The sequence below is a fragment of the Pteronotus mesoamericanus genome, unplaced genomic scaffold (assembly GCF_021234165.1).
Source record: "Pteronotus mesoamericanus isolate MK-2021 breed Mesoamerican mustached bat unplaced genomic scaffold, CSHL_Meso_final contig_78, whole genome shotgun sequence".
Taxonomy (NCBI): domain Eukaryota; kingdom Metazoa; phylum Chordata; class Mammalia; order Chiroptera; family Mormoopidae; genus Pteronotus; species Pteronotus mesoamericanus.
The window spans coordinates 30145271-30267166 of NW_026555258.1; the positions used below are offsets into that span (position 1 = coordinate 30145271).

At 40.0% G+C, this 121896-nt stretch overlaps 1 protein-coding gene across 7 annotated transcripts; it reads right to left on the reverse strand.

Moving 5' to 3' along the window:
- Window positions 1-38432: 38432 nt before the first annotated feature.
- On the reverse strand, window positions 38433-106873 carry MELK (maternal embryonic leucine zipper kinase). Of its 7 annotated transcripts, XM_054584975.1 has the most exons (17): window positions 106816-106873; window positions 104521-104606; window positions 102573-102689; window positions 97370-97513; window positions 95980-96048; window positions 94058-94150; window positions 89591-89689; window positions 71399-71467; window positions 69878-69976; window positions 62795-62881; window positions 55184-55315; window positions 51745-51867; window positions 47507-47738; window positions 44746-44827; window positions 43575-43743; window positions 40737-40840; window positions 38433-38610 (listed from the first exon to the last, which is right to left on the reverse strand). In XM_054584975.1, exons 1-17 carry the CDS (start codon window positions 106871-106873, stop codon window positions 38433-38435), a joined length of 1941 nt encoding a protein of 646 aa, XP_054440950.1. The 7 variants fall into 7 exon arrangements, with proteins under 7 accessions (XP_054440950.1, XP_054440952.1, XP_054440953.1 ...); XM_054584977.1 differs by lacking the exon at window positions 97370-97513; XM_054584978.1 differs by lacking the exon at window positions 51745-51867.
- Between the last annotated feature and the right edge of the window lie 15023 nt (window positions 106874-121896).

A 121896-nucleotide genomic window follows, 5' to 3' on the forward strand; every position in this document is an offset into this window, starting at 1 on the left:
CAGGGCTTGTCCTAGAATCATTACCCAGTGAATGCCTACTGAATTAAACAAAATGGCCATCAGCAAGAGCTAAATGGCCTTGATGTACCACTCTGTCTGCAGGGCACCTTCTGGAGGGGTGAGTTGCCCTTGTCTGTGCCAGGCCCTGCAAAGCCCCATGTGCAACCCCTGTTGTGACCACCATTCTTCCTGGAAGGCTTGCCAGGCCAGCGAAGCCTTACCTACAGCCCCTCCTCTGTGGGCAAGGAGGGTACAAGGCTTGCCCAGGGAGGAGGTCAAGTGCTCTCAGCCCCATTTTACAGATAAGAAAACAGAGACTCTTGAAAATTAAAATGAGTTGCCCGCAGAATTACTTAAAAAGGGGAGCCTGTATCCCAGACTCAAGTCCAGTGTTCTGACCCCATACTCAGGGCATGCTTCTTAGGTCAGGGCAGCAGAAACCCAGAACCAGGTGGATTTTCTAAAGCTGACAGACTGATAAATGTGGGTCCCCACACTACCTTTCATTAACTGTGGAACCTTGGACCTCTCAGTGGCCCCCTTTCAGAGCCTTAGTTTTCTCATCTGTAAAGTAGTCCTAATAATTTCTGTCACAGGGGGCTGTTTGGGGGATTATATCAGAGGAGGAAGCTCTAGGCACAGGACCTAGCTCAGGTTTCCTCCCTGCTCAAGTGAACCTTTGACAGAGGGCTGCCTCCAGACATAGCTGCCCAGCTGGGTCTGCCTCTGTGCTTCCTGTCTGGAAGGTGCCCTGTCTTCCATGTGTCCTGAGCTCAAACATTGCCTCTGCCTCCCCACCTTATCCATAAAAGGGCTCCAGGTTGCTTCTTTACAAATAGTTTCTTTACTGGGCAGAGAGAGAAAATGGGCATAAAGAGAGTAAGAGAGGAGGAGTCTGACAGAATATGTTTCTGTCACTCACTAGAGACACAACACTTCCACAGTGGGTGAATAACAGCTCTCCCAAATGCCAGCTTCTAACCCCTGGGTTAGACCATAAATATCAATTTACACAGCAAAATAGACTTTGCAGATACGACTAAATTAGGGATCCAAGTTGGAGAGATTACTCAGTATGTGGTCTCAAGTGTAGTCACAAGTGTCCATGTAAGAGTAAGAAAGAGGGAGAGTTGACACAGGCACAAGAAAAAGTAATGTGACCACAGAGGCAGAGATTACAGTGATGCAGCCACAAGCCAAGGAATGCTGGCAGCCACCAAACACCAGAAGAAGTAAAGAACAGATCCTCTCTTAAAGCCTCCCAAGAGAGCATGGCCCTACCAACAGCTTGATTTTAGCCCAGCAAAGTTGATTTTGGATTTCTGGCCTCAAGAACTGTAAGAGAATAAAATTTTGTTTGAAATCATCAAGTTCGAGCTAAGTTGTTACAGCAGCCACAAGAAACTAATATCCTTACCCTCTCTGAGCCTATGGGAAAGTTCTGCGACCCCATGATTATAAACGCAGAGGATTAAACAAGTCTTCCTGTTAAACAATAAAGAAAGTGACTCACCTCTGGATGATTGCCCTCATTATTTGACATCCAATGTACCCTTCTCAATGCCAGAGGGCCAGTGCAGGATTGAACACAACCTCATGACCTTGGAAATAAGTCAGAAATTCTCTATGGCACATTACATGTCATATATATTACAAGGTTCTATGTTTACTTTGAGAAAAAGAGATCTGATTCTCTAAATAAATAAATAAATAAATAAATAAATAAATAAATAAAAGGAAAGAAAGAAAGGAGTTTGGCATAGTCCCAAAGAATTTAATTTTAGGAAATAAAACAACAGCAGAATGAATTATAAAAACCATTTGCCTTGTCCATTCCATCCTATACAGACCAACAAACAAACGCCCAGAAATGGCATAGGACTCACCCAGGGTCACACCGCTAGTCAGCAGCTGGACCAAGGCCACAACTCAGCAACTTGGGCCTTTGAGCCTCTCCCACACACACCAAACACACATTCACAAACTGCCACACACACACACACACACACACACACACAATTAGATTCCTTACACTTCTCAATTTACCAACTTTCATCCTCTGATAGTCACCATTGTATAGGTGTTCTAAGGCCATTGCAACAATAGCTAAAAACTGGGTGACTTAAAACAACAGTAATTTGTTCTCTAACAGATCTGGAACTAGAAGTCCAAAATCAAGGTGTTGGCAGGGCCCTGCTCTCTCTGAGGGCTCTAAAGGAAAGATCCTTCCTTGCCTCTACTAGCTACTGGTGGCTCCTGACAATCCTTGGCGTTCCTTGGTTTGCAGATGCGTCGCTCCAGTCTCTGCCCTGGTCATCACAGGGCCTTCTCCCACATCCCTCTGTCTCTGATTTCTTTTTTACAAGGACACCAGTCCGTGGATTAGGGCCCACTAGTATGATGCCATCTGTAAAGACCTTATATCACATTCACAGGTTCCAGGTAGACATGGGTTTTGGAAGGACACTGTTCAACCCAGTGCAACCATCTGTATTAGCTCTTTATGCAAAATAAAAAATAAAAAATAAATCATGGGCTTGAGAACCCATCAATAGCTGAATAATTAAATGTCTGAGGCATTTGCTCTGTATCTTTTTCTGTTCTGCGTGGTAGTAACATGTGACCAGTTCTTCCCTTTTTAGACTGTGGATTCTTCAAAAGCAAAAAACAAGTCCCCAGCCCCCTCACACGGCCCTGGCACAAAGGAGGAACATTTGCCAAACAAATTAGTAAAATGGGATATTTGAAAGCATAGCCCATAGAACTCAGTTTTTGGGAATGAAACAGTAGCCACCTGTCCACCTTCTCCCAGTTTGCTGGTTTCACAGTGGCAGCTGGGTTGCTGTGAACCCAGCGAATGTCCAGGGTCCCTCCCAGCAGGAGCCAGCAGCAGGGCTGGCATCTAGCAACCGGCCAGCAGAGGGCAGGGCGGTCTAATGGATGGAGGCCCAGAGGGTTGAGTTTGGCTCCATTCACCCTGCAAACAGACTTCCAGAATCCGAGTGCTGCTGATTGGAAATACTCTGAGAAAACATCTAGTGCAACTCCTCTCTGTGCAGATGGAGAAAACTGAGGTCCAGGCAGGAGAGGTCTGCCCAAGCTCATGCAGAGAATTGTGATCCAGAACTCCAGGCTCCACTCCCTGGACCAATTCTAGAGCCGCCTGCATGATCAGTCTCCCTGGGGCCAAATCAGAACAAATGATGAAAGAGCTTATTAATTCAACATAAAGGTTTTAAAGGGGTCCCTTCCTGATTTAATTCTATGTACACAATGTATATCCCCTTTGACCTAGTGATGCCACTTCCCTTCCAGAAACGAACCTCAGATGTACACAAGGATGTTCACTGTGGCGTTTTTTATAAGAGAAAAACTGGAAACAACATAAATTTCAACCGTATGGGGCTGATTTAATAAATGATGACATACCTCTTTCATGTTATGAAATAGTGTACAATCATTAAAAATAAGTTTTTAGTAGAATATTTATAAAGAAAATGTTTGTGATAGAAAACTGGAGAAATAATACATATAGTATATTCCTAAATTATAAAATTTATATATATTAAAATATATATAATACATTATAAAATATACACACACACACTAAAGTATATATATATAACATGTGTATATATATGAGGTCTGTCCAGAAGAAGTCCAGCCATTGTTAATTTAATGAGAACAATTTGCATGACATTGATACAACCTTGCAGCCAAGGAGAGTGGACTGGAATGCATGTGTGTGAACAATGAAAACTTCACTGTACTAGTCAGTGGAGGAGTAGATGCCACTGAATGAGCATGTGCACTGTGTGGCCATCGCATTCAAAATGACTGAGCAAGTAGAGCAACAAATCTGCATGAAATTTTGCATTAAGCTTGGACATTCCTCCACAGAAACTATTCGGATGATTCAGAAGGCTGCAGCTACGGGCAACTGATGATTGGCAGCTTCATCACGACAACACCCCCATTCAGGCATCACACCTTATACAGTCTTTTGGTGAAACATCAAATCACCCAGGTGACCCGGCTCCTCTATAGTCCAGATTTGGTGCCCCGTGACTTCTGGCTTTTCCCAAAACTAAAATCACCCCTGAAAGGGAAGAGATTTTGAATCTCTTGACCCTTATCATTGAGATTCAGGAAAATACAGCAGGGCAGCTGATGGCGATCAGAAGAACTGTGTGAGGTCAAAAGGTGCCACTTTGAAGGGAACCGAGGCGTCATTGTCCTGTGTACAATGTGTCTTGTATCTTGTATCTTCTTTAACAAATATCTCTAGTTTTCATATACATGGCTGTATGCCTTCTGGACAGAATATATATATATATAATCTCCTTAGATTTTATTCTTGGACAAGGTGGTCCCTGCCTTGGTCCCCTGATTTAGGGTGGTCTGTATTTCATACACACACACACACACACACACACACACACGCCATAATTACAGAAGACATGGGCACTTCTGTTACTTGAGATCTGGTGATCAGTGCTGCATAGCATAACCCTAAACATCGCTTTGCAACTAACATCAAGCAAGCCCCAGGAAATGTGTCTCCATCTCTTGCCCTCTGTCTGTGAAACAAAAGAGGACTGAATCCCAATGGCACAATGCTGTGGGCTGTCCTGCTGCCGCCGCCATCAGAGATGGACACTGCTTCAGAGGACAGGGAAGATTTGAGCCACGGACGTGCCTAAGTAAGAAAAAAGACAAATTAATTTGTCAAACACTTCCTCTCAGATAGCATGAAATGCAATCTTTTCTTGCATAACAAAATATCATCTCCCAGTAGTGCCAAGTGTCCGTTTCCTTGCTTTCCCCTGTCCTAACTCGTGGTTCCAGAGGAGCTCACTAATTAGCGCAATGTCTGCAACAGCTGCACGTAACAGCTGAGGGATATCTTGCAATAGCAAATAATTTATTTTGTTCTTAAATCTGTGTATGATGTGTAGATCTAGACAAAATATTCATGAAGCATGATACCAGTTGATAACTGGATAGACATTAGTCATTAAAATAGCATAGAGTTTTACTATTTTCAATATTTAATTTAATTTTATCGTGTTTAAAAATTAAATGAACTTCAGCCTTATTGGAATAACTTTGATCTAAATTTTAATATTTACTAATTGTAATTTGAATTTTGCCTATCTTAATAATTTTGAATATTTTAGCAGAAAATAATAGTTTTAGAAAAATTATTTAAATGTTCAATATTTAAACGTGTTCTGTGAGACTCCAATAGAACTCTTGCCCTGGGCCTCTCAAATGTAGGCCTGTGTTTAAAAAAGATTCTGAGAGAAAATACACCAAAATTTTAAGGAATGTTGACTCTAGATTGTGGAATTGCCATGATTATTTTTTAATTGTATTCTTTTCCTTTGTATTTTTCCAGATTTTCTATAATTAAAAAAAAATCTTACCTTGTCAGAAAAAACACCACAGTTCAATGTATATTTTCAAGTGTCGCATCTTTATACTGGGTAGGCTCTCCAATCCCATCCCAACCACGGCGCTGGGACAGATTTCTAATTCTGACCCTCTGCTCCCACAAGCGCCCCAGATTTCCAGCAGGAGGGACCCTAAGCACGGCTCTAAGTCCAGCTAACACTGAGTGCTTTCCCCCTTAGCCTGCATCGGCATGGGTGTCAGTTAACCATATACACAAAGCTGCCCCTGAATCCCCCCGGGCCACGCTCTGGGCGGGCAGGGTTCTCAGACGGCCGTTCTCCCTGCTCCGTGCTGTCCCTGCGCACAAGGTAGAAATGGCAACTTCCCGCAGGTTTAGGCTGGCCAGACCACCCCAGCAGGGCCAAAGCACCCCGCACCTGACCTTCCAGAGGAGACTTCTGGAAGATGATCAAGCGCACTGGGGGTGGGGGCAAGTGCTGTTTGGTTTATTGATCAATTCTTGAGCCCAGGAGAGGCACCTCCCCATGTAGGGAACAGACAATGAAGGAAAACCCCCGTGTTTCTTCATAGAAAACAGCGGTGGGAACAGAGAGGTGAAGAAAGCAGGATGTTCTCACTAGCTCCCATCCAATCCCAGCGGAGCCATCTGGCCTCTGCAGCTTCCCCCCACTCCCGCACAGACAGTGCGTGAGGGCTGCATTTCCTTGTCAGGCCATCTGACTGGTAAAGATGTTTTCTAGAATTGGGAGAGGGGGCCTTTACTGCCCTGTAACCCAGGGGGTCCCTGAAAGGCCTTGGACCTGAGGCAACCCCTTTTTTTACACCTCAGAGACTCAGAGTTCCACTGATGATAGGCGTTAGGCAGCAAAGCAGTCATGTCCAGGTGGGAACCCAAGAATTTTCTCTTCCACAGGGCATGAAACCTTCCCTCTCACCGCGACATTTTATATTGAACACAGAGTACCTGCCACACTTTCCAAGGAGATGCACTCATACTTCAGGGTTTTTAGGAAATTATCGCACCCAGAAGCTGTTCCTGAGCTGCAAATTGAGTGAAGGCAGAGATGGCAATGCCTGATTCGCTGCTGTAGCCTCAGCAGCTCCCAGCACGCTACCTGGTTCTCTGATTCTAAGATGGACATTTTCTCACATTTTCAAGTCTCTGACAGTAGACTACAATTTGCAACCAACCACAGGTCCAACTTTAATTGATAGCATTTTTTTCCGTAGTAGATCAATCATTATGCATCAAACAATTGATAGATCTCAGATTCAATGAAATATGGTAAAATGTGGCAATAGTGGCAAAAACATATTTGTCAAGTGGATAAATATGCCAAGCACTTTGCGAAAGTTCTACGTGCATGCATTGTTTCATACACTCTCCCTAAAAATCCTCCTAGGAAGGAAGCAATATCATTCCCATTTGACAGATCAGAGAACGAAAACCTAGAGCAATGAAGACTTCCCCAAGATCACATAGTAATGGTGGAGCCAGAAATGACATCCAGTTCTGGAAGGCGGGGGGGGGGGGGGGGGTCTCTGTAGTAACCACTGGGCAATCCAGCCTTCCCAGGAGAATGCAATGCCCTTGTTAAAAAGTAGGGTGACCAGCCACATTGGTTTGCTCTTGTCTGAGGGGTCTCCTGGAACATGGGACTTGCAATGATAAAATCTGGAAAGTCTGACAAAACAGGATGAACAGTCACCCTGCCACCAAGCTCAAGAGTCCATTTCCCCTGCTCCTGTCTGTCTGCTCCCTCCACGCGGCCTCCACCTCATCCAGAGCCCGGCCCTGAAGAGCCCCCTAAGCCTGTCGGGGCTCCTAGGGCTGGGTTCCTCTCTGAATCAGTGAACCCTCCACTCTTCAGTCCCAGGAAGCTGTCCGTGTCCCGCCTTCCCTGAACGTTGGCCACCAACGAACACCAGATCCAGATGTTTGCTGGACCTGCTGGGTTGTTCCAACAGCTAAACACCCTTTGGCCAGGTTCTCGGAGCTTCATTGAAATTATGCACCAGGCTATGGCTTCTTAAATCCCTTTTCATGCTGCTGCATGGATTTGACAAGAAGTGTGATGTTTTCAGGTCCCAGGAAGCTGCTAATATTAGCGCATTCAGACTCAAACTGGAAGGCTCCTTTTCTGTGAGAAGGCTTCCAGCTGCCCGGACTGAGGTTGCAGGAATTCAGCCAACACCCAAGTTTGTTCAGAAGGCCCAGTTACCATCGGCAGTGCTTCTCGGGGTCAGGGGGACCCCTCCTGTGGCTCTTATTACCATGCACATTCCTGGTCTCTCACCCAAACTTGTCTCACCAACCCCCAGGTATGGAGCCCAGATGTCTGAATCTGAAATAAACTGCCCCAGTTGGTTCTCATGCTTGCTAAAGGTTATGAAACACAGCAGGAGACAGTTTGAGAAAACCTTGTGGCCCCTGTCACTTCATTCCAGACCCTGTCACTTCATTCCAGACCCTCCTGCAGCCAGGTCCTCGTTCAGGTGAGTCCCTGCTCCTCATGCCCCAGCCACTGGGACCTTTGACCCCAGCTGCTTCCACTTGGGCCTATCACTGCTGTTTCACAGTTGAACAGGAGACATTAAATAGCTCAGTTCCCGCTCAGGGGCAATGGAGCAGCAGCCTCTGGGAAGCCTGCAGTCACAGTTCAAGAACTCAGGGGAGCAGCTACACAGAGCAGAGCCAGTGCTGCTTTACTTACCAGGCACCGGCCTCTTTGAGGGCCTGGCCCCTCCCTCCAGCTTCACCAGGAACTGCGCTCCCACCCTCTCTGCTCCGGCCACACCCACCTCTAGTTGCCACCCTCTCCCTTCCCCTCACCTGGTAGACTCCAGGGCTCCCTCAATGCATCGCGGACTGTCTGGTAGGCCTGGTAAATTTTACATGAGAATGAATGCAGCGATACATGTCACCCCACCCTGACCACACTCCATAAACACAGGGATGGGATCTGGGGGTTTTGTTCTCTGCTATATCCTCAGTACTCGGTACAGAGCTTGGCACATTGAAGGAACCTAATAAATAATTGAATAAATGGCTGTGTAATTAAATCCCCACATGACCCTATGAAACAAGAGCTATTATTGCCCCCACTTTCACAGCTAAGGAACTGAGGCAAAGGCGAAGGAAGCTACACTGCCCAGCTACTAATTGGCAGAGCAGAACTGGATCCCACTCTGCAGGGCCCAGACCCCCCACGCTCTCACCCACTGCGACGCCCCCACCTGTGGGAGCAGGCAGCAGCAGGCAGGCCTGGGTCAGGTTTGGCAACTGGTTTGCCATCTGTCCTGAGACCAGCAACGTCTTCATTTGTAAATTCTCTCTCCTGTTCTTATTCCTTGACTTTCCTTTCTGCTTCTTTTTTTCTTCTCTCCCCTCTCTCCATCCTCAGATATCCCCTGCCCACCGTGTCTGCAGACTGATGGTCACAATGACCAGGGAGCCCTTAAAGAGAATTTCTCACAATAAAGGCTGAGTTATGCTGGAGACAGAAAAGGCCAGTATCATACCCAGGAGACTCACTAGCCCAGGTGAGGTGGGGAGACAGGTAAATAAATATTGAAATGAATTAGTGCTTTTTTTTCTTTTAAATTCTATCTTTAATATGAAGGAAAAATAAATTTAAAAAAAACCGGCTCCTACAGATGAAGAAAAAGTAGTATATCTGGAAAACTTGGAGAAACAGATATAATAGTGATAATTGGAAACTGGCTTCTACCCTTTATAGCAAATCCTGATGAGATGCATCCTAAAGTGTAAACAGATTTGAACAATAAACTTATTGAACCATATACAATTATTTCTGGAGAGAAATGGATGAGCGGTTGGTTAGACAAATGGAAGAGGTGTGAATGATTCTTAACACTCTGATCTGGCAAAATGGTCCTTGGAAATTAATGGAACAAAAAATTATACCGGGGAAGAGAAGCGTCATCAGGAGAAAGCACTAAACATAGGAACCATGAAATGAAAATGCACTCTTATGAATAAGAGGATTAATGAAATGAATTTAAGAAAAGGTCAAATTGGGGAGAATATCTGATGGGCTGCAGCTCCACAAAGCCCCTAAATTTACTGTGGCATTTGAAGCACAGGACTTTGGAAGTACAAAGTCCCTGAGAAATTATCCATTCCATGCTCTTTTTCTATTGATGAGGAACCTCAGGTCCAGAGAGGGTGAGCAACTTGCCCCAAGCCACACAGCAACGTGCGTACCCATCATTATGCTGCATTAATGCCACGTGTGGATCAAGGGAAGCTGTGCTTCCATTTACCCCAAGCTATGCTTAGTGGCAGATGCTACACTTTAGAGGGTACTGACAGGTTGGGGACAGTCCCAAGGAGCTAGCTCGAGAGTGTCCATGCAGAAAACACACTCCCTAGGGTCAGAGAGACCTGGGCTGAAATCCAGATTGTACCACTTGCCAGCCGTGACCTTGCTAGTGAGCCTCAGTCTCCTCATCAGTAATATGGGGCCAACATTGCCTACTCTGCAGGATGAGATGCGACATCCCAAGAAAAGCACCTAGTACATGATAGGAACGAGATAAAGGATGCTAATGTTGTAGGCATGATCAGAATCCATTGCCTTGAAATTCTAAAATTATCCCAAAAGAAAAAAATTCATGGCAATGAAAGGAAAACAAAACATCACAACAGAATTAGAGGTTTGACAGAAAGAAATTAGGAATGGAGTGTGATCCCCAAGATTGTTATCTTTTCTCACAGAAGTCAACTGGCCCGGAAAAAAATATAGGTGCTGCCTGGGGAAGCGCTAGCATCTCCTTACCAGCTTGGTTCTCGAATTACTCTTGCGATTAGGACTACCCTTCCCCAGGTCATGCCCTTGAGGGTCCCTCTACAGAACATTGCCCCCAAAACTAGTCCACTCTGCAAGGGAGTGAAGTTCTTTGTCAGCCTCCCTCTTCCCCACCCATCACGTGTCTGGGTGTGTGGTGCAGGGAAAAAGGGCAAGAAGGGTCCTGAGAGGAGGCTCCACTTCCTACCACAGGGTGGCACCAGAGAGGCACTAGCCTCCTGGGGCTGCCTCTGGAGCAGTCCTGTGGCTAAGGATTTTATGAAGATCAAGTTGGAAAACATCCATGGATTCTTAAGATCTGCAGGGCCGTGAGGTGACTCCACTCAGCAGGACCCCTGATCAATCCCACTTGCAAGAGAAAAGAGGAGAGTGGCCCAGCTAAGGACTAATTCTTGTTCTATTCCTATGAGAAGCCAAAGTGTATTTAGCTTGAATTATTTTCACAAAACTATATTATGCGGAGCTCTGCACAGACTTGACCTAGGAAGTCCCCATCCACAGACGAGACAGGCTCAGGCGCTCCAAACCAACACCACATAGCCGCAGCTCTCTAAATCCTTCAGATTAAGCTCCATGTATTGAGAAAACGGTAGCGACATTCCAGTTCAAATTCTGCCATGTTCATAAAGGCTTCCCAATCCCCCTATGGAATCAAGGAGCTCTTCTAGCTCCTGAGCCTCCATGTTGACCACTGTATTTCTGGAATTTAGACAAGACCGCACGTGGCAGCAACTGAGGTCAGCCACCACCTTTTCCTTTATTCCCAAAGCCCTTTGCTGCACCTAGTTGGGCACCTGGCACATGGCCATGGCTCAGAGCATTCTTGGAATTATATTAAATGAAATAATTGTGGAAAAGGAGGGGTGGGCCAAATGGACTCAGAGGTCAAATTTTCCAGCAGTGGTTTTATTGTTTTTATAGCCTGTATTCTTTGAAAGGAAAGCCAACATAGTTTTATACCAAAGAACTTAAAGGGTAATGAACTCTGTGTTCATGGGCTTGGCAGTGGTTGGAGAGCTGGCACCCCAACCCAGGGAACTGCTAAGGGAGATGAAAGAGGCTGTTCTTTGGTGATGGGTGGACCCAAGGTCAAACTCAAGCTCTACCCTTACTACCTTGGGCTTCATTTTCTTCATTTGTAACAAGAAAATAATAGTATTTACTTTGAAGGATAGTAGTGAGATTTAAATGTAATCATGTGCAAAACACCTGGCAATGGTAGGCCCATAAGTACAATAGTTCTATTCTCCTGTCATGATTTAGAGAGACATGAGAGAGACAGAGTTCAGCTGACTTGGACGAAGTTTAAAAGCTCCCTTCTCCACATGCACTTGTGTGACTTTGAGCAAGTTATGTAATATATGCAAGGTCTGTTTTCTCATCTATAGAATGAGCATAATAAATAGCACCTACTTTATCGGGTTTGAGAGAAGATTAAACAAGATTAGTGAAATGCCAAGAATTGCCTAGAGCTTATTCAATTGTACACAAGTAGTCACTATTTTGCTCTTCTTTAAGATGGTATGAGGCACCTACCAAGCCCAAAGTCAGGGTCGGCCTTTGTGTGGGCTCTGTGGATTTGGGGGTCCTGGCTGAGAGGACCTGCCAAGACCGCAGGGCAGAGGACATGGCAGAAAGCGTCTGTCCTGGTCAGGTCCACAGGCACCATTAGTTGGCCTCTGGAGATGCCCCCAAGATTCACAGCCCCAAGGGGTAGAGAGGTTTGCCAGGGGGTACCCAGTACATATAACTTCAAGGCAATACATTTCGTGGTTCTCAACTTCCATATGAATTCTTTCCTAAAACTGGTCTGCCTGTGCTGAAAGCATCATTTCAGTTTTCTAGTCTCAACTTTTCTTCCACAATCCCCCTTCTTCTGCTGTACAAGCAGACTTCTGAGTTTTTTCACCGTGACTCTTAGTATGGTGCATGTTCTGTGGAGTCAAAACTTCTGGGGCATCAAATAAAGGGGCAATTCAATAGATGGCGTTCTAAATGTCACCTTTAATCAAAGCACTATAACCACCACTCCCCAAATCCAGGGCTACCCCATATGGTTATGCAGGGTGTTCACTGCATAATTCTAAGGGTTGCCATTTACATCAAAGTCTGTGTGATTGGCTCTCCCTGGAGTGTTGTAGTGCGTGGCTGGATGAGGTGGTCCTTGCCCTATTCATCTCATTAAGGGAAACATTTCCAATCAAATGTAACTATTTCATAATTGTTTATCAACATTTTCAGTGCATTCATGTTATTTTTATCAAGTTTGTATTACTAACAGTTGAAATGATAACTCAATCCAGAAGAATTTTTTTTAATTCTTAGAGGCTTATGGTCATAGGAAATAAAAAATATTCAATTTATACACATTTTTTTTGTTGCAGAGAAGTATGATAGGAAAATCAATAAAAGACTTTCAAGCATAAAAATACATTACATTAGAATTAAATTCTGTGGGGGAAGTGGATTGGAAATACAATCTCCTACTGTTAAATAAGAGCTCATTCATGTATTTTTTTTAAAAGGATGGTGGTGGGTATCAAATTGCTATATTTGTATTTTATTGGACACATTTAAAACAGTGATGTGAGAGTCTTATCTTACAGTTTCTATATTTATAATATACCAGACATTCCATCTTTTCCAATTATTTAAAATTGTTTCAGATATTCTACATGTCAACTTTAAAATGTTCAAGAAGGGACATAGATTTTCAAAACTATTTTAGGAAACATTGAGCAAAAATGCTTAACCCCACGGAGGCCAGCCCTGCTGGAGCAGGCGGCCTGCCCCGGCCAGTGGCGCGCCTTCTCCTCAGCAGAACACATACCTCCCAGTGGGGTGTTTGTTCTCTGCTTTTCTTCAGGCTGAGCTCAGACTCCAAGGTAGGGACGGTGCTTCGTGGGAAGGCAGGTTTTGGCTACTGTGTGAGTTTTGCCTGCCTGTCTCTTGTCATTCTTCTCCTTGCCACAGAACTTGGGTTTTCTTCTGGGCGACCTTGGGCAAGTGTTCCCCTCCCTCCGGGCCCAGCAACCTGGCTGTCGGACAGGTGCAGGTCCGTCCCTCTTCCCACTCAGAGGCTTGGCGCCCAGGCGGTCATTTGGGACTCTGGTTACTCCTCCACCAAAGTTGCCTCGCTGTGCGCAACGCCTTTAGCCAACATGCCTGAATAAACTTTTAGAAATATAGGTGAGATAGTCAAAGTCTCTCTAGTCAATACATTGAAAAGTTTATTTTCACATATATTTAAAGTAACTTACATAAAACATATTAATATACCAATGTGGTTATTACAAATTAGTGTTAATTGAATTAATGTATTAATTTTCAATTAACATATTAATATAGTCTTATATGAATTACAAGCATATTTGGAAATGCCCCATAATTCATGAACATAATTGTTTCAGAAATTAAATGTGAACCTTTCTTTCCAGGTTCACGTTTAATTCATGAAGCAAACATGTTCATTCTCTTCACATACACCATTGACATTGGTATCTTTGTCGCCACTAAAGCCGCTGCTCGAGTCATCTAACACAGCTTTCCAAAGCACATCATCTTCACTTCCATCTAAGTTATTTAGGATATAGGATGCTTTGCATCCGTGGATGATGCTGTCACTGGAAATTATATTCCTAGCCCCAAGTACCCATTCTCTATTCATGAGCTCTGCGAAGTAACCTCTTAGTGTATTGTTTTTTAAAGGGATCTTTAAAAGGCTTGTTTACAGCATCCAACAATTGCAATAATAAGGAAAAATGACTAAATCTGTGCTTGGTGGTTTTGTCTCCATTTTTGCTCCAGTAAGTGACCTTTATAAGCATTTGAAGCATAGTATTGATTGAAGTTATTGGGAGCTAATATGTCAACCCCAAATAGTGCTTTGTGGGCTAAAATTAAGTGATTGGGAGTGAGCTTTATAACACGAGAGACTTCGTAAGGATTTTAATAGAAGGTAAATCTCTCTTTTCTGAGAGATAATGGGTGAGTGTCTGGTAGAGGAATAGTTGCATGTTGGAGTCTGGCTAGATTCTAGACCCTTCCTCCCAGATTGGGGCTTTGTAGGGGCTGCCCTTCAGGTCCCTCTTTGAAATCTCCATCAAGACTGCACCACCAGCATGATCGGCTTGAGTCTGGGCAGGGGCTGATGAAAGAGCTAGAATCTGGACCCAGATCCAAGCCAGAGAAAGGAATTCATGTTTACCACATGCTGCTTCTGTACAAACAGCACCTTCTGCTCAGCTTCCCTGCTGTCTCTAAGTCGGGCTGTGAGGTGGGTTTCTCTGTGAGAAAACTGAAGCTCTAGGCATTTTTCATCTTCACTTACAAAGACATGAAAACCTGGCCAATAATTCATCTTCAGGTAGTTACAAACTTAACACCCAGAGGCTCGGAGCTAGCCTTGGAGTTAGACATGGTGGGTTTAAATCCTTGTTCTTTCACTTAGAAGACATATGTCCAGCAGTGAGTCACTTGATCTTTCTGGGCTTTACTTTACTTACCTATAAAAAGCGGTTAACAATGTCTACCTCATACGGCTGTCACAAGGATTAAAACTATTGTACCTGGTCCAGAACCCAGTACATCATACACTCTGCCTCTAAGAACCTGGGCCCACCAGATTCAGTCTCTGAGAACATAATGTTTAAAAACAAAACAAAACAACAACAAAAAAACCTCCTCATTAGAACCATGTAGTTTCCTCTGGACAATGAGTGGCAGTCTTTTTGCACATGTGAAATGCAAAAAAGAAGACGGTAAACTGGCCACTCACCCAGACATAGTACCAGTGATTCAGGCAGGGATCTTGGTGTGTGACAAGCATCTTAAAAATCATGTCTGTGGCTTGTTTCTCTTATTACAACAATGATGCAGTGGCGCAAAAGAGAATTACAATCAACTCTAATTCCCAGGGAAAATACCAGTTATTTTGGTATACATCCTTCTAATTCTTTGTTTGCTTGTTACCCCTCTTTTAATTGCAAACATAGGATCATATTTTACTCTCCATTTTATTTTTTCACTTGTTTTTCTCAATGCCTGCGAACGTCTTTCCATAGCATTACTATGACTTCCCATCATTTGAATGATTGCATGATGTTCTATTCAGTGGCTGTGCCATTGTCTTTCTAAACCAACCCCTTTTTGGAAGTTTTGGTTTGTTTCTAATTTCTCCCATTGTACACAAGTCCTGTTAGAATTTGACAGGGTGTAAAACATTTGCTCCCATCAATTTGGATCTTCTCATTAATTTGGAAAGAGAGAAATGTGATCATCGTTCTTTCCATTTGACAGATGTGAAAACTGAGTCTCACAGAGAAAAAAGTGACTTGCCCAAGGTCAGCACCTAGTAGAGCAGCTCCCAGCCTGAGCCTTTTGGGCCTCCAGGCTGGCCAACTGCCTGACAATCCAGTTTTCTTTTCTCTTTTTCTTCACAGAGTGATGCGATGAAAAGATATCTGAGCCTCTTCTGCTTCTTTCTCCCCAGGAGCATCTGTGCTTGGAGGGACCACTTAACCCAAACCAGAAATCCTGGCCTCCCAATCCACTGCTCACACACTCCAGTTTTATTTTGATCATTGTAGTTATTGTTACTTGTCATTGTTGTTGTTTTATTTTCGTCTTTCAGAGATTCTCAGGGGAGCAGAACCAACCCCCCAGTGATTAGAGGCAAGGCTTGAATTTTAACCAGACATGCAGGTGGGTCAAAAACCATTTATATTTATCTCAATCCAGACCAGAACTTCATCTTACAGGTGAGCATCAAAGAGAGTATGCTTGGTGTAATTCACACTGACTTTTCCAGGAAATGCAACCACCATGGAAATTGAGAGTCTATTTTACTTCCTTCATTTTGGAGTTTTCACATTTCAGAAAATGGCATCATCTGCGACAACACCGTTTCTGGTATTTGATTTATTTATTTATTTATTTATTTTTTAGACTTTTGTTCAATGTTTATTTTTATATCCTAATGATATTGTACGAGAGCATTTATAAAATGTAACCCAGAAAGATTTATGTTATCTTTTCTTTTTAGATTTTATTTTTTTATTGTTGTTTAATTACAGTTGTCCCCATTTCCTCCCCGTTACTCGCCCCTTCCCTACCCACCCCCACCTCCACCTTCAGTCCTCCCCCCGGCCCCCCAGCCCCGATGCGTTCCTGGTATTTTAGTCATCGTTACTACTCTTGAATCGGTCTGCCTCTGTAGCTGTCACAGTCAAAGCAATTCTAAGTATACCTACCAATATCTTTTTTTAGCCCTATTTCAAATTCTCAAAGATAAAGAGAAAATGTCATCAACAGTCAGTTGGCTATTATCTCTTTTTTCTTAAATTCAAATACTCATTATAAGTAAACTTAAGCATCTGAATATTCTATAATGTTTTCTGGTGTACTTGTGAGCAAACATTTGAATATTAAAATCCATTATTTTAGTAAAAGTACTTTCCTTTTATTTCTCCATTACATTACAGTGAAAATGCTGTATTGACTGTTTAAATTATGTGAACAAGGAGAATGTATTACCTGTGAATTTAATTTCAGAATGATCAAGGAGTCGTTGGAAAGAATGGAGTTACCAGGGGCCTTTGGGTGCCATTGTGTTGAGAACCACAGTGTGGCCTGCCTCCCCCACCCCGAGGACCTGCTCCATGGAAGCAGGGCCTGGTCTGCCCGAGTCCCCACTCCAGCCCTAGTGCCCGGAAGAGCTCTCAGTAAAGACCAGTTGAATGAAGGAGTGAGGGAAGCATTCCAGGCACCGTAAAAACTTTGAGCAGGGGAGATGTTCATGGGCAGAGTCAGCCTTGGACAAGTTGATGAGGCAACATTTCTGAATTCCTTTATCTCCAAGTACCAACCGGGGCAGGAAGCCTGATCTGCCTGGATAGTAAGAAGATTCAAGGAGATCACAGATCTGAAGACCCCAGCACCATTCCTGGCAGGGGGCGGGGTTGGGGATGCCAAATAATTGATTCCTGCTGTTGTTTTTGTTGTTAGATTTCTCAAGCAGTAAACCGTAACTATTTTCAGCTACCTGGCCCTCTTCTCTACTCAAAGTCTGATAGTCGTTATTAATACATTTTCCTAAGAACCTCCAATTCCCATTTATTTATTTCCTCCCACCTCCCGTGCCCCAGGCCTGAGCTACCTTCAATAATCTCCCTCTAATTGGAAATCGGGGCTGTCAGCCTGACCTCCCTCTCCTCTGCCCGGTTCTCAACTTGATCTGGTGTCTGCCGACGCAAACGTCCCCACCATTCGAAGCAGAAGCCACAGGCCAGGAGGGTGCCGCAAAGGCCCGACTCCCTGTGGGCTCCATGGCAGGGCAGGCACGGTGCCCCCCAGACTTCAGCTGCCACGTGGGGTGTGGACCGGGCACCTCTGCCAATTCTCCGTGATGAAATGCCACCGCCCCCGGGGAGCCGTCCCCAGCCTTCCAGAGTGGCTTGGCGGCAGGTTTATCACACTCGCTGAGAGAAGACATAATCAATTCCCCAGCTGGCACTTTGCGCTGAATACCCACTTTTTCAGCTTGATAGCAGGACTAAATTAGTTATTTAGCAACTAGGCCCTAATTTAGAGCGAGCGAGAGCCTTGACAAGGATCATTGTTCAAGGCCATCCCCCCTTTGCCGTCAGATAGGAGGCCCACAAATCCCCAGAAGGTGATAAATAGACAATTAGAAAATAGATATATTTGGTTAGATCTACAAGGCTCCCCGGCGCTGTCAGGCTCACAATGAAGGGGGCCGAGGTAAATTGGTGGCCAATGAACGCCAGCTGCACGGCCATCCGTCCTGCAGACACTCAGCCATATGTGGCCATTTACAGGCCGTCCTGAAGAATAGCTCGGACCAATAAGACCAGAGGGAACTAAAAATACTTGACAAAGTTGGCTGCTCTTCATTTAACAAGAATAAAATATCTAATGGGGTGTAATGGAGGCCATCAATCACCTACTGCCATTCCCGGCCGTAATACCATACTTTTAACTATTAATGAAACTTTTTTTTTCTCTAATAAGTGAGACAGGCACATCCGCTTTGTACACAGGGTGGATGTTTGGGGAGTGAAGATGAATGGGAGATGCGGGAGAGCTGTGGCAGAGGATGAATTCCAGCTTAAAAATAGAAAGGGATGGTGGGAATGTAACACGGTGCCGCTGCTGGGCAAACAGGACAGAGGGTCCTCCAAAAGTTATACATAGAATTGGCTCGTGATCCAGCAATTCCACTCCTAGGTAGGTACCCAAAAGAATTGAAAGTAGAGACTCAAATAGATACTTACACACCATTATTTATAAAAGCATTATTCACAATAGCCAAAATGTGGAAGCAACCTGAGTGCCCATCAATGAATGAATGGATATACAAAAATGTGAGGTATGTATGCAATAAAATAGGAGTGACCTTAAAAAAGGATTTCTGACACAAGGATGAACCTTGAGGACATTACGCTAAGACAAATAAGCAAGACACAAAAGGACAAATATTGAATGATTTCATTTGCATGAAGTCCTTAGAATAGGTGAATCCACACAGACAGAAAGTAGAATGGAGGCTACCAGGGGCTGGAGGGAGGGGAGTTATTGTTTAATGTACACGGTTTCTATGTGGGATGATGAAAAAGTTCTGAAATTAGGTAAAGGTGATGGTTGGACAACATTGTGAATGTACGTAAGCCATTGAATTATACACTTAAAAATGGTTAAAATGGTAAATTTTGTGTTATGTATATTTTACCACTTTTTTAAAAATTTTAAATAGGAAAGAGAGAGCAGGCAAGACCTTCAGAATCTGCTTGAAAAGCCAACGCTGCATTCAGTGGATAGGAGCTCTTAGTTTCCTGCAAGGTAAGGTTTTCCAGTCCATCTGCTTCTTTCAATGGCAAGAAGCGGGCATGAGCCCTCCTCTGTGTAGAACAACGCGCTAGGCTCTGTAGCATGTACACAAATCGGTCTGGGCTTGCCCTCAGAGATTTCATTCCACTGGAGAAAACAGACAGAACATACAGAACTGCGAAGACCCAGCATTTGGGAAGTGGCAGAGGAGAGGGGGAAGGTGTCCTTGGCATCCTGAGGAAGGAGAGATGTGACCCCAGGGAGAGGCTATGGCATTGGTCATGAAAAGCCCTTGAGCTGGGGCACAGAGGACAGACTAGAGTTGTCCAAAAGGATATAGTAAAGGTTCTCCAGGCAGAAGAACAAATATAGACAAAGGGAAAGGCATGGGATACACTTCCCTTTTTAGCTGGAGTGGAGGGTATGTGAAGGGGAATAATGGAAAATGAAGAGAAGTAATAGAAGATGAAGTGGAAAATGAGGTTGGAGGTAGTCAAGGAAAGCCTTCATTCATTTGTTGTTCATTCATTCTACAAATATTTATTAATTATTATGATATGCTAGATACTGGGATCTGTGGATGAGAGATATAGATATAGTAATGGAACAGGAAGACTAGCTCAAGTTAGCCTACACAATAAGGTTATGGATTGGCTCACACAACCAAGTCAGAGGTAGAACAGGCTCCTGCATTGGTTGATTCAGAAGATTGTCCATGCCATCACATACGTGAGACCTTTTTTTTTTATCCTCTCCCAGAACATTTTATCATTGTTTTTAGAGAGAGAGGAAGAGGGAGGGAGAGAGAGGGAAACATTGATGCAAGAGAGAAGCATCGACTGGTTGCCTCACCTATGCATGTATGCACCTGGACCAGGGATCGAACCCACAACCTAGGCAAGTGCCCTGATTGGGAATTGAACCCACAATCTTTTGGTTACAATACAATGCTTCAACCAACTGAACCACACAGGCGAGGGCTCTAAATTGTAGAGACTGGGTGCTCGTTGACCCACTTTATCTTTTTCCAAAGCACACAGTGTGCTAGAGAACATTTCCCAACCTCCCTTGCAGTTAGGTGTGGCCATATAAATGACTTTTGGCCAATGGAGTGTGGATCAAGTGTGGACCACATCCAAACCTGGGGCATAGAAACTTCCCAAGCACAATCCTCCATTGTGTCTTTCCTCATCTGCCAACCAGAACTGCAGGACCCCAAGGTCCAGGGCATGGCAGAACCACCTGGAGGAAGGAGCATGATTCCCTGAATTACTAAATGCATTAATTTGCAAGGGATAACATAAGAAGGTACCACAAACTGTGGGGCTTAAACACCCAAAATTTATTTTCTCAGTCTGGAGGCTGGAAGTCCAAGATCAAGCAGTCAGCAAGTCTGGTTTCTCCTGAGGCTTCTGTCCTTGTCTTGCAGATGATCACCTTCTCCCTGTGTTTTCACATGGGCTTTCCCTGTGGGCTCACATCCCTGGTGGCTGTGTATCCAAATTTCCTCTTCGAATAAGGCCACCAGTCAGATTGGATAGGGCTCACCCTAGCAGGCTTGTTTTAGCTGAATTATCTCTTTAAAAGCTTTCTCTCCAAATAATAGTCACATTCCGATGTACTGGCGGTTAAGACTTAAATGAATGAATTGGGGGGTGGAACACAAGCCCACACCACTACATGAAAGGCCTTTACCAGAAGCCTGGTAGAAATTTACATGATCAAGAAATAAACTTCTGTTGTGTTAAGGCACTGAGATGTGGGGAGTTATTTGTTAACAGCTAATGATAATTACCCTGATTAATCAACTGTTAGTCTGCTCTGTAGTTAGTAGTGAGCTTCTTCCTGAGGCTGGTGAAAGATGACTGCCAGGAGAATCAGGGCTGTCTGCTTGTGTTTTTACATCCATTGGGAAAGAGAGGGGCATTTCCAGAAGTTCTCCAAGAACAGGGAATACCCTTCTTTCCCAGAAGCCCTTGCCAAACCTCCCCTCGTGTTTCATTAGTCAGGAATGGGTCACGTGCCCATGATCAATCACCATGGCTGGGGAATGGAGTTATTCTGATTGACTTATATAATCAATATGAGTCGATTTTCCCCCAAGCATGTGACTATGTGAGGGAAAAAGGGCTATCTGAATAAAAGTGGAAGTTTGTTAGACAAGAGGAAGAGCAGATGATAAGAATGCAACCAACATCTGATCCAACACTTTTAACAAGTTTCTCTTCATTCTACAGCTGCCAGGGCCCAGAACTCTGACAAGCCCAACACTTTGTGGGAAATTTTTAAAAAAGCATGTAGAATGTAAGGACTGGAAGAGACTTTTGTGTTTGTCTATTCTAAGCCAATCCCTTTATTGTATGGAAGGTGAAGTCCAAGACCACCAAGGAGTCAGTGATGAAACCAGGCCTAGAACGTAGGGGCCTCACCCACACACCCTACATTCCCCACCTACCAGTGGTTCCCATTCCTTGCTGCTCATCAGAAATACCTGGGAAGGTTTCTAGCAATACAGCTTTCAGAGCCTGCCCTAACCTGACTAAGTCAGAATCTCTCAACCTGGCCAGGTAGTTCAGTTGGTTAGAGCATCCTCTTGATACGCCAAGGTTGTGAGTTTGATCCCCAGTCAGGGCACATACAAGAATCAACCAATGAATGCATAAATAAGCGGAACAACAAATCTGTGTTTCTCTCTCTATTTCTCATTTCCTCTCTCTCTGAAATCAATAAATTTTAAAAAATTAAAAATCAGAATCTCTGGAAGTGGAGCTGGAATTCTGTTTTTAAAAAATCTCCTTAGTTTATTCTAGTTCAAACACAGCTTTGGGGACCAGAATACCATAGTTTTTATAGAGAAATCATTCTGGTATTACAATTTGCCTTAAGAACAGAAAATCTTATGAATTCATTTAATCTAGGAGTATTTTTTTAAGACACCCCAAAAGACTGATCTTCTCTGGACAAGTCGTGCTTTCCTGGGGTCTCAGTTTCCTTGTCATTACATGACATACCTCCCCTCTGTCTCCCAGAGCTTTCGTGAGGTCCAAATGAGATGAATGGGACACGAGCATTCTTTGCAAACTGTTAAGCTCTGTTGTCTAATTTGTCATCTCATCGCTGCTCCCAGATCAACTAAGAAACATTTCAGGAATCCTACTAAAGGCACCTCATCCATATGACCTGAGCCATCAATCTGAAAGACCCCATGGATGGGAAAGTCAGGTCCCCACAGATGGAGACCAGCGCCTGTCCTCAACCCACCACCCACTTAAGGAGCCTCCCCTTGGCCACTGCTAATTTCATGCATTATTCAATCACTAGAGTCGCCCTACAGTGGCCCTGATGGTGTCCTTCACACCATCTGAGAATGTCTCCAGGTAGGGCAGACAAGGAACAAGAGGCAGAATGACTTTGAAAACACCCACAGAGTGCAGATGAGCCAGGTGCTGCGGCAGTGCAGGCTGAGTGCTCGTTGTGGGGGAGGCAGGAGAGATCCGCGCGCCCGAGGAGACGATGGCGGCTGCAGACAGTTGGCCATCAAGTTTCATTGTAATGCTTGTGGCCTGGGCTTTTTGTGTTCTTTTCCCCACCAGAATGTATGTTTGGGGTTTATCCAAAAGGTTCTTTCTATTTCAGTTTTTAAAGCACATTTATGCCTCTTAACTCATTTGGTCCTCAAAACTGCCTTGTACATAAATGTCCCCCTTCTGCTTGAAGCTGGCACGCTCAGCTTGTGTCCTGGTTCGTCAAGTCTGAATACAGCTCCATCTCTCTTGTTCACTGTTTCACATACAATTATGAACCCAAATGCCCTATGTTCCCTTTCTTTTTCCATTTGACTCAGGCTCAATGATTAATTCATTTAGTAAATTATTTAATTAGGATGCACAAGAAGCAGAAAACCAACTCAAATGACCTTAAGAAAGAAAGAGGAAGTTAATGCAAGGATTAAAGAGAATCTCATGAAACCCAAGAAGAGGAACATGGTTGAGTCCCAGGTGCAAAACGTAGGAGCTCAGCCTTGATGACCACCCTCTTCACCTCCTTCTCTGGCTGGGCTCCATGATTTATTCTCTGTCTCTGTCTGTCTGTCTGTCTCTCTCTCTCTTTCTCTCCCCCCACCCTCTCTTTCCAGATCAGTCTTCTCCAGTTCTCTGGTTCAAAGAGAAGGAAATATAGCACCAAATAGTTCCTGACCTTTGCCTCTTAGGTTTCTAACTACTGAGAAAAAAGAAATCTGGCCTTCCTTCTATCCTGAATTTTAAAAGCCTCAGGAGAGGCTTACTGGCCCAGGTACCCACTCCTGGGCCAGTAAGTATAGAATGGAGTGGAGAAGACAATCCTAGAAGATTGGGGGATTAGTGCTGGGAAACTAAACACAAGGTGCCATTACACAAATTCCTCTGTACTTCACCATGTGTGAGGCATTCATTCAAAAATAGGTATCGAGCACCTACCATGTGCTAGCCACTGTGATACGCATGGGAAATAAAACAGTAATCAAGACAAACCCCTGTTCTCAGGGAGTTTATGGACTATCTGGAAAGATAGACAATACGTGACCACACCCTATAATTTGTTGCGATGGGGTGTTATAGGGGAGGAGGGCAGGGTACGTGTGTATCCTCTGACCTAGTTTGGATGGATGAGATGCCTCCCCCGAGGAAGTGAGATTGAAGCTACGATGGAAGGATTAGTAGCAGTCACCTGGAAACTCTACTGAGGACTCTGGGAAATTTAAAGATGAAGACCCTGTTTTCAAGAAATGTCAGCCTAGTACCTCAGTGTTTCCTGAAGAGTTCTGCAGAATGGGATGCCCCGCATGTTAATTAGTTTCTGGTTTATAAAAATGGTTCTGTGGTCAAATACATTTTGGAAATGCTGGGTCGAACAAAGTTCAGCTCTTCTCTGCGTTTCATTTCTCTTTACTGCAGAGCTGTTAGAGACTTTACCATCCAGAATGCCCCAAAAATCTCCAAAGAGATTCTCCTTTCCAATAAGAGAAACCTTTTAGGTAACATCTTCACACGCAAGCGCAAGTGCTCTGTCGAAAAACCCTCATGTGTGAAGTGTAAGAGAGTGGCCCAAGGACACACAACTCATTAATGATAGAATCTGGACTCTACTGACCTTGCTACTGGCCTTTTTCTCCCCTTTTTCTTTGCACAATTGGGTTGTAGATGCAAGATAACCCCTTCTACAGCCTCCTGTATAGCTATGGACGGCCATGTAGTCCATTACTGCTAGTAAGACGTTAAGAGAATTCTGTTGGAAGGCTTGTGAGAAAGACTGTTCCTGATATAAAGACTTAATAGGATGAGTTCGCTCACAGCACTCCCTTCCTGCTTTTGAACTCTGTTGACAGAAGACCTGATGCTGTGAGCTCTTGCAGCTACCTTATGACCATGAGGGAAGACGTTATCAACACCCTGAGTGCAGTAAAGCATAAAGCAGGATTTACATTGATTACATTGTTAAATTGCTGGACCAATTCTGTGACCATCCACCTCTGGACTTCTTGCTATGAATGTTACTTAAATGAGAGAGAGAGAGAAAGAGTGTGTGTTATATTACTCAGAGCCAAAAAAGAAAATAAAAGAAAAGAAACCTTTACTAATTCAATTCTCAACTCCAGTTGTCCATCTTGGATTTTTAAATACAAAATGCCTTTGTGTTTTTTTCTTGGTAGAATGCTTCTTAGAATAGGAATACCAAAGTTTCACAGAACATACATATCTTTCAATATAAGATTTCAGTCAATATTCATAAAGAAAAACATTTTTCAATTCATTTAAAAATTATCACACAAACTCATTGTGACATTATTTACAAAACGATGTATGGGGAAAGTTTCAAGATATATGTCAACTATTCATGGTGGGCCATCAGAATAGAATCAAACTTTTGAATTCTATTCTAGTCAGAATGCAAACTTTTGAAAAGCACTCCAAGAAACAACCGAAGGGAGGCACGTTTCAGAAGGAGCTGACACTCAGAGAAGCTTTGTCACTGCGCATAAACAACTGTTCAAAATCCTACTTATTATTTAATGACAGGAAAGAAAGTTGTAAGCCTTTTTATGCCTAATTATGACCATTTGTAACTTAAATAAAGGCATTTAGTTTTAGTAATGCTTTAGTAAAATATGGTGGAGGGTACTGGGTTGACATGTAACACATTGACTTTTTTTCTATTTAAAATACTCAAAAATTGGCCCCCAATTAGTATTTGCCTGCAAAATGTCAGGCATGGATTACTGAAAGTACAGATGCCTGTAATTTTATGTGGCAGGAAAACTGAATTTGAATTGTTTTAGAAATGCCTTCACTGAACTACAAGTCTATACTTCTCTTGTATTAAGAACCAATATAATTGGCTGTATTAAGAGTTTTCGCACCTTCTGGAGAACAATGATTACTCATTTGTTTCCCATAAAGTTCTCTACCACGGAGCCACAGGCCAGGTTGTGCATCAAACCAGCTGAGGTTTTTAAAAATATTGATGTATATGTCTTACCCCAGGCAAATTAAACAGAATCTCTAGAGGCAGCATTCATGCATCAGTATTTTTTAAACTCCTCAGATAGTTCTTAAGTGTACTCACACTTGAAACCATGTCTCTGAACAACAAATTCTTCCAAGAACGTAGGAATAGGAAAAACATTGATATGTCCCAGAATTAGGAAACCCACTAATAGTTTCCTTTTCTTCTTGGCTACCAGGAAGCTCAACCAAAGATAGTTATACTAACTCTCCTGTGCCCGGCACTTACTGCAATGAATTCTTTTAATTCTTCAGATGTCCCGATGTTATATATTTTTTAAGCCTTAATTTACTTGTATTACAATAAAATTCCAAATCTTTGTGTGCTATCATTGGGCCTTTTACCCACTCTGACCAGCATACATGACCACATACACACACACACACTCACGCACACACGCCCGCACGCCAGGCGTTAGCATACTCCAAGGAAATCACACCTCCTGCTTTTGACTTAATCTTTGTTGCCCTTCCAGAAGTTTGATTGGCTTAAATATGTTCTACAGTGGTTAAAACCTTAACTAATCCAATTTCCTATGAATCAGGGCTATCAAATTTTAATATCAACCAACTTTCTGAGGCTAAAAGAATTTTAACTTTGGGAACAAAATATATGGCCTCATTTATGCCCAATTCCATCAACCAGTTAAAATTTCTTGTGTTGTTCTTTTCATCAGCTCTGACAAAGTGATATGGAATTAGACACCCTGTGAACTGTTTCTTTGCTCTAATGTGTGAGCTGCGCTTCACTAGAGGGAATAAAATAATCCACTGTCATTTCTGTTTCTATCATATTCGGTTTTGGCAGAGAATTTATTCACTCTTCGCTATATAGTTATTTATGTGCTACAATCTTGCATTTTTGCATTCCCCAGAGAATGCACCATTAAAACTCTTAATGTGACACCTCATATTTTTAGTAGACTAGAAAATAGTTACAATTTTAATTTAAATTGAAATGACTATGTAATAGCTGGACAAATCAGTTTGAGATCCCCAGAGCTCTTAATTGTAATTCTCCATTGTTTTCTATGCATAAATTTATTTTCCGAAGTGCTCATTCCGAAATAGTCACTCATTGTTTTTCAACTGTTTGATGCTCATTCCAAACTCACTTATTTAATAATTTTCTATGGTTAACAACTTCATGATTAAACTTTAATGTTAAATATAAATGGTTGAAATAATAAGCTTATTAAAGTGTTTAGAAAAGAAAGGGAATTCAACATTTAAGGAAAGACGAATTTAAGTATCAAGTGTAAGAATGGAGGAGATATTCAATCTGGCCGAGAATGAAGCAGAGACGTAGATTTTGATAAATACGGTAGATGTGAATGTCTGTCGCCTCCAGGCAATGGGCAGAGGAGCCTCTAACGTGATGGAATTCAGGGCTGGATGGCGCTCTGAGAGGATCTGGTATAACCTACTCATTTTACAAATGAGGAACACAAAGTTCAGGAATGGGAATGATTTTTTCAAAATCAAGGATGTATTAACCAAGCCCAAGCCCAGAGAAGTATTCAAAGTGAACTGAAAGAAGAGGGGGAAGGATCCTACTCCCGGCGGTCAGACAGCCTCTTTTCCGGAATCCCGTGTCCACCAGCACAGGTGTCCGACGGAGCAATAAATGACGCCATGGCCTCCTGCCGTGCTGAGGCTGTTTCACAGCATCTGAATCTTAGGTTAAAAGCAAAAACAACACCTGAGCTACTGTCAGGTCGGGTTCTATTTTAACCTGATGTGGCAACGTGAAGGAGACAAGAACGCCTGCAGCAGAAAACTGGTGTGCTGCCACTCAAACAGGCCTTGAAAGGTCTGCTCAGCATCTTTGAAAATTGTTGGAAGCAAGAATATCTATTCTTCCAATTCATGCCACACCCCCAAAACCCAGGACACACACACACACACACACACACACACACAGTAAGGGCCTAATGAAGGCTGCCTGCTGAGCTATCCTTCTACTTAATCAAGATTTAAACTGCCTAGAAAAGAGTGTCCGACAGATGCTGGCAATTCCAGGATTCAGTACTGACCCTGACACTAAATACCTGTCCATGTGACTTTGATCCACTCTCTTCATCATGCTGGGGCTCAATTTTCTTACCCAGAAACTGAGGAAATAGGCCTAAAGTCCCATCCTTCCAGCCCTCATAGTCCATGACTTCTAATACCGTCCCTTAACCCCATCTTCATGTCCTTCACTTGACACTTACTGAGTATGGTGTATAGGTCAGACTTTGTGGTTGGCACTGGGAATATCTAGTGAATAAGACACTGTCCCTGCCCTTCAGCGGCTCAGAGTCTACTGGAGAGAGATGAACAATACAGACTGGGAGCGAAGCAAGGGAGAGTTTAGAACAAGTATAAAGTTTCTTCCATGAGTGGTCGTGCCATTGTCCAAAACGGATAAAATGACTGTGAAATGTATCATTTAAGCAAGGACTTTTTTTTTTTTTTACAGTAAAAGGAGAGATCGTTAACAATTATACTGGGGCAATAGGCTTAAATTGAGACTATTACAGGCACTGTGGGATGTAGGCACTATAAAGACAGGGCCTATAGGAGAAAATAAAGTTTGGGGAATATTGAGCTTAGACCTAGAAGCCTTGCCTCTTGGGTGCGCATGGAACACGTAAATGAAGCTGTTGAGTGAAAAGGGAGACACCAGGGGTTGGAGCTGAGAGAGATCTGAGCCAGAGATACATACTGATTTGGGAGCCATCATGAGTCATAGGACAGATGAGGACATGTAGAGAAATGTGAGGAGTCAGAAGAAAACATGGAAAAGGCAGACAGAGGAAGGGACTGAAAAGGAGACTGAGCAGAAGTGGTAGGAAAACCAGAAGAGAATAAAACCAAATGCAGAGAGAGTTACAAATGGATGAAACGGTCAGCAGTGTCAGGGGCCAGGATGAGATAACATAGTCGCTGAATGCAGCACAGGCACGTCAACGGCGCCCGTACCTCTGCGTAGCCCCCTCCACAGCCACACTCCCTTGTAGACCAAAAGATGTCTCACCTGCCCCTTAAACCTAGTCCCATCTTCATGGAGTCTATTTGTGAATCTGAAAAATGGAGATGCTCTCTGACAACTACAGAGTACTTTTTAAAGGGTCAAATAGCACCATGGATGGGCAAAGCACTTTGCAAACTATAAATACCATACTGAGTTTTTTTCTCTCTCTCCCCTACCCAACATCCTTTCTGCCTCCAACATCGGAAATTTCTCATCTTCACTCTCCCTCTGCTTTCAGCCTTCATTTTCATCAGTCTTACCTGTCTCGCCTCCACTTCTCAGCAGTTCTCTTGTCTTCCTGAGATCAAGCTTCTGCACCATTCAAACTCTCGAAGCTACCCCCTGGTTCCTTCAGGACAGATCCAGTGCCCTCTTCTCTTTCCTTGGCCTCCCTGTCCTCTCTGGATCATCAGTACTACTGTTTATCCTTTTCTCAAAGGTCTCCTCTTGTGGCTTTGATGACATTGTTTCCTCTCCCACCTCCCTTCAGCTCTGTCATCTATTCTTTCGAGATGTGGCTGACAACAGCTGGGCCCAGCTGCAGCTTGCTTGAGGCTTGGATCTAGTCACATAACCCTGGGGCAAGGGGAGATGTTGGACCCATCTTCCCCTTTCTAAAGCCAGATCCTACACTTGAATTTTCTGCCAAGAAACCCCTGGGGCTCCCGGTCAATAAGGTAAATTTTAGATACTAGATTCTCCTGTCAAGAACCTCATGGAGTTATTGCCTCTCAGGATTAGAAGGGAACCTCAAGTGATTCAATTCAAACATCACCTAATGCTTATAACCACTCCCTCAGCAGTCCCCATTGAGAGACTCTCCTGCTTCTTTTTATTTTAAAGATTTTATTTATTTTTTTCTTTTTAGAGAGAGGGGAGGGAGGGAGAAAGAGAGGGAAAGAAGTATCAATATGAGAGAGAAACATCGATAGGCTGCCTCTCACACGCACCCTTCCTAGGGACGTGGCCCACAACACAGGCAAGTGCCCTGACTGGGAATTGAACTGGTGACCTTCCTCTCTGTGTGACCACACCCAACCACCTGAGCCACACTGGCCAGGGCAGGACTCTCCTGCCGCTGCTACCACTGCTGGAGCACTGCAGGGACAGGGAACCGGTCACTTCCTGGGCAAGCATCACTCCTTCCCAGACGGCTGAGAAGAAAGTCCTACCTCATATCAAACCAAATCCAGCTTCTTATTATACCCATTCCTCATAACCAGCGGGTCCTCCAGAAAAGGTCAAATCCCTCTTCCACGTATCTTCAGGTTTCTAAAGATGCCTGTCACCTCTCCCCCTCGGTCTCATTGCTGGAAAGCCCGATCACCTCCATCCTTTCCTGCACCCCTCCTGTCGCACAGCTTCACATCCCCTCATGACCCTGACCTTATTTGAGTGTAACCATTTACAACAGTGAGTGTGCGTGGGTGAGTGTGTGTGTGTGTGCGTGTGTGAACAAAGGGAATTTCTTTTAGTTTTCCTTTATGTAGTTCATTTTTGCAAACAGCAGGAAACAATTTCTGAGAGGCAGCATGACATATGATGACATAGGAACAAGGTTATCCAGATCCCGGCCCATCAGACAGTCTGGAAAGCCCTTAAGTGAGGAATGCTTGTCTCCATGAAACCCTGGTAATTTAAAAGGGACAATGACTATCTGGAGCAGTCAAGGTCTCCGTTAAATCCAGCAAAGCTAGGCAACTGGAGGCGGGGGAGGGTGGGGAGTGGGGGGGCCTCTCACGCAAGGGGACCCTTTGGTCTTTAGCGACATCATTATCTGCAGGTTATTATCATTACTACAAATACTAATACACTTTTATTAAGCACTGGCAATGACCCAGGGCAAGTGAGTTTAAGTTCATATTATATCCATTTTCATTATCGAGAGAAAAGAGGAGAATGAACAAAGGACTATAATGTGAAATTCTAAAGTAGGAAAAATGGAAAAAGGTTAATTAAAAAAAAAACCCACAGAGTAAAGAGAAAGGCTCCAACTGTTCGTAGTCAGGAGCCATGATAGATGGTGGATCTTGTCACCCTGGACTTGTCCCCTATGATTTCTTTCCATCTCTCTCTCTCTAAAAAAAGACCCTCCTCTCTGCTAAGGACATGGCAGGGGCGGGGGTGGGGGTGGGGCGGGGAGAAGGACAGTGGATCTCTAGGTCCCCTTTTGGCTCTGAAATTCTACAAATCAATGTGTCCCAATTCTAATACTTAGCCCAAAACAAAATCAAATTTAACATAAAAATACCTTAAAGTGTAAAAATAAAATACAAATTAAAATACTGAGAGACACTCTCTTTCCCCAGAGACTGTTTTTTTTCCTTCCTCTGACTCTAAATTACCAAAGTACACCGCTCTTGCCGCTGGGTACACCCTGGCCTTCTGTACTGTCTACATCTCTTAGGACAAATGCAAGGAATTTCCCATTAGCCACCAAACTTCTTTGAAAGTCTCCTGTAGAATTAATATCTTTCTGCTCTGTAAGTCTGTGCTTGGTAATTTGAAATATCTTTCTCTGCAAGTCATTTCTCTCCATCAGACAAATGCCCAGGGCTTTTCAGAGTCTATAAAAACCAGTGGAAATTCAAAACACCAAGCAGGTCAGCAGGATAGATAACTAAATATAGAGGCAGTGTGCTGTCTAAGCCGGAGTGTCCTTTGGAAGGAGTGTTGTATTTTTAGTGTTCACTTATATTGCATGGTGAGGTATTTGTAGCCGTTATGTTGTAGCTACTTTAATCCATCAAACCAAATTACACATCAAACCTTGATGCCATTTAGGATGTCAGCCAGGAGGGACCCAAAAAAAGATTTGTATGTGTTTGTATGTGTGTCATGTTGATTGAAGCAAACCTGGAGACACGCATGGACTTACCCGAGGTCATACAGCAGGACTAGGACTGGAGTCCAAGTGCCTGAGTCCCAGAATCCAGTTTTCGTCCTACTAAAACACATAGTCTCATTGTGATACAAAACGCCACAGCTGGTCTTACAGAAGTCGGTACAATGCCTCAGAGTAGGTAAGATTAAGTGGCCATAACCTAGAGCCCTCTCCTCAGATGCTATGAGAAACAGGTGACTCTTGGAAAGCTGGCTTAGAGTGAGGATTGGGTAGACACAGTCTCCTTCCTCCAAAAAAATCCAAGCATAAACTTCTATACATCTTGTTGTCACCCAGTGTGTTTCTGGTTGAGGCCCTTCGCACCTTGATGGCAGGATCATACATGTATTCTTCTCCACATCCCACCTAGCACCAACTATGAAGTTCAAATTCAATAAATGTAGATTGAGTTGCTGAACTTAGTGGAGTTAAAAGTGAGTCAAGAATGAATAAATATTCAACAAATAGCATTCAGGGGATGTTACGTTTGGTAGTGGCAGCAACGGGAGTGGGCACACCTATCAGATTTGGTTGGACAAGATGACTCTGTGTGGCAGCCAGTTAGGAGGATACTGTGGCCTTGCCTTCTGGGGCTGACTCTGGGCAGACCCTACCCTATGCAACGAGCTGCATACATATTCCGACAATTCTTACAACTCTCTGAGGAAGGCACTACTTTTTCTGTTTTATACCTGAGAACCTGAAGCTTTTAGAGGCCAAGCAATTGCTCAGTCTCCCTGGTAGGACACAACAGAGCTTTGCCAATAACGGCCATTTCAAACATCTTTCATTTTGAAAAATCTGCTAACAACCCTGAGTTCTCCTCCACTTAATGGCGTATTCCCACCAGTGTGGGCGGTGGTAACACTCCCTTACTTCTTGGCACTATAAGCTGTTCCAGACGCACCTTGTACATTTCCTGCTCCAGTCCTAGAATCAGCCATTTCTCCCAGGAGCCCTGGTTCCTTGTATGGGAAGGTGGTAGTAGAAACCAAGATCTAGTACTAGCTGTGCTTATTGCTATTGGGGTGTCTTTTAGAGCTTCTCAGCTGATAAAGCAAAGAAATATATGTATGAATACTAACTTGTATATATACATATAACCATCTGTATGTAAATGTGAGTTCTTGCTGATGTTTCCTATTATAATCCAACAACACAAGGATCATTCTAGTTTCCCTTCCTTATGTGTAAATCCCCACTCCAACAGTGAGAAATCTGGCTTCCACCATCTGCCATCTATTTACCTCAATTTCACTATACCAGTGTCAGAATTGTTAACCTGTACTCCCATGGGAAAAAAATCTTATCACCTGGAGCACAGTAATTTGCAGTTCCTTTTACCTTGAATTTCCAAAGTTACTTAGATCAGCACTCTTACTCCTCTCCCTCTTCAGTTAAGTTGTTTCCTCTATTTGTAATAGTTAGAGTCTCTTGTCACAGCATACACTTTTTCCTGGGATATCCCAAGTTCTTTTTTTCATTCACATGCAGTAATGCTGTAGACTGAATGTTTGTGTCCACCCCTCCTGCCCCCCAATTCATATGTTGAAACCTGATCCCCAATGTGATGGTATTCAGAGGTAGGCCTTTGGGAGGTGAGTAGGTCATGAGGATGGAGCCCTCACAAGTGGGATTAGTGCCCTAATAAGAGACCCCAGGGAGATCCCTTGTTCCTTCCACCATGTGAGGTCAGTGAGGTGGCTGTCTCTGACCCAGGAAGCAGGCCTCTGCCAGTGCCTTGATCTTGGAATTTCCAGGCCCCAGAACTGTGAGAAATAAATGTTTAAGTTACCCAGTATGGCACTTTGTTACAGCAGCCTAAACAGATTAAAACAACTAAGGTTTATTCTTGTGCTATAAATTTCTATAGGTTTTGACAATGCATTAGGTACCCACCATTACAGTATCATACAGAATAGCCTTATCACCCAATACCTTGTGCTTCACTTATTTAACATTCCTTCCCATCCCACTGACAAGCACTAATCTTTTTAATGTCTCTGTAGTTTTCCCTTTTCCAGAAGGTCATATCATTGTCGTCATACAGTAGGCAGTCTCTTCAGACTGATTTTTTTCACTTAGCAATATGCATTTAATGTTCCTCCATGCCTCTCTATGGCTTGAAAGCTCATTTTAGTGCTGAATAATATTCCACTTTATGGATGTACCAGATTTTGTTTACCCATGTACATACTGAATGAAATTTTTATTGGTTCTAATTTTTGGCAATTATGAATACAGTTGCTATAAACATTCACACACAGGATTTCATGGCTGCCTAACTTTTCAAATCAATTGGGTAAAGACCTAAGAGTGCAATTACTGGATTATATAGTGAGATTATGTTTGGCTTTGTAAGGAACTATCAGTCTTCCAAAGTGAATGTGCCATTTTGCATTTCTACCAGCAATTGTTGCTCCCCATACTTGTCAGGACTTGGGATTATCAGTTTCTTGGATTTTAGCCATTCTAATAGGTTTGTAGTGGCATCTTGTTTTAACTTGAAATTTTCTAATGACAAGTGATGTTAAGCATCTTTGTCAAAAATCAATTGACCATTGTGATGGGCAGAAGACTGTCCCTCTCCCAAAGATATCGCATCCTAATTCCTTAGATCTAGGAATATATGTTACATGTCAAAGGAAAAATTAAGGTTGCATACAGAACTAAGGTTGTTAAATAGCTGATTCTAAGATAGGGAAATAACCCTCCATTATATGGGTGGGCCCCAAGTAATTACTAGGGTCATAAAATGTGACAGAGGGATAAACTATGGAATAAATCAGAGTGATGTGATATGAGAAGGACTCAATTTGTCCTTGTTTGAAAATGGAGAAGGGGGCCATGAGCTGAGAACTGCAGGAGTCTCTACTGAAAAGGCAAGAAAATTGATCCTGCCCCAGAGCCTACAGAAAGGTGCGCGCGCGCGCGCACACACACACACATTCTCTCTCTCTCTTATATAACATATACATATAATTCTGTAGGCCAATATTATATAATAATCATAAAAATAGCTCTTTAAAATGCATCATGTCACTGTGGAGCCCAGTTCAGTTTTTCAATTCTGATTTCCTTAGTAAACTGTATTCTCCCTATTCAAAGGGAAGACTTAGAACTTGTTACTTTTACTAAGAAGAATCACATAACACACTCAATTGCAGCAAACTATACTATAATAAGGTTTGCATTAGTAAAGTATTCCTGTATCTTAACCAGTTTGCATAAGATTGCTGCTATAAAAAAGCAATCTTTGAGTAAGTATCATACATAATCATGCTTTCCTGGATGGTACATATTACCTCTATTTCTAATATAGCCAAGAACATGGACTTTGGAGCCTAGATATCCTAGGCTCCAAATTCACAAATCCAATTCACTTTGAGTTTGATGACGTTGAGAGCCATTACTTTGAACCTCAGCTTCTTTGTTAAAAAAGGATACCACCTACCTTGCTGAGTTAGTGTAAAAAGTGAGTTAATATGTATAATACATATTGCAGTGATTTGAAAAAAATTCTCTAAACCAGAGGTCAGCAAATTTTTCTGTAAATACTTTATGATAGCAAATACTTCATGCTTTGTAGGCCACACAGTTTCTGTCAAAACTACTCAACTCTGTCCCTGCAGCACAAAAGCAGTCACAGAAAATATAAGCATGGCTGATACAACTTTACCAAAAAGGCTACAGGATGGCCCACAGGTCACAGTTTGCTGACCCCCGATATAAATCATCCGGTACAGTGTCTGGTACTAGTGGGTGCTCAGTACCTGATAGCTACGCTGCTCTTTACTTTGTTTCGTCCTATCACAGTCAACAAATATAATCTCCTATTGCTCCTGTAACGCATTAACCACTCTATTGTTCCCAACTTCCAAATTATTCAAAATTACCTAAATGCTGTTGCCAAAGCTTCTGGGGTCATTCTACTCCCAATATCCAAATAATTGGTACATTATCTTCCACACTGTTATTGGACCACAGGTGTTAAGATAGATAGGAGCTCTCGGACTAATGGTTCAGTTCAAGGCTTATGCATAAATTCCCTCTTTGATCTATCCCATGAATGGTTGTCCAACACATCTGAACATGTACAATGACAACAAAACCACTATATTTCTAAGTGCCTTTTCTGTTGTCAGGCAGCTTGGAGTTCTTCTGAAAGCTCTTTATCGTTAGCTTAAGTTCAAATGGTTGAACTTCTTACCGTGGCTCACTGGTTAAAAGTTTCTGAGAATCACTGTTCCAGACCATAACATCTGCCACAGGGATAGAAGAGTGAGTTCGCCCTTATGTTCTATAAAAATAAATTGTACTTTAGAAAACAAAAAACTTTTGTTCTTCAAAAGACACCATCAAAAAAGTAACAACAACAAAAAACAGCCCTGGCCAGTGTGGCTCCGTTGGTTGGAGCACCATCCAGTAACCAAAAGGTTGTGGGACTCCCAATCAGGGCACACACCTAGGTTACGGGTTTGATCCCCGGCCCAGGCACATGCAACTCCCAGTCTGGACGCCTGCAATACTGGGTAGGGCACTGAGCCCCCGTCCAGGCATATACAGGAGGCAAATGATCGATGCTTCTTTCTCACATGGATGTTTCTCTCTCTCCTTTCCTTTCTCTAAAAGCAATGAAAAAAAAATGTCCTTGGGTGAGGATTGGGAAAAAAAAGGAAAAAGACAACCCATAGAATGAGAGAAAATATTAACACATCACGTATTTGATAAAAATCTTAAACATTATCTAGAACTATAGAACTCTTACAACTCAATAATAAAAAGACAAACAACCCAAATGAAAATGGGCAAAGAATCTGCCCCTTTTCCCCAGAAAAAGATTATAAATGGCTGATAAGCACATGAAAAAATGCTCAACGTCGATAGTCATAAGGGAAAAGCAAGTCAAAACCACGATGAGATACCACTTGATACCCACTAGGATAATTAAATGAGAAAAAAGAGACAATGACAAATGTTAAGGAGAATGTGGAAAAAGTAGAACCTTCATTGCTGGTGGGATCATAAAACGGTAAGGAGTTTGGTAGCTCATCAGTATGTTAAAATGACTCAGCAATTCCACTCCTAGGAACGGAAAACAGAGGTCCACACAAAAATGTGTAAACACATGTTCACAGCAGCACCATTCTTAATAGTCAAGAGTGGAAACAACCCAAATGCCCATCAACTGATAAATGGATAAATAAAATGTTTTAAAAAATCCATATAATGGAATGTTTTTCAGCTATAAAATGAAGAACTGATACATGATACAACATGATGAATCTTGAAAACATTATGCTAAATGAAAGAAGTTAGACCCAACAGGCCATATAGTGTATGACTCCATTTATATGAAATGTCCAGAACAGTCAAACCCATCGAGGCGGCAAGGAGACTATTGGTTGTCTAGGGCTGTAAGGTGGAAAAACGGGGAGTGACCACTAAGGGGCGCAGGGCTTCTCTTTAAGGTGATGAAAATGTTCTAGAATTAGATCGTGGTGATGGTTGCACAACTGTGAATACCCTAACCACCACCAAATTACACACGAAAGGGGTGCACTTTATGGTATGTGAACTATATTTTAAGAAAGCTGTTATAGAAAAATTAAAAACCCTTGACAGCTCTCCTTTGCCAAAATAGTTCTGTGGAACATTCAAGCTCCTTCAAGTTCTTCATCATTTATTTCCAGCTAAACTTTCAACCCCTCTCATCTTCTGCTATCTCCCCCTTGCACCACCTTCTGCCTCCACCCTAAACACATCATTCATGCCTTTGCACATACTATTCTTACTGTCAAAATGTCATGCACCCTCTTTTCTTTCTGTGGAGCTCATATAGCCTTCAGGACCAAATTCTGTTTCCTCAAAGGAATCATCTCTTTCTCATTAAGGCAAAGTTGATCACCCCTCTGAGCTGTAAGCACTGGCTTATGCTTCTGCCCCTGCTCATAGACTCTAAATTCCTGAGTTTACTAGACAGTCTCATCTTCAGCGCCAGGACCTAATGCTTCTGAGGCACTTAGTAAATGTTTATTGAGCAAATGAATGACAAAACACTCCCTGACTACTGACTAGAAAGAGTGCTATTTTTCCTCCAGCTAGTTTAATTGGTAAAATCCATACAAATATAACTTGAGTACTGGCCTTTAGAGACCAATAAAATGAGATGAAAATACAAACTTGAGGCCAACATTGAGACTTAAGAAAAATTACCATTAAGTAACATTTCATGGAAGTTCACAGTTCAGATACTTATCATTGTTGACCGAACACACTTACCCAAGTCAATACTCTTTTATTCAACATATTAAATGTGTTGTTTAACTCTGGTAACCACAGCTGTGACTTAGTTAACGATCTCAATAAATCCTACTTAAATCAGAGACAGGAAAAAATTATGCAAATGAATTCTTATCTGTTTTTCTGCCCAAGGCATATTTGATAACAGATAAAATATACTTCAAATAGTCTCTACTTAATAGTCAGAAAGCCATTTGAGGTTTTATTTGAATCAAAATCAAATACAAAGACGAGTTAAGAAGCCTGCTATAGTCACAAATGGTTTTATTTCAGAAAGAAATTACACATTAAAAGGAGACATAGTTAAAAGCTTACATTCACATATGGAAGTGAATCTAGTAAAGTCAACAGTTATTAATATACAAAGCCACATGATTAAAAAAGACAGAACAGATAATGACAGATGGGCTGGCCTTAGATTCATCCACAAAATAATATCTTTTGTTTAAAAACAAAAACATATTGGTCATTAAGATAGCTCTTCAGAAACAAGTCTGTTGTTCCAACAGACCCTGAAAATGAAACCGATCCCACCAGGCTCTGTCCCACACCCGCACCCATCCAGCAGCGTGGAAACCACCCATCAATCACACCTTGCAGCTGGACAGGATGTCTTCCACTAATCTCTTGTAAACCCAGGCATCACCCTTAAGCCGCTGCCTCCTGATACCCACCACATCAGGTTTTTGAAGCTGGCATACTTCTAGTTCAAACTGCATTGTCACTTTGCCAAAATCTGACTGTGTTTGACACTTCAGTGTATAGCTGTGAAAAACAAGGTAAGAAGCCAGTTAGTGGGAGAACCATGAATATTCTGTATAATACAAGAGATTTCTAAGCCTCTAGGAGGCTAGTGGAGAAAATAAACCATTATTTCCTATTGAGCAATATATTACTGCTTACAGTTTCCAAATGACCTCGCTGTGCGTTAGTGATGGACTAGGACCTGTGTTTTCCCAGAAGCTGAACTAGGATCTTAAGAAAGAATAACGATGGAAAGGCTTTACCAGAATCCTCCCTTGCTCCAAAGAAAAGCCCTTCTTTCATAGCTATACATGCCATTCACACTCAAGAAAGCCTCTGGCATCCCTGCATGCAACTCTTTCAACAGTGTAATCCGTGACCATTAGGCCATTTCCACAATGTTGACAGCAAAGGAAAGCTCGGCGAAGATTAAGAATATTTTTTTTGCATGCATCTCATCAGAAACTTCTGTCTCTCACACAAATAAAGCTGAAGCCACCAACCTCTCAGGAGGACACGTGTTTATGAGGTTTCTCCAATAGCAATAAGTTATGATCATTGCAACACTTCACAGCAGAGTTATAAAAGAAAGCCCAAGGAGATGGTACATTCCCGTGGTTGAAACATATTTAATTAGAACTGCCATGTTAACCACTCTGATAATGAAAAGACCCAGACTAAATGAAGCCTTCAACACATCGTAAGCAATAGGTGTATGTTCCTGAAATCTGCATAAATTGAATTCATGTAAATCAGTTTTTAAATTAGGTTATATTATATTTTAGTCTTACTTGTCTTACTGATCTTTGATAAATACAAATAATATCCAACAGGATCAATTTTAAATTTCAGTTCCCTTAATATTTAGGGGCACACAATTAGGCACTGTTTCTCAGAAGTATGAAGATATTACTTGTATCTGTTATGTATTATCAGGCTTCACATTATTTTTCTTTCTAACTTTATGTGTTTTGGCACTTTGTCTCTTAAAAATAAGCAATCAATATCAAAAATGCATAAAGGAGTACCCTGTAGTTATGGTTCCTGACGGGAAGATGAAGCATAGAGCAATTTAGTTATATAAAAGATAAAAGGTAATTCTTCTCGATTAGAAAAAGGCAATAATGGACTGTAATTGAGATTGGCAATATCTAATGAAAATTAGATATATAATAATACCACTGAAAAATAAAGAAGTTAAAAATAGAGAAGACAAAAAGAAAAGGATCAAGGCAAAGGCCTTCTAGTTGATCAAGAAATCAGAAGAACAAATTATTGGTTAACAGCCAGTCAGCGATCTGATAGAAATCACACAATACAGACTTGGCTAGAGGTTCTGAATCCATGGCTAAATCTCAAGCAGGTCAGGATGAGTTAGATGCGTTCTAGTGACACCTAAAAAAGAAAGGCTAAGTTCACGTAAGGGATGCTTGCCAACATGTACAGAGAGTGAAAAGTAAAATTATTTTTTGCAAAAGATTGTTTCTTAAAACCTTACCTCTAGTTTGACTATTCTATTTATAATTACATGGTTTTGTTAAATCTATTAGCGGCTCTTCTTAGCTGTATTAATAATAAAATTTTAAAGAGACATAACTGAGTGGAAAAGCTTGGAAATATGAACACCTTCGGTGACCAGGAGAGGTCAGGCTGTTCAGACTGTGAGAGCACAGCCTCAGAGGGTCTGAGGGCAGTTCACTCAACAGTGGGAGAGAGTTTAGGAGAAGTGACTTCCTAAAGTGCTGAAAACACAATCCCGTAGAATAGTGAGTCATAAAGAGAGACTCTATGTAAAAACCTTGATTTGTTTGAGGTGTCACATAAATTTAGGTTACAACTTATAAATATAGTTACAAAGTAGAACATCAGAGAAAAATAGGATGTAAGAGAAAACTGGAAGAAGTTCAGATTTTCCTATTTTGAGAGTCCAATCTTTAAAGTGGTAACAGTATAAGCACTTAAAAAAGGTCTATAACTCATGTAAAACAGAAGAGAATAAATTATGAACAATGGCACTACCAGAAAAATCTTTGGAATGATGTGGGAAAAAAATATTTTTTTAAAAGGGGAGAAAAGAATCCTGTGTTTTATTAAAGCTCAAAAGATATAAAGTAATAAATCCAATAGTCTACTGGTGTGCCCCTTACCCCTTTTGCACAAAATCAACATGCTTCTTTGGAAGAACAGACATTATTTCATTCAAGAGTTGATCCGGATTCACTAGTTTGGTTGTAGTGACATTGTAGTGAAGCTTAAAAAAAGAAAAAGAAGGAGTGAGAAGTAAATCTTTACATCAACGCAAATACCACCCTACCTGACTTAGAGATCCAAAATTCCTCAATATAGTACCATTTCAAACAAAAATATTTCAAGAAAAATAGTGAAAGAATTTACAAACCACTCTTGGTAAAATGGATTAAGAAGGCACCGGGAAAGCCTGGAGAAATCATGTTTATTAGTAACTGTATCCATATTATCCTTTCAACACGTTCATCTTCCTCTCCTACCAATCTTTTTAAAGAAATAAATATTAAATAATGTCTATTTGTTTGAACTTTACCTGTTTCTCCTTTTCCACATTATGCTAGAGACATTAATACTCCTTAAATGTAAACTGTGGGAAGATGAAACAAATGTCCTAGAAAATTTCATTTGTACATACTTGGATATGTTTCTTTAACTCTTTCTTGATTATTTAGAAAATATAGTTCCAGGAGCTGAATCTATGACAACTCTATGTGAGATACATAACAAGTATTCCTTTTTAGAAAGTAATGTCAAGTTATTTTTTTTTCTCATTCACTGAGAGCATAGTTCTCAGATAATTTCATTCCTAATTGGTATCTAGCCATCCATCCACTGATTCAACAACTATTCTCTATGGCTTACTCTGTTTTAATAGTTCCTAAAGACAGAAATCCCTACATTCCTAGTAGTACCTTCACTCAAGCAAAAATCATACTTTCTATGTCTTTCAGATTTGAGTTTTTATAAATAACAAAACAGGGAGCTTGGAAAAGACCCAACTACCTTACTTGTCATATTAAGAACCTGTGGCCAAAGAAGAGACACATATTTCTTAGGGTGGTTTCCCGAAACGTGATATAAACTGTCACTGGAGAGAGATATACAACATAACTCTTGATACACAGATAAATATTTTTATTTTAATATTTATGTATTTTCCCAATCTGATTAAAAATATGTATTTGCAAAAATGAAATACAGTTTCCTTTTAAATAAATATGTCTTTTAAAAGTTAGTCACCTTGAGGTGGTTATGGCTTCATAGGTGCATATATAAGGCTAAAAGTATTTTAATTATACATTATTAATATATGTAGTTTATCATATGTCTATTATACATCTATAAACCTATTTTTTAAGAGACAGTCAATACAGAAAAACCAGATAAGTAACAGGGCAGATGATATGCTGAGATGCTGGGATGAAGGCCACATGACTGGAGTTCGGGAACCCCGGCTTTACGTCATAAAAGGAACAAGTGGCACAGCTACAAGGGGACCCTCCGTCTTCTGGGTGGCACTCCAGGGCTCTCTCACCGCACTACACTGGCTCTGTCAGGGTAACAATAAACTGAGCACTTTCAAATCACAATGAAGTGATTCCTTTTGGAAAATAATTCATCCTACTTTACCCATTGGTATCTGACAACTGCTTACCTTCTCATAACATACATAATCAGACAAATTTCCTTAATATTCCTTATTTAACATTTTTCAGGGAAATGGAACTATGGTTTTCTTAATCCCCATGTCAGGGGATTAAGAAAACTGTTTCCAACTAGATTTACAACTGTTTCCAACTAGAGAAATCTCAGAATAAAAAGATAAAATATGCCTAACAAGTAGCCATATGTAACATAAAACTTCTCAGTGTATTATATAAGTTCAACAAGGCAACAAATACTAATGAGTAAGTCCTCTCTTCTTAAGACAGAATCCACATGAGATCGCAGAACACTCCCCCCGAAGCGCCCCTCTGCCAACCGCTCGGCACTCTCCTTCCCCCAAACCTACCCAGACCTCCTCAAAATGAGACTCGCAGTGTAAAAACTAAACACCAACACAGACCCAGTCCCCAAATCCCACTACCACCTTCTCCTCCCTCCGGCGGACCCCTGCTTCTGGAGCACGTTTCATTCCAGCGCTGAGCTGTGTCAGAGCAACAAAACCCCTGTCTGTCTCCACGGCCGCCCTGTGGGTCCCTCAGGCCACGGCTATGTCAGTCACCCCTTACCTCTTATGTGCCTCTCCAAACCGAAATGTCATTCACTAGATGTCTGAACAACAGCTCAGAGAAAATCCAAAAGAGGAAGAAGTATTTTATACCTAGTAATAACTTCTTTTTCTCTTCTTTTCCCACCAAAGATCGCGTGCACAGCACTGACACATTCAACCTTTTAAAGCAAGTCTATCAAGGGAGGTCCAGACCTCTTAGCCAGTCCTCCTTCCCGGCCTGTGGCTCACTATTTCCTTCACATACATCACGCTCAATGGTCAAATTAACTTCCCATGCACTCAAATATTTCGTGAGAACCTACAAGGGTATCCATGTGTCAGGGACTCTTCTATGTGCCAGAGATAGGACAACTGAGCTCAAGTCCGGATCTAAAGGGGCCCTTATGGCAGCTCTTCCTATTTGCCCCATGCTTCCGCACCTCCGCGTTGCCTCTGTGATTAATCCCTCCGCCCAAGCTTGAACGTTTGAATTATAGCTGATTGTTCCTTGAAAAGAGCAGCCGTATCTAATTCACCTCTGCATTCTCAAAGCCCATTGCAAAGTAACACCTGTATTTTAGGTGCTCGAAAATATTAACTAAATGCTAAATGAATGAATGAATGAATGAATGAATAAAAAATACTAATCAATCCATTCATTCAGTACTTTTCTTTAAAAAATAAAAAGCAGTCCAGTTAGCAGTCACCGTCTAAAACCCACATTAAACATTTCTAGTCCACTTACCTTTAGTCTTCTTGGCCCACCTTTGGTAGAGCCCTTCCTTTTGCTCCTGCTGAGCGCAGTGATAACCTTATCCAATCCCCTTTCCAGGCTGCCGAACACTTTGGTTCCTTTTCTTTTGGGAGTGTCCTCTACATGTGCTTGGTTGATATCCAGTTCCACTGAGCGACACCTTAAAAAAAAAGAGAAAAACCCACGAGTAGAGCTAGGAGTCCTGCCCGCCGGGGCCCTCGCGGCCGGCCGTGCCTTGGTCCTGTTGGCAGGTGTTCCTCATTCGGGGGCCCAGCGCCGGCCCATCTCCTTCCTCAGGGAGCTCAGAAGTCGCCTTCCACGGGAATGCAGCCACCGCTCCTCCCCTCCACCAAATGCCCCTGGGCCAAACTGATTTTCTCTTTTCTTTTTTAATGTTGAGTATACAGAAAAGTCAAACAAATAGTACCACGAACAATTGTTAATATGTTGCCACATTTGCTCTCTCTCTCTTTATATATAATAAATACATGAAATATATGAACACCTTTTCTGAGCCACCTGAAATTAACCCACATGAAGATATGATACTTCGCTCTGAAACACTTCAGCAAACATTACCAATAAATAAGGACATTTTCCTACATAACCAGAATATCATTATGACATTAAAAAAATAATGTCATAGTATCATCTAATACCTAGGTCGCATTCTACTTCCCTCAATTGTCCTCCAAATGGATCCTGCTTAAAAAAATAACTAGAAAAGACCATGAAAGGCCGTCTACACTGCAGTCATTCATATAAGAATGGGTTTTCTTTGAAACATCCCTTAACATCTTTACTATTATGAGCAACTGCTACCTGTTAATGGGTGTCTGTGCTCTACTGGCAAAATATAGTGCAAAACGGGCCTCAGAGGAAAAACAACTATGTGGCTGAGGCCAAGACTACTGACTTCCCAGCCTCCTGTATTTTAGGTTCAGGTGCCCGTCCTTCTGCTGGTAACATCCACAATTTTACCCCCCTGAGGGAGGCAGTGGCAACAGCTCTGGTGATGGCCAACGACCATCCCCATACACGCATTCCTAGCCTCAGACAGAATCTACATGATGGTTTGCCTTCATGGGGGTTATCATCTATGAAAAAAGGAAATCTGGTTACATATACTAAAGATCCAAGAGTCTAAAAACAGAATACTTACCGCCTCTCAGGGCTAATGACACCTGTTCCTGCAGAATTTACTGGCGTTTTAGTTGGGGTTTCCTTTGGGCGCTGGTTTCTGACTAGTAGAAAAAGAAAAAACACAAACCATATGTAGTTGACATACTATGGTTTCAAAATTTCTATCAATAATGCATATATCACCTCATTCACTGACTGAAATATTGTAAGCACTTCACCAGTGATGCTAAGGCTGTAATTCTTTAAATAAATGTTTCTGTGTGATTTATAATAAAAAGCAAAATGATTTTGCTTTGCATGTGTGGCTCTCTTTTTCTTCACAGCAAAACTGAAGCCATGATATGATTTTATTATAAATATCATATGACAGATCTAAATAGATCACATAAATACAAATGTTGTGATTAATGATTCTCCTTTGTACAAATAAAAGTCAATATCTATTTATACAAGGACCCAATTTATGTCTTTAGTTGATACAGTACTGAGAGGTGTTAATTCAATTCACAGCTCTATTCAACCTGTTAGGCAAAGAGAACAGTCCCCTGTGAAAGCTTGACAGAAGATACCTAAAAGGAATGAGCTTCAATTATTTTTGGCTATTTGGTTATTTTGGCCCCTATTCCAGAATTCTGTGTTTTATTCTAGGGGGTATTTGTATCCCAGATAGTCTGTGACAAATTTGCATTAATAAATCTGGTTTCAGTGATCAGTTAACTTTTTTGCTTATAATCTAAAAGTTGTATCCTTTTAGAGATAATATTCACTTTATAATATGTGACATCAAGTTTTTAAAAAGAGATTAGAGATTTTGTTTTGTTTATAACTATTCAGCACTATTCTCACTGGTTCTACCAGAACAAAAAAGTAAGATCAAACAACATTTATCAAAAAGGTTTTCATCTTTGTATACTGACAGTATCTACTACCATACATAGTTATCCTTCCACAAATTGTCACTGGATTATACAGGATTCAGAAAAATGAAATTAATGTTTATGTCACAACTGACTCAGAGCAAAAGTCAAATGCAAACCACTAATGGAAACTATCAATCGGGGCTTCAGACACTTGCTCTCACAGGCATCTCGTATGTTTAAAGAAAAACAGCTAATAATAGATTTTGACCAACATAAATCCTTCTCACAGGGACATGATATGTAAACTGATGGCCCTTTAAGATTATAAATTCTTAACCATCCATATTATAAAACCTTCAGAAATGCATAAAAAGCAGAAAATATCAATTAAATAGAAGGGACCTTAAGCATCAAAGGCTCTTTTTTTTAAAAAAGCCCTGAATGAGCTGAAGGTCTATCTTACCTCCCTGCCCAACCCCCCTCACAAAGAATGCTGTGCCTCTATTAAGAGAAATGACAGAAGAGAAAGAGACCCCACCACACACACTGGGAAAAGACGCAAGAGCAAATACTACTGAAGTCCTACTTTGTGCAAATGTTATCTCACTGAAAATTCATAACCACAGGCAGATACACGCACACACACACAATCATCATCATCATCATGATCACATCACACTAGCCTTGCAATTTGGGGGAAAGTGTTGCTTAAGTTGATGAACTAGAGAATGCAATTAACAGGACTTCCAGAGAATATTCCAACCGTTTTTCATATCTTTACATGTAAGAAGTAGACCTCTGCAACTGGCTATCCGCCCCCTTAGCAAACTGGAAGCACAATGGCAGGATGTGGCTCGGCAGCAGTTCACATGGCAATGTTTTAAGAGTTTGGGTTCATCTCAACATAACAAGACTAGGTCACAATTGCTGGAAAAAGGCTAATAAAGTTTAGGTATCGTTTTAGAAGGTGACATAGACTAGATTACAGTCAATGGAATCCCTTCAGGCTCCAATTTATTCATTCCTTCATTCAACAGATACAGCCCGCATTGTACACCAGGCACTGGGTACCTGCTATGTAGCAGACAGCGAACACAGCCCCTCCTATGTACTGTGTCATGTTGCCATAAAGACAGCAGACAGAGTCTCCCCTCTCCTGACACTTCCTATCTAATCCTGGTGAGACTCAGTACAAGAAGACCGGGTTCTGCTCTAGGCACTGTTTTAAAAGGCACACTAGCAAAACAGAATAGTTTAGATGAGGCCATCAATCAAAACACTGAGGTGTCATAAAGGAAACAGCTTAAATAATTGGTGATGATTAAGCTGAAGAGAAGAAACTAAGGGAAATGAGGGTTGCAATGTCTGGACACAGACATGTGGAAGGCATCACGGATTTACCCAGTCTGCTGGAGTTGGGGAGGCAGTACAACAAGGCAGAGCAGATCGGACACCAGGAGTGGAGATCCAGATGAGTAAGAAGGGTTCAGCAGAGACTTCAGTTTAGTCTTTGTAAGCAGGAGCAAAGGGGCAAGCAAAACCTAAACCTGGCTGCCCTTGGGCAAATCACTTCGCCCCTCTGAATCTCAGGCTCCTCAGCTGTGGAACAGGCAGGTCGATTAAATGAGCTCCAACTTGCCTTTCAGCTTTGATATTCTATGATGCTATGATTTAACTTTATATATATATATATATATATATATATATATATATATATATATATGAACATTTTATTATCATTTGAGAAAAATTAGAAGTTGACCAATATGCATTCATTTCAGCTAATGCAAATAACATAATTAAAAAAGCAGGCTGACTTCTCCTAGAAATTCCTAAGAGCAATGCTAGTCATTTCTGACCTGCCATACATTTATTTAGCATGGTAAGAAGAAAGGACTTTGAAAGTGTTTCAGCAAATACCTTTTGAGGGTGTAGTGTAATGATTTGGTGTAGTGAGTATTTCTCTTTTATGCTGGTTCTTATTAACTGGAGTCTTTGGCTCTGGAAGTACAAAGCACTCTTCATTCTTTACAGAGGACTTAGGAGTATATATATTCTCTTTGTTCTTTAATTTATTGGCAGATGCTCTGCATAAACCTGGAGTTAATGATTGAGAGTCCAGACAATTTGATTCTGTCCAATGCTTGGCAAACTAGAAAAAAAAAAAGTCACTGGATAAAGCACACTGAAGAAGAAAAGTCAATTTCTCTACAACATACTTTAATCACTTAAAAATTACCTTGTTCAATTTTTACTAAAATGAATACTATCAAAAGGATATTATTGGCAATACCAAGAAACTTGAAAATGTACATTACGTTTTCTTTAGTACATGTAGATCACTTTAGTCTGTTCTATTAACAGGTAATTTTCAACATGTTTCAGGCCAAGTTTTTACACAAACATACCCAGGTCCCTACCTAGGCAATATTGAGAATGGCCCCACATAAATCCCTAAAAATTGCTTCCTGTGCCTCGATTTCCATGGTTTGTCTCTTACTATGTAATATGTAACAAAAAATAGAAGTTTAATCAATAATTAGGACAGAAAGACCCTGTTAAAATACTCTTACAAAAATGTGGAATAGAAAAAAATTTCTTAATCCTTTTGAATTTATGGGCAAGCTTGCAAAATAGTAAGGAAAGTCCTCAGAGGTCAAATTAAAAACAGGAGCATGAATCCAGAAATGTAACCAAGGATGAGCCTGCCCACGGCCCTAAGGGCATCTACCTACTAGCCTGGATACCCTGCAGCAGCGGCCCCCAACCTTCTGGCTCCAGGGACTGGGCTTTTCCAAGGTCGGTGGGGGACAGGAGTCAGAGTTCAGGTGAGTCTCCCTCACAACCCGGTTCCTACAAGGCCACAAGCCTGTCCGATACTGGTCCACAGCCTTAGGGTTGAGCGCCCCTGCCCGACAGCATAGTTTTTAACACCACAGAAGCCTTAGACCTATGCCAGGTGGTAAGTTAGATCCAAAGCTCCCAAGAAAAGCCAGGAGAGGCTATAACTAAAATTGAAAAAGTGAATTAAATGTAAATCTGCCCTGCAGAGGAGTCGGCAAGAAAATGTGTCTATCTTGGCCTTAGCTCTGGAGAAGGAAAAATAAGTCTCCTTTAACAGTTTGTAAGTAACCATAGGACAGTCTTCATATAGCCTTGGGCCCAAATTCATACTATGTGCATGGTCCCCAAAATCACAAGCCTAGAATTTAATTTAAAGTAGTCCTGAAGTGGCTGTATTCCATGGTAGAAGCAAACACAATTCCTATTGAAAAGCTTCAGTCTAACACAACCCAAGCTCTCAACCTCAAAGTATTCCCACGGAGCCTTTTTTTAATAATTGGGAAGAACACAGAATGTCTGTTATCTTGCTCGGACTACTGAATGTAGTATTGAGTTGGACAAAAGTTCGTTTAATTTCTTTTCAATGAAATGGCTATAGTAGCGCTTAGTTGTCTTTAACTTCATTCAAAACAATTTTATAGACTGTATTGCGGCGGCTGTCATAGCGGCGTGTATTTAAAAAAAACTTATCAAAATTGAGGAATTTTTGTGTAGCCATTTTAATGTAGAAGATGGAAGAAAATACGCAAAATTTTCAGCATATTATGCTTTTATTATTTCAAGAAAGGTAAAAAATGCAAAAAAAAGAAAAAAAGATTTGTGCAGTGTATAGGGAAGGTGCTGTGACTGATTGATGTGTCAAAAAGTTTATGAAATTGCATGCTGGAAACTTCTCGCTGACAATGCTCCATGGTCAGGTAGACCAGCTGAAGTTTGATAGCAATCAAATCAAGACATTAATTGAGAACAATCAATGTTATACCATGTGGGAGACAGCTGACATATTCAAAATAACCAAATCAATAAAGTTATTGGTGAAAATGAAAACTGTGTCTTTTATTTTATGGGAAAAAACTATAATAGACTTTTTGGCCAACGTAATAATAAAAGAAAAAACTACTAAAGGCATAGGAACTGGAAGAAACAAAACTGTCATCCATAGATGATATAATTCTCTATGTAGAGCACTCAAAAAAATATACAAGTTATAAGAATTAAAAAAAGTTTAGAAAAGTTGTTGAATATCAGATCAAGACACAAAAATTAATTTCATATCTATAAATCAATACTGGAGGGTTAGGAAAATGTGATTTTTAAGAACGTACCATTCCCAATAGTAATAAAAAATAAAAGTACCTAGAAATAAATCTAATAAAATATGTAAGATCTTTTTGGAGAAGTTTAGAAAGCTTTATTAAAAGCAATTAACTAAAACCAAATAAATGGAGGGGTGTACTATTTTATGGATAGGGATTTAAGGGTCTACGTTGTAATTTTTCCCAATTTGAATCTTAAATTCAATGTAATTTTGACTTTTGAGTATGTGAAATTTGTCAAGATGATTCTAAAATGTACACGGGAATGCAAAGAGGCGAGAATAAGAAGAAATTGGCCTAAGGAAGAATGAGTGAAAATTAGCCAAGCAGATAGAAGAACTAATATAAAATTAAAGTAATTAAGATGTGTGCTATTGGTGCAAATAAACCAATAAAATAAAATACAGACCAGAAACAGGCATACTCATATAACAACTTGATACATCATAGAAGTATGTTTGTAGATCAGTGGGGAAAAGTGGACTTTTGAATGGTACTGGTACAACTGATTATATGAGGGAAATATTGATTCCTTACCTCACACCAAGCAGAGGAATGCCGAACAGATTAAAGACTTAAATGTGAAAAAAAAAGCTTTAAAACTTTTAGAAGCAAAAAAGACACAAAAATTACAAAACATAACAGAAAATTATGACAACTTCAAACTCATTAAAATTAATGACATCTGTCATCAAAGAGGACAAGTGACAAACTTGGATAATATATCTACAACACATAACCAAGAAAGAATGAGAATTAAGATTAAATTAGGAACTTTGATACAATAAGCAAAAAAGAAACAATCTAATAGAAAAATGGGCAAAGCATGTGAATAACAATTTCATAGACCAGAAAACATCATTGGTCAATTAATAAATAAGAAGATGCATCAATAAGCAGAAAAGTACAAACTAAAACCACAGTGAGATATCACTTTACACCCCCACCATTAGAAAATACTAAAAGCTAAAAATACCAAATATTGATAAATTTGTGGAGCAATACTTCTATGTATGGTCGAAGTTTCATTAATAAACCACTTTGGGGGAAAAAACCGGCATTATCTGGTAAGGCTGAAGATTCTCATTCCACTTCTAAGTAGACACCCTATAGAACTCCCACATACTCGTAACAGGGGCCTTGCTGTACACAAGAGTTAATGTGGCAGGTTCTGGCTGGAGTTTAGGAACTCAGTTTTTAAAAAGTCCCCACCACTGAGTCTGTTTGTATGGCTGTGGCGCTGAACCCTGCTGTACCCATGGGTACAGACTGTACAAAAAGCGTGATGAATGGCGAACTCCTGCTTTCCTTCTGGAAGCCTCGAATTCTATGTTTGTGACTGATCACACAGACAAGGAGTGCCTGGAGCCAGCGCCCAGGAAAAACTCTGGCGGTGGGGTCTCCGGGCAGCGCCCCTGCGCAGAGACAGGCGCCCCTGCTCCTGCGTTTCACTGCCGGGGGAAGGAGTGCACTCCGCGCGGCCTCCTCAAAGCGGAGAAAATACTAACTATGCACCCAAGAAGATCAACAAACTCCAAGTGGATAAAAAGGTTTTTAAAAGAAGAGGAAAACAGATAGTTGCTGCTCTGAGCTGGCAGAGAGAGGGAGCGGACGACGAAGGGGCATGAGGAGTTTTGGGGGCCACAGAACTGTCCTTGATTTTGGTGGTGGTTACAGGACTGTAGGCATTTGTCAAAACAGAATTGACACTAAAATAGTGTATTTAGCTACTTAACTACATGTAAATTATACCTCATTTTTTTAAAAAAAAGAGAGACGAGAAGCAGTAAAGTGTTTCAAAATACAATCTTGGCTTCCTTCAACTTGGAAATAATTGGCATCCCTTTCATTAATAGTCCAAGAATCTCTCATTAATGTTTTCAATGGTTTAGGAATTCATTAAGTTTGCAAGCACATACTAGATCGCATGTTAGAACGGAGATGTTTTTATAATTGATACAATATATCCTGTTTTAAACAGTAATAAAATTAACCAACCTGTGGTGTTTGGGGAGTAGTCACACCTGTTGATAAATTGTCCTCGCACCATTCATAGTCTATTAATCCAGCCACATAATTTTCATCACTTGTGGCCACATCTTCTAGACTCAGGTTCTTTGACTATTCAAAAAGAGAAGCATCAAGATTCAATTTTTAAAATTGTATATTTCCAGCAGAGGGCAAGGCCCTGGAAGCAGATAAAAAGAGAGTATAACAAAGGAGCTTACCATTCAGTAGAGAAAACGAGAAGTCAAAAAATTTCAATTCAGATTATTACATGAGAGAATCTCTGATTCTCAAACAATATGTTTTGGAACATTCTATGTTTATGGCATACTACTTAGCATATCATTATCAGATAATCATTAATGCCAGACAATCCCTTTGCAAATCTACAAATAAAAAGCTCTGACAAAGTTGAAGATGGAAAAGAAACAACTTTGAAATACAGGTTTCTTAGCTGTAAGAACACACAGAGTAGTTGGCAATTTTTATTAAGAACAAATTAGCCTTATGAAAGTTGTCCTGGGGGCAAGATATGTGAGGCCCAGAGCTAATAATACCACCAGAGTCATGTAGTTTCCCTTGTTCTTCCTCTCTATAAAATAAGGTTATATACCAAATTCACCCTAAATTCTAAGACAATAGAGCATAATTGGATTTTTTAATTTTCCCCTCCTTCCCTTTCCCTCGACACCTGGTTAACCTGACCAGGCAATTTTACTTCAATTTCTTACACCCCGTCCTTTCGTTTCCAGTCCCACTGTCACTGTCCTAATTCAAGGACAAATCTTCTCAGACCGGAACTATCCAAACAGACAATATGGTCTCTGCCACCAGTCTTCCCGCCCTCTCAACTGGGAATGACAGAGTCCTCCAGGGCTGCCAATTACCGTCTGCGAGGCCTAGCTACATGGAGTGCTAGGCTGAGGAAAACACGAAAGCTAAGTCTAGGTTCAGTGGGAAACGGTGGTGACTGACGGCTGTCATGGGTACTACAGAAGGGAGAGTAACAGCAACACACATCCCCGAAAAAAGAATTCGATATACCCCTGGATTAATTATTTGAAATTACGTTATGTCTTACACAAAAGTCCACGGCTCCCATTACCCAGACTATAAAGTCTCACCCCTCTCATAAGGGATGTCAAGGTTCCCTATAATCTCTCACCTACCCTTCTAGCTAAACAGGTCAGTCACTGTCAACAGAATATATCTGTTTCAACTGACTGAATAACATGAATGCTCAAGTAATTAAATTATTGGGTAAATGCCCATTAGATGGAAGTTAAGAGTAAATACCTTTCCAGCTCTGTACCACTCAAAAGCACATGAACTGAGAGCAGGCCCGCCCAGACATAAGAAAATCCAATGGCTTAGGAAAATGTCTGACCTCTTAACTAAGGTATCATGAATTTAAAACTTTAGCTGAAGCATTTATTCTAAGTACATAGGTATCTAATCCCTTTTTCAGAGGACTTTGATCAGAAGCAAAACTCATACTTTCAAGTGCTTCTGTATCCCAAGGCGTTACCTTGGGTCTGAGAGTTTGAAGGGTTTGGTGACGCAGGCAGGATGGCCCATGGGCTGGTCACTGAGCGCAAAGATAAAGATCAGCCTGAGCGCCGGGCATTCACCAGCCCGCCAACACTCCCCAGAACAGACCAGAAAACCACAAGGATAAGATTATCTCACTTCAGAGATTTCTTCACAATAGACCACTTGTACTGACAGCTTTTAGTTCTTAGTTTGGTCAAAGACCAACCGGGGAGGGAAGAAGGGAGACAAGTTAGGTCAGGCCCACTACATCTGCAGCACATTGTTGACAAGTGACACAAAGAGAGCGCTAAATGAAGTGTTAAAGGGACTTCAGTAAAAGACCATAAAAGAGGGGCCTGCATTTTAACGTTTTTTACAACAGCATTTTTGAGACCTAAAGGGAAAAAAAGTCACCTTACCCACATAACCATCTAGGCTATACTAGATTCCATAAAGAGGGCCAACCATCTCTCCGAGAAAATAGAAGTACAGCTTCTTAGTGCTAAGTCATTTAAACTACAACCTGAATTAATCTGAGAGATCATATTACAAAGTTCCACACCCATTAGGCAAAGTATTTGGAAGGCAGAATCATAAGCCATGGGAGATACAAAGGTTTGAACAGAAAACTGAGACTAATGGGAGCACTTAGGAATGACATGGTGCTTCCAAATACTGGGCTGGCCACAAAGTTCGTTTTGTTTTTTCCCTAAGATGGCTCTAGTAGCGCTTGGTTGTCTTGAACTTCATTCACAACAATTTTGTTAGATTGTATTGTGACAGTTGTTATATCAGCATACATTTTTTAAAAAACTTGTCAAAACTGAATTTTTGTGTAGCCACTTTAATACTGAAAATGGAAGAAATACGCAACATTTTCAGCATATTATGCTTTATTATTTCAAGAAAGGTGAAAAAGCAACTGAAACACACACAAAAAGATTTGTGCAGTGTGTAGAGAAGATGCTGTGACTGATCATATGTGTCAAAAGTGGTTTGAGAAGTTTCATGCTGGAGCTTTCTCACTGGACAATGCTGTGTAGTCGGGTGGGCCAGCTGAAGCTGACAGCAATGAAATCAAGACGTTGAGAACAATCAACATTGTATCACGCAGGAGATAGCTAACATACTGAAAATAGCCAAATCAATAAAGTTATTGGTGAAAATGAAAAACGTCTTTAATTTTACAAAAAAAACTAAAGGCTTTTTGGCCAACCCAATACACAAAGCTTCTCTGCCATTCTAAATGTTCATGACAAAGGAAAATGGGACAGAGACAACAAAATAGAAAAAATAATTTGGTTACAACTAATACAAAGCATGAGTTGCATGAACTATTGCTACTGCTAAACAAACAAAAACCTAAACCCTTAATATGAATGGGTATTAAAATAGTCATTGAAATATTTCATGTCCTATAAAGTATATGTCTTGTATTCACAGGTCTCACTCCCGACAATTTTTAAATTTATCTACAATTTAGGAATACTGTGTCCTTTAAAAGCACTTACATGTGCATAAGTTATATAAATAAACACACTAAAAATAGACCCCAAGGACACACTCAAATATAAACTATATTATCTATAGGTAGTCAGTTCATAAGTAAACTCTAGTTTCCTTTAGCTTACCTGTGGCTTAAAATTTTTCTACAACAATCAGGAAATACTTTATTAAAATATAGGGGAAGGGAGAATTTTCTAAAAGTGCCATGTTAATATTCAAAATTTTACAATTCAAGTTTAGAATCTGCTATTTTCCCATCAAAAGTATATTAAATATCCTGCCTCTGGCCCTTGACACCAGCAAAGTTAACTTTCCCAGGGTGTATCCACCACGAACACGGCAGACACGTGGCAAAAGCAGTGGGTGTTCACAAAAGTATCTTAACATTTACCTCAATGTTTGTGAATGGGGTGCCACTGGCTTGTCCACAGGAAAAAGAAGGAAGCCTTAAACGAACTGGTTTTCCCCGAGCCTTCTTGGCTAGAAGCAGAAGATAGGTCGCTGTCAGATGATCATATTGCCACTGGAGGAAAAGAAAATCAAGTTGTTTAGAAGATTAAAGTTGTTTTTTTAAATAATGTTCTATTTAAATTAATTTTTTCCTTGGTGTAATAGATATTCAGAATTTTTAAAAACTTCAGCTTTATAAGGCATGTAATGAAAAACAGCAACCCCTATACCACACCTCCAACACATACCCATTTCTACTTCCCCAAAAGAACCACTTTTATATATAATTTTAGCTATTTTTTCTGTAGTTCTCAGTTGTTTGTACAGCTTTAATTTTTTCTCCAGCTTCAGATATTACCTATAGATTGCCCTACTGTGTAGAATTTAGCTCTACTACACTTCCTTCCTTCCCCCCGCCCCACATTTCCTCCCTGCATCGTTATAACTTTAGGAAATCAATATTTTTATTATTATTATTATTATTATGTAAATACATAGTATTCACAACTAAGTAAAGGTAGTCTTCAAATATTTCATTAGTACACCAACCAATCAGCACAGAGGCCACGGTGTGAGTAGGACCCTCCACACGCCTATCACGCTGATTGCTAGCCTTTTAATGATGGATTTGCAGGTGGGACTGGAGGGGAGGTGGCTGGGGCCTAAGCGATGGAACAGGGCAACAGGGAGGGCACTCCAGCAAGTAGTCGGTTACCCATCAGTATATAAATATTAGTATCTCAACAACCATATGGCCGCACTGGCTGAGTATCAGCCCTGCAGCTAAATGACACACGGTGCTATCCTCGCATTTCCTCCTCTTATTACTCAGTGTTTCCTGAAGTTAAAACTTTTAAAGGCAGTCATTTGTCTTAACTCACTCAACTCCACAGTCTCCAACACTCTTCACCTCCTCTCAACATGTTCACACATATCAAATAATCTGTCTCAGTCTCTGTCTCCCTTGTGGAAACATTCCACCTGACGTCCGCCTTCCACACTGCACTCAGGACCGGCTTCCTTCTCAGCCTGCAACTCAGCTGTTAGTCTATGGGTTCCCTTCCCCTCTATGTTACAATGCATCCCCAGTTCCCTAGATCCTAAATATTCCTCTTTCTTGGTTTACTTCCTTATTTCTTATGTATGGAGTAGAATACATACTCCAGTAACTTCCTGAGAGTGGATGAAGAGGAGGTAAATTTTTTGAGAGCTTGCATGTCTGATAAATGACCGCATTCTATTCAAACACTTGATTCTATTTTGGCTGAGTACAGAATTCTAGGCTGATAATAATTTTCAGCTTTGAAGGCATGGTTGCATGGTCTTTTCACTTCTAGTATAGCTACCGAAAAATCGAAAGCCTTTCTGATTCCCAAGACTTTGTGTGTGATCTTTTGTTTTTTTGTTCCTGAAACTTTTTGGATCTTCTTTTCCCCAGTTCTCTGAAATTTCACTATTAACAGGCCCTCATGAAGCTCTATTTTCATCTGTTTTGCTAAGCCCTGGTTAAGCCCCTTTGTTCTTAGAAACTCAGTCTGGAATATTTCTTCAATGGTTTCTCCCCTCTTTCTTATGTTTTATCTCCCTGCAACTTATCTTATTTGTATGTAGGACCATTCTCACCTCTTCTACTCTATTTGTGCATCATTTTGTCTTTAGATTCTACTTTGAAAAATTTCACATTAACTCATTTTCAAACATTTTTACTGAGCTTTTAATTTCTGAGGTCATATTTTAAATTTTCAAGAGCTATTTCTTGAAACGTTCCTTTTTAGTCATCTTATTCCTATTTCAAGAAAGAAATAGCTTCTCTTATCTCTGAGAATATTAATTATCATTTCTTAGCCATTTTTCCCCACTTCCTGTTATCTGTTTTTTTCTGAGTTTCGTTACTTTTTCTTCCTTCTCCCTACCAACCCCATGCCATTTGCTTTGACCTCTGACTTTCATGGTAGAGGCTTTCCTCAAATATCTTGTGATCTTTATCTATCTGTCTCTATTTAAAAGTGAAGAATTATAATAACAGCTAATTAAAGGGTCTATGTGTAGTCTGGGGCTGCTTATCATCTTGGGGGCTTTTCTCAAAGGCTGCGATTTTCAACCAGTGTGCAGCAAAAATATTCAAAACATGCAATTCCTGACTATTTAGGCAGGGGCACTGACCTCTTTTCCCTTAGATTGTCAAATTTAAAAATGACAACAGCCAACACAACAATAGTTCTCTGGTGTAATGAAACACAATTATACCTATTTTTTTGTCAGATTGGCAAAAATACATATTTTGGGGGATGCCACAGAATTTTAGTAATTAGTTTATGTTTGCCATCAGATGAAAAAGGTTGAAGATCTCTATTCTAAGGTAAACAGACAGGAAACCTGTACTCCCAACCACTGCTATAGTAGGTTTTTTCTTCTGGCTTTTCCCTAAAGATGAACCTTCCAATATTTCCCCCACCCCAGTGCAAACAGGATAAAATCCTAGTTCCGGCATGCTCCCAGCTGAACAGTGAAGGGGGTTAGAGGCAGCGGTTCGCTGTTCAATATGAGGACTGTGTGTGCCCCTGCATCCTTTTCAACACAGCTCATCACCCCACCTGAGCTGTGCCTGGTGCCTGAGTGCCTCTTCTTCAATGTCTCCCAGCTCCTGCCGGGGTGGGGAGGAGGTGGCTGTCATGATGCACAAGGTAGAGAAAGGGACCTAGGGGTCTAACTGCTTCTAATGCAGACTTTCAGCCAATCTTCATGGTTTCCAGCCTGCTCACGTCCCTGACTTCAGAGCTTCCCAGCACTGCTGACCCCTGAGCCGTTCCGGAGCCCTAGCACTCCAATCAGTTTGCGTCTTGCCCTCACCCACTGCAGCACTTGGGCTTTCAGCTCTCGCCAAAATGCTGCACCAGCTGCCACTTATCTACTTTATAACCTCCAAACTCTTAGTGACATCACTTTTGTCTCCTCTTTTATTATCTATTGTGAATTTTTGTCCTTTACCCCTTTATTTTAGTGAGGTTTTAGGAAGTGTTGGATGCAAACATGTTTGTTTAATCCACTGTGTTTAAATGAAAATTTCTAAATAATGTACTCATAAGACTATGAACTCTCTCTGCCCTGCAAAAGTTACATTTTAATAATTATTACATTTTAATAATACTGAATAATATTTAAATGCCATGTGTCTCCTCACAAAGTACATTATCCAAAGAGGTCCACTACCAGTTCTGCTTTTATTAATAAATTTTATCAGTTAATATTATAGATGGCCACAACCACAGTATATGCTTTGAAATTTATATAATGGATCTATCCATCTAGTGGGAGAAATATAAACTGTGATAAGTTATCACAGAATATTTCCTTTAATCCAGACAGGGCAGGGGGAAGGCAGGAAAGGTTTCAGGGAGAAAGTACTTGGGAACTGAGTGAAAACTAAGTAGTTGGAATCACTCTCCAGTTTCCAAAAAGCAGAGAGAAATGAGGAAGTTCCAAAGGCATCCACAGCAAATGCAAGATAGGCTAAAAGAAGCTAAGCCAGACTCCCTCAGCCAGACAGCCTGAGCTCCTGAAATAGTTACTTTACTCCCCTCAAGTAGCTGGACTTGAGGCAGAAGACCTGGAGAGAGTAGATAAAACCAAAATGAGGAAGTCCTGGGAGGCTGGCATCAAAGTAAGCAGCTGACATTGACACTTATCAACATCCTGAACTCTGGAAATAGTCCTGTAATAGCATAGTAATACTTAAGACCACAGCCGGGCCTCCACACTTTGATCCTAAACAATCTATAGTCCATGTTAGCATTAACATAATCTGATTGTAATAAATTAGCACTGTGGTTTGACCCCCAGAGTGGTCAGTCCGGAAGAACTATGGGTAATCGCATGCACCATAGCAGAAAAACTATATAACTTCTAATGCATATTCAGGAAAAAGTACATTAAGAATAGGGAAGTAAAAAGCCTTATAAAATTACGACCCCTCAGGCAACAGGAGGCATTTCTATGTTCTGAGGACTGGCTTGCTTCGATATTCTGTAGAGCATACTGTGCTCAATAAATCTTGCTTGCTTCCCTTTACTTGTCCAATTCTTTGTTCACAACCACCAAGAACCTGGTTACCTGTGCACACCTGCGACAAAACTACATTAAGGACTTTTTTCTCACCTCCCACATCTATAGATTCATCTATGACAACCACCTTTTTGAAAAAGATGCCATAAATTAATTACAGACAATGGCTAAGAAACAGGTTGCCACTTGCTTATCAACAATGGTATGACCCAGGCATTGCAGACAACACCTGGACAGCGCCAAGAGTTTTAAATGGAGTTTCCTAAGCAAGCCAAGGAGTTTTACAACCAGCCTCTAAGCTCTCTTTTAGCCTAGACAAAAAAAATCCCATCATTTTTATAACTTTTTTGCCATAGTCACTGCATATTACTACTTACAATAAGATGTACAGGGAGCTCTGTGTTGAATAACAGATAAATCAACACATTAGTTATGCTTTCAAGTGATGTCAGTCCACAAGTCTAACCCAGCCAATGTCTCCCTTATCGTTTACACAGTTCCCTCTTTTGAAAGTCAAATGTCTGAAAGTGAAGCAATAGGTTTACCTGTTATAAAGAAGATACCATTTCTAGAAAACTAAAAACATTTTTAAATCCCCTCATTGTCCAGGCAGGCCAAATATTAAAGGACTGCCCAGTCACCTGGGCTGAGGAGAGGCAGCTGTGGGTACAGAGGGTTGGAGAAATCCTTCCCCTGACCTTGCTCCCAGGACCCCCAATCTGTAAGCTCCCACCACCAGAAACATGGGCATTTTTATTGCAGGCATAGGGTAAAGGGACGCCTTGCTCCAAATAAGTTCTCATGGCACATGTGACCCTCAGTGAAGTTCCCCTATCACATGACTGGCAGCTCCCACAACCCAGAGCCAATCAGAGCTGAAAGAATAGGGGAAAGCAAGGAAAGTGACGAGGTGGGAGCTCTAGGACCACTGCTGGAAGTCTCAAAGGGCTGCAATGAGATAGCTCAAAATCATGAGACCTATGAAACTCTGACTTCTGCGTATAAAAAGCAGTTTAAGAGTGTGCTCATGTACAATATAAAAGTGGGGGTTCTATCAGTTGAATGTTTGGGAATAATGTTTCTCGTTCCCTGGACAAAGATCAGCAGCCTCATATCAGCATGGGACACAATAAACTGATCTCGCTCTGTCCTAACTCCCCCACAAGTAAAAGCAGAGTTCCCGAGAGGCCAGAAGAATAGGATCACAGCTGACCTCGAACCTGGCTTTCCTGAGGCTCTTTAAACTAAAAGGTACTTAGGACCAATGTGAATTCTCTGAGACTACCTAGGCCAGGATTTCTCAACCTCAACCCTATTGACCTAAGACCTGGATAATCCTATACTGTGACAGACTATTCTGTGCATTATAGGATATTCAGCACCATCCCTGGACTCTACCAGGGATGCCATTAGTACATACACAAACCCCAGCTGTGACAACCAAAAATGTTCTGAGGGGCAAAGTCACTCCCAGTTGAGAACCACAGACATAGCCCAATGCTTCTCAAGTTTTAATGTACACACGACTCACTCAGGGATTTTATTAAGATGCAGATTCTAATTTAGTAGGTCAGAGGTGGAGCCTGAGATTCTGCATTTCTAATAAACCCCAAGCGACTCTGATGCTGCTGGTCCTAGGGCACACTTTAAGTAGCAAGAATCTAGAGTAATACTTCTTAACTCCTGGCTGCACATTGCAATCACTCGGGAAGCTTTTAAAAGTTGTGATGCGTAGGCCATACTTCAGACCAAAGGGATCATAATCTGAGGGTAGGACCAAGGCATCAGAATTAGTTTCAAGTTCCCAGGTTTGACTCCAATGTTCAGCCAAGGTTAAGGAGATGTATTCTATTCATCCCTACGACTGGAAAATAAGTACAGCTATAGACAGGCATTTAAGAATAAGGGAAGGATACAAAAGAAGAGAAACTATTACTTTCCTCACAGCATTCTTGATCTTGGTCATGCCTAGTTCTCAGAATAACTGAGAAACTTAGAGAGATGTAATACCAGAAAATAATCTCTATCATGCTTCATTATATATTTTGTTTTCTGTATCAGAAGTAAAGAAAACAGTTCCTAGTTCCATTTCACTTTTAAGTTTCAAAACTGTATTTAGAGACCAAATAAAGGATACTATTTTAAAGAATTTTTTCCAATGATTCTTGAAATTCTGAGTACGTTACTTTTAAGATTCAAATTTTTAAAATTTGTGAATTTCATACCAAGTTTCAAATGATATAATGTAGGGGATTTGTTTTGAAATATCCAGTTGGAAAGTGCAGGTGGTGGAGTGTAATGGGATATAGATAAAATTAGCAAAATGTTAGTAACTATTGAAATGAGATGATGAGTATATGAAAGATCATGGTTATACTATTCTCTCCAATTTTGTAGGTGTTCAAAAATTTCTATAATAAAAATTTTAAAACAAATTTTATGTATCTGAAATACAGACTTCTATTAAAGATCATTCCCCCCAAAAAAGTCATGTAATTTTTTAAAAGTTGCGTATATGAAAACTTCCCATTTTCATTGTAAAAAATTAAGGATCTATATATCTTGCAGTAATTCCCAATTCTGGCCATTCCTTCTTATTTTGTGCAAAAGTAAATTATCATTCTGTTTTCCAGACATACTACAGAGCCTTTGCTTATTATGTCATTCAAAAGAATGCCTTTCTAGCTCCACCTCTCTTTTAAAAATTGTGGTTTAGCAAAGTTTTGTTTAGGGGGGAAAAAAGTGCTTACGGCTTTTACGTTGCAAGTTAGAAAACAGAAAAAAAAATACAAATCATAGGCGATGAAAGCCAGAGAACTGAAGAAGAAAATTTGGGTGCAATCCCAGCCCAGCATTTAGATTCTACTCAGACACAACTGTGAGTGCCTCCATCTCTAGGAAATACGTAATCTAGAGATCAGAGCATCTGAAAGAACAAAAATGACCCAATACCAGAAATCATGATAAGGATTTCATAGTATTAGGTTCATCATCTTGGGGTGATATGATGCTACAGGGTTGCTTTTAGGAAAGAAGGAAACTGTCCCGTGTTTACCTTCTTTCTACAGCAGAATCATAATTCTGTATTAGAGAAATTGGTCAAAATCAGAACTCTGTCAATTCTTTGGACTAGTTTGTTCTATTTCTTAATTTTCTCTACTATAATTCTCTTTAATCAATGTCATTTTTTAAAAGGCTATCCAGTAGACATTTAAAGAGTTGAGTAGAAATAATACATGAATATAAAATAAATGCAATAGTTAACACCCATGATAAAATCGTAGGCCTGACAATGTTACCAATTTTTTTTTCTTGGTTGAGCAATGTATGGTGATGTCATTTACTAGGAAAACTGAGAGAGGTATGAGTTGGGAGGCAATTGATGGAAACTCAAGAGTTCAATTTCAGTACCCTATTTTTAATGTACTGATAAAATCAAGAACAATGAAATAAAAGATATTACTCTCAAATTCATGCTGTCATTTCTTACCAATGAAATTAAATCCTCCATTGTTTGCCTGTTATTTCTGTGATGTACAGAAAGTTCCGTTACACAATCTTCGTCAAGGTGAATAAGCTACAAAAAAATTTTTATAAACTTCATTAACAAAAATATTACAAAATATTTGTCTTAAAACTTTAAAATGACCATAATTACCTTGTAAAAGCAAATACCAACATGTAAAAGCAACATGAGTTTGCCAAATTCTTGGGTAAAAATAAACATTCTCCATCATTTTTAAAGATATAAGCAAATGACAATAATCCAAGAAGATGAGCTCTTTCCCAGACCTTCACAGCCCCACCGTAATCTGATTAATTCTTAAAATTCTGTTATGCAGCCCAGGGACTAAAACTCCTTCGGACCACAGGACCTGCACTGGCATGTTCATCAAAGAGCAGTCACCTGGACCAAAATCAATGACTGGACAATAGACCGCTAGAGAGGCTCGGACCTGCAACAGATTGCCCCTCAGGTTAAGTCTGGGTTTAGCACAATCCAAAGAGTCCTTAGGATGGTGCCACCGATGTTACAACCATCATTACGCTGAAGGTACGAGCAGAACACAATTTTTAAAAAGAAGTGAGGCAGCCTCAATTCAAACCTTATTTTGAAATCATCTATATATTCTGATACCTGCATGATGAGGCCTCACCAAAAATGGGGCCTGAAATGTATTCTCAGGACTGAACAAGGATCACCAAGAATGAGAAGGCAGGAAGGGCCCGGCCTGGAGCTGGCTCACAGGAGTTCATAAAATCACATGAGAAGAGAATCTTTAGAAACATAATTTTAAAGTCATCTTTCCCATGTAAGAAGTCTCTTCACAACAGCCTCAATAAGTGATGTTTCGCTTGCGGTTTAAAGTCCTCCTTCTCCAGAAAAATTGAGACAGTTAGCTTCTCCCTCCCCTCCCCGATGGCCTGTCTTCCTGTGATCCCTATCCACTCGGAGTCAGTACAATCTGACAGATACCAGGCTTTGGAATTAGACAGACCTTGGTTTTAAAAGCGGCATCATTGAATAACTGTGTGACCTTGAGCATCTTACTATGTCTCTCTGAGCCTCAGTTTCGTCATCTGTAAAAAAGAGATGACATCTGCCTTGGAACAGATGTAACATATGCGGAGTACCTAGTCCAATATCTGACTAGAACAGGCGCTTAAGAACTGGCTAACTATTTTTACCATCAGTCATAATTCTACCTCTTCTTTGGTATAAAAGCCTTTTAGAAATTTGAATATCCCTATTATAGACAATCTTTCCTCTGCAAGTGTTCTCTTTCCCTTCTTTTAAATCACCATTTTAATGATTAACTCCCCTTACCATTCAGGTCCTTTCTCTCACACAATCCAGGTTGTCACTGACCCTCAAGGTGAGGTGTTCGGAACCAAACATAATAGGCCAAGAGAGTCTGCCCAAGACAAGGCAGAACAATACTGTGACCCTCTCTTGTCCTGGACATTACACTTGTAACAAAGAGCTCAAGAGAAAGTCATGCTGCTGTCATGAAAACAGAACAGGAGAGACAAGGATCTGCATGACTGGTAGGAGCACAGCCTCACAGAAGGGAGATCACAAAGGTGCATACTCACGCTACTATGAAAGTCTAAAGTGTTAAGAATAAGTTTTCACTATGTTGTTTTGACTTTGGCAGCTCCCAAAACTTGAAAATCCCCCTTCACGAAGGGCTCACCCTCAGAAGCCCAGACACTTTACCGCCCAGTTAGGCATCTCCTTGTTAATGTCATCACTGCTCAAACAAGAAGGGAAAGATTCCTGGGCTTCCCTCCATGATCTTAAATTACTCTTCTTAAAAAAAAAAAAAAAAAAAAAAAAGCAGGCCCTCTCTTTCCCACAGCCTTCTGCTCTTTTACCAAAAGGTTTGTGCAGAAAGGAGGGAAGGGTAGGAAGAAGGTGCTATCTTCTTTCCTGGGCCCCTGAATTAAAAAGGAGGAGAGTGTGTGGACAAGAAACCAAAGTCTGAAAAGTATGGCTCAATACTTTGTTTTAAGCACCTGAATTCACAGCCACAATACCCAAGTAAAATTAAGCACAACAATGCATACCAAAAGCTGGCCAATTATTTTGGATATTCTGTGCCTAGTACAATCCTGTTCAGTAGGGCAGAAAATAGAACTCAATGTAACTTCTATTTGATACAATACTTAGGACCTAGAGTTATGTGTGAAAATTGTAGGAGATCATGCATACAGTTATAGAATAGAATCTATACCCTAAGTATCCAAGTAAATCTGAATTATTTTTACAGTTTACTCTTTTTTTTTAATTTTATCTTTATTGTGCATTTCCCGTTACCATTTAGTTCCCTTTATAGTTTACTCTTGATGAAACACAATACTGAGAGAGAAAAGAAAAGACTTTGAAAAGCAAGAACAATCCCTTATTCCTCTTCTGTATATAAATGATTTGATCCCTGCAACGGCTCTGTAAGGTATGCACAACAGATGAATGATATAACATGTAAAGGCACTCTATAAATGCCAAAACATAACCTAAACATGTAAGAGACATTAACATACCCATATCAGCGATTAGAAAATGATAAATCGGAAAATTTCATGCAAGCTGCCCAAGACTGGCATTTTTTCATTCCTAGCCCAGGGCTTTTCTACCCCATCACAATACCACGTCTCCATGACTCTGCTCCAGCAGCTATTCCAACTGGAGGCCAGATAAGAAACGCTTATCACAAAGGCTACAACTACACAGGATATGGGGTGTGAAGCTGAACTAGTTGACCTATCAGATCCATTACATCCTGGAGCCTTTCTGTCTGGGTTGAAATCTTGGTTCTACACTTACTAGCTGTTTTATCTTGGGCAAGTTGCTTCATGATTCTGTATCTCAGTTGTCGCCTCTGCTAAATGGGGACAATAACAGCATCTACTTCAAAGGGTTGCTATAAAGATTAAATGAGCTACAAGAGTTAAAAACATAAAGCCCAGAGAATAGCACCTGACTCTTAAAGGTATTATCCTAACAGCTATACCTGTATTATAGTATAGTATAATATAAAGTTCTTGCTATAATAGCAACTATTCCATTACAGTAAGTATTCAATAAATATTAGCAATTATTATACTATGATGTAAGAAAAAAGAGTGCCGGCCTGCAAACAAAGCATTGTTGGTTCATTTCCCAGTCTAAGGCACATGCCTGGGTAGCAGGCCAGGTCCCCAGTGGGAGGTGCGAGAGACAACCACACATTGATGTTTCTCCCTTTCTCTTTCTCTCTCCCTCCTCTCTCTAAAAATAAAATAAAATTTTAAAAAAAGAAAAAGGAAAATGATACACCCTTTTGGAATACTCAAAGCTATGTATTTTACTTTATACTATGCCTCACTTTAAACTAATTTTTGTTGTTGTAATCAAAGACTTTCTTCATTTTGGCACCTGCCCTATTACAAACAGTTGTGTATCCTATCTTATTAGAATCATGGCTGAGAAGACAGGCAAAGCCCTCCCACACATGGAGAAACGATGACCCCCAATGGCTGAAGACAGGCATTTGCACCACCTACTCTCCGCCTCACAAGGGACACATTCCTTGCTGCACTGCCCAGACACCTGCACACTGTGCTGTTCTCGGGCTCTTGGTGTTGAGAGCTGTTGGAATTAAGCTACAGCTCTAATTGTATTTGCTCAATAGACACTATGTCATGAAGAGCCAAAGGCAACATGGAGAAAAGAAATGTTAGTAGCCCTGGCTGGTGTGGCTCAGTGGATTAAGTGCCAGCCTGTGAATCAAAGGGTCATAAGTTTGATTCCCAGTCTAGGCACATGCCTGGGCTGCTGGCCAAGTCTCCGGTGGGGGGCGTGTAAGAGGCAACCACACACGTTTCTCTCCCTCTCTTCTCCCTTCTCTTCCTCTCTCTCTAGAAATAAATAAATACAATCTTTTTTAAAAAAAGAAGAATAAGAAGAAGAGAAATGTTAGGAGTTGACAGTCATAGGAGAATCAGAAGGGATTTCAGCTCAGGCTGCATGGCCATAACAGTAGGCAGACTAATGAGAAGGGGCTAAAACAAGCAGTCTGTTTTTCCAAGACCAGTTGGCCATAGGGAAGAGTATTTATATCTGTTGGTATGATTGTCCTAGAAAGTACATATCCCAAAGCTCTACCAAGTCCACACTGTGGCATGTCTGAGACGCACCTCTAAGTTACTCTATTGACACATGCATGTATCCCACTTCGTCACATTGTTTTAATGGATTATCAGAGAACACCTCCAATTATCTGAAAAGGCTATTAAAATATTTCTCCTTTAAAGTATTAAAATACTTTTCTAACTACATATCTGTGTGAGGCACATTTTCTTCATATGCTTCACTGAAAAGAGCATTATCAAAACACACTGAATGCAAAAACAGATGAGTATCTAAGTGTCTTCTATTAAAGGCAGACTTAAAAGAAATTCACAAACATGTAAAGCAATGCCACTCCTTTCACAAAATTTATGTTTTAATAGTTATTTTTCATTTCTCAATTTACTTATGTATCAAAAGGGAATAAGAATATTACCAACCTTTAAGGGCCCACCATCCCTAGTGGCTCTGGCCTTCGGCATGTGGCTTGCTTTGGAGAATGGGACATTAGCAAACAAGATGCAAGCAGAAGCTTGAAAAATGAGCATTAGGGCTTGGCCACCTTCTTATTTCTTTTGGAATCCAGCCACCGTATCAAGAAGCCCAGGCTAGTTGACTGAAGACAATGTAGCCCAACAGCCAACCAGCAGAAACAGCTGGTCTTTTGAGTAACACACGTAGACCATTCAGCCACAACTCAGTCACCAGATGATTGCAGTCACATGAGCAACCCCAGATCAAGATCCACATAAGAACCGCCCAGCTGAGCCAGCCCAAATCGCTGATCTACGGAATTGTACATTATCATTGTCCCCAGTCACTAAATTCTGGAATGGTTTTTAAAACAGCAATAGTTAAGTATTACACAAAGTATACATATCTTTCAGTAATCTTCACATTTTTACCAAGTTCAAGCTGCCATGGTAAAAAAAAATTATTTTAACATTAATGTAGAAATAATTATTTAAATGATTGCTTAAACTGGCGTAACACTTTGTATTAAAGTTCCTTCACATATATGTTAGACCAATTCTCAAGTGTGGTCCAAAGATCCCTGAGGATCTTCAATGACAAAACTATTTTTATAATAATACTGTTTTTCATTTTTCAGTGTTACCATTTGCACTGATGGGACAAAAGCAATGATGAGTGAAACTGCTGGTGCCTGAGTAAAAAAATCAACGCAAAGGCACCAAACTGTACTAACACACTGCATTCTTCGTAGTGCACCCACAGCTTTAAAAAAAAAAAATCCAGTTTCACTTTTGCCACCATAAGCTTGACAGTTTTCCAATAATTAAAGACTTTTCTGATGAGATCAATAGTGACTTCAAGAAATGTGTTTTTTTCATTGTGTAAATATGCAGCGGAAAGAAAGAAGACACTCCTACCCTTCACAACAGCATGGGTGGAGCTGGACAACATTATGCTAAGTGAAAAAAGGCAGGCTGTGAAACACAAATACCGTATGACCTCACCTATAAGTGGAATCTAATAAACAAATCAAACAAAGGAGCAAAACAGAACCAGATACTTGGAAATAAAGAACAAACTGACAGTGACTGGAGGGGCGGGGGAGCGGTGTAATGGGGATGAGAGGAAGGGGCGAGCAAAGGAACACAAATAGTGGGCTCATGAGCACAGACAATGGGGAGGGGGTTCCCTGCGGGAATGGGGAGGACGGGGTAGGGGTGAGCAATGGAGAAAACGGTGGGACAACTGTAACTGAACAACAACAGATTTTTTTAAATGTGGCTTTTTAAAAATACCGTATAAAGAAAGGTGTTAGCATTTGGAAGATTTGCATAAATAAGTGAACAGGTATTTTCCAAATAACCAATGCCTAGTGTTACATGTGGAAAAGATGCAATGGACAGACTAGTGGGTTTTAATGTATTGGAAAAGAAAAAGTTGTTGATGTGGTGTCAGATTCCACATGCAACTAACCTTTAGGAAACTACCACTTGTTAAGTTTTAATGGAATATCAAAGACTATCTCCAATTGTCTGAAAAAGCTATTAAAATACTTATCCATTTTCCTATTACATATCTGTGTGAGGCTGCATTTTCTTCATATGCTTTAATCAAAACTGACTGAATGCAGATCAGATCCTAGTGTCTTCTTTTTTTTTAAAGATTTTACTTATTTATTTTTAGACAGAGGGGAAGGGAGGGAGAGAGGGAGAGAAACATGAGTGTGTGGTTGCCCCTCACCAGGGACCTGGCCTGCAACCCAGGCATGTGTCCTGACTGGGAACTGAACCAGAGACCCTTTGGTTCACAGACCGGCACTCAATCCACTGAGCCACACCAGCCAGGGCCCAGTGTCTTCTATTAAGCGAGACCTTTAAAAAAAATTGCTAAAGTGTAAAACAATGCAACTTTTCTTACTTATTTATTTTTATTATTTTTCATAAAAAACATGTATTTGTGATAAAATGTAATCGGTTCACTACTGTTACTTTTAAATGACTCAATAAACAAATATTAAGAGCACAAAGAAGTCCCCAGACTTAAAAGTTTAAGAACCTAACTATAACCTTGTAACTACTCTGGAGAGTAGACAACTGGTTTAACCTACTTTTTACAGATGAATAAATAGCTTTGGCAAAGTTAAGTAACTCGCCCATGATTCCCAGACCACTGGTCACAAGCCTGATTACACATGAGAAACACCTGGGAGCTTTAAACATCTCCATTAATTGTTCTGGGACGGGACACACACATCTTTTCAAAGGTCCCAGTGATTCTCATGTGCAGTTTGGGTTAATAACCACTATCAGAGATAAACAGGTAAATACAGCATATAATTAGGTTGCAAGTCTCCCAAACACCAGTCTGACGAATAATCTATGAAGTACATTTTGTTTTACGTTTAGACTATATCATTGTAGGTTATGAATCCACACAAAGATCAAGTAAATTTTTTTAAAGAGTTCTACTGGATTTCATTTTACTTACAGGATTCTTGCTTTGCCACTCAACAGGACAGTTGTAATCTTGCATGACCCAGGGATGGCTCAATAGATTTTTCACAGAAATCCGTTTCTTTGGGTCCACCTAGTGGCCATGGAGAAGTAGCTAGAGATTAGCATTCCAAACGAACACAGAACAACTCTTTTCCTCACAAGAACTCAAAATTCATCAGAACAGATGTAAACTTTATCATCACAGAAATGCTGTCAAAGACCTTAAAATGGCCTTGGAATAAATTCTTTTAAAAAGGCAAGAGAGGCAAGAAAACTATAGCAACCAACATAGGCTTAGAAGATGAATGTTTAACAAACACGAACTTCATTGGTATGGACATTATTCATGAAATTCAGTCAATCTATTGTATGATGTAATAGTCTTTTGCTGGAAAACCTATTCACAGGAAATATTCACCAATTTAATATTCAAACAACCACAATGCAGGGCATTCATACTGAATATGCAATCTCTACCTCCCGAAGGGCTTACGATCACATAGAACAAGTTGAAAAGCGCACCTTTCTTTTCCATTTGTAATTTTCAAATGTGAGGAAAGGAAAATTAATCAACAAAGATTAAGTTTTTTTGGCACTTAGAAGAAAGGATGAGGTGTTTTCAATCTCGTTACAGAGATTTGGTGGTCTGGCCCTACTTAATCAAGGTGGGTGAGCCTGAGGTAAATTTTGAATAAAAAGTGGAAATGGCATTTAATAGATGGAAAAACTGGGAGATAGCCTGAATACATAATAATGAAAAAAAATTTGCACTAATAAGGTACTCAAAGTGTTTTCAAAGTGCTTCCTATTAATCTCATTTTATCCTCATAACAATACATAGCAGTGAGGCCAGGCCCACCATCGCCTTTCTATAGGCACCTGGATTGGCAGGGTGGATACCTAGACCTCAGCATTCCTGTCTTTCACACTCAGAAGCCATCCCACTAAATCAGTGGTTCTCAAAGTGACATCATTGTCATCTGTGAGCTTGTTAGAAGTTCAAATTCTGTCTTACCCCCATCTATTGAATCAGACACCCTCTGGGTGGCACCCAGCAATCTCTGTTTTAACAAGCCCATCTGGCAACTGCAACACATGCTAAAGTTTGAGAACCACTATATTAGATCATGAGGCCCACTCAATTGTATATCAGCTTATTCAGGCATTTATCAAGTATCTACTACCTATCGAATATACAAGAGTGAGAGCAAGAAAACAGAAGATAGCGGGAGCAAGAGCCGGTTAGAGAAAACAGACAATGCTCAAGAAAAAGCATGAAAAACCGCATCAGCAAAGATGTGCAATAGAGGGCTAAAAGGAAATGCATTTGCAACAGAATTAAAGCATCTAGTAGAGGACATTTGCACAGCAGACATAACGAGTGCAATTTTTTTAAGCTAATAGATAAACGGTGCTGTCCTCCAAGTACAGGAGCATCACAGACATCTTCAAGTTGGGTCAAACAATTCCAACAGACTTCTATTATTTAAAAATACTAAGTAACAAAGATTACCTGTAGCATTTGTTGAAGAAGCAGAGTGCTACTGGGAGAGAGCCACTTAGGAACCTCATATTTACCTCTCTATAAAAAAAAAAAAAAAAAGAAAGAAAGAAAACATTTAAAAGATTTAGGTTCAATCAGCCTTGACACAAATTTCTAAGGTGACAACATACTGGAGGTTTACTTACAAGCTTAAAGACTTCACCCAACTATAAAATTTGATAAACATTATTAATAACATAAGAAATCCATTTCTTGCCTTAAAATAAAAAAAATCCAGGAGATTAAATACTATTACCACCTCAAAAAAACCCTTTCAATTATCCATGTATCAGAGAAGGACTGGAGTACAGAGGCTGTGAAAGTGGAAAACATGAAGGTTATATAGGCTTTGGGAATCTGCAGTATGCATTGTAATCAATTTTTGTATGCTGAAGCAAATGTTAGTTTATAATCTTGGAACAATTATCCGTTGACAAAATAAGGTAGCAGAAAAGCATATTTGGTGGCAGAACATAGGCTGTGGTAAAAAAGAGGTCACATATCATCCACAAGGCAGGATTCATAGTCATTGAGGGAAACCAAGGAAAGTCACCTTCTAAGGCAAGTACCTCTTTTGGGAATGGAATCTTCAGTAATTATAATCACCATGTCATCAACGAAAAATAAGATCAGGGACTTGCTAAACACCAGCATGTGATAAAATACCTCTACACAGCCTGCCATACACTCCTGTTTCCCAATTCAGAGGAAATGATACAATCATTTATTTCTCTCGGCAGAGAACAAATTGTTTAATGATGCCAGGATAACAGGTTAATTATTTGAGAAAAATTAAGATTGAACTCTAATTCACAGTCTACACTAAAATTAATTCCACCCAGATTAAAGAGTTAAATGCAAATACAAAACTGTAAGAGTACCTAAAGAAAGCATGTGTGATATTTTTAGAATCTTTCTAGACATGACAGCAAAACCAAAAACTATAAAGTCTAACAGACAAAATAAAAAGCTGGCATTTCTGTACAGCAAAACACAGCACTAACAAGGTTAATTAACAGCAAACTGAGGAGAAAAAAAGCCATTTCTACCTAAACGACAAAAGATTAGTACATTTCATCACATAAAAAACTCTCACAAATCATTAAGATTTTACCAGCATCAAACCTGTTCTTTCCACATTTCCTCCCCCATTTCTGCAAAAGGCAACTGCATTATCAGTTGCTCAGGCCCGATACCTTGGAGTCATCTTTAGCTCCTCTTTCTCTCACACCCTCATACCCAATCCATCAGCAAAATCTATTGGTTCTATGTTCAAAACATATCCAGGATCACCTGTCCCTGCCCCCACATCACTGAACTCTCTCCTCTGGCACCCTGCAAGCGGCTCCTAAGCGGCCTTCCAGAGTCCTCCACTGTTGCCGCAACCTAGTCTCCACTTGCCACCGCCAATGTTCTTTTAAAAAATTTGGTTTGGGAGCACCCTTCCAGTTGCTAGACAGGACACCGCCTGATCCATGGATTGCTTGATAAAGCCAATTAGATCATAAATTAATAAATTAATAAATAAAAGGAGGGGGGAGCCTGGTCACGTCACTTCAATACTTGAAACTCTCCAATGGCTCCCCCCCATCTTGCTCAGAATGAAATCCAAATTCTTTACTCTGGCTCTCAGGCCCTGCCTGGCCTGCACCCCTACATCCAGCCCACTCTTTGCTACCTCTCAAATTCACCTCCTAACTCTCCCCCTCACTCATCAAACACTTCAAACAAAAGTCAGCACAGTCCTGCCTTAGGGTCTTCGCACTCTGTTCCTTCCAACTGTAATGCTTTCCCCAAATATCAACAGTGCTTGCGCCTTAATCTTCAGATCTTGTAAACAGCATCTCCCTCCCCTACCCAATCATTTCATGCCTACTTTTCTTCATAGTCCCATCCCCACTTGTCAAATGACATATTTATTCATTTTCTGCCTCACTACGTGAGAATATAAGCTCCTTAATCACCGGGATTTTGTCCGTGCTGTTCACCTAAACTGTGTCTGGCCCTAGTACATAAAAGGTGCTCAATTAATATTTGTTTAATAAATGAAGGAATGGGATTTTTAAAAAAGCATACATTACAAAAGAAAAGGGCAAATAAGCACAGGTAATGCCCAAACAAGAACTTTTAAATGGCCAATAAACATGAAAATGTTAAACTAATCTAGTAATAAAAAATTAATTTAAACAAAAATACGATACCATCTGTTGTCTATCAAACTGACACACTTTAAAAATAATCACTATTAGTAAGAGTTTAAGGACAAGAGTGCTCATATACACAACTAGAGCATATAAACTTTTATGAAGAGTAATTTGGAAATACATATGCATAAAAAGCATCCAAAATTGCATATCCTCAATCCAGCAATTTCACTTCTAGCAATTTATCCTCAGCAAATAATATGGTATGCAAAACTTTATGAATAGTAACATTCAGCATTGAATAGTCTATGGTAACTTTGGGAACCAAGAAACAGTCTTACATGGAGAACTTCAGAGGGTCCCCAAAACTAACAAAAGACAAAATTAACTTAATAAAGACGCTGGGTTAGGAACATAACATAGGCCCAGGGAGACAAGACACACACACACACACACACACACACACACACACACACACACACGTCAACAGTAACTGAACAAGGATAGGAGGGTGGAGACATGTAGGTGGAGGAGCCACTGACTAGCATGAGCAATGGGGTTCCTTGCTCTTATGAACTGTCTAAAAAATATTTCTTACCAGAAATCAACCTAGCTTAAAGGTGAGGGGAGAAACAGACAGGTATGGATTTTGATCATGTTAAAAAAATAAAGTTCCAAAGAAGCCTTATCAAGGAATGAATTTAAAAAGAGGGAGTGTGAACTCAAAACAACTCAAACCCTGACTCAGCCTCTCCAATGAGAGCAGGCAGGCTGACCTACCAAGTGTTTCCTAGGAAGCACAAAAGTTTTCATTTTAAAAATGACATTAATTATTACAATTTTCCTTCTCTTTTATCTAAAGTACCTGCTATTACCCACAAAACCCACTCTCATTTACACCTTGCCACAGCACCTTAACACTTGCCAGTGTCAGAAACTGACAAAGTTTGTTTCTGAATTATAACAATGAAGACTCTGACTCATTTCTCCTTACTCTCCCTCATCCATGGCCAACTAAACCCCAAGTTGAAGGCTTAGTGTTGCCTGAGCTCCAGGCCTATCCCCAGGAAGAGGGGATTTTTAGATACTTCAACCCACTGTTTAGGACTCAGCAGTAAGTCACAGCTGCCCTGGCGCTGACCTAATGGGCCCCACTCTCCTCTGTGAGCTTTTTTTTATACCTGAGACCACAGCTGCTCATAACTCAAATCCTGAGTACCTGACTTGCTTCTCTTGGCAAACTGACCATTTGTCTGATACCTCAAAGATTTTACCTTGGTCTTGCCAGGGTGCCATGGAAAGTAGAGATCGGCCTGGGGTAAGGAATCTCCTACCTGCTTATGTTGATCAGATGCTGAAGACCTACCTGAATCTCCGATCACAACCTGCTCCTACAGTGTCCTCTGTCAGAACCCCCATGTACTCCAATAACCTTCCCTCACGCGGACTGTACAAAGAGCCATTTGCTGCCAGCTCTCCGGATACGACTTGCACTGGGTTGGACAGCCCCCCTCCCCTAAAATTCACACCCATCCAGAACTGGTGAAAGCACTGTTACTTGGAATTAGGCTCTTTTTCAGATGTAATCAAGTTAGGATGAGATCACACTAGGTTAGGGTGGACCCAAAATTTAATGACTTGTGTTCCTAAAAGAAAAGGGAAATTCAGATACAAAGACAGACAGACAGATAGACACACACACACACACACACACACACACACACACACACACACACACACGGGGGAGAAGGCCACATGAAGACAGTCAGAGACTGGAGGAATGACAAGGAATGCCAAGGATTGTCAGCAAACTCCATAAGCCAGAAAAAGGCAAAGCGTTCTCTCCTAGACCCTTCAGACAGGGCATGTCCCTGCTGACATCTTAATTTTGGAGTTCTAGTCTCCAGAACTATAAGAGAATAAATACCTGATGTTTTAAGCCACCACCTTGCAGTACTTTGTGACAACAACCCAAGGAAGCTGATATACCATCTGTAAGGGTTTAATTTCCTCACATTACCTCTCTCCTAGCACCTGTCCACACCAAGGATAAGTCTGGTTCCTGGTTCTAGTCTTTTCTGGTTTGCTCTAACATACAGCTAACAGCCCCATAGCCAAACCCACAATAATAAAAGAAACACTATGTCTTTAAATCCAGAAACTATTATCCAAAACAAAAGTACTCTCAATTACAAGTAGCAGAATTCTACAGAAAGCAGATTTTAAAATAAATATCCAGGCCAAAGTACTGACTAAAAAGAGCTCCACCAGACTGATTCCAAGTTCCTCTTTGCCTCTTTTTATCACCCCTTGTATCATTCCATCTTGAATTCCTAAAGCATCTTTCAATAAATCCACCACAGAAGAAGTCCTACACAGAGAGGCAGAGGAAACAAGTAAGTGAGAAGCATGGTGCTTGGCACACTGGAAACGGCAATGGATTGGAGCCATACATGATGTCTGAATCCCAGTTCTGCCTCTTATCAGCTCTTTTAACTTCTAAAAGTTATTTAATCTCTCTGACCCTATTTTCTAAGAGAGTAAGCTCTGGAGACCAATTGCTTTGATTCAAATCCAGGATCTACCATTTGCTAGCTGTGTGGGTGAGCTGTTTAACCTTGCTGTGCCTCAGTTTATTCATCCACAAAAGGAAGTATAATTACAGTACCTAGTCTATAAATTCTTGCTAAGACTCAATGATTTAATACATATAAAGCACTTAGCACAGTGCCGGGCACACAGTAAGACCTTGGTATGTTAGCTTCTACTACACTGCTGCATCTATTACTACTATTACTGCTACGGTACTATCTGGAAAAGAAGTAAGGTCACTTATAGGTTTAAAAAAGAAATAAAAGAGAATGGACACGAAAGCACTTAGCACAATGCCTTGCACATCAGAGACAATAAATATTTGTTCAATCTGAAATAAATAGGTGAGAGAGATCAGGATACTCAAAAAACTGTAGGCTAAAGATGGGCATGTTGACCAAAAGCCATGCATGCCAGAGTATAAATAATCAGTACATTGGGAAAACAAAGGCTAGTCATTTTGAAGAATGCCACATGCCCTCCTAATGGAGCTGTGCCCACTGCAGCTGCCTCAGGATCGCAGGACTGCCCGGCAAGAAACACGTAAGCTAGTCACGTCCCACTCCTGTCACCTCCTGAAATGCACCCACCCACCTCCCTGTGCGGACAGAACTCTACAGAGTACCTTCCACAAGGCACAAGGCCGGTGACCCATCACCATGACCTACCTTCGCAGCTTCATTCTCTGCACTGAAATACTGGCAGAAATAAAGTACAGAGCTGAGATCTGCTCCCAAGCTTAATCCAACATCTTATCTGTACATAGTACTTTAAAACACGTGGGGCATTTGTACAAATATTTTTATCTTGTGCCGTAGGCAGAGATTATTAACCATATTACACAGATGAGGAAACTAGATCCCAGGGAAATCAAATGCTTGTTCAATATTATAATGCAACGGTTCTCAACTAGGGGTGGTTTTGTCCTCCAGGGGGCATCAGGCAGTGTCTAGAGACACTGCTGATTGTCATGAATTGGGGGCTACTATGGGCAGAGCGGGTAGAGGCTAGCAGCTGCTAAACATCCTACTATGCAGACAACGACTCCCACAACAAAGAATTATCTACCAGGGGTGTCAACCTTTTGGCATCTCTGGGCCACACTGGAAGAAGAGTTGTCCTGACCACACATTAAATACACAAATACTAATGAAAACTGATGAGCAAAAAGAAAAAGGTTTTAAGTAAATTTACGATTTTGTGTTGGGCTGCATTCATAGCCAACCTGGGCCGCATGTGGCCTGTGGGCTGCGGGTTAGACACCCCTAATTCTAGTCCAAAATGTCAATAGTGCCAAAGTTGAGAAACAATGTTATACGGCAAAATGGGTAGAGATAAAACTAGAAGAGAGATACAGTACTTTTTCTACTGTACTGTGCTGAAAGGTCAAAGGAAGCCTAGAAATAAACAGAAAGGCTCCTCATTTAAATACTAAAAGCATGAATCTAAGGATCAGACAGGAAAGGCCTGGAGAGGAACAAGTCTGCTTCGGAGGAGCAGCTCTATAAAAGGCCCTGTGACAAAAAGAAAGAGAGGGGGAGCGATTACTCATGGACATGGACAACACTGCGGTGACTGTGGGGGTAAAAGGGGTAGGCAGAGGTGGAAGACGATATGGGGGTATAAATGGTGATGGAAAAAAAGAATTTTTTTAAAAAAGGCACTGTGACAACCAGGGGTGTGTGCCCCTTAACCCAGGTTTAAGCTCAGTCTTGGAAGAATTCTTGTTTATTTAAGGGATGATTACCTTGCAAAAGAGAGCAAGAAACAGGTAACAGAGGGAGAAACCAAGCAGGAGAGGAAAAAAGATCCATGAACTAATAAAATAACTCTGGGAATACTAACGGGCTTGAAATTGTTCATTTTTCACATGGTGCTAAGAAAGGCAGGCAATTGCTCCAACACATAATCACAGCACTGTAGTCAGCTCTATAACTGTAAAATATAATCTCATTAAGAGATAATTTGCTCATTTTCTTTAAAATGATAAATTATACTTGTTAGAAAGCTATTTTACTTTCAAGCTCTTCAACTTTCACTTACTAAATTATTTATACTTCCCTAATATTTGTGTACCCAGAACTGGAGTACAGTCATGCTTGTCTTTGAATGCAGTGATGGCAAACAAATATAGGTGACATTAATAAGATTAACACTCAATCTATTAGCAATCATGCTGGAAATTGCAGCTGAGCATTTTGGTTAAAACAGTCAACAAATGCAAAGAATAAACAAAGTCTGCCTCTTAAACAAGAGTTACATACAGTATGTCAGATATTGCTGGGTTTTTCAATCAAACCAAGAATGAAGGGAAGGAAGTGTTATTCCCAAGTGAAAAATTTTAGAACATCCTAGGCAAAAATACATACTGCATGCAAGTGATACAGCACCGTAATTAGATTCAACCAGCAGACTCTTGCACTGTGACTCGGAACAATAGTTCTGAGCCAAGATTACAATAAATTTCAAAATCTATAACGTGTGAAATTAAATTCCACAATAATGCATAAAAGTCCTAATTTGAATCAATTTTCAACTTGCAAACACATGAAAAACTAAAAAATGAAATTCAGAGGAGAAACAGAATATGAAGTATTAGTAAATAATATTAATTAGGAAGGCTAAGCCTCTACGAAACGAGAATTAGACATTATGTACCTATTCATTCTACTGCAGAAATATTTGATTTACCAAAAAATCAAATATCTACTATTAGTAACACTTTTATATTATCTTAAAGTAATTCTCCTCCCCCAAAGGATTAATACAGGATTCACTACTGCACTCAAATAAATAAGTAAAGGATACTGAAGTCTGCATGTTGGTACATTCACCTTATATTGGTGAAACAATACATTAATCATTAAGAGTATTAATTCCATGGCTGTCATATATGAATGTGAACTTTGTGGTAACAAATGAAGGCAAACAAATAGCATAGAAACTTAGGTCTGGATAGGTTTAAAAAAAAAAAAAAAGGCAAAGTCCAGGGTTAAGTCAGTAAATGAGGAAGACCATGGATATAATGTAGTTCAGTTTCAGTAGATCATTAACAGTCACTTATGTTATCCTTGTGGATAAGACCACAAAATCTTGGTTAAGTGTATCTGATGTAGACTAAACACCAATACCTAGGACACTTACAGGTGGTCCTGTTCTATTCAGTTTTTTAATTAAGTTGGATTAGAGATTTTTAAAAAATGCGCAGCCCTAGCCAGTGTGCCTCAGTTGGTTGGAGCATCATCCCATAGAACAAAAAGGTCCCAGGTTCAATACCCAGTCAGGGCACACACCCAGGTTGCAGGTTCCTCAGCGCACCTATGAAAAGGCAACCAATTGATGTTTCTCTCTCACATCAATGTTTCTCTTTCTCTCTCTCGCCCCTCTTCCCCGACCTCTTCCCCTCCAAAAGCAATGAAAAAATGTCCTCGGGTGAGGATAAAAAAAGGATTTTTTAAATTAAGAAATGTGGAAAATGGCACAATTCTGACAAGGACAGCTGATATTACAAGAGATTAGAATCAAGAGTCAAAATTTCAAGAGAGGAGAATGCTAGGCTGAAACAAACAAAGAAAACTGAATGTGAATAAGTGGAAGTTAAAGAACTTATTGCTACTTAGACCTGCAATGGACCTTGGAAATAACTGATTACTACAATGTTCTAACACCACTAATGTAGAAAATGAGAACCAGTAATTGGCTCTACCAGGGATGACAACTAAAGTGAGAAGAAAAGCTTATGCACAATACCTGATATGAATTAGGAGAACAAATTGGTAGTCTTGGTAAATCTGAAAAGTTGGGATGTCTGGGAACATCCCCAAGTTAAAGGACATAAAAAGAAGCTTAGGACGGGGATCACTTTCCCCTCTAGGAGTCTAATTCTCTTGAGACCAGCAACTACAGAGTAGAGTAACAATATTTCACAATGGTAAAATATTTGAAATAGTTGAAATGTATGAGAATGGGCTCCGAGCTTGACTAGCTGGGGTCAAATCCCAGCTCTGCCACTTCCTAGTTAGAAGATCCTGAATAAATTATTTAAGGTGTCTTCTTAGTTTCCTCATCTATCAGAGGGGTACAATATCAACTACCTCACTTAGAGCAGAGTCTGGGAAATAAGAAAGGCTCATAAATGGTACGTATTAATTTTTGTTACAATAGAATAAGAACAAGCATGTCAACAAAAATTTTATTTTTTTCTGAGCAGCCATGTGCAAGGGTCATGAAAATATGAAATATATATATACTTCAGAATGCCCTAATTCCTTGGAGGGAAAAAAGGGGAAATGAGGGGAAAAGCAAAAAAAAAAAAAACTACATTAAAATGACTGATACAGATGCTCTAGGCAAAAGACACTTCAGCATAACTCAAACATAGAACTCTATACATTTACATCTATACATAGAACTCTATATTTACAAATAGAAACTCAGACTTGGTCTACAGAAGGCACTTTCCCCACTTTACACATCAATTTTGGGGTTCCAACCTCACACAAAACCTTATTATTCTACTTTAAAAAAAATCATTACTAGCAAACCATATTCAACAGCATATTAAACCTATTAAAAGGATTAAAAACCATGACCAAGTGGGCTTTATGCCTGGAATGCAAGGATGATTCAACATACACAATTCAATATATGTCATACGCCGAAATAGCAGAATGAAAGAAAAAACGGTATTTTCAATTGACGCAGAAAAGCATTTGACAAAATTCAACACCCTTTCATGATAAAAACAAACAAACTAGGAGTAGGAGGAAACTACTGCAACATAATAAAAGCCATATATGAAAAATCTATATCTAACATTATAGTTAATGGTGAAAGACTGAAAGCTTTTCCTTTGAGTTTAAGAAAAAGACAAGGATACCCACTCTCACCCCTTCTATTCAACATAGTAATGGAATTCCTAACCAGAGCGATTAGGCAAGGAGTAAAACGTTGCCTATGACTCACAATTTAAGAGGTATAAAAGAGCAAAGAATGAAAAGTCACTCTAACCCTGAAGCCTACATAACTTTAACTGTCACCCCAATATATTGTTAGAAAAATAGAAAAGTCACTCTTTTATCCTTCCTTCCCAATAGTCTTCTCCAGGAAGAACAGCAACTAATATAAACACACCTCCCCTTCCCTCATTTTTACAGTAGTATACGTACTGTTCTATACCTTGTTTTTTTTTTAACATTATGATCTTTGAGAGCAAATATCATTTCATATCAGTATTTAAAGAGCTTCCTCATTCATTTTTATGGCTGTAAAATATTCTATTATAAAGATGTACTACAGTTAAACATTTTCCAAAAGAAAAAGAAAGCATTAAGACTCATAAGCACACAAAAAATTAAGAAAAGGTGATCAAACAGTAAATAAAATTGTGTTTCTATGCTGTGAGAATACAGACCTTTTAGATTAGAATTTCATACAACCCATAAGAACACCTAAGGCCAGGTCTCCAGTCCTAGCACATTCATACATTCATTCACCATTATTAACACCAGAGATATGTTACCGAATCACCCCTTTCAAAAATGCAATAGATTTTATTCCATCAAATTATGGATCCATTAATTTCCAAACATTCTATTTTAAAAATATACCATGGGGAAACAGTCATAGCAGAATTGCCAGGAAAATTCCAGAGGAAAAATAGAATAATAAGAGGAGGCTAATTCTACCAGACATTAAATAAATGGTATTCTAATAACACAGTAATTGAAATAATTACATACAAGAACACACAAAAAGACAAAATGCAATGAAAAAAACAGCTCAGAAAAATATATAAGTGGCAGGATTTAATATATAATGAAACTATCACTTCAAATCAATAGGAAAACAATGAATTATTGAAGAGTACTGGGACAAGCAATTAAACTTTAAAATAAATAACCAGGATAAAACAACTACGGGATATTACACAATGGAATACTACTCTGCTATAAAAAAGAAGAAAATTTTACCCTTTGCAATAGCATGGATGGACCTGGAGAACTTTATGCTAAGGGAAATAAGTCAGTCAGAGAAAGACAAGTACCATATGATTTCACTCATATGTGGAATCTAATGAAAACTGAATTAACAAGCAAAATAGAGACAGACTTATAAATAGAGAGAAAGCTAAGAGCTCTGGCCGTAGGGGAAGGGATAAGTGGAGGAATCTAGCCAAAATAAAAGGATTCATGGAAATGGACAACAACGTGATGACGGTGAGGGGGCAGGGGTGGGTAGAGGGGGAAGAGGTTATAAGGGGCAGAAATGGCAATGGAAAAAATACAATAATACAATATGATAAATAAATAAATAAATAAATAAACTACTTATTTATTAAAAATAAAGCTGGATCCCTAGAACTATCACAGATCAGAGAAGGCTAAGATGATATGACAACGAAATATAATATGGCATCCTGGAAGAAGCCTAGAATAATAAGAACATTAAGGGGAAACTAATGAAATCTGAATAAAGTACAGTTTACTTAATAGCAATGTACCAACATTGGTTCCTTAGTTGTGATGAATGTGAGATGTTAATAATAGGGAAAGCTAGGTGAGAGATAAACAGGAACTCTGTACTATCTTTGCAACTTTTCTATAAATCTAAAATTACTGTATTTTTAAATACAAATTTTATTAGAAAAGAAAAATTTGGATTTCTATCTTATACAACATTAATTTCTGGTAAATCAATAGAATTAGTATTTAAAAATGTAGAAGTACTAGAAAAAGACATAGGGAAAATTTTAAGTATATGGATTATAACACATAGAAGAAAGTATTAATTTCTTTGGGATGCTCTCTAGCACAGTAGTTAGGAATGTAGACTCTGTCCAGATCATCTGAGTTCACATTCCAATTCTGCCAATAATTAGTTGGATAACTTTAAGCAAATTAATTTCCCTCTCTCTGCTTAACTCTCCTCCTCTTCAAAAAAGGTATGCCCCTCACTGGTGTGGCTCAGTGGACTGAGTGCTGGTCTGTAAACCAAAGGGTCGCTGGTTCAATTCCCAATTGGGACACATGCCTGTGTTGTGGGCCAGGTCCCAGTTGAGGGGACGTGAGAGACAACCAATCAATGTATCTCTGGCACATCGATGTTTCTCTCCCTCTCTTTCTCCCTACCTTCCCCCCTCTCTAAAAATGAATAAAATCTTTTATTAAAAATAAAGGTACAATAACAGTACCTACCTCATTGTACTACTGTGAGGATTAAATGAGCTAACCAATGTTCATATAAAAATACCTGGCACATAGTAAACACGCAATAAATGATAGCAATTATTGTTATTCCTTATTGTAGAAGGATTCTTATAATTTAATAAGAAAAAGATCGACAACCTTAGAGAAAAATGAGCAAATGCTATGAACACACAGTTCAAAAGAAGGATGGGAATTTAAAATAAGTTCAAAGTCTCTCATAATTTTACACATGAATAAAACATCAGATGCCATTTTCACCCATTCAGTTGACCAATATCCAAAATTTTGATAAATAACAATACTGGCGCGTGGGCAAACAGGCACTCTCATATACTGCTGGTGGAAGTATAATTTGGGGAGAAAATGCTAAAGCACAATTTGACAACATCTGTCAATTTTTCAAATGTCATACCCTATGACCTAGCAATTCTACTATTTGGTACATATGTCCAAGGAGGTATGTATAAGGATGCTCACTGAGTATCATCAATATTAGTGAAAAAACTAGAAAATAACCAAAATGTTCAACAAGAGCTAAATATATTATTTATAAAAATGAGTTAGTGTCATATGTATCATGGCACATTGTTGAGTAAAGAAAGATACTAAATAATATTAGTATGATAACACTTATGTTAAGAGAAAAATATAAAACACTTCAAATACAAATAAAAGATATAGAAGAACCAAGGTGGTAACAGTAGTTACAATGTGAAGGTTGCAGGGAAGGGAACAGATATTGAAGGAGAGGTCAAGAGAAGTTTAGTTATTGAAGTGTTTAAATTAGTATACAGAGAATGTTTTTATGGATTACTTGCATAATTAGGATTTTTTTTAAATGTTATACACACACTTAAAATAAAGGAAATTTCACAACAAATACCATGCAGCCATTAAAAAAAAATGAAAACAACCTACACATGCTGCTGTATACCAATATGAAACAATCTTCAAAGTAAAACATTAAATTTTAAAAGGTGGAGGGATCAAAGTCAATTAACTGTGTGGATTATTAAAGTCCAAACGTTTATGTAAGTATAGATAATTCCTACAAATATATAAGTTTCTAAATAGTTACTTCTGTGGAAAAAAACAAAGGGTTAGATGGGCAGGAAGGTTTTCTTTTTTTAATTGTATACTCCTTAGTCCTGTTTTAACTTTTTACTGTATACGTTTTGTTTTTCATTATAAACACAATTAACTCAATGTCAGCTTCTTGATAAACTACAAGCCTGGGCATTTCTGGCCAACGTTTTAGGAAAGAAGTAGGCAGGCCCTGGGGATGGTAATTCTACTACAGATCACTAGCTCTATACCAGGGAGCCAGCAAACATTTTCTGTAAAGGGACAAATAATAAACATTTTTGGTTCTGTGGGCCATACAATCTCTGTCACAGCTACTCAGCTCCATCACTGTTATGCAAAAGCAGCCATAAAAAACACATGAACAAATAGGTGTGGCTGTGTTCCAATAACAATTTATCTCAACAGGTTTTGGGCCTCATTTGGCCTCTGCGCTCTGTCATCTGCCCAAGAACACTGACTAAGGTTTTAGCTAATCTTTCCTTGCCTTCAGCACCCAGAAAGGAGTAAGTTAAACTGCAACGCAGATGCCTAAGTATTTACACATCTATAGCATTGTGCATTAAGCTCCTTACTCAAGAGGCAGGGTTGGTAGGAATAATTTCTTGACAGATCAGCTAGTGCTTTCTAATAGGATAACACAAAAACATGTCCCTCTTCACCCCCTGCCTACCTACCCCTTCTGTTTACCTTGCTCCCAACGCCTGGACATTACTGGAGAGCTGAACGCATGCCCTCCTGCCAAGTATTCTTCTTACACATGGATTACATCATCTTAACATCACAAATCAAAGATTATAGCCCTATATAATTCTTGCTATAAAGAAGAGAGATAATTATTCTAAACTCAAAGTTTATAGTTAATGAATTTATACAGCACTTCATTTGCTTTTTACAAGGTGTATAGCCACAGGGTATATGAAGCTTAGATTGCTCAAAGTCAAACATCTTTATTGAAACTTGTGTACAGTCAAGGCAAGTATTCCAAACTTTTCCTGGATACAATTATTAAAGTCATCCTTTACAGAGTAAGGTCTTACTGCAGTTCCCAACTACTCATAATCAAGAAGGCAAGCATTCTTAGAAGGCTCCATATTCACAGACGGATGTCGATCCTAGCCCCACTTATCCTGACAGTCGTTTTTGTCCTTATTCAGCACAGCCATAACATCATGAAATTTCCAGAAAAAATAATTCCTAATTTACTGACACCCAATAAATTGGCTGAGAGAGGTTACATTAATTGAGGGGCCTCCTAAAGAATAGTAGAGTTGATGTTGATCATTCATTCTTCCTGACTGGTGGTTTTCTACGGTGGTGCATGTGCACCCCAGCTGATACGTTAGAAGATACACTCAGGTGTGGGAAAAAAATATTAGGACTTCTATTTATATTCATTTTCTATCTAAAAGTCAGAGAGAAATGCAGCTTTATTAGTATTTAGTATATGGATTGGCACTGGCACCCTCCCTAGTCCCTATGTAAACTATATGAGGTAATTCTTCCTTGACTGTGGCAGTGACAGGTGGCAGATGACAGTGGCTCCATCTTGCACCACTCTGTATACTGTGAAGCACTGTGCTTTACCTGAGCCCAGTTAAATCGATTTACAGATTACAGTATCTGATTTACCTTAACTAAATCTTCACAAAATAGCCAAGTGGTTTAAGGAGATTCTTGCAAACAAACCACAGCTTAGAGATGACTATGAATACAACTATATCAAACAAAAAGAGCTGACATTCTCCTTTTAGTGTAAGCCCATCGCCAAAACACCAGGTTAAAAAAAAGGTCTAATCAGAGTTGTCCCAAAACTTGAAATCATCAAGACTATTTGATATATAGACATATGCACATTATTGTTAACAATGAACCTCAAATCTAAGTATTCGCATATATGGCTATATTGCCATAACAATTACAAGATTATTAAAAGCCAGAATCCAGAATACAGAAACAGATCTCTACAACTTCTTTAGTGATGTTTAAAGTCAAGAAACCACATCAAGGCAAATTCCAGGTGAACTGAATATTTAAACATTAAAAAAAAAAAATGAAACCATTAAAGTACAGGAAGAAAATATGGGAACTTTTTAAAATGATCTATCAGAGGTGTCTAATCTTTTGGCATCTCTAGGCCACACTGGAAGAAGAGTTGTCTTGGGCCACACGTTCAATACACAAACACTAATGAAAACTGATGAGCAAAAAAAGGGTTTTAGGTAAATTTATGATTTTGTGTTGGGCTGCATCCATAGTCATCCTGGGCTGCGTGTGGCCCACGGGCTGTGGGTTGTATACCCTTAATTCTAAGTATAAAAGTCTTTCCAAATATGATAATGCAAGATTGATAAATTTGACTAAAATTTAAAATTCCTGCATAGAAAAAATATCTTAAACATAAAAATCAAAAAAGGTGATACACTGTACTGATGGGGTATAGAGACATAGGTATTTTCCTGCTATTGCTGGTAGTTGTATAAACTGATGGAACTTCCCTGGAAAGCAATCTGGCAATATCAAAATTACTAATTCACATACCCTTTGTAACTCTTCTCTAGGAATTTTCTTACAGATATATTCACAATGTACAAAATGCCAACCTGAAAATTACTTAAATATCCAATAACCTAGGATCAGTTAAATAAATTAAGGTATATGTATACACTGCAATTCTATGCAGCCATTAAAAAGAATGAAGAGCTCTACTGAGTATGAAATGACATGACCTCCAAGACATACTGTTAAGGGGTAAAACAGGATGCAGAACAGTGTTTGTAGTGTGCTATAATCGGTATGCAGAAACTGGGAAGGGGTGGCATAAAGAGATAAAATATATGATTCCTTATAAATGTATACCTTACTAATCCGAAAAAAATACATACAAGTCTGATACTTTGTCACTAGGTAAATAAATATCTTCATGCTAATAAATTTGAAAAATTAGATAAAATGGGCACATCCTTTATGTCCAAAACTGAATTCCTGATCATCTCTACTCTACCAAGAGTCTCTTCCATCTCAGTTGATAGCAGCTCCAAATTTCAAGTTGCCCAGTTTACTCTCCTCATCCCATCCATGAGCAAATCATATTATATTTGCAAGTATATTTGCAAGTATAACATGAAATATGACAACTAGACTGATGATTACCAGACTTAGAATTAAAAATATTGTTTAGAATCAGCATCACTATATTAGCTTATCTGCACCAATAGAAATGCCTTCCTTCTTTGATGTACTTGCTCCCATTCCCTTTCTAATAAATACCCCCTGCCTTTGTCTCCTAATTAGAGTAGTACCTGGGTTTCTGCTTCAATCCATACTTCCCAAATAGCTATTCTTTTTTAACCTCAAATGAATGCTGGTAACCTTTCACTTTGGCCTTTTATTTTTAGGTTAACACTTCTGACTATGATGTTGGTTACATGAATATCAAGCAAAATTTCTTACTGCAATTCCCAGGGTAGGATACAGGAAAACTATTAAGCCAAATAAATGTTAAAAACTGAAGATTGAACATAATGCTCTTAGACTTCTATCAGGTAGGCAATGGGCCACCTGAAACACCACTTTCAACTTCTGTGCAACTTTCCAGAAATGAGAATTGATTTAGGTAGTCTCCCTACCTAAAGTGTGTTACAGACCCAATGGTCTAACCATATTAAAACCTCTTAACCATTTCTCCTCACGCTTCTCTCATTTTATGCCTCTGCTCACACTGTCTACTCTACCAGGTATGCTTTCTCCTCCATCCCTTTCTGAAGCAGTTTTACCCTTCTTTTAAAGCCCTGCTCAAACCTCACATCCTCCCAAATCCCATGCTAGCTCCTGTATTAACTTCGTTTATACCTCCGTTATAATATGGCATCCCTAACCCTTTGCTCTTTTGAAACAGATAGCCTTGGATCTGTCTCCAACATGAATGCAGGCCCTGGTGCACAACAAACAATTTTCATAGACCTTTGTTCATGCTTTTCAGTATCTCAAACAAAGAAGACCTGCAGGAAATACTTGTTAAACAGAACTAAATTCAAGCTATACTCAGAGAAGCTGCTGTGCTGATCTGAACCTGGTGTGCTACAGACAAAATATGGTGCTCTTTCTTCATCTTTGCATATCTTCTTTTGCTAGCTTGATCTGAATATTAACTCTTTAAAAAGAATTTTACTATTTTCCTTGCTATATACAATTTGGGTTTTTTTAAATTGAATGGCGTAAGTCATACAACATTCAATTCACCCTTTTAAAGTGTAAAAGTCAGCCCTGGCTGGTGTGGCTCAGTAGATTGAGCATGGGCCTACAAACAAGTCACCAGTTCAATTCCCAGTCAGGGCACATGCCTGGGTTGTGGGCCAGGTCCCCAGTGAGGGGCGTGCAAAAGGCAGCCACACATTGGTGTTTCTCTCCCTCTCTTTCTCCTCCCCCTCCCCCTCCCTAAAAATAAATAAAATCTTAAAAATAAAGTGCACAAATCAATGTTTTCTAGTACATTCACAAAGTTGTGCAACCATCATCACTATCTAAATTCCAGAATGATTTCATCACCATAAATAGAAATCCCATACCCATAAGCAGTAACTCTCCACTGTTGCTCCACCCCCAGCCCACAACCACAAAACTACTTTCTACATATATGATTTTAACAAAGCTAACAGTGATTTTATTATATCTTAATGCCAAATTTTACCTTCAAAAAGAAACAGTTTCTCTTATTTTACCATAGGAAAAGGTGATTTTACACAACAACTGACTAAAGTATCATTTCAGGATAAAAAACAAAAATTCTTACCAGGAAAATCATCTTATAGGTTTACTTCCCCATTTGTTTGGGTTTTTTTTTTTAAGCTTTTTATTGAAGAAATATTATGTACATATAGAAAAGTACACATCTCATAAGGATATACCTCAGTAAGTTTTCCAAAACTGAATATGTAAGTATCACCAGCACCCCAATCAAGAAACAGAAGTCCCCATACCCCTCTTTCAGTCACTTCACACCCCAAAGAGTAACGCTATTTTGATTTCTTATACCATAGATGACCTTTCCCTGTTTTTGTACTTTTATAAACAGAAGCATTTAACATGCTATATAGAAAACTTTTACATTGAAATTTACACCTTGGAGTACTCACCATAATCTTCTTGTATAAAACCATAACATTATCATCATCAAATGGTAGAAAGCCACACATAAGCACATAAAAGAGTATGCCCATGCTCCAAACATCTGCCTGAGAGGGAGAAAAAAAATAGTAATTCCAAAAAAAAATTTAGAACATATCTGAGTACACATAATAGAATCACAGAATCTTCAGATCTAGAAAAGATCTCTGAGATCATCCAATTAAACCTGCTCATTCAACAGACAGGGGACTTAGCCCAGAAAGGAAGGCTTATCCAAAGTCACCTAGGCCACCCAGGTAGATCACCTCATATCCAATTCAGTGCACTGTCCTCTAACACTGGACTCTAACGCTTTATTAAAATAATTTCCAGTTGGTTGAGCTGGATTGGGCACAATAAGAAAGGAAGGGAGGCCAGGTCTCTGATTCTGAAAGATAATTCTACACTGCTACTGAGGTTTATTACACATGAGGGTTATGTAAATACACATGAGGATGTCAAAACAAGTCTTAAAATTTGCTACTGATAATCTGCAAATGTGATAAGCTGCACTGTAAAGTCCTCTCTTTGTAGAGAAACCTTAATAAAGTTCAACAATTGACTTTTCAAATACAGAGACTAGAAATGAGTCTGCCAGCACAAACAGCCCTACAAATCTCAAAATCCCAGAAAGGAGCTTAACCTTTATATAAGATATCCATGTGTCCCATGAGTCCTAAGCGCTAACTACTTATACAAGCAGTATTTGGCCTTTGTCAATAATGATGCTGCTGTTGGCTAAGAAGTCACAGCTCCCACTCTCCTTTGAGCCTCAGAGAAATTTTAAGAGGTAAGAAGGGCAGCAATTTTTTTACGGAAGGAAGGAAGGAAGGAAGGAAGGAAGGAAGGAAGGAAGGAAGGAAGGAAGGAAGGAAGGAAGGAAGGAAGGGAGGGAGGGAGGGAGGAAGGAAGGCAGACAGACAGACTAAAATAGACAAGAAAACAATTTAAAGATACTACAGGAAAATCTCAGATGCATTCAAACCAGGAGGGCCATCTCACAGTCGCCGAGGAATCTTGTGAGCGTTAGGCCTATGATCATCACTTCTTCCAGACAACTGGATGAAACAGTGGCAAGAGTACAGGTATGCAGTAAAGCCTCACTCAGTTCAAATCTTGGCCCAGAGTTACTAGCTGTGTGACCCTGTGAAAGCATTTTAATTTCTGTGTCTCAGTTTCTTCATTTTCTTTATATGATGAAATGGAGCAACAGTATTCATTCAAAGGATTTTTGTGGGGCTTAAATAAAAATATAAAAAGTATCCAGCATGTGGAATCCTTCTGCACAGTTGTGTGAAAGTATATTGTTGCTGTCACTATAAAAATCAGTATGGCTGTTCTCAAAAAATTAAAGTATAGCATTACAATGTGATCCAGCCATTCCACTTTGGTGTATTTATCCAAAGTAAGTGAAAGCAAGGTCCCAAAGAGGTATTTGTTACTATTAGCACTATTCGCAATAACCAAGCAGTGGAAGCAATCCCAGTGTCTATCCATGGAAGAAAGAATAAACAAAACGTGATATATACATACAATGGCAAATTACTCAACCGTAAAGGAAGGGAACCCTGTCACATGCTACAGCATGGATGAACCTTGAGGATATTATGCTAAGTGAAATAACCCAGTCACAAAAAGACACATATTGTTTAACTCTACTATACAAGACACCTAGACTACTCAAATTCATAGAGAAAGAAAGTAGAAGGGTGATTGCCGTGTGTAGGGGAAAGGGAGAAATGAAGAGTAACTGTTTAATGCATATAGTTTCAGTTTTGCAAAATAAAAACTTTTATAATATGAATGCTCTGGAGATTGGTTGCACAACAATATGAATGTACCTAACATTAATGAACTGTACACTTAAAAATGGTTAAGATTTTATGTTATGGCGACGACTACCAGTCAAGATGGCAGCATAAGAAAACATCGCTCACCTCCTCACATAACCACATCAAAATTACAACTAAACTATAGAACAACTATGACTCAGAACCATCAGAAATCAAGTTGAATGGAAGTCTGACAACTACAGAATTAAAGAAACCACATCTATGCAAACTGGTAGGAGAAGTGGAGGCACAGAACAGGTTGATCCCATATCCATGTGTGGTGGATAAAAATTCAGGAGGGATATCCTGGGAGTGAGGGGTCCCAGCCACAAGCCATGCCCCCCAGCCCAGGGTTCCAGCACCAGGAAGATAAGTCCCCATAACTTCTGGCTGCAAAAATCAGCAGGGATTGACACAGTGGAAGAAACTTCTGGAATCCTAAGCAGTTCCTCTTAAAGAACCCACACATTGTTTTACTCCGACTCACTCCCTCTGAGCTCGCTCAAGCAGCAGGGTAGCAGCTTGAAAGGCACCAGGCGGCATAGATGGAGGAAGTGAACTGTCTGGCACCAAGGCAAGAGCAGATAGACAGCTTTCTCCCAGGAAGAAAAGTGGGTAGAGACCATTGTCCCTTGTCTGAACCTACCCCACACACAGCCACAGAGCCAACAGGTTGGTCCCATATCTGAGACTCCATCAACCCATCAACCCCAACACTGTTTGCCCTGCCCTGGAAATCCTGAGGCTCAGTCCCACCCAACTTACACCTGTTAACAGCGGCTTTTCCATATGAATGGTTGGTCTTGGCTCGAGCTTCAAAACTTGCTAAATCCTTTCAAACACTCAACAGCTGGCCTCAGTGAGCCCCCAGCCCCAGTACCTCTTCCTAAGGGGTCCCAGGCATAGCACTAGCAGCAGCCAGCCTAGATTCACAGCTTGGCTTCGCCTGGGAATCTCCAAGCCCAGCATGAGTAACAGCCATCTAGATTGCTTTATAACTCAGGCAGGGTGGCCCTGTGCAAAATGCTGATGAGGGATGACCTTGGCCTGCACCACCCAGGAAACCCCAGGGCCAACACACACAGTGGACAGCTACAGACCACGTCAGAGAACCACCACCCTGCCCCACACAGCTGATCCTCTACAAAGGGTGGAAGTTGGTGTTAAGTGGTCACGGTCAATCCTTGCAGCTGACTGCCAACAGTAACCAAGCAACCAAGCCTCAACTATAAGAGGGGGGTGTACTAAACTCACAAAAAGAGCACTCCTCAAGTACTCAGCTTGGGCAATAAGGGAGGCTCTGCCACTAGACCCTACAGGACACCTACTACATACATTAGGCCACACTACCAAGACATGGGGTCAATAAATTTTTTTTATCAAAAAAAAAAAAGGTAAGCCTAAGGAACTCTTCCAGATTAAAGAAGATCAAAGAAGCAAGACAACTAAATACATGAGCCTAAATTGAATCCTGGACTGGAGGGAAAATATAGCTATAAAAAACATTATTGGTACAATTGATACCATTTGAATATGAATTGTAGATTAAATAAATTGCATCAAATGTAAAATTCCCTGATGTTGACAGCTAAAGTACAGTTATAAAAGAGAAGGTCCTTGCTTGTAGGAAACATATATGTAGTATTTAACAATAAAGGGGTATGTTTCCAACTCACTCTCAAATGGTTCAAAAAACAGTGTGCATATGTATAAATATAGAGAAAGATAATAAGGCAAATAGGAAAAGATGTAAACAATTGTGAAATTGAGTAAATATATACAGAAGTTTCTCATTCCATATTGGCTCCTATTCTTTGAGATTATATGCAAATAAAAAGTCTCCTACAACAAGTTAGTTCCCATCTTACTGTTATCAATTAAGTAAATTGGCATATTTCAAAGTTTCTCCCATACAACACTGGCTCCAAAGATACTCTATATAAAAAGTGGATTCTGTAGGCAGGCAAAATTGAGACCAACTGCTATTTGTGATGGTCCCCTCCCAAAGGATCACCCTGTACAAGAACATATCAAAGATGTAGACATGTCCTGAACTGAAGAAAACTGTGTACCCTGGCCAGCATTTCCTGAGTTTTTGATAACTAAACCTTTCTTATGATATTAGTATCGGCAAAATTAGCACTCCAGAAAATGAAAGGGGCTGATCGGCTTGCAGCAGCTAGTGGTAAAGGAGGCAATGACTAGGTCTTCTGGCCTTGAATAGCTGGCTATGGACAAAGTGAAGATTTTTTTCTGTGCTAACCAGCATCTCTGAAAACTGAGCCTGCAACCCTGCCCTTGTGCTCTACCTGGCTGAAATAAGCAGTCTTAACTATGGCACTGTTTAACACAGAAGCAACCACAGCAAGGACTCCAGAAATATATCCTTGCTTCATACGCATATTATGTATTAGTATATTTATTACAAGCTGTTCATTTCATTTATTACTTTATATATCTCACTCTCTGAATAACCTGAACTCTTTAATTAACAAGATTACTTCTTACCACATCATTATATCCCCAATCCACAGTGCCTGACGCACTACAGGTAATCAATAAATATACATTGGTTATGTATTGAATTAACCAATAAATAATTACCTCTGATCCCAGATACGATTTGCCTTGTATTAATTCGGGCGCTGCATAAGCAAGACTCCCACAGCATGTCTGTAGATGGTAATCCTTGTTACCCTGTCAATAAGATAAAAATGAAACACATTAATTACAGCCCTTAAGAGAATTAAATCTTTCAGCACACGTAAAACGCTAAATGAAGAATTACCCCAAACAGTAAAAGACTTCTGGGGCCAACCCAATACTCTCTGCCTACATGCATGCACGCACATTGGTTTCATCTTCTCTGGATTTCCAATAGCACTACAACCTGGCACAAACAAAATCTTTTTCCCCCCTCAGCTCAGTCAAACCAGGTTCATATTTCCCTACACACCCATTTGCATAATAATCTGCTTAGCATACATCCAAGCACTCACGTCTTCCCAACCCCCAGTACTCAAGGAAAAAAAGATAATTTCTTTCATGAATCCTATCTCCAATATCAACCTTTACTGTAAATGTAAAGGAGCTTTCTTTTTTCTTAGAGGGAAGAGAGCAATATGCTACATAGAACAACACCTTGGGAGTCTGATTTCTATTCTCACTTTTAACACCAGTCACAACCTAAGCTTCCAGATCCAGTAAAATGAGGAACCTGCTCAACCTCCTCCGCTCCTCAACAGAAATATTAAAACATAGTGAAAATGATACTACTGCCCAACACTTGTAGTACAGAGGTCTACAACTGGCAAATTACTTGTGAAATTGCAAGGCTTCATTTACAACTGCAGCAACATGGCCAGAAGGGAGCCGCTCGGCAGAGGGCTGAGGCACTCCTCTCCCGGCCAGCCCCTGCTTTTGCAGATGGTGCCAGAGTGTATCAACCTGTGTCAGCCGTGAGCAAAGGGTAATGGAGTCTGTCACAAACATCCTCCACTGCCTCCTGTGGAGAACATGACTTAAACCAGTTTCTCTGCTCAGTTTTATCTTTATATACCAGCCAATGAAAAAAAACACCTTCTATCATTTGGGTACCCAGACACAAGGCTCCAATGACAACTCTGAAGAACCAATGGAAGAAGAGAAAAATCAGAAAGAATCAGACATTCAGCCAAAAGGGCAAAATCTGATTCCCTGTGCACCTAGCTAATTCTGATTGGGGCAGAAAATAATCATGGGACTACACAGGTCTGCAATTTCAACATTCTTAATGAGTGTAAACAGCTCGTTTTAGAGACTGTGAGTGCCATCATTAGAGAAAGCCTCCAACAGGCAGCCACACAGGAGCTCTGCTGCAGACAGCAGAGGTGGAAAGTTCAAAGTCACCTCAAAGAGAACGCATGCTGGAAAATGCCAGTCTCAACTATGGAAATTAAGAAAATATTTAACAGTATAAATTTAAAAGAACATGCGAACTTCTTACTTTTACAAGGAAAGGGGGCTCTCTCTCAAAATGTAACTGTTAGTTAAATAACCATTTGGATAACAAAGAACAGATTTACACTAAATCCCCAAAACTCATGTAAACAAAGGTATAGTCTAGTGGCAATATACTCAAACTGCAAACACACGATCAGTTCAACATTCATGCTGTGAGGGCCCTGAGTCACCTCAGCACGGCACATTCTCTCACAGCATGCCCGTGGGGTCTCCCGCAGGACCAAGGCTGGACCTAGAACGGTGGTTCTCTATCTTGGCCATCTATTAGAGTCATTTAGAGAACTTATAAAAGGAATGAAATTTAACATTCTTCTCAAGGGATGCAACCAGGCTCAAAAAACACTTGGTGGAAGCCCTGGCCGGGTAGCTCCGTTGGCTAGAGTGTCGTCCCAATATACCAAGGCTGAGGGTTTGATCCCTGCTCAGGGCACATGCAAGAAACACTTAGTGGAAGTCAGTGCAAAATAACACACCTTAATGTGCATTTAGAAAGGAAACAAATACGTTTTTATTTCTGCACTTACCTTGGGTTTCCCACAGAGACCAAAGTCAATCAGCTTTACTTTATGATATTCATCAAATAACAAATTTTCCTGGAAAAATGAAGATATTTTCATAACTAAATAATGACTTCCTTATAACACATTCCTCCTCTAGCCATTTCTAAAAATGATTTAAAGTTTTTATATTTAGACACCTGAGTACAATAGAGTGAAAATCGTTTTTAAAAAGAATGAAATTACAGAAAGTATATAAAAGAAGAGGGGAGAAATATTGACAACTATCCCGCTCTCCCTCAAAGCACATTAGCGTGGACGATTTTCTTCTTGGTGGTCTGAGGTTCAACGACAAGCAAAGAGTGTGTGCTAAACGCAAATTTAAACCAAATGAGTGAGCACAAATCAAACGGTTGAGTGTAAGAAGGAAAAGGACAATGACACTGCCATATCCTGTTGGACCATTTCTAGGTCCCTGACCCTGGTACCAAGCAACAGTAAATCTATGTTCACCAGCATCCAGATTAGTCAGAGCCTGCAGACTTAAAAAAGTATTCACATTTTTATTCTGTCCTCGAAAAGCACAGTCTGTTGCTCTGGCTGGTGTGGCTCAGTGGGTTGAGCACTGGCCTGCGAACTGAAAGGTTACCAGTTCAAGTCCCAGTGAGGGCACATGCCTGGGCTGTAGGCCAGGTACCCAGTTGGGAGCATGTGAGAGGCAACTGATCACTGTTTCTCTCATACCAATGTTTCTCCCTCACTCTTTCTCCCTCCCTTTCCCTCCCTCTGAAAATAAATAAATGAAGTCTTAAAAGAAAAAAAAGTACAGTCAGTCCATGCATTGAACTGTTCCTTTCTGAGGCATAATGAAATTAAAATTAAAGGAAGATGGGGTTAGAAAGAGTACTGAATGAAAAATACTTAAAACTCTTTTTTTCCTAGAGATAAAATCCTGATGTTTATATTCCACGGCTGATTACAAAGACATTTATAATGTCACACCCAATTGGCAAGATAAATAGAATGTCAATAATAAGTTCATTAAGAAAAGCCTACTAGAAGTCAAAAGGAGGGGGACAGGGATATATTACAGTGGGCGGAGAAAAAGCAAAGACAGATTCGAGCCCAGTCAGTGTGGCTCATGGCTCAGTTGGTTGGGTGTCTGCCCACAAACCGAAGGGCCACCGGTTTGATTCCCAGTCAGGGCACACACCTGGTTACAGGTTCAGTCCCCAGTCAGGGTATGCACAGAAGGCAGCCAATAGATGTTTCTCTCCCTCTTTTTCTCCCTCCCTTTCCCTCTCTCTAAAATCAAGAATTTTTAAAAAGATAGATTCTAAACAGAAAAAACCTAGTAATAACAAATAAATGATGCTGAACTCTCAGGTAACTATCTAACTGTGACTCAGTCACTTACTGGTTTGAGATCCCTGTGAGCATAGCCCTGGCTGTGCACGTAAGCAACTGCAGAGACGATCTGACGGAAGACAACTCGGGTCTCCTCCTCCGACAGGCGATCCTGGGAAATTATGTAGTCAAACAGCTCTCCTCCAGGGCAATACTTCAACAGCAACAGAGTCATACAGATAGTGTTACTACTTACAAAACTCACCTCAGAGGAATTTAAATAAAAAATCTCACTTCACTCAGAGATATTAATTAAACTTATAAGCAAGGGAACTGAGTGAGGCATATTGAAAAATACACTCTCAGGATCAAACCAGTCAACAGTTATTCCAGGAAAGAACAATAGCTCTTGCTCTCAAGCAGTTTCATCACCAGTAAATAGAAGTAAAAACAACTACCACTGTCATTTTTAAGTTCATTCAGAGTTTAATACTTTGTATGGCAAAGAACTAAAACCCATTCTCATCTTAAGGCACTCACATTTAGTGTAGTTACCTGAAAGGAAAAAAAAAACCTTCAGCAATTATTGCTTCCGCATCCCAAAGACCAGTGATTTTAAGTCTGTACCAGGAGCCCAGTTCCACAGAGGCTCCTCAGAGGTTGTGGAGAATAGATACCAGAGCACAAAGCTTTAGGCTTTCCATCCCTTCTCCTCCAAGGAGCTCTATTTTTCTGTAAACTGGGGTTTCCATTTAAGACTTCATTTCATTTTAGCAGTACCAATTAAAATTATAGTTATTATAGTATATGGCCTTTGACCTCCTAGTTCCACATTTAGAAATTGTTCCTAAAGATATACTCTCATAATAAAAACAACACACATTCAAGATCGTTCACTGAAGTAGCACTGTTTGTAACAACGAAAGACTGGAAACAACCAAAATATGTTCACACTATATAAATTATGGCACTGGTGTAAAACAGAATTCTATGTAGCCATTAAAAAAGAGAGGACACTCTTTACGAACTGATATAAAACAATCTCCAGTATTAAGTGAAAAAAGATGTAAAAGAGTATATATTGATATGGTGACTTACAAAAAGCATTCTGCTGAACAAAAGAAGCCAAACACAAGAGTACAGACTGTATGATTCTATTTACATTAAGTTCTAGCATAGGTAAAACTAATATATGGTGACAGAAATCAGATCACTTGTTGCTGAGAAGAGCGGTAGGCAGGTGGGGTTACAGGGATTAACACCAAAGAGTCGGAAAAAAACTTCCTGGTGAGATAAAAATGTTTTCTTCCTTGACTGGGGTGGGAAGTACACAGATGTGTACCTTTTTCAAACTGTACACTTGTGTGTATTTTATCATATAAAAATTATACCTCAATAATCAACTTTTCCAATGCTATCCAATAAGATTGACATTAAAAAGTCTACTTTACATTTTCAAATAAAGAAATAGAAACTGAAACAAAAACATAAAAAATCTTTATAAATGTATATAGATGGTCTCCAAGCTAAAATGTTAAGTGGTGAAAAAAAACACAAGGTACAGAATAATATAGTATGTGACCATTTGTGTGATAAAAACCAATGAACAACACACACATATGTATACAACATAAATAAGGAAAAAAGGTAGCCTCCAGCCAAGATAGAGGCATAACAGATACTCTTAGCTTCCTCACATAACCAAAAGAAGGACAACGAATTTAAAAACAAAAAACCAGAACTGCCAGAAAATCAAACTGTATGGAAGTCTGACAACCAAGGAGTTAAAGAAGAAACATTCATCCAGACCAGTAGGAGGGACAGAGATGGGCAGCCGGGGCAGAGAGGCCGTGTAGCAAGGTGGTGGCTGGTGAACCCAGCAGTCCCACATTTGCGTGCAAATAAACCAGGAGGAACAATGGGAGAGTGAGACAGACTGTGCAACCCAGGGTTCCAGTGCGGGGAAAGAAAGCCTCGAAACCTCTGGAGGTAAAAACCTGGGGGGTTTCAGTGGTGGGAGAAACTGCCAGTCTCACAGGAGAGTCCGTTGGAGAGGATCCTGGGGTCCTAGAACATACACAAGCCCATCCACCCAGCAATCACCACCAGGGCAGCACCTCAAAGAGTACAATTCACTTGTGGGTAGCAGAGGAAGAGACTGAAAGTGGGGCGAGAGCTAAGCAAGCAGCATTGTTCCCTCTCTGACCCCTTCCCCACACAGCAAAGTGGGTTGCCCCACCTTGGAAAATAACCAAGGCTCCACCCCTTACGACATAACATGCTCACCAAGACAAAGAAGTATGGCCCAAATCAAAGAACAAATCAAAACTTCAGAAAAAGAACTAGGTGATGAAGAGATAGCCAACCTATCAGATGCAGAGTTCAAAACTGGTAATCAGGATGCTCACAGAAATGGTTGAATATGGACGCAAAATAAAGTGAAGGCTACACAGAGTGAAAAAAAGAAAAATATACAAGGAACCAACAATGAAGGGAAGTAAACTGGGACTCAAATCAACAATCTGGAGCAGAAGGAAGAGATGAACATTCAACCAGAACAGAATGAAGAAGCAAGAATACAAAAAAGTGAGGAGGCTTAGAACCTCTGGGAAACTTTAAACGACCCAATATCCAGATCATAGGGGTGCCAGAAAGAGAAGGGGAAGAGCAAGAAATTGAAAACTTATTTGAAAAAATAATGAAGGAGAACTTCCCCAGTCTGACAAGGGAAATAGACTTCCAAGAGATCCATGAAGCTCAAAGAGTCCCAAAGAAGTTGGACCCAAAGAGGAACACACCAAGACACATCATAATTAAATTACCCAAGATTAAAGATAAGGAGAGAATCTTAAAACACAGCAAGAGAAAAGCAGAGAGTTACCTACAAAGGAGTTCCCATAAGACTATCAGCTGAATGCTCAAAAGAAACCCTAGAGGCAAGAAGGGGCTAGAAAGAAGTATTCAAAGTCATGAAAGGCCAGGACCTACATCCAAGATTACTCTGTCTAGCAAAGCTATCATTTAGAAGGGAAGGGCAGATAAAGTACTTCCCAGATAAGGTAAAGCTAAAGGAGTTTATCATCACCAAGCCCTTAATATGTGAAATGTTAAAGGGACTTATCTGAGAAAAAGAAGATCAAAACTATGAACAGTAAAATGGCAACAAACACAACTATCAACAACTGAACCTAAAAAAACAAAAACAAAAACGAACTAAGCAAACAACTAGAACAGGAACAGAATCACAGAAATGGAGATCATATGGAGGGGTATCAGCGGGGATTGGAAGGTGGGAAAACAGGAGAAAAGGTACAGGGAATATGAAAGATAATTGGTAGGTACAAAATAGACAGGGGGAGGTTAAGAATAGTATAGGAAATGGAAAAGCCAAAGAATTTATATGTATGACCCATGGACATGAACTAAGGATAGGGGAACGCTGGAGGGAATGGGGGTATTGGGCAGAGGGGATAAAGGGGAGAAAAATATGGGACAACTGTAATAGCATAATCAATACAATATACTTAAGAAAAAAATGAACTCGTGCAAGGGAAGTCTGCTCTGCAGCAAAAATATACACATGCACACACAGGTATTTTTAAGTGCACAGAAAAGCTATAGGAAACACAAGAAAACTGGAGGACTGGGATACAGGGGAGAGAGAATTTTACTTTTTAATATATATTCTCTTACACCTTTTAAATTTTGTCCTACGTTCATGAAGCCTTTTTATTTGTTTTGTTTTGTTTTCTAAGTATTTAATTTGGACAAAGGGATCAGCTTTTCAAAAAAGGCTGTAAAATCACCACTGTTGACCATGTGAGTGGATCTACAGTGTAATAAGAAGAAAATGGTTCTCAGTCCAAAACTTTCAGCATTACGAATTTTAAAATGTGCTTTTAAAGCAGGCTAATCTGTGAAAATGATGTGTAGTTACAAATTATTTGGCTGAGACTAAGGAAAAGGAAACAAGAGATGAATAACGCACGTTCTAAAGACTTGATGCTTCAAGCCAAAAAGGGAAGGTTAAATCTTAAAAGAATTTGTTCATATAACACATGCCTTGAAGGCTACCTAAAGGCTGTGAGCTGAACTGTGTTCCCCAAAGATATGTTTAATGTTCAAGCCCTATCACGCAGTACCAGTAATCATGACCTTATTTGTAAATAAGCTCTTTGTAGATGTAATCAAGTCAAATGAGGTCATATTGGATTAGGGTGGACCGTTTGAAGACAGGCAGAAATAGAGTGATGCATCTATAAGCCTAGGAATGCCAAGGATTACCAGTAATCATCAAAATCTAGCAAAGAGGCAAAGAAGAGTTTCTCCAGAAAGAATCTTGCCCACACTTTGATTTTAGACATCTATCCTCCAGAACCGTTAAGACAATAAATTTCTATGGTTTTAAACCACCAAGTATGTGTAATTTGTTACAGCAGCCCTAGATTAATATGCCATATAAACTGAAATAAACTCTTCCCCCTCGGAACAAATTCTAACGTATCCTGTCCGTTAACCCACACCTCCCCATGAGGAGTGCACTAGAAAGGGTATGTTTATAATGAATTTCCAATTTATTATATATGTCTACTTGATCTAAATTTTTATAGATAGAGGTCAAACAGGTAAGTCACTTAATATTTACTCTAATCTTTCAGGTGAAATGTACTTTTCTCTTAATTACTGATAAAGTGAATGGATATGGTGTGAATGTTTGTTCCCACCCAAAATTCTTATGTTGAAATCCTAACCCGCAAATATGACATTAGGAGGTGGCCTTTGGGAGGTGATTAGCACATGAGGATGATGCTCTCATGAATGAAATCAATGCTCTTATAAGAGACTCTCGAGAGTGGAAGAAGGTAGGAGAGGGTAAAGGAAGGAATAAATGGTGATGAAAGAAGACTAGACTTGGGGTGGTGAGCACACAATGCAGATGATATAGCATAGAACTGTAGCCCTGAAACCTATGTAATTTCATTAACCAATGTCACCCCAGTAAATTCAATTTAAAATTGTTTTTAAAAAGAGGCTCCAAAGAGATCCCTTGCCCCTTCTACCATGTAAGGACACAGCAAGAAGGCCCCAGCTCTGAACCAGGAAGAGAGGCTTCAACCAACCATACTGGTGCCTTGATCTTGGAATTTCCAGTCTCCAGTACAGTGAAAAACAAATTTCTTTTGTTCATAAGCTTCCCAGTATGTGGTATGTGTTACAGTAGCTCAAACAAAGACAGTGAATAAATACTTTAGGTCTCTGAACATACTACAAACCTCCAGAACTATGAATATTTTGTTGGCTGTCTCTAACACATGGTAGAGTTGACATATATGCTGATGTCTCAGGTTCTTCAGGGCATCAATCTCTGTTTTGATCCGGGGCAAATCACTCTGTGACAAAATATTGTATTAAATATTCATTAAACCAATGTGGGAAGTGTTTCAATCATCAACATCAATAGCTTTAACACTGAATAGCAAAAGCAATCACCAGCCTCAAATTGTTCAACAATACAAAAAATATATAAAACTTATTTGTACGGACATAAAAAAAGGCCTTGAGGGTTTTATGAAAGAAAAGTTCAATGTGGGTCAATAGTACAAAGTCTAGAAAAATGTTTAAAATCTCAAACTCCCTTAGAAGGTTAGCCTTCCAAACAAGGAAATGACAGGAACACTACTTAAGTATGCATGCCTGAGCTATCACTTTTATTCTTAGCAATGTTTCATAAGAGGCATGCTGAACTAAAAATCAGTGAATGTAGGTGAAAGATATGAGGGCATTTACTGTCTCAACCTTCCAATGTTTCTAGGGGCTTGAAATTTTTCAAAATAAAAGGCTGGTTAGGAAGGAGGAGGATAAGCCAAGCTGAAAGAATTTCAAAATCCATATTAAAGACAGAAATCTAGAAACCCATGAAGTAACATGTAAAACTTCATTATAAAAATGGATTCAATCTAACCATCAGTGGCTTTAGATCTAATTATCTAGGACTGTGCAACTAGATATCAAGTCTTGGCCAAGAATCAATGGTTATTCTAGGATGATAATCTTATTTTTCTCTTTTTGGGGGGAGTGGGAGTCTGATGACTAAGACCCTGGAAGTAATCAAAATATCATTCAAGTCCTAGGAAGTAACTAAAATAAGTATAACAGAAAATATTCAAAGTTTAGAAATAAATTAATGCATTTTTAATTGAGAGAGAAATACCAATTTATTGTTCCACATATTTATGCATTCATTGGTTGATTCTTCTATGTTACCCTGACAAGACGGAACCTGCAGCCTTGGCATATCGGGACAAAGCGCTAACCAACTGAGTCACCCAGCTAGGGCTTAGAATGAGTTTTGAATATCAGTGTGGTAACACATTTTGTAATGACAATACACAATTTGTTTGCTATTTAAGTGCTTATAGTGTTTATGTGACTAAATCATACTAAAGGTGAAAGTGAAGTTTAAATCGCTTAAGATAATCAGATTTGCAGTCAATGTTTAAATACTCAAGAAAAATGGTTTTTAATGCCTTTTATTCACTTAGTAAATGTAATATTGAGCATAAACAAAAATATTGAAGAGCCTGAATTATTGGTTGAAACTAAACCATATGAGACCATATGATAAATCAGAATTTAAAAAAAAGGGTTCACTCAGGGTGAATACAAACACTGGGAAGGGTATAAAAGACCCATAAAGATCATCAAAAGAAACACATTTTCCCTTAATATAAAGCAAAAAACTTTATGAATATTATAATTAAGACCAGAAATTGAATGGGCTGCATGAGGAGGTAACGCCCAGTCCACTCCTGGAAGCGTCCACTTACAGAAAGAAGAGCCTGACCAAGGAAAGGAGGGTTTCTTTAACTGACTCCTCAGGTTACTCTGAATAAACTTCTAGGACATAAGACCTACATTATACTATAAAATAGGCAACACTGAGTAAGAGTGTCAAGAGAAGATAAAGAAGAGAAATATTAACATCCAGAAACACCTCCAAGACCACAAAACAAGGGTAGAAAAATGGATCCTACAGGCTTCAAATATGCGTCATTGTCTTCCATTAAAATTAAGAACAAAATGACCCCTTCCCCCAGATTACTTCTTAAAAAGCTAGATAAGTATTATTCTAATAAAAGAGTAACTAGAACATTAGAGCAAATATGAGTTTTAATTCAAAAAACTGATCTATAAATATTTTTTAAATAATTTTAAACTTACCCCTAGTGCATTTTTATCCATGATTTTTATAGCGACCATTTCTCCAGTGAGGATATGGCGGGCAAGTTTGACCTTTGCAAAGCCACCTAAGTGTAGGAAAATCATGAAGATGAGCAAGACTGACCTAAATAGCAACAGAGCAAACTGAGAACTCAGAAACAAATACTGTCCTATACGCTTTTAAAAAGCTCTCTATCCATGCTTTTGAATAAGTTTATGTCTCTTCCTTCCTGCTGCTTCCAAAGTGTTAGCCATTACCCGAACCTCTCCTCATCCAATGTCTAGCTGAACCTTTTTTTTTCTTACCATGATAGTATATCTTTTTTATTTTTTGTATTGTTTATTCTATTAGTTATTCCAATTTTTTTCCATTTGCCCCCCTCCACCCAGCCCACCCCTCACGCCCACAGTCAATCCCTCTCCATTGTCCACATCCATGAGTCATTCCTACGTGTTCCTTGACTAATCCCTTCCCCTTCCTTCCACCATTCCCCCGCCGCAATCCCCCTCTGCTCCTTCAGCTATCCGTCTGTTCCAGGTTTCCATGTCTCTGGTTCCACTTTTCTCATTAGTTTATTTTGTTCATTAGATTTCAGTTATAAGTGAAATCATATGGTATTTGTCCTTTGCCAACTGGCTTATTTCACTTAGCATAATGGTCTCCAGTTCCATCCATGCTGTTGCAAAAGGCAGGACTTCTTTCTTTCTACTGCGTAGTATTCCATTGTGTAAATGAACCACAGTTTTTTAATCTGCTCCTCTACTGATGAGCACTTGGGCCGTTTCCAGCACTTGGCTATTCTAAATAGTGCTGCTATGAACTTAGGGGTGCATATGTTCTTTTGAATTGGTGTTTCAGATTCTTAGGGTATATTCCCAGCAGTGGAATCACTGGATCATAACACAGGTCCATTTTTAATTTTTTGAGGAAATTCCACAGTTTTCCACAGTGGCTGCACCAGTCTGCACACCCACCAACAGTGCACGAGGGCTCCCTTTTCACATCCTCAACAGCACTTGTTGTTTGTTGATTTATTAATAATGGTCATTCTGACAGGTATGAGGCAGGGTCTCATTGTGGTTTTAATTTGCATCTCTCTGATGGCTAGTGGTGTTAAACATTTTTTCATATGTCTATGGGACATTTGTATATCCTCCTTGGAGACCTATCTATTCAGGTCCTTTGCCCATTTTTAACTGGGTTGTTTGTCTTCCTGGTGTTGAGTTCTTTACATATTTTGGAGATTAAACCTGTGTCCCATGTTTCATTGTCAAATATGTCCTCCAGTGTATCTTTAATATTTTAATGAACAAGTAGGAAAAGAGAATTCACTCTAGAAATTTGCTTTATAGTTAATATTGCTAGAACACAATGTAAAGCTGCTGACACAAAAAATAATATGAAACGTCCAATCAGTTTTAAAACTGTCAAGATAAACAATTATGTTTCAAAACTGGATCAAAAGCTGGAAAATGTCTGCACTTAGATATCTAAAAGAAAATGCCAACTTAACATTTCTAAAAAGGAGCTCCTGGTAGTCCCTCTCATGGTCTTCCCCATCTCAGTAAATAACAGCTCCATTTTCCCAGACGCTTGGGCCTAAAAACCCAGGGGCCATCCTTAGCCCCTCTCTTTTGTCTCATAACCCACACCCACCCCATCAATAAATTTCATTGGCTCTGTCTTCAAAATATATCAATGGTTAGTTACCTTGGGGGAAAAAAGAAAGGTACTGACTTGGAAATATTCTTGATGTGAGCAGGAAGCATAGGGGTTTATATGTATGTAAAACTCCATCAAGATCAGTGCACTGTGCATCTTTGATTGTGTTATACCTCAATAAATCAAAATACACACACGTATATGTATATGCGTGTGTGTCTGTATACAGAATCCCACCCTTTACTACTTGCTCTACTACCACACTTGTCCAAGACACGATCATCTCTGGCATCGTTCACCTGAATTACTACAATAACCTCCTAACATCTCTCTTCGTCTGCCCTTGCTCTCCCTTACCCTATCTTTTCACAACCAGAGAGAAGGATCCCTAAAAAGAAAGGCCAGATCACTCCTTGGCTCAGAACTGCCCAATGATGTTTATTCTAAATAAAATGACTCATAACGCCTCCCCGACTATTCGTCTCTCTCTTGCTCCACTTTTTTCTTATTAAATAGGTTGAAGAATTTTAAAACTATGTAGTTTAGCCCAGAAAGCTTGTGACTGCCCAAATACACTATCCCCTCAAACACTTGATCTAGCCTATCTCCCCAAGAAAAAAAATAATAATTACCTGTCCCAATAGTTTCATATAATTCATAGTATTTGAGAAGTTCATCATAATCCTTCATAGTCCTTCCAGAATTTTACTTAAAATTACAAAAAAATAAACCTGTAAGACAGAAATAGTACAAGATCAAGATCAAGAAAGGAACTGTTATGAGACTATGTCCTCCACTCTTGTAACTGCAAATATAAATAAGTCTTGAGCATATGTATTATACTGGAAAAACCGATTAGCCACATAAAAAAAACCCCGCTGGATTCCTATCTCACACCATACATAAAAATCAATTCCTGATCAAGTAGAGATCTAAGTATGAAAGGTAAACATTTAAAGCATTTAATAAAAAACAGTCATGATTTCAAGATAGAAGAGGGTCTTTTAAAGTGCTAAGTATAAAAAATACATTAAACAATGTTAAAATTAAGGACTTCTGCACATCCAAAGACAGCATAAAAATAATAATAATAAATGTAAGAAAATATTTGCAACACATAACAAATGAGTTTTATCCAAAATAGATTCCAAGCCAACATACAGAAAAAGGCAACAAAACAAAAATAAGCAAATAAAATACAAAAGCAGGGAATTATAAGGGGACTAAATGGTAAGTGAAAAAAATATAATAAAGATTATATTAAAAAATACAAAAGCATTTCACAAAGAAACACAAATGACCAATAAAAACATGGGAAAAAATGCTCAACTTCATTGCTCATCAGAGAAATGCAAATTAACACTCCAATAATATATAACTTTAAGATACCTATAATACATATTTGATTATTATGTTTCACATATGTTACATATACTCTAGCATATATATCATATACTCTAAAGCATATCTCAAATAATATATAAAAATTCATTGTAAAAGTCTTAGGTAGATCTTATTTTATTCTGTCTTCCCGAGTTTTATAATTAAGTAGAATTACAAAAAGCCATAGGGTTACGAAGGGCCCTGTTATGTGCGTCACACTCATACCAGCTTTGTCTTACTTGCAGAGGATATGCTTTTAGCTGACTTTAACTGCAGACTAGCAGACTCGTCAGACTATTAAAGTGAATTTTCTTTTATTCATTCATTTATTCATACATATGTGTTTACTGAGCAGCTATGATGTGCCAGACCCACACCTGGCACTAAAGCTTTAATGGAAAAGACACAAAATGTGGTTCCTGCCCTCATAGATCTTGCATTCTAGTAGACAAACGGCAAATCATCAGACAAAATAAAATTAAATAATTACAGGGAAAGAAATAAGCAACAGTGGCTAGAATGAGTCACTGAGAAGGTAATATTTAAGCCAAGACCTAATTCAAAGGATAAAAAGTGAGAAAAAGTGATGCTATCAGCCTGGCTGGTAATCAGACTGGATAGTCCTACCAAAACTTGAACTACGTTTCCAACAGGACCTGGACAAGACCATGTAAACAACTGTCTTATACAAAGCTGTTAAAATGAGAATGATCCTTTATTTGACTTACTGCTGCTTTCTCATCAACAATATCCTCAGCTCTATGTCATTCTAAGATACCCAAAGGCAGAAATGCCCCTGCTCTTTGATAGCAGTCATTCCAAAACTGGTTCCTGCTTCCCTAATTCCTTCTTAAGATCACCCAACATAAGCCCAAATCCTATGAGTGCCTTTCAACTCATTCTTTCTGAGACACCCCAAGGTCCTAGGGAGTATGGTTTCTCTTGCAGCAGCAAACTAAAAACACCTATTCTTTTTTTCTACAGTTTGCGTTCTTACTGGTCTTTGGTTGGTCAATCTTAACCAGAGTTGTTGGCCCAAAAAGAATAAAAGGAAGAGCATTTTAGAAAGAAGGAATTTAGGTGCAAAGATCCTGGAGAAGGAAAAATTGACATGTACTGAACTAAAACTGCTTTTAGAGGTACCAGAAAATGGAAGTATAGATTTAGAACTGGGGCAATTGGTTAGCCATATGGGAGAAAAAGAAAAAGAAAAACTGGATCATCGCCATCTCACACCATACACAAAGTCAATTACAGTTAGTATAAAGACTTAAGAAAGACAAATCTGAAATGTAGACAGCTGAGGTCTCACCCATACCAGCTAGAAGCAGTAAAACAAAGAGGCAGAGAAAGAAGTTAGAAAAGAATTAAAAGAATATAGTTTCATATAAGCCAAGGAAGAAAAAAGTAAAACTAGTAAAAGAAAATGTCAGAGAAGTAGATTTCTAAATACATTTTCTAAAAGTACCCATATATAGGTCAAGTCCCAGGACTTGAGTAGGTGCTACTAATTGGAGCTTGCTTTATAGGTAGACATGGGTTGAAAGGTGAACCTACATAGAAAGGGTTTCTCTAACGGGCTCTTCTTCCTAGAGGCTAATTAATGTAGCAAGGCAAAATTTAACATTTCAACGTTGGGAAGAAATGCCCCTATACCGCTTAGATAGCCAAGCAGGAATCAGAGGGGCCCAGGGAAATGGAGTTCACTGAGTCAGGCACAGAGAATCTTCTATACAGAGCAACACAGCACACTAGGGCTCTCAAGTTCACAAAGGGGTTTGAGGCCAAGGCCCAGCTAGTGATGAACTCCTACTTTGCCAGGCCTGTCTCCTGTGTACAAATCTCCCTCAGTGACCTAACAGTGTTCTAGCTATGGCAGCACAGGGTTCAGGATCCTAGGACCCCATTCTCTCTACAATTTGAAAGGTTGGGTACAGGTGTAGCCAACTGGCACCTGAGAAGCAAAGTTCTACCTGGAAAGGGCAGAGTTACTACATCTTGATCACTACTTCTCAGTAGAAATCTGGTGCTGGTGCTCATTTCTAGAGCCAGATTGTCTCCCTTCTAGAGTACTCACAAGCACGCTGAGAGCTCTGGGATTGATGGATGACCAACACCATGTTCACTACCTTCAAGTTCTCTGTTCTTCATCCCGTCTCATCCAGAGCTGAGTGACCAGCACATTACTAAGCCTTAATAATGGTCCTGACATTGGAAGACCTAGAGAGTGAGTTCTACCTCAGGATTTAGTGAGTTTATAAAAGAAAAGAAAGAGTAATCAGCAAGGTCTGTAAGTGAGGATGGACCATCTTAATTGAGGTGGAGAAAACAAATGAAATTATCAAAAGCTCAAGGGCAACAAAAGATATTTTTTTCTTTTGCCCTGACCAGGAATTGAACCCCCCAACATTTTGGTGTACAGGATGACACTCCAACAAACTGAGCCACACCAACCAGGGCCACAAGAGATATCTTTAAAATACCCTTTTAGGCACTCACTTCAGCAGCACATACACTAACATGTCCTTTTTGGGGAGGTTGGAGGAGGTAGAAGAGGGTAAAGGGAAGGATAAATGGTGACAGAAGGAAGCTTGACATTGGGTGGTAAACACTCAATACAATATACAGATAATGTATTATAGAATTGTACACTTGAAACCTATATAATTTTATTAACCAATATCATCCCAATAAGTTCAATAAAATATTTTTTAAAATAAATAAAATATTATTTTAAAATGCCAAAAACACTCTGATTCCATGTATCATTTTATTCTAGGCAAGGAGACATCACAAAGGACATATCTATTCTCAATGGGCACATAAGGGACAGGATTAGAAATATCCTTTAACAGCAGTACTAATTCAGAAATCTTTGAAAGGGCGTTTGTCAGTGCAGCAAATACAGGAATGAAGTAGAATCACAACTCACCCCCCGCCCCCAAAAAGGCACAGGAATCAAAGGACTAAGAAATTTCAAAACAGGCAATAACAGCCGTAAAGGTATAAAGGTCTACACAAGGCTAAGAAATGTTTGGAATCCTGATGATGGAGAAGAGAAAGAACAGGAGATTGGAAATGGGAGGATGTCAGGCTATAAATCTGTTTTGAAAGTTGACTGCTATAAAAGTGATCTAGCAATGACTGGTGTGATTCAGTGGATTGAGCACCAGCCTGTGAACCAAAAGACCACTGGTTCAATTCCCAATCAGGGCACACGCCTGGGTTGCTGGCCAAGTCCCCATTCGGGGGTCTGCAAGAGGCAACTGATCGATATTTCTCGTGCACATCAATGTTTCTCTCCTCCTTTTTCTTCCCTTCCCCTGTAATAAATAAATAAAATCTTTTTTTTTTAAGTGATCTATCACTAACTGATATGGCTCAGTGGGTTGGGCATCATCCCTCAAACAGAAAGGTCATCAATTTGACTCCCGGTCAGGGCACATGCCTGGGTTGCCGGCCACATCCTCAGTTGGGGCGCCTGCGAGGGGCAACCAATCAATGTTTCTCCCCCTCTTTTTCTCCATCCCTTCCCCTCTCTCTAAAAATGAATAAATAACATCTTGTTTTAAAAAGTGGGCTACCAGGTTCATTAGAGAGCAAAGCCCCAACTAATGCAGTTTTGGCATATTCGGATCACAGGGGCTAAAAAAGAAACACAGAAAGACATTTCAAAGTTTAAAAACCATAAGATGACAATGGACAAAGGGAATGAAGCAGCCCTTAGGAAATACAAGAATCCTAATTGCCACCACCACACATGTCTAAACTCCATACAAGAACTGGGTTATTTCGACTAGCCACACAGAGAAAGCAATTTGTATGATGTTGGAATTCACTTCCCCTGATGAGTTTCATAATTTACTTCTTGACAGATTTCTCCAAAATGAGTTTTAAACTTCCAGGTCATGGCCTCTGGTCAACTAGCAAAGATCAATTTGCACCAATGCAAGACGGAACTTGTGTATGTTCTCTTTTTCTTTCCTTCATTTTATTTACGCTGTTCTAAATTTTTTAAAAGATTTTATTTATTTATTTTTGGAGAGCAGGGAGGGGAGGGAGAAAGAGAGGGAGAGAAATGTCTATGGATCAGTTGCCTCTCATATGCCCCCAACCGGGGACCTGGGCGGCAACCCACACATGTGCCCTGACCAGGAATCGAACTGGTGACCCTCTGCTTTTCAGGCCAACACCTAACCCACTAAGCCACACTGGTTAGGGCTGGTTCTAAATATTTCTAAGTGCCCTGTTTATCCTGTAGAGTTTGGAAATATTAAACACAGAAAAGACTTGTGATTGGACTTGCTAAAAGAGAAAGGCAGCCCCTCAACTGTAGATAATGAAGGAAACTAGACACTAATAAGACACCTAAATGTCCTTTGGAGTGTGACTAAATAGAAGAATTGGGGGCATATATAATTGGGGTCTGGAATTTCTCTGAGGAAACAGGAATTGCTTAGGTAATGGGAGGAGGTTTATCATTAAATTTTATAGGATAGCAACAGATTTTCTTATTAACATGGCGTTATTTAGGCTACGCTATTCATTGCTGTATAATACATTTACCTTATCTAGTGAGCTTGGTAAGACACTGATGCTGGAGGTATTTCAAACAAGAAGTATAATACAGAATGGCTTATTATGTGCCTTGTAATACATTTAATTAACATTCTGTCCTGCACCCTTGCAGAGGCTTCTGGGAGCACCAGCAAAGAGGCATTCATTCCTAAAGGCATTAAGGGATTGATTGGCTCATCTCACTGATCCAAAGTAGATACACAGGAAGGACAGGTATACCGGTGAAACAAACCCATTAAGCTGCAGTAAGGGCATTTCTGATTTCTCCCATACAACATAGTTAAGAGAAACCAAAATGAGGACAAAAAATTTAGGAACACTGGCCTCTGAGCAAAACTCCAAGCACCTCTGATACAGCTCCTCCTTCACCTTCCCCCATTCCACTACTAATGAAAAATACCAAAGGTGAAACTCAAGAACAATTACTCATCCCAGGTGCTAGAGGTCTGATCACTCTCTTGCGATGCCCTCCTCTGGGAGTGTCCCTTCTTCCCACAGGTTTCTTGGAGGGAGCTGCTCCTTTTACTGCTAGGGTATTCGGTGCATATTCCCCTTTTAGCGTGAGCCTCTCAAGCCATTATTTTGGGAAAGAGGGAGGAAGGAGTTGGACTCTGAAAAGGGGATGATAACACATAACACATTTCCTTTTTTACTGGACTGCCCTAGTAAACTGAGTTGCATAAACAGAAATAACTCGGGGCTCTTCTTTGAATTTCCTTCGCGGTGACAGTGTCATGGAAAATGAGGAATGGGAATCCACATTTGTCGAGTTGCTGGGTGGTAAACGCTTTGCCTGCATACTGACCTTACCGATAACCCTGCGGTAAGTTCGATCATTATCCCCACTTACAGAGAAGAAAACCGGGGGCGTCGGAAAGACTAAATATTTCAATAAGTTAGGTGGATCGGTAAGGTGGGGCTCCAGTAAGATTCTCAGCCAGGAGCAAGCTGGGCTCGCGCCGCCGTTCCCCCGCACCAAGTACTGCCGGGACACCAGCTGGAGACACTGACCTGAGGGGCGGAGAGCCGGACAGAGCGCGGCCGGGCACAGGGACAAAGGTGCCCACCTAAGGTCGTGGGCGAAGCCGCGAGTGTGGAGAGTCCCTCTGAGCCTTTTGGATTCTGCTGTTCAAGTCGCTTCCGCCCGCCAAGAGAATCAAACCTCTCGGACAGGAAGGGGCGGGGCGAGGTGGGTCTCCCGAAGGCGGTGACAACCGTTCCTTCTGGGGCCGGAAGCGGGAAGTGCTGGCAAGGTGGATGATGAAGTGACCCTTGGGGCAGGTGAGAGGTGATATAAGTCCATGGTCTTCAAACTGGAGTACGTCGCTCCCTGAGGGCATGTTGAGATTCTCTAGGTGGCGTAGACACAGAGTTTATACTTAGTTCAACTTTCTTACGTTGTTTCCTAAAATTGATCTGCAGAGAAGTCGCTAGCAGAACCAGTAGTCATGGTTCTCATTTTAGTACTCCCCGCCAAATCTTACCAAAATGTGGTGTCACGAGGGAAAAAAAAACTCAAGAGACCAAATTGTCCGTTAGATAATCAAAGGTATCAGAAACACTAATCCAGCATCGTAATTGAAGTCTTTCTAATACACTTTACAGTTTGGCCATTACGTGGTCTTCATTGCTATGTAAGTTACAATTGTAATAACTTGATCCAGGAGAAAAAAAAATAAAAAACATAGCCACAGGAAAGAAAAACATTAAGTATAATTTACATACGTATTTTTTAAAATAGGCTTTTTCTTAGAAGAGTTTTAGGTTCAGGGCAAATTTGAGAGTCAGGTACAGAGAGTTCTAACCACTCTGCTCCCACACGTGCATAGCCACTCCCAAAATTAATATCCCCACCAGAGTGTTACATATGTTACAACTAATGAACCTACATTGACATATCACCCAAACACCATGTACATTTGAGAGTTTTAGACAAATGTATGATGGCATATAACCACCATTATAATATCATGTAGTTTCACTGCCCTAAAAATCCTGTGTTCTGCCTATCTGTGAAGCTATGTAGTGTATATATGCACTTTTATCGCAGCGAAGTACAATAGGGTGCTGTATAAAAGATTTATCAAGCTAAAAAATTGTATTAAGATAATATTCTTAGGAGTAAAATATGAGTAAGAAGGAAAAAGAAAGAAAATGAGCAAGTGTTTAAAAACAGTTTGTGTATTTTTGTTTATGTATTTTTTTAAATGAATGATGGTAGGTGTCAAATCACTTCAGTATTTCCCATCCACTGGATATCTTTAAAAGAGTGATGTTATAGCTTTACTTTGAGATGTTTACAATACAATTTTTTAAAAAATATACAGGGGTGGAGAAAAGTAGGTTTACAGTTTTGAGTACATAAAAAGTTTTTTCTTATATTATTATTTATTGTATTATTCATTTGTATTGCAACTGTAAGTCTACTTTTACCCACCCCTGTATTTACAATAATCCATAAATTACATCCCTTCTGACCATTCAAAATTATGATGAAAAAATTTAGATGTCTATTTAAAGTTTTTCAAAATTATTTTGAATGTACACATTCAAAAGAGTTTAAATAGTACTAAATTAAGGAGCATAATTATACCACAAGAGAACAACTCAGTGAAAAGAGTCAGGACTCTGTGGACCTCTTTCCTCATATGGACAATAAGGAGGTTGGATTGTAATTCTGCTACTCCCTGTTTCATGACTCACTAACTGGGTGGGTCAGGCCATTTGGGATGTAACATCTCTACCAATAATAATGCCATTAGCAACAGTAATAAGACCCATTACAATTTTTTGAACTATTAATGTGCACTTAACATCCATCATCTCTACAACTAAATGCCCGCCCCTCTCCCACAGGGTAATTTGTGCTGTTCATCCTTTCATCAGTCACCAGTATCTACCCTATGCCAGACCCTCAGGGTAGTGCCAGGGAAAGGGAGAAAAGAGATGTGGTTCTGCCCAAGGTAACTCAAAGACAGGAGAGGCAGATCCATAAACAACTCTCTCTTAATAATGGACCAAACAAGAAGTACTAGATAAAAATGAATGCAGCCATATGGTTCGAGCTGCAAGAGAGAAGCAATTATTTATGACCAGGGGATTGAAATATTTTGTAATGATGTTGGGAGGTGGGGGAAAGGAAGAAAATTTCATAGACAGTGAAAGCTATGTGGGCAGGAGCACAGATGCAAGAAAACACAAGTCTCCTGGGAGTAAGGCATTTGGGGTGGAGCACCGAAGACTCCATGTGGCAAGAAAAAAAAGCAGCCCTGGCTGGTGTGGTTCAGTGGACTGAGTGCTGGCCTTCAAACTGAAAGGTCGCTGGTTTGATTCCCAGTTGGGATACATGTCTGGGTTGTGGGCCAGGTCCCCAGTGGGAGCATGTGAGAGGGAATCGATCGATGTATGTCTCACACATTGATGTTTCTCTTCCTCTCTTCCTCCCTTCCTTTCCCTCTCTCTAAAAATAAATAAATAAAATCTTTTTTTAAAGAAAGCAATTAAGGAGGGGGCCCATTGTGAAGGGCCTTGTATGGCAGGCTGGAGTTGAAAAGTATGCTGACTGGGAAAAGGAGAAAGCCCAAAAAGCCACTCTGTTCCAGCATCAGAATGTTCCAGGCCTGGCCAGAGACTGTGATGTCTGTGTAGCTGATCCCAGCCTAGTACCCAGTGGAAACTCAAAAACTTTTTTTTGAAGTGTGTGTGTGTGTGTGTGTGTGTGTGTGTAAACAGCTTAATTTTGAATTTGAATTACCATTCTTCCAAAGGAACAGAAACTTAATCTGTCTTTTGGAATCTGCCCCATAATTCTGCCCCCCCCCGCCCTTAAGATGATGGAGGTGGGCATCTAGCCTTTGGTCATCCGCCCATGTCAGTTGCCACCCCTATTTCTCTCATTCCTGACAGCCAGGGCCCTTCTGGCCTAGAAGCACTCTTCTCCTCTGTGCCGTATCCAAGAGCGTGGGAATCAGGCTGCTCCTTCCTTGGAGTAAAGAAATCCCCAAGCTTCAGTGTGGCCTCTTGGGGCTCTGCCTAGAAGGCAGGCTTGTCCCTCTATATTCCACCAAGTCCCATTATTTTCCCCTTTGTCTTTTCTTTCTCGCAGCCCCAGGGAAACCTCTTTTTTGTTTGAGAGTGGGTTTTGAGAAGACCCTCTCTCTCTCATAGAGAATTTATATATTCTTGGAGTCTTCTCTAATCATGGAAGAATATACATTTTGGATACCAAAGCAAAAAAGCCTCTTTGATTTTTCTTACATCTCTTTTACACCCCTTCCCTAGGAACATAGACAACAAAAAAGGCAGCACCTTGAATAAAGGATGGAATAAAGGGGTGAGTTGAGGGGAGAGTGGTAAACTACATGGACAAAGGACTATTGTTAAACATCTCAAAAAACTGTATTCCAGCACACATAACAACTCAATACATCTTTAATGACATATGAATGAATGAACATCCACATTTGCCAGGAAAAAAGCGATCCTACATAGTCTCCCAGCTTCAACTCAGCTGCAATACAGTGTGTACCAGAGAGCCATGACCATCAGAAGAAAAGGTCATCAGGAAGGTCATTTCCTACAGTAACTGGAGCCTACAGACTACCTTTCTTGGCTACAAACCAATCTTGAAACCACTTTAACTGTCAGTTCAGAAGCTATCCATGCCAGCCAGGATTCCCAGAATCCCTGAAGCTGTGTTGGAACATGAAAGGCCCAACCTGTTCACTCAGAGGACTATTTCTAGATTAAGGCAAGGCCTCAGGCCTCAGGTCAGAAAAGTTCAGTCCAGTACATTGGGCTGCTGATCAGGCACCTTTGGGCCTGGCTGCCTGGCCTCTCTTTTGCACTCGGTCCTCTTGCCTCCTGTGACACCTATTGCGGACCCCTCCTTGCCATGAGTTCATCACAGCAAAGCTTTCTTTGCTCTGCCTCCCTCATAGCAAGGCTGGCAGAGGACTCTGGACTGTGCATAGAATTGAAATGGAGAACATAGAGGAGGGCTCAGCCAAAGAAATGGCCATGGCAGCAGTAAGGAGGCTTTCTGACAGTCCTCAGAAACCTCCAACCCCACAGCCATGTTATCACTAAGCCCTGCACAAGGGCGTACAGAGCCCTCAGGGAATCCCAGTGAGTTCATACACCTTCCATCCCCAAAGCCCCAAGGGGCCTGCACTGGCCCTGGAATTTTCAAAATCAGAGCCTGGATTCTAGGGCTCTCCACTGAGCAAACTTGTACCAAGTGCTTTCTGTGTGTAGAGACCGAAATGAAAGTAACACCACTCACTCATCAACTCACTCAACAAATGTTTACTGGCACCAACAAGTCTCTGCTCTCACAAGTGGGCAAGGCACAGAACAAACACATAAACAAAAGTGATTTCATTTCAAACCTTGACACTTAAGAAAACTAAGTATAGACAGGAGATAGAAAGTGATGTGGGGAGGGAGTTAGATAAGGTGGTTTGGAAAGGCCCCTCTGAGAACATAACAAGAGAGCCGAGGTGTGAAGGGTAAAAAATAGAGAGCGTGGGAAAAGAACATTCCACACCAAGGGAACCACAGAGACAGACTCCGCACAGGCCCAAGCTCAGCATGTTTAAAGTGGGCCTGTGTGGCTGGAGAGAAGAGAGCAAGAGCAGAATATGTGACAGGCAGAGAGGTGGGAGACCCCGGATCGCATAGAGCCCTGCAGCTCATGGAAGCACTCACTGCAAATTTCATTCCAGATGTGACATGAAGTCGCACTTGGGGAATGACATGGCCTGACTTACAGTTTTAAAAGACCAGAAGGCATCTATGTGGAGAACTGGCTAGAAAACGGAAGGGTTTAAGCAGTAAGACCAGTCAAGAAAGCTATTGCTGTCCAAGTGGCTGGTGGTGGCTTAGATTTGGGTAACAGTAGTGGATGGTGAAAAGTTATTGGGATGCTGGACATATTTTTGAAGGAAGAACTCACAAAATTTGCTGATGGTTTGGATTGCGGGGGGGAGTGAGGAAAAGGGAGGAGTCAAGGATAATGCCAAGGTTTTTGAGCTGAGCAACTGGGCAAGTGGCGATGCTGTCAACTGAGATGGCTGTATATAGGAGTGGAGGTGGGAGGAAGTCTGGAATCAAGAATTCTATTTGAGCCCTGGCCAGGTAGCTCAGTTGGTTAGAGTGTCTTCCTGATATGCCAAGGTTATGGGGTCAACCGCCAGTCAGGGCACACACAAGAATCAACCAATGAATGCATAAATAAGCAGAACAGCAAATCGATGTTTCTCTCTCTCAAATCAATAAATTTCAAAAATAAAAAAATTTTATTTGACACTCATTAATTTTGCATTGGCAAGTAGGCAGGTAGATATGGAATTCTGGAATTCTGGAGATAGATTAATACCAGAGACAGACTGGGAGTCATCTGTGTAGAAGTGGTATTTAATCTCGAAGAGTAGATGAAATGAATAATAAGAGAGTGGAGGTGGAGAAGAGGTTTGTGAATTGAACACTGGGACATGCCACCACGATGTGGTCAGGAAGAGAAAGAGTGGCTAAGAAGGTACATGGACAATCACAGGTGACTGGGAAGCCTGGGGAGGAAGTGCTCATGCAGTGCGCCAAAAGCTGCTGTTAAATTAAAAGTAAGGCAAGAACAGAGAATTAACCATTGGCTAAGAAAGGTGGCAACTGTGGTAACCTCTCAGCGAAGTGCTAGGGCGCTTGCCTCGCTGAGGTGGACTGAGGAGAAAATGAAAGCTGAGAAAGTGAACAAAGCATCTCAGAGAATCCCAGCAGGAAACCCTCAGCTGGCATTTTTATTTTTTTTAAAGATTTTATTTATTTATTTTTAGAAAGGGGAATGGAGGGAGAAAGAGAGGGAAAGAAACATCAATGTGTGGTTGCCTCCCAAGCAACCCAGGCGCGTGCCCTACAACCCAGGCATGTGCCCTGACTGGGCAACCCTTTGGTTCGCAGGCCGGCACAAACTGATCCACACCAGACAGGGCTCAGCTGACATTTTTAAAGAGACATCTTAATGAAGATACTACTCAGTGAGGTAGGTGAGGTAGAAAACTAAAGGGGAAGTTGAGACATCCAGGAAATAGAATAGTAGGAAACTATTAAGACCCTGAGGCCCAAAGGACAAGAGGAGAAATTGTATTAACTGAAGTTGGGTGAAAAGCCACAGAAAGGGTCCACCTGAAGCAGAAGTTGTAGTTGAGGGAAGTAGCACTCCAAAACACAGCAAAGTAGAAAAGAAGCATGAAGAATAAAGTTGGCTAAATTCGGTTGGAAGCCACTGGAAGGCAGCACATAAGGCAGGCCTGAGACAGAATCCAGCAAAGCCAGTTTCCCCAGGGAGGAATGGGAAGAGAACGGGCCAGAGAATGGGAGAGAGCAGGGGGTGGAAATCACAGCTGTAAGCTGGGGGAGGGAGAGGACGGCAAGTACGGGTGACTCTTACACAGACCAAAAAGGAAAGTAATGAGGTACAGAAATGGTTGAGATAATAAATGTAGACATTATACCCAAGCCTCACCACTGTTTTACCAAGGACACCATGATTTTAATATTCCTGGATGTTTTGAAAATTAAATGAGATGATGGATATAAGGTTCTTGGGCTGCATAAATTGTAGCTATTTTTATGTGCCATAAACACAGTACAAAGATATAAGATTAGTTTTTTTAAAGGTAGTTTTGATATTTAAGGATCATGGTGATTTAATGTCAGTTCAATGAGGAAAACAAGTCCCACTCGGCTGTGATCTCAGTTTCTCTTGGAACCTGTGGCTATGCGTGCTGTCACCACCTGGTGGCAGTATACTGCAGCCATGGGTTCCATTGTTTGGAAGGGCACTCCTTTCAGAAGTTTATGGACAGAAAGACAACCAAACCTTATGTACCTCCTGCTAAAGTGCACAGCACCACCTTTGAAGCTGCCCAAAAAATCAAACCTGAATCCAGTTAAAGCTCTGGATCCAACTACCAATTTATAGGAAATACAGGAAAGAAAGAGACATGTTCAACAACCTCATGAGGATGTAAGCAGCAAAACCAGGATATGGAAATATAGAAATCTCTATAGGACAAACACCTTAATTTCTTTAAAAAGATAAAAATAAAAATAAGTAAGGAAAAGAAAGGGCTGAAAGAGTAACATATCACAATAAAAAAGCATTAGGGAAATGTGAATGCTGACTAAATATTGAATATTGAATGATATTAAGGAATCACTGTTACATTTTTGGGGTGGTGGTGTTGGTCTTGTGATTGTAGTTTTTTAAGGGAATTACTTTAATTCCATTTTAAAAGAGATACATATTGATCACTTCCTGGCCTTTTGGCTAAGATTAAATATAAAAGAGATACATACTGAAATATAGGTATAATGATAGGATGTCTGAGATTTACTTCAAAATAATCCAGCAGGAAGGGTGAGGAAAGAGGAAGATGGATGAGGTGAAGGTGGAAACAAAATTGGCCATGAGTTAATAATTGTTGAAGTGGAGTAATAGTACTTGAAAGTTCATTATGCCCTTGTATTAGGGACTGTGTGTTTTGTCTCCCCAACATTTCTTATGTTAAAGCCCTAACCTCCAATTGATGGTATCAGAAGGTGGGACTCGGTGAGGTAATTAAGTTTAGATGAAATCATAGGGGGAAGCTGCTGTGATGGGATTAGTGCCCTTAAGAGAAAAGGAGGAGACACCAGACCTTCTTCCCTCAGCCCTGGAAAGTACAGAAATAAGACAGCTATCTGCAAATCAGGAAGAGGGCCTTCAACAAAAGTTGGCCATGTTGGCACCCTGATCTCAGACTGCCCAGCTTCCTGAACTATGAGAAATAAATGAAATAAATGTCCGTTGCTTAAGCCACCCAATCTATGGTATTTTGTTATAGCAACACAAATGCAGAAGTGGGCAAAAGTAGTTTTGCTGTTGTTCATAACAATATAATACAATACAATAATATACAGAAATACAAGAATAAACTCTGTGTTTCACATACTCACAATTGTAAACCTACCTTTGCCCACTCCTGTACATGGTATTTTGGTCAGCAAACCAGCAGCATGAGTTTCACAGGAAAACCTTTCTTTAGAAATCCAGAGTCTCAGGCCCCACCCCAGACCTACTGAGTCAGAATCTTCAGTTTAACAAGCTCCCCAGGTGAATCATAGGAACACTAAAGCTTGAGAAGTATCAAATTACATTATTCTTTCTACTTTTGTGTATGTTTAAAAGTTCTACCATAAAAATATAAAAACTAATAAATTATAAATATAAAATTGATAATGTATTATAAACATCATTAAATATTGGTTGGGGTGAGGTGGATGTTGCTCAGAAAATAAATATCTCTTTTTTTTATCAATAATAAGTCATAATTATAGTGTGTTATGAATAAAATACAGCCCATATCAACATAATATTTGCAAAAATCCTCTAGCCTCTAAATTGTTACAGGTTTCAGGAATGAGTAAACTAAAGTTTAGAGAGGCCAAATGACTCATCCGAGATCCCATAACTTTTAAGTGGAAAAACCAGAGCTCTAAACCAGGACTTCTAACTCCAGAACCCAATCTGTTTCTACCACTACACCATAATTCTAGGAATCAAAATGTGTCCTAGGCATCTGTGGTTTGCTTTTATATAATTTGGATTGGGTTTTAGTCTTTTATATGTCTATTTAAAAAGTTACTCAAAACACGGCTGTTGTGCCATGGTTACTTTTACTTCCTCCTGAGCTCTACTGACATTCTGCTGGGAA

Bases quoted from the DNA above. Each gene is read 5' to 3' on its own strand.
- MELK (XM_054584975.1), bottom strand. From the start codon at position 106,873: ATGAAGGATTATGATGAACTTCTCAAATACTATGAATTATATGAAACT. The intron at 55,316-62,794 runs GTAAGAAATGAC...CTTTTCCTCCAG, and splicing joins TGGAGGATTTAATTTCATTG to TGGCAATATGATCATCTGAC. The intron at 51,868-55,183 runs GTAAATGTTAAG...CTTTTTGAATAG, and splicing joins CCCCATTCACAAACATTGAG to TCAAAGAACCTGAGTCTAGA.